Genomic DNA, 144,179 nt, shown 5'->3' on the forward strand with positions numbered 1-144,179 from the left:
TCAAGCCCACCACTACTACCACTGGAAGCACCCTTGCACAAGTCTTACTTAAAATTAGGTTCAGTGCAGCTTAACGCACTGAACGAATTTCAAATTATTTTTTTATGCAATAGCTTGCAACTTTCATTGTAAAGGCTTTCACACTCCTCCATGTTGGGCGAAACTGTTTGTGACCATTTGACAGCATACATTGATTTGTGTGGTGATGTGTTTATTTATATTTTGTCTGTACTGGCACATGTTGGGAGTGTATAGCTGTGCCCCCAGTTCTAGGTTGTATGTGTGCCTTTGTAAAAGTTATAAATTTTTAATTCAGAACCATATGTTTTATTCATTCCTGCTACATTGAATTCCATTCGTACAATTCGTCACGCAGCACCTGCCAGGTGCAATAAATGAAATATAATGGTGCGCAACACAAAAATGGCGCAAATGAAAATAGTAGTTCCATAAACAATTTTTAATGTGCTGAGCCGTGTAATGTCTTCAGGACTACTTTTTTCACTCACCACTTCCCAGGGTGGCTCTGTCTAGGCATTCATGAGGGGCCTCTTTTTTCCCGCTGAGCACCATTACCATAATTTGAATTTTCCTCATAAGGAAAGGCGCCTCGATTTATCAGGCTAAAGGTTTTGAAGTGCCTGCTGTTCACTGCACCAGTGGTTTCATTTTAGTGCAGTGTGGCGTTAGTTGCAGGAAAATGAAACGGCCTACTAAAAGTTGTGTAAATGCGCACTTACACTCATTTATTGCGCGTCGTGAAATGTGGCAGTGAATGTCAGGTTAATATACAGGAATGGGAATGTAGGTGTTTTCCAACACAACTGGTGAAGGGAAAGGTTGAAGTGGGGATGGCCTTGCAGGTATACATGCATCTTCCACGGCCAGGTGGGAAGGAAGAGAAAGCAGGAATAGGAAAAGGTAATGAGAAGGGGGAAGAATTTCAAGGCAAGGTGCTATGCACTATTAAACGCCTGAGGAGATCAAAACCAGTTATTTAGAAGGAGGGCAATCAGTACTGCATGCTTAAATCAGTGCCTGCACAATACAATGAAATCCCTTCACTGCGTAACATAGTTGTAGTGCCGAGAAGCTGCCAATATTGATGACGGCATCACAGAGTGTAATGAAGGCCCTTGATTTGTTTTTATGCACATATATCACTCATGCAAAGTGAAGTAAACTGTCCATTTGCATAAAAGTGTAAGCACGACACAGGTATGCCGCGCGTATGGCTGGAGCAATTTTAAGCGTTACATTCGTTGCCCAGGTTTCAAACTACGGACCTAGATTTCGTTCAGCTTATATTACACCGCCTCGAAGGACTACGCTTGGCGATGTGGCAACAAGCAATGAACCATTTAAGGCGCATTTATAGTCCGACGTGTTCAGTCTCGCTACGCCGGTTTCGCTGCGCTGGCCGAAGCGCCACCCCCTATGCGACCAGACGCCGCGCGCCGAGCATGCGCAGAACGACCGCCGCCTCGCGCGCCGACCGTCTACACGCCGGCAGTTTGAATTCCGTTCGCGCCTTTTTCTGCGTCGCCTCATCCGTTTCGTTCCATCCACGGCATTGCGGCTACTAATGAAACATGGCTAGGGTGTTATCCGCGCGACAGAAACTTGCTCTCGTGTTGCTAGTGCACCGCTAGCGGCGAAAGCGCAGGCGCTCGATGTATGTGCGAAAGATCGCTCTCTCCACGGGAACAACTTACCCGTGGAGAGACCGGTGCTTCGCCTTGTGTTGCCAAGCGTTCTCATTGCCCTGGTGGTCTCTGAAATCCAGCCTTTTGGTGTCGTATACACAAGGGTGCTGTTTTATGGCTTCGATAAACCGTTCCACAACGATGTCCGGCACAATTTCAATATTTGGGCAGCTCGCGCCACTCACGCCGCTCGCAATGGCATCCGCCATTTTTCTCCGCGCGATGCATTGTGTGTCGACGCGGTCGGCGGCGCCGGCGCGCAATTGGAGCAGGAGCCAAAGCTGCGCCGGGCCCGTCGGGGCACGCTGGCAGCCGCCGGTTACGCTGGCCGCGGCAGTGCGTTGAACTATAGACGGAGCCTTTTCACCAAAGCAGCGCGCGCGCGCTTGCGTTACGTCGTACTATATTCGCGCCTTCACTACGAAAACAAAGTTTTGAAGACGCACGGACATTAAACCATCAGTTGCGTGCTTTCTTAGTTGTAACAGTGCTTAGCGCACAAGTAGATATGGATGACCACTTTCGTCCATGCCGACTAAATATTTTGTAATTGTAATTGGTTTTGTAAGCCCACGTAACGTGTACGTAATTGCACTAGTCCGCTTTGCTATTCGGATGCTAGACAGCGAGACCAAAATAAGAAGAAATTCATTGGAATTATTTACTAGACGTATTCATATTCTACATGGCAGTTTATATTCACTTATGTCTTGTGCTTATACAGAACGTACAGCCGAATGTGTCTGTACTGCTTTGATGATTGCGCACCTTAGGCCGATCTTTGGTAATGTATACATGGTATTGTCGAGCATTTTTCGCTCTCTCAACACCGCCATTTAGCCTCAGAGCACTTCCTTTTGAATAATTTGGAAGGGCGCATTTTGCGAGCAAGGGAAAAAGAGAAGCTTCGAAACATGGCGTCTCACCTGCACCGTTGCCGTATCAAACTCTGCGCGTTTCGCTTGCCACGCTAGCTTATCAAAACCACTGCGACACGAATCATCTGCGTCAGCACTTTTTCAAACGGCACCCGTCGTCTGCACTGGTCCAAACATAGCGCTATCGTTTTCAAACGCCGCGCCATTTATACCATAAGCGCTGTTGTGCTAGTGTCATCATCAGCAGCCAAATTTGCTTGCCAACCACTGTGTTGCAAACTTACAAACGTAAAAACCATTGTGAAATCTTGACAACTTGGCGTGTGTACGTTATTCAGTGTTAGCAAAGCTAAAATGCGAGCATTTAAAAGTGCTGGCATGCATTTCGACATGTTTTTTTTTGTTTTGCTTTCAAATATGCTTGCTATGGCAGTACTGGCGTTGACCGCTAGGGGACCATAAAGCGTTAGACAAGATGGCCGCCTCCATGCTGCTTGTGTTACATTTCAAAACATCGCGAATAGTTCCCAAGACGTAAGCTTACGAAGGGTAGGTGAACGTTTCAGGTATGTCAAGTCATTCAGTGCGTACGATTGTTGGAAATATGGCGCAGAAGTTTCGTAGCTGGCCTTACATGGCAGGCAAGTGCGTGAGCAACGAGTGCTAGAGTGGAGTAAAGCTTTGCTTTTACTTGAACATTAAGTACCAGCAGGCTGTTTTTTTGAATGGTGGAGGATGAGCTCTACACGAAATACAAACCTTTGACGGCACTGATGCTCATTAATTTTAAACGTCAGGTCCGGTGAGTTGCACCGAGTATTGTATGTTTTATTTCTGTGTGAATTAAACTGCAGTGAGCCTTTCGTCTTGCCTCTCGCGTCTGCATGCTACTTTGCACTGAAAGTTGTGTCAGTTAAAGAACTGTGCAGCGAGTCTTTCGCCTTGCCTGTCACGCGTCCCGGTTACTTTGCTGTGGAAGTTGTGTGGGTGTGAATTCCTGGCGCTCAGTTGGGCTTCAATCTGTAATAGTGCCACAGCGAAAATGTAGGATCGTTCACCAGTACGCAACGTGAACGATCACGCCAGGATATCGCGGAGAGTTCGGAATATTGGTAGACCTGCTAGTTTTTCGCTTTCAAACGAAGGCATTTTTTGTTTTATTTATTTTCAATATTGCACAGAGCATGGTCTTCGACGGCCAAGTCAAAGGCAGCTGGCCTGAGCCTAACAAGGCCCCACTACCGATGTAATTCTCGGCAGAAAATAAAAGAGAAAAGCGCTACGAACCAAAGTACATAGCTAGATATTACCTTGTGCCTATGATGTCTGTGTCCACTTACCACAGCACCTTTCGGTTGCAGACATTCCTCTGGCATCATGGGCTCAGTTAACATGGTTTTGCAAAGGCAATAATGGGCTGTTTTGTGCTACTGTTTGTGAGGCGCCAATATTTAAGTGTGCCAAGAACTTCTACTGTCATATCGACTGCACAATGAAGTTTTCACTCTTTCACGCATTACTATGCATGGCTATACGTGGGGATCACATGTTTTGTCATTTGAAAAATGCACAGCAATTACGTGTGTGCTAATACGACCATGGGTGTTTCCGCCACCTTCTAACGCTTAATCTGGGACTGTTTTGTTAGTTATACTGCAAAGGAATTGGGGCTGATGCTGCTTATACCGCCTCATCATTTAATTCCTCATGCATTTAAGTTCTACGCTGCAGCTGTGCTATAAATTGCTGTGCACCTAGCCAAAGCAATCATTGCCCTTCCGTCGCGAATTCTCAACAGGAGATTCATTTAGTCAAAACACTCACACGCTTCTAATAGGAGTATTATGTGCGGAGGGCGTATACAGAAAGCGAAGGAGAGAAAAAAGCCGCATACATGAAGGACATCACTTTTTTACAGAGAAGCTCTTGAGCGCATGTTCCTGCATTCAACGTCTTAACTGATTGCTCATTCCTCCACTCTTGGCGTGGCAGGTGGTAGCAGAGTGAAACGCCACCTGCCAGGGAGAGAGTGGAGGAATGGGCAACTGGAAGGTGGCTAGCAGTGTAACACGTCACCTGCCAGTGGTGGCAAGTGGCATTTGAAGAGCTGCACTCAAATTTCACATTACCCACTGTCATATTTCAAACTTCTGAAGCTTCACCATAAATGGGTTACACAAAAGGCAAGCATGTAGGAAAGAAGTTACAGAACTGCACGTGGTGCAGAAAATCATATGTAATACAATATAAGGCTTTGGAGAATAGTACACAACACATTATATTTCTGCTGTTTAAATGAACATTTAAAACATGACTAACAAAGTACAAGACAGCACAAAATAAACCAGGAAAAGCATAACAGCTCTTGGTGATTTAAGACTGCAGGGTCATTAATGGAAGCGGTGTGATCAGAAATATCATTCCAGCAGCTTATGGTTTGCAGGAGGGCTGTCAAATTAGCAGCAGTGGTGCGACCGAATAAGTGCCTAAAGCTGCTGTCTTTATAAAGACAACGGGATGCACAATGTGGTTCTGCTAGGGGAAGGTTAGTAGGATGCCTGATTTGGACAAAGCAAAGCAATCTTCGTACGTAACTCTAGTGTTGTAATTAACTTTAGTGAGTGATAGCGGTAACTTAACATTAGTAACGCTTGATTACTGGTCATATTTTATGGTTAGAAAATGTGCTGTGCAGGTGTGAATTCACTTGAACAATTGTATTAAATAGGCTTGGTGTGGTGACCACATGGGGAACGTGAATTCAAGTTGGGCAAGAACAAGTCTGATATGCAAGTTTTCAAGTGGTTAACAGGGCATCTCAAAGATTACGTTTTAGATAGCTGAGACTACGGCGATTTTAATTATGCCATGCTTGAAGGTATTTATATGGAGGCACGTATGCACAAGGGTTAAAATTTAATTTTTTTTTGCTTGCCACGTTGGCCAGGTTTGGAACTGCCGACTATATTCTGGACTTACAAAGACGAACCTTTCCTGAACGCGCATCTGTTTCTTCAGGCAAACTGCAGCCCACATTTTGGTTTGACCAAGAGTCTCAAACTCGTTTTGCCATGCAAGCCAGACTGTAGTTGTACCACTCGGGTATGTGATTTTGTGCAGGGAACTAGGATCAAGGGAAGGGGGTGTTGCATTTTTGTAACAAAGCGTTTCTTCCTCTGTAATGGCAGATGTCCCTGGTGTTGAAGCTGTGCGGTGCAAGCTCCATCTGCAAGAATGTCTCTTACATGTGGATACCATCTACACACTTTAGAATTTTGGAGGAACCTATCTTGGCTCTGTATTATATGCTCAAGCACATGTCTGGAAGTAAAATTATCATGGCTGGTGACCTGAACCTTGCTGGTATAAACTGGAACACACTGAATACCGCAAATATAAGAATATAAGATTTTATGTTCACCTTTAGCCTCAAATAGCATAATGAGTTAATTGTCATATATACAGGTGATTCTCTAATTTACAGTCATAGATCGCCAGGAGTCCTCGTACCCTTTCTGGCGCGGTGGTGCAGCGGTTAAGCGATGCGCCACTGCCCTGTGATGGCAGGTGCTCCCAGCAGTGGGCCTTCTGCGGCCCCGGTTGCTCTTCCCGAGCGACCAATCATTCATTTAACTGGCCCATGCCATGGTAGGCACTTGGCTCTTTTCCAGTGGGCAGGCTGTGAGGACGGTGCAAGGTTACATGACCTAAGTGGCCCATCTGCCTCCTAGGTTGCTCTGTGCGGACCACCTGCCAGAGCCATGCCAGTGTTTTTTTTTTTGCTCACAACGCTGACACCAGATGTTCTGGATAACGGGGCCATTAACGCTATCACGTTAATATAAAGACAGATAGCAGTAGACTGTCATGTTCATTTGAGTGCATTGTTTGCACAAAAGGCACAGAAAAATGGAAGGGTCACAACTATAGCTGGAGGTAACATTTCAGACTGGCTTCAAATTTATCATGATCAATGGCACATGCAATGGTACCAGGCAGTTGATTCCATTTACGAATGGGGTGGAAAAAAGGTGAATGAAAAAAGCAAATTGAGGAAAGGTATGTGCATCTTTCAGTTGGTGATCAATGCAGGTAAAAACACGACAGGTTGGTGTGATATGGCACAAAGTGAAGTAAGAGTGACTATGGTATTATTTGTGAAAAAGGAGGGAATGGAAAATATTTGCTGTCCTTTGAGCAGAGGTAAGTTCAGATATTTGTTTCATTTTTTTGATACTCAGTAATTCTTAGATATAAATTGGGCACGCTCATTCTCCAAACTCCGATTTTGTTAGTATATGTGCATCTGTTAGAAATCAAGGAGGTATATTCCATTTCGAGCACACTAATTAATTCTATGTTAAAAGCATTGTGTCTGGGTTTCATAAACCAAGGTTGCATTGAAGGAATTCAGATGCTTTCGATGCCTTGTTGAAGAGGTCATGGTACCATTCTTCAGACTCAAATTGTTTATTGCATGTAGTTTGTTAAGTATATCTGAACAAGTAGGCGAGATATAGGCTGATTTGGTGCGACAAGTAATTTGTATTTAAGTTATCCTGAACCGTGTGAAAGTCAGGCAACACTGGTGCACCCTCGATCTGTGACGCCATAAACCAATGGTCACGTGCTTGCCTGGAACTGAACTGCGCATAGTGAGGATAGGGCAGTGGGTTGTTTATTGTTCATGCTAGGGGTGAAGAAAGGGTGTTGGCAAGAGAATGAGGAGCCCACACCCCACAATAGGGGGACAAAAGACAAAGGCAACAAAGGCCTGTGTCCTGTTTCATGTCTGATCTTGGAGACTTCACCGCAGTGTGCCACGGCGGGACTTGAATAGGTGCATGTTGTGCTCCACACTGACTGTGCGCGGCAGTTTTGGAGATGATGACAGTGCTAACGATTTATGACGTCACTCAGGCTGCATCTATATGGCCGTCACTCCCATCGGGAGGGGATTAGAACCGATAACTTCTAATTGCAATTTCTAGCTTTCCAGCTGAAATGTGCACATAGGGCCGTACGCCTTTTTTATGTATAGTTAATAATGCCGTGGCCAGTGGCAGTAACATAAAATCATGATTTGTGGGGAGAACATGTCATGTCCCCTTTAATAATCGCGTCTATGTGATTGTTCCAAGAAAGGTCGGATGTTATGTGAAGCCCGAAATACTTGATGGTGGGTACTGATTCTATGGCAACATTGTTCAGAGTGTAATGGCATGGTACGATGCTATATTGTGAAATTGAAGGGTGTAAAAATCGGAGGCAAGCATAGCTTTTCAGAACCTGTATGAAGCCTCGAGATATCGAACATGAAAATAGCTTCAGAGAACTCAAGTTGGGTTTTCTCACGTTGCATATCGAAAATGGGCGGTTTTAGAACATAGGTGATGTAAGCAACGCCCTTTTATGAACATGTAATGTGGGAAAGGCAATTTTTACGAGCTGCCAAATGCATATTTTCTGTGGTCCATATCTCGAATTACGATTCTGTTTCAGAAGTTTTTTAAACTGGGTTTACCTCTTATGTTGAAGGCCTTCAATTTGTCAGTATAATCTTGTGCCCTGAACAAAAAAAAATTTAGAGGTTCCATTTATATTGGTTAATTACTCATTATTTCGTTGTGTTCTGTTATGTACATGATGTCTGCCTTGCTGTATAATCAACCTGCATAGACGTACCTTTCGCTGCTTTTCAAATAAAAATCTGTATTGAATAATTTGAAACAACAAGTTTGTGTGTATGCATATATAAGCGCATGTGTGTAGAAAGATTCTACAAAAATGCCTGGTGCAGTCATTTCATCCTTTTGCATGATGAGGTCCTCCTGCTTCTTCTGTCACCATTTAGACCTCAAAATCAAAATAAGGTGGCTGCTAGCTCACTGCGACAACATGGCAGAGTTTCTCTTCTGTGTGTTGCAACAAAAAGAGAGTTCAAATAAAGGTCAAAGAATAACTGCAGAACTGCTTGCTGGTCAGCAGAATGACAGCATAATGGTATGACTGCAATAAAAACACCTGGGCATATGTGCTCTTTTCACACCTGTAAAGCAGACTTGCAGTGTGCAGAAGCATTTTTTTGAAGTGATCATGTGGTTGTGAGGCACGATATCCCACCCAGTGGTAACGGGAGCAACTTTATGAAAACAGGCAAGAACAGAAAACTTGATGCTGTTGGTCCTGCGGGACGACATGTTTGCTGTCTACATGAATTATGCTGCTATCTTCTCCGTCCTATTGTGGACATCCAAACCCGGATCTGTACAAATAAATAATACAACAAAAATATGTGATCATGCCCTCCTTTATTTGATACTGCCAAAACAGGTCCCTGACAGGGAGGTCCTGGCAAGGCAGTCATGTTCAAGCACTCTGCAATGAAAAACAACAGACTATAATGTAATCAGCACAAATAACTGTGCACAATAACATCACAATTGGGTTAAAATGAAACAGTATAAGCAGAAATGTATAATATATACACAGAAAGGGAAAAAACATAAAGCAGTAATATCATATAGCGGCTACAAAACACCACGCAAGAAGTATACAAAAAACAGCAACAAAATTACCATATCCAAAAGGAGGAAAGAATAGAAATTTAAAACACGATAAAACAGCCGGAAGAAATTTTGGAATCCTCTGAAACAAGAAGGAAACCATCATGAAAAGGAAAAACAAGGCTGTAAAAGTTTTAATCGGTACCAAGATAATTAAAAGTCACGAACTGGTTTGACTGAGGCATTGGTTCGTGCTAGAGCCGTACCTCACTGGCCTGCAAGGTAGCCTTGAATATGCAACTGGAAGAAAAATGTGCTTAAAAAAAGGACCAAATCTGAGAAAAAAACTTGGAGATGAAGAAAAAAAGTGCTACCAGGCATTCCACATCTGGTTATCAAGCAGTTACCGCAAGCTACAGAATTATCCAGAACTGTTCTGTACTTAGATGAAGCAAAAGGACCGGAGCATAGATATTTAGGGCATTGGCAAAAGTAGTGAGAAATTCCATCTACTTGACTTCCACTGGGGCAAGCAGGTTTAGGAAAGCCCAGTTTTAGTATTAGGTGTGACGGTCCCTTCAACTGCCCCAGACATGAGAAATGTCTGCGCTTTACAGCATACAGCATTGTAATAAGGGAGTATTTACTCTCTTACAAATCTACTCCACCTTGAGGGATTCTCCTAAACATTTGACCAGCATATAGCATTACACACGTTCACACCATGCAAGTGGCAACAGTACTAGCAGCACCTCTTGCTCGCATGACAACCTGGCCAGTTTGTGGAACTGGGCTGCAGACTACGACCATGGAAGTGGCACAGCAGTGGGGGCATCGCTCACTCACGTTTCACCTGGGCCAGTTTGTGCCACTTGCCTAGACTATGAATACATTCAGACCTTGTTGATATGTTGCCAGTTCATACGCTCAAAATCGCGAACAGCAGAAATCTCGCCTCCTAGAATTACAAACACCTTGTGACACATTTTCCCAGCTTCTAAATTTACAGTTGTGACGAATTCTGGTCGTATAATATGTTTAATGACTAACTGAGGTGTGCAAACATTTAAACGGGCCAAACATAGCGGGACGCAACATGGGAAAACTAGGATGCAGCAGCAGTCACCCACTGCGGTGGCTTCTGTGCAGTGCACAAGTGCAGAGCACCAGAAAAGCGACAAAGGTGCTGAAACATATGAGCAGACCATTTTTGTGGTAAGGCAACAAGAGGAGGCCGAGTTACGCCTCCACAAAAGGCGGCAGTGTGGTGCACGATGTTGGCACATGCTACAAAACCCCCTGGCGGTCTAAACTAATCCGGAGCCGTCCAATACGGCGTCCCTCGCAGCCGAAGTGTCAATTCACGACGTTAAACTGCTTGATTAAATTACTACGCCTACTTGCTTATAAATGTATTGTTCTGCCTACCTTAGATTATGCTGCTATCATTTGGGACTCGTTCACGGCAAACTAACAACTAAATTAGAGAAGGTTCAAGAGAGCGCGGCACAATACATACATAACAATTACCAACGTACATCAGTAACACATCTTTTAATCCAAGCTGGCCTCCCAACAGTAACTGAGCGAAATCGTTGCGCACAGACTTAAATTTATGTATCAATTAATCAGGAAACACTACAGAACGGAGCTTACCGATTTGCTTGTTTTTTCGTCCGTATATGCGACGCGACAATGACACCAGCTAACTTTAACTCCTTTTCGGGTTCGAAATAACTGCTTTAAATACTCATTCCTTCCACGAACTATTTCCGATTGGAGTAACCTCACTAACAGTGAAGTGCTGCAGCCGTCGCTGACGCTGTGCAGCATATTCACCTAGTTTTCAGTGCATTTGCTATTTCGCTGTTCTGTTGTATATGTTTAAGGGGGGAGCCTGGTCTTGAAAACAAAATTTTATTAATGTAGTAATAATTATGAAATCTTCAGGGAACATGAATTTTTGGCTCACTGATTGTAAATATGTAATTTAATTTCATGTAAAACAATTTCTTGGCACTTATATAATTCTTATGCAATTATTCTGCGAAGAGCTTGGAAGAAAATTTGCTGTAGGAGAATCGCTGAAAATGTATGCCTTTGGGTCGTCTTGATACTAAGGAATGCAATAAGGGTAAAATAATCATTCTGAATATTATAGAACTTCAGTTATAGGGTATTGAAGCTGCTACCAGAACGAGAATACACACTTTTCTTCACATTTGATGACTGATGTTATAAACTACCGCATATCATCACAAAACATTCAAATGCACAGCAAGTTTCCGAGACGCGTTATTTCAACTTGTGTGGCTTCCTACTACGCATACTGCAACCGGCCGCCGCGGTGGCTGAGTGGTTACGGCGCTCAGCTGCTGGCCCGAAAGACACGGGTTCGATCCTGGCCGCGGCGGTCGAATTTCGATGGCTCATTCCCGGTTAAAAGCAGAAAAGCAATGACAAAAATAAAGTGGAACGAGAAACGGCCTGTACCTGCATAGCACCACCAGGCTTAAACCAATTAAAGAAAAAATGAACAGGGCCCATGCGGCGAAATTTTTAATTTAGTAGGAAAAGCCACTGGGAAAAATAAAATTGTGCATGGTAACTGAAACGGTGTCCGAAGGGCTCAACGTACACACAGGAATGAAAAAGTCCTCACAGCCCCCCCCCCCCCCCCCCCCCCACACCCTCTGCAGCGTCCCGTCAACCTTTACTACGGTGAGTAGCTTTGGGACGTTCAACCGCCATAGACCATAAATGGGCTTAATTCTTGATAAGAAGCGAAAAAAAAGGAGCCCTGTGATGTGCCACAAACACCAGCCAAGCGCACACGTGCTCGTGAGTGGTACGACAGTGTACCGGCGCTGCTGTACCTGGATTTGATGAAGCTAGCTCCTTTCCCAAGCCATGCACCCTAGAAGGCCGAGGACCAGGCCGGGGATGGCTTGTACCCATTAAAGAATAACCGGTGGGTACCCGGCGGCAGTGGGAGTCGAACCCACCACCTCACGAAGCACAGGCGAGTGCTCTACCACAAAGCCACAATTGACGTATCCACCACAAATCCACAGAATTTGTACTTTGTATCTACTATCAAAAAAAAAAGAAGGAATCGACAGGGACACAGAGAACAGAACAGCAATATTTAGTTGCGTCTTAGCGTAGTTCCTTTTCAACTGCAAACAAAAACCAGGTCTACTTCATTTTCATTTTACACGCACATTTTGATGCTGACACGACAGATGGCGCTCCTAGTGGCGCATATAATGTGGACAACTAGTGGCAAAATAATGTGGATAAAGGGCTTCACCCTACAGTGGAAAGCAGCGGGGCTGATTTATCCAAGGCATTGGGGTTTAAGGACAGTGAAGGGAAAATATATTTTAAGCGAGTAGAAATAACCAAGCAAAAGTTATCTGATTGGCGGATAAAATCAAGAGAAGAGTAAAATTTCATAAGTCATGGCTAGGTGGCTTGAGCCACCGCCCGATTTAAGGGGTTCAGCCGTATCCATCCATCCATCCTATAGGGTGCCTTGATGTGCGCGGCTCGGGCATCGAGGCTGAGCAAATCCAGAATATACAAAGCGAAAGATGTTGGCGTTCACTGTGTTCATGAACTTGAGATGGCTTTGGGGAAAGGAAGGGCGCATAACTGGCTCCCTGGATATGCGGACGCCTCATTCGTGCATTGATACATGTGGTGGTGGTGAGAGAGAGATGTGGCCTGAATGCATTAGCGCTGACAGCGTTGCGGCTGACATGCAGTACTGCAGCAATAGCTAGGCCGCAGCGTTCATTTCGTGACCAATCTCTCGCGATCAACCATTAACTGCATGGTTGCAGTTAATGGTTGCAGGTGGGATTAACTGCAGCCGGTTGTGCGCTTTTCAAGGAAAGGCCTTTGCAAAGTTGTCAACGCCAATGAGCTCTGTGAATGCCGTCGGCTCACTTGTTTTGGAGCACGGACTGTTGGGCGAGTTGGTGCATTGCAAACACGTACAAGCGCACAAAAAAAAAAACGCACGAAGAAAGAAACAGAAACCACGAGCGCTTTGGTGTCTGGTATAAGCGCTCGTGGTATCACTCTCTTTCTTCGTGTGTTTGTGTTTTTTGTGCGCTTGTGCGTGTTTGCACTTTTTTGGTTTTTGAGGAAAGGAAATGGCACAGTAACCATCTCACATACCTCGGTGGACACCCGAACCGCGCCATAAAGGAAAAAAATAAAGGAGGGAGGTAAAGAAGAGAGAACTGAAAATTGAAAGTTGGATTTTGAGGAAAGGCGCGGCGCTGCGCAGTGGCGGAACACCTGTGGCTCAGTGCTTCTAAGGGCTAGGGAGTGGCTAGTGATTACGGAGTGAGAGAGAGCGAGAAATATCCTGGGCGAGGTGCGCGTTGTGACTTCATGTGCCTCCTCGGAGCACAGCCACGGCGAAATTGCAAGTTCGCGGCCAGTAAAGCTTTCGCTTTAAAATTTTGAGGACGCTTAATTTTGAGGGCGCTGGCTTGCAACAACATTTATTCGGCGTACAGGAAATCTCCGTTTGTTCGTGGCGAAACAAAAACAAACAGTCTAGGAAAAGTTGTTTAACGCATGTGGCCGTAACTTCCGTCCTCTTCTGGTAAAAGAGAAACTGAGCATGTGCACTGACATAGTCTTCGCCCCCTGCTGCTGTCATATCAGCTTCCATATGTTACTGTATCAGTTGCACTTCGTATTTTTTAGAGCAAAACAGTTGCGAAGTGAGGCATGCACCCACAGGTACTACAAAGCAATCATCCTTCATCATAGTCAGTTTCCACCTTGTTGGCGTACTCTCTCAACTACTTGCAAGCATACTAACTGCTTGCTGCATGAGAAATGATTGCATGCAGTATACCACACGTTGTGTGCTCACTTCACGAACTCTGAGTAACAACTTATGATAATGCATGGCGACACGACTGACTACTTTCACTATCCAGTTGCGCTCATTGCAAAGCCATGAAAAGAACATTGATTATGTTTTGTTTAGATTTCTCTGGAGAAGTCTTGCCCTGACGAAGGGGACGATAGTTTTCAGCAACTATGTATGCGGTTGATATGTGCCAGTTGCACAACTTATATTCACATTTGCATTGAAGAAAAATTGCTGCAGCCATCACGTTTTGTGAACGCAGTTTACTCACAGCTTTTAAAAAAAGGCAGAGTACATTGTTGCTGTCATTCATTACCTTCACACTCTGCCACACAATCTCCAAAGGTTGGCCAATGTTAAGGTTGGTTTTTCAGCACCTAAAATGCTGGGTAACATACGTAAAATCATGATATCTGTTAACTCAGTGAGTGTTCAGAGGAGTGCAGGGCCTTGTCTCTCACTCACGGCAAGTAGTACGTTCGATACAGTGGCTGGTGTCATAAAACTCTCAGTAGGCCTGCCAGCAAGGTTAAAACGGGCCATGAAGGATGCATGGCTGCGCATTGCAGTATCAGTGGGTGCATATGTCGGTTCGCAGATTCATTCTCAAAAACATGAAGGTAAATAGGAGCAGAAAACTAAAGAAAATCAGAAGATTGCAGCAGGAGGTGGTGACTGTATCAGTATATGCTCGCTATCATGACGCAGAGCTCGCGTAGCTAATGGGTACATGCAGGCATTAAAATATTTATCCTAGCATGTCTGCTTGGTGACCTGCCATGAATATATATATATATATATATATATATATATATATATATATATATATATATATATATATATATATATATATATATATATATATATATATATATATATATATATATATATATATATATATATATATATATATATATTCGGACATTTTATCTTCACTTCACTTTGTTTTCCTCAAAGACCACCTCTGGAGGTATTGCATGAAGGGTGGGGTTAGAGATATTTGAGGAAAAAAATAGAAGTACAAGCATTGCCTTTGAAAATGCATTGTAAAGGCTTCGAGAAGTGAAAATGGCCATGTGGTGGCGGCGACTTCATGGGGAAGGGCATTGCAGTCCACAATAGCTCGGGGGAAAAGATCCTGAAAACGTTGTTGTGCGAGCAACAGGGCAAGTTGTCTGAAACGGATGCACAGCGTGGTGAGATATGTGGGGGCGATGCACAATGTAAACAAAGGCTGGCAGTGCAGCGTCAAAGTAAGAGGCTTTCAAGGCTGTCCTTCAGAGATGAAACGCTGATGGAATAAGAGTATGCATGATGCATGACATTGACGGCATGGCTTTGAATTGATTCGAGCGCATTTGTTAGGTGTAACTGAGGTGGGTTCGAGATGGGACTGGCGTACTCAGGTTTTGATCTGATGCGTGTTTTATATGCCAGAAGTTTCACGTGTTCGAATTAATTGTGTTTTAAGCAAGTGCTATGTTTGTGTGGTCTGCTTTGTTTCTGCCTATTCATGTGTTGTTTACTTCGAAAATGTACCAGAAAGGTGAAATTTTACTGCAGCTCTATACTGCTGTGATGCTTTAAATGTTTCCCCGCGCTGGTTGCTCAGTGCCAAGGGCGCTCACCGACCCCGGTGACAAAATGGCACCCATGTGCTGCTCTGTGATATTGCAAATGGTCTAGGTTAATTCGGAACCCTCCACTGCAGCAGCCCTCATAGCTGAAGTCAGTTTGGGACATTAACCCTAGATATCAAACCATGTTTCACGTATTGCCTTAATTTGCCCTATTTCTGAACAAATTCTATTTTATTTTCAGCATCGCTTCCGGGATGTAGCTAAAGCACCAAAGAAGCACCTTTTTGCTGGTGATGGATACCATCTGTCGGCTGGTGAAGGAGTGGAGGAGCCGGCCGAGATCCTTGTCAGGAGCCTGGAAAAGTTGTATGGACCAGGTATCCTTGCTCTTTCTCAAGGGTGCCAACCAGGCACATCATTTACGCATGCCATCACTGCGGTACAAAGGGCCATGTGAATGGGGACTGCTACGAGTACCGCAGGCCGTAGGACCTCCACTACTACCTGCAGTGCTCGTATCAGTGGGTACTGTAGTGACAGTGAGACCTGTTTCTGCTATGCTTCTGAGCTACATCTGCTCCTTGGAATCTGTTGACATCATCTGGGATTTTTTTACATGCACGGACAACACACAGCATGCTGGCGTTTTTGCATTTAATCTTCGCAGAACTTGCCACCGCTGCGGTTGAAATTAATCTGGAGCTCTCCACTCTTGTGTCGCTTATAGTCCGTATGAAGATTTCCGACATTCAACCCCGCATGACAAGGATTTCAAGTCCACTAACGTTGTGCTGGCTTTCTTGACAGCCTGTATTGGCAAGCTGGAAATCTTGGATGGGAAAACAATCGGGAAAGTGTGGAATTCTACTTCCCAGCAAGCTATGTCCTTGCGAATGGCAAGCTGTTTTATATTCTTGTGGTGCAGCTACGTCTTCACTGCTTCGGAATAACGGCACCTCACAACCATGTAGTGCTGCATGTTGCCACTAGTCGAATACTTTTCATGGAGCCAAAGCACTTGCAGAACTTTGCAGTGCCCCTTCACCAATGTCGTCACCTGCGGTACCTGGTTCCATATTTTCCACAAATACAAGCGACCATGTATCATACGGCTTGCCACTGTTCACAAACTGTCACAAGCAAACTGTTCAGCTCTGAATCGAAGACATTTAATGAATGCTGCAATATGCGGTTCGCATTGCCGACAGTAAACTTCGAAGAACAGCCAACAACCAGTATCAGACGAGGTAGCAGGCAGCTGGCTTGGGACCCATGGAGCTGTGCAATCATGAATGCATTCATCAACGACCAACACAATGGCAATACCAGCTTATTACAAGGTACAACCCAATTGTCTGCTGGTCTACAATTAGGCTTACACCAAGCTGCAAATTACTGACAGATGTCCAACAAACCTATTGGACACTACGAGCATAGCCACACCGTGGTGATCATGTCTTCACCTTTCTTGCAGTCTGCACAGACTGTGACCTGGCTCCACATTATGTACAGACTCGGCCAACCCAGGCCTTGTGCTCGAGTGAACCGTTGCAGTTACAGCCTTGTGAGTGCCCTTTCCAGCTCCCTTGTTCAGGCTGATCAAGCGTGAAGCTGTTTGTTCAACTGAGCGAAATAACAAACTGCTGCCTCTGCTGCAGCTCTCTAGCCCGCCACATCATTATTGCAAATGGGGTCTGCCTCCTGCTACAAAATAAGCCTGGTACTGCGCCCTTTTGCAATGCTGTGGTGCACACGTCTTTCATCCAGGCCTGTCATTGACACTGTTTGAATGAAGTGCCATGGAGAGTGTTGCCTAGTATCTAGATGCCTAATGAAAAAGCATCAATGCCTCTGCCAGTCAGGTGCAACAGCACCACTTCCTCTTTGGCTCCCGGCACTGCATAGCAGCCTTTCAGAAGATCTTCAGGGCTTGCAGCTGTGTTGTGCAATTTTCTCTTTCAACGTTTCAAGCTACAGAACACTCAGTACTGGACCTGCCTCCAAGAACATGTCTATTCTTATCTTGGTACCCCGGTTGTCTTGAGATTTATAGGAATCTATGTCTGCAAAACCAGCACCACCTTTCATTTGGTGAGCCCAGCATACAAGAATTTCTCAAGGTTAAAATTAATCAAGTTCACAAGCATTGTCCCCGTTTCCATTCCGCTGTGGTGCCTTGCATGTCACTGCCTGGGTAGAGAAGGAGGCTGGTATTGCACTTCTGTTTTTCAGAAAGGGAAGGAGGGGTCACTTCAGTCATTGTAACATGTTGCGATGTGATGTGTACTGAGTGAACTTAGTGAATGACTGCACGTTTCCAACTGTTGTGTGTGTATTGCAACTGTAGAAACTGTTTAAAAAGCACAAGTGCAGTGGTGTGCAGGTGTTAACTTTTATACAAAAATTTTAGCTCTGCACATTTCTTGACCCAGTTCCTCCTCTCATGTCTTTTTTGTGGTGCCGAGGTAGAACGTTTAAATAGCAGGGTACAAGTAATGCTTATGGAATGTCAACATGGGTAGCATTGGTTGAACGGTCCTACCTGTTCTGTGTACGTGGCAATGTGTGTTCATCGAGAAATATGGCACTAAGTGTTTACAACAGCCGCCGCGGTGGCTGAGTGGTTATGGCACTCGGCGGCCGGCCCGAAAGACGCGGGTTCGATCCCGGCCGCGGCGGTCGAATTTCGATGGAGGCGAAATTTTAGAGGCCCGTGTACTGTGCGATGTCAGTGCACGTTAAAGAACCCCAGGTGGTCGAAATTTCCGGCACCCTTCACTACGGCGTTTCTCATAGCCTGAGTTGCTTTGGGACGTTAAACCCCTATAAACCAAACCAAACGAAGTGTTTACATGTTGAGTGTGTTTCTGCCAGCACAGTTTCTGCGCTTCTCTGGCTTCTTGGACCGTGGTATCGCAAATTTGTGCAGACGAAGGATTTTCTCACATTCAACCATACTTTATCTATTGGTCAGCCCTGCAAAATTCCCACTGGTTCTTCTCATGCGTTTTTGAGTGCAATCTGCATTGGAGTGTTATGTAGCCATTTGCTGTTCATTAGAGTTTACACTGACCACGTAGCTCAAAGAGGTGTTCCTAAAAGCCTTGCACCCTGTCGCACAAAAGTGTACTTATGGTGTGGAATGGTAAGCGCTCTGTATGTGTGCAAGCCTATAAAGCAGAGAGAAGGCTTCGAAGAGGAAACTCAAGACGCACTTTACACATGACTGAACAACAAACAAAACAGCGCACTACACATACACCAATATAAGGCTACAGAAAACACCGCAGTCCTATCACACTATTGGTCCTCACACGTAAACCACAAAGTCGCACTTATAGTCTTGCTACCAAAGGCGGGTGACTCGTGCGCTATCTCGGACGCGGAGTAGGGACAAAAACCCAGGCGGTACCTTGTTTCAAGAGACGCCGCTCTTCCACGAGAGGAGTGTTGAGGAGGATCAGGTGAAAAGAGACGGTACTGCCACGTCGCCTTAGCTGGATGTCGGTGTTGGGGCATCCTCGTACTGGTGACGAGGTCTGGGAGCTAGCAACTACCGCTGGCAGAGTCGTCGATCCGGAGGCGTTGACACAGGGCCCACGTTCCAAAGACAGGGTCAGCGTCATGATCCACAGGACCGGGGTATCAACCGGTGGGGACCACGCCTGGTCAGTAGGCCTCGCGATTAAACACCTCCTGCAGCAGCTGACGGCCGTGCACCAACGTCCGCACCTAGAATATTCCTCCTCCTGTCCACTTCTTCTTCTTCTTCTCCTAAAGTAATATGGCACATACCCACGTGGGGGGGATTGGCCAAGGTATAGGGTAGAATGCCAAGGAAGCATTTGCGCGGGGAAGGAAACGTCAGAAGACTGAATCAAGATAAAAAAAAATTGGGAAAAATAAAATGAATTCAAGAGGTATGAGTCATCCGGAATAGAATCAATCTAGCCTTTTTTGGACGTGCGAAAGAATTTTGTGTATAGCTAACAAGATAATCGATTAGTTGCACTTATGTAATCATGAAGGTAGCCGCATACACTGCTTAACGGGAATCCCTTGGCACTCGCACCGAACGATAGAAGAACTGTAAGAGACAGAGGCAGTCCTAGTCTCGAAAGAGGAACCTCCAGATATTGCTTTCTCTGAACCGCGAACCGCCGGCAAGAGAGGAGAAAATGATCGATTGATTCAACTTGCCCACATGATACACAAAGGTTTGTCGCAGCGAACCCGCACCTGCATAAGTACAAGTTTAAGTGAGGGATTCTACATCGCAGGAGCGTCATGGACACTTCACAAAGCCTTGACTTACACCACCGGATATTCCACTGGTACTTTAGGTGTTGAAAGTCCACGGTATTCAGCAACGGATCACTCAAAGTGGCTGAAATATGTTGGAACCGCTGGAAACGTGAAGCTGCTAACAGAATGAGGTGAGGGACGGGATATATTACAGGTGCGCTGAGAGCTGACCTTGCCAATAAATCAGCCACCTCGTTAAAATAGACGCCTGAATGCCCAGGTACCCAGACCAAACGGATCTCGCGCACTGTGCTCGGAACAAAAAACCTAAGTGAACGAGTCAAGAAAGATTTTTCCGAATTTTGGAGAGAGACAATAACTGAAAGGCAGTCTGTGAGAATAAGAACCCGTGCGACATGTCTGGGAATTTTGAGAAGAGCCAAACCAATGGCCAAAAACTCTGCGAAGAATATAGGAGTATAATCAGGGATACGAACGGAGTAGCTCCAATCTAGATCCTGCGAATATATGCCAATCGCCGCCTTCTCACAGCTGCCGGAGGCATCAGTGGAGAGAACAGTATGATGTGGAAAATTCTGGAGGTGTTCAGAAAGAAGACCATTTAGGGTATGTGCGGGCATATGCTTCGCATGGGACGGGAAAATAAAGTCGTAATAGAAGACGGGATCAGCCTGCGTGTCAGCAACTCGTTGCAAGGAGATCAGATCAACCTGAAGCGGAGCTAACAGATTCTGCGTGAACCTAACTTGCGGAAGCTGATAACGTGGCCAGTGATTAGTCAAAAAAAGGTGTGGTTGGGATACAAAAATTGGAATTCTAACGCCTGGGGCCGGGTCAAAAGACTTGAGGAAAGTACGCACTGTTAGAAGTTGGAAGCGGGAATAGAGGTTGGGGATACGCGCTTCCAGATAAAGGACAGCGTTGGAAGCTGATTTTGGGAGCCCGAGGCATAGCCGTAGGGCACGTCTTTCCAGTAAGGCTAATGGCTGCAGCTTGTAGTTCGCGCTACCAGAGAACAAGGGGCAACCAAATTCCAGAATCGGTCTCATATAAGCCTTATAGCGCAACAGTAGCGTGTCACGACGCATGCCAAACTTTTTATTGCCAACTCGGGTCAAACGGCCCAGTGCACGTTCCCCTTTAATAACATTATTCTTAATATGGTGTCGCCAATCCAAATTTTGGTCATAAGTAACACCTAGGTATTTAACCGACTCCACCTGCGGAATTGGAGTGGAGCGGTAGGCTAGCGAGATGTACATAGGAGCGTCGGGTGGAAATACCAGCACGCCGCATTTGCTGACATTAAGTGATAAATTGATTTGGTCCAACCAGACTTCAAGAGCATTCAGATATGCCTGCAAATACCCGTAGAGCACATGAATATCATTTGCTGATGCGAAAAAAGCTATATCATCTGCGTATACATAAACTGTAACGTTAGGATGAATGGGGATGTCCCGAACTAATATGTTGAAAAGCAGCGGAGAAAGAACAGAGCCTTGCGGCACACCTCTTGATTGACCATAGGTATTAGAACAAAAAGATCCGTCTGTACAGAAGAAAAATCTATCTTTTAGAAATTCACAAATCCAGGCGTAGAGGTAATGCGGTGGTTGTAGTTGAGCAAGCTTGTTAATGAGGAATGTGTGCTATACGCTGTCATAGGCCTTCGCAACGTCAAGCGTCACCAAGGCCGAAACTTCTCTCTGGCGCATTGAGAGTCGTATTCGGCTCTCGAGATCCACATGCGCGGACCATATGGAACAACCGCGACGAAAGCCAATCTGTGCGGGGCTGAGGCCGTTAATATGATGAACATGCTTTGTGAGGCGACTGTGTACTACTCTTTCTATTAGCTTTACTAAATTTGAGGTTAAAGCAATCGGCCGAATATTGTCTAATTGAAATCCATTGTCTGCATTTTTTAAAAGTAAAATTATTTTCGCAATTTTCCAACTGTGAGGAATCCAAGAGGTTTCCAATGACGCATTTACAATATCAAGAAGGTGAGTTGGAAAGTCGTGCGCTAAAATCTTTAACATGCCCACAGTAATCCCGTCAGATCCCGGAGCAGCAGAGTTCATCGAGGAAACAATTTGCAGGAGCTCCGACACGTCGACCTCAGGATAGTCCGAGCTGGGGGTGAGAGTGTGCAAAGGTTCTGCTTTCTGTACCTGGAAACGTAAGGCCAGCCCCTGCGCGATGCGTTCAAGGTTTTGCTTAGCCTCCTGCGGAGACATTACCATTGACCTTATGCGATTGGAGGCCGGAGAGCTGTTATTCTGCGCCATGAATCTATAGAGAGCCTTCTTATTCTGGGGTTTTGAGAGATACGTGTTTAAATTTTGATTATAATCCTCCTTTGCCTTTTTAACAGTTCTTTTGAAACATGCAGAGAAGAACTTATAATTTATCCAATTAGCTGGGCTCTGATTATAGGAAAGGCTTTTCCAGGCTGCTTTTCTACGACGATAAGCTTTCTCACACTCCTCCGTCCACCAAGGAGACGGCTGTCTGGCAGGAGCAGTAGTGCACACCGAGAATACAGAACTCTCAGCAGCATCGTGCAGAAAGGTAATTGTCCGCTGAGCTCTTTGTACTCGACCTGAGCTAACTATGGAGGGGAGTGAGGCAGATATCAATTTTTTGTACATAATGTGGTTTAGAACTTTCATGGTTGCACCACCTTTTCTGATAGGCGAGGATATAATAGAAAAGGTTATTGGAAAGTGGTCACTAGATGTACCTGATTCTTCAGTTGACCATGCAGATACGCCAACCCCACGAGATGCTAATGTTAAATCTATGATCGAACGGGATCCTCCACGCATAAAGGTTACTGCTCCGGAATTACAGCAGCGCACTGCATTCATTGACATCCAGGACCACAGAAGCTGGCCGCAGGAGTCAGAGCGACTATCCCAGGCACTGTGGTGCGAATTAAAATCTCCTGCGATGACTGTGCTGTTTGCGCCGCTCAGTAAGGTGTCCAAACAGTCTGTCCTGTGAACACCGATTGGGAAGTAGACGTTAGCAATAGTGACTTTGGCGCACTGTGGAAGGGAGATTTCAACCGCCAACAACTCACAGTCAGGGCGCATAACTGTCTGCGAGATTGATGCCCGGTGACATATTTTCGTAGAGATCATAGTTATTAACCCACCACCCCTGCCATTAACGCGATCTACCCTGAAAACACGAAATTTTTTAAATGTGAATGATTTAAGTGGAGAGAGCCACGTTTCTTGTAAAATCACAATATCTGGATTATGTTTATGAAGAAGTAATTCAAGATCCGGTAAAGAAGAAAGTACGGAGCGACAATTCCACTGCATAACTTTTAGACCCGCCATGATTATCGACTGGTTAAAGAGGCATCAACAGCCTCCTTCAGCACATCAGTCTGGGGAATTAATTTGGGGGGTCCTTTCTTTGCTTTGACTTGCGGAACAGCTGACTTCGAGGGTGAGGAAGAAGCTCGACGCTTCTGGGAAGTGGTGAGCATTTCAACGTCCATGCTACAAGGATCTACGTGAGCGACACTGTCAGGAGCGCTGTTGGCAGGCGGTACTTGGGGCACGGTAGGAGGCGACATGGAATGACTCTTACTAGCAGCACTCGGGAGTGATGCCGGCGTAGCCGCCGAAACATGTGATTCAGTAGGCAGAGATTGGCCAGCAACAAGTTGAGATAGAGCCTCGGTGAAACTGCCCAGCATTCGCTCGACCACCACAGAAAGAGCCTGTTCTACTGAGGACACTATTGAAGTAGTCAAACTTGACGGTATATCAGCAACAGAGCTTCGCGCACGGCTGGCATATGTATTATCCCTCCGATCCAGAAGTGCATAAGCATCTGCTCTCGAACATCGTTTCGCTTGAATGATATCGAGCAGGCTTTGTTCGTCGGCTCGTTTCGAGCAGTTGACATCATCAGCTGAGTGGTTGCCCTTGCATAGGCAACACTGGGGCTGATCAGAGGCGCAGCTGTCATCTGAATGCCCTTCTCCACAAACCCGGCAGCGGGTCGCCGACTTACACGCTTTACCACTGTGACCGAAACGCCAACAGTTGTTGCACTGAAGAGGACGGGGCTGCAGAGGGTCCACACGATACACTATCGGCCAAACCTTGAGTTCAGAAGGACAGGAGGAACCAGCAAACGTAGTGATAACTGACTCTGTCGCAACACGCACACCATTGAATTCTCTACTGCACCGGTAGACAGAAAGAACCCCCACACCTGCATCCTGAAACTCCTCCAGTATATCCTGCGGGGAAGATGCTGGGTCCACGCCACGAACAATACCTTTGGAACATGCGAGCTGTTCCGGGATGAAGGCTTTAACCGCTAAGGACTGAAATATTTTGCACTGGAGCAGGTCTGTGACACAATCAATGTCAGCGGACCTGCAAACAATGCCTCTCCGGCCGAACGGTCGCACCTCAGAGATCTGGAGGTAGTGGGTAGTGAGAGATCTTAGCTCCTGCTGAAGGACCTTGGGGCTTTTCATCTTGATCGTTCCCTCACCGATCGGCACGAGAGCCACAGGGATGATGTCAATTCCATTTTTACGAAAATTTTCTAGCGGCAAGCTTTGGGTGGGCAAGCTGGCAAACCAGGTTGCCGTCCCTCCACCCGGGGAGGTCAGCGACATACCTAAGCCAAACGCACCCTCAAATGCACATTAACCTGGCCTACAGACCTAACCTGAGGCCTGGCCAAAATGTAGCACCAATCGTGAATTTTGAAAAATCAGTGAATAAAAACAAGAGAACAATATTGACAGTTAAATAACAGACAGCATTTTATACCTCCTTTTATACGTCCACTTCATTTTCTTCTACTTCCGCCTTGTTTTCAGTGTTGTCGTAGTCTACTCCATTTCTTGCAAAAATACCACTGCACTCTCTTTTCTTCCCTCTTATCTTTCTTTCAGGTGCCATGTGCCAATTAACGTGCCTGTCCTTAGGTCCAGTTTTTTACTCATCCCTCTTTTCTTTCGCTCATGACACACCCTTACATCTGTGGATTTCAAAACCATTAGCAATTCAAACAGTCCAGTAAGGTTTTTTGCTGTTGACTTTTGTTGTGCTCCCTTTTATCCTTTTTTAAGCTAACTTGTGAGAAATGTGACTAGTTAGCATGAAGCACAACCGATGAGAGCATGGCGTAGTCTCCTTGTCATTCTCATAATTTAATATATTTGCATATTAGTAGAGGCTCATTTCAGCTCAGAGATGAATTCCCTTTTAAGTGCCTGACGTTTCCAGTGCCCTTGCAGTCATGCTCCAATTATCGTTGTAATGATGCTATGGCAATGACTGTGCTTGTCTTCCCCTGCCCACATTGTGACATGTTCTCAATGTAGTCATTTCCAAATCACATGGTGCCTGTCGATGCGAGCGCAGAACGGTCCTGGGCGCTGCCCATGCTTACTGCTGATGCTGTTTGCAAGACTCCTGGGGCCGTATTACTGAACTGTCAAATATCAAAGTTTTCAAAAACTTGCGAAAAATGGATGGTTAGCCTCCCTCCTATTGGTCGGTCGTGGCCGGCGGCCATATTGCTTTTTTGCGTCATGGGTGGCTTCAGATTACGTCACGGATGTGGTAGAAGTGATGGCGTTGCACACCTAATTATGCAGGCGCAAATTGACATTTTTTTGTGATCAGCTCGAGGCAGTCGATTTTACTGTTGCGTTTGTGACAGAAAATAGCGGCGGTGTACGCGGCGATATGACTGAGGCGGCTCCGCCGGCGCGAGCAGCGGCGAAGGAGGGCGCACGAAGGCGCGTTTGATTCGCCGGACGAGCTGTTTCGGCGCCTTTTTTTTTGACTGGAGAAGCAGACTGTGGAGTGGCTATGCGACGAAGTCGCCGATGGACTGGGAGGTGCGCATGCGAGCGTGCTGTCGGTGCGGCGGCAGGTGCTATGGGCACTGCGGTTATTTGCCATGGGCGGCTTTCAGGCTGCCGTTGGTAACGAGGCGCACGTCAGCATCACAAAACTGATGGTAAGCAAATGCGTGCGGAAGGTGCTAGAGGCAATCTGCTAACTTAGCGCGCATAAAGGGTGGTTCCCCGCGGTCACGTCTGTGCAACAGCTACATATAAACAAAACACGCTTATGCTGGTAAAGCACTTTATTTTTCCTAGAAAATCACACTTCGTGGTCGTCTTCTATTTCCCAAGGGAAAAGAAACCGACAACCACACATCACATACAGCAACACTTCGCCCTTTGGCGTTTTGTCATCGATCGTGAGCGCCGAACAAGACAGAAGAATATGTTATCTTCGTCGATTTCTTACCAAGCGCTCCCTGCTATAGTTTGCTCGGCAGGCACGTAGCCTTAATTGCCTTCGTTTAATTTTTTCTGCGCACTAATTAGGTCAACCGCACTGTAGCTTGATTTCAGACGACACGTAAAAAAACAAAACAGAGTGGAATCGGCTGCTTTCGTGCCATGGAAGAAGGATTCCATGTTTCGTGCAACTCTTCAAGCCCACCACTACTACCACTGGAAGCACCCTTGCACAAGTCTTACTTAAAATTAGGTTCAGTGCAGCTTAACGCACTGAACGAATTTCAAATTATTTTTTTATGCAATAGCTTGCAACTTTCATTGTAAACGCTTTCACACTCCTCCATGTTGGGCGAAACTGTTTGTGACCGTTTGACAGCATACATTGATTTGTGTGGTGATGTGTTTATTTATATTTTGTCTGTACTGGCACATGTTGGGAGTGTATAGCTGTGCCCCCAGTTCTAGGTTGTATGTGTGCCTTTGTAAAAGTTATAAATTTTTAATTCAGAACCATATGTTTTACTCATTCCTGCTACATTGAATTCCATTCGTACAATTCGTCACGCAGCACCTGCCAGGTGCAATAAATGAAATATAATGGTGCGCAACACAAAAATGGCGCAAATGAAAATAGTAGTTCCATAAACAATTTTTAATGTGCTGAGCCGTGTAATGTCTTCAGGACTACTTTTTCACTCACCACTTCCCAGGGTGGCTCTGTCTAGGCATTCATGAGGTGCCTCTTTTTTCCCGCTGAGCACCATTACCATAATTTGAATTTTCCTCATAAGGAAAGGCGCCTCGATTTATCAGGCTAAAGGTTTTGAAGTGCCTGCTGTTCACTGCACCAGTGGTTTCATTTTAGTGCAGTGTGGCGTTAGTTGCAGGAAAATGAAACGGCCTACTAAATGTTGTGTAAATGCGCACTTACACTCATTTATTGCGCGTCGTGAAATGTGGCAGTGAATGTCAGGTTAATATACAGGAATGGGAATGTAGGTGTTTTCCAACACAACTGGTGAAGGGAAAGGTTGAAGTGGGGATGGCCTTGCAGGTATACATGCATCTTCCACGGCCAGGTGGGAAGGAAGAGAAAGCAGGAATAGGAAAAGGTAATGAGAAGGGGGAAGAATTTCAAGGCAAGGTGCTATGCACTATTAAACGCCTAGGGAGATCAAAACCAGTTATTTAGAAGGAGGGCAATCAGTACTGCATGCTTAAATCAGTGCCTGCACAATACAATGAAATCCCTTCACTGCGTAACATAGCTGTAGTGCCAAGAAGCTGCCAATATTGATGACGGCATCACAGAGTACAATGAAGGCCCTTGATTTGTTTTTATGCACATATATCACTCATGCAAAGTGAAGTAAACTGTCCATTTGCATAAAAGTGTAAGCACGACACAGGTATGCCGCGCGTACGGCTGGAGCAATTTTAAGCGTTACATTCGTTGCCCAGGTTTCAAACTACGGACCTAGATTTCGTTCAGCTTATATTACACCGCCTCGAAGGACTACGCTTGGCGATGTGGCAACAAGCAATGAACCATTTAAGGCGCATTTATAGTCCGACGTGTTCAGTCTCGCTACGCCGGTTTCGCTGCGCTGGCCGAAGCGCCACCCCCTATGCGACCAGACGCCGCGCGCCGAGCATGCGCAGAACGACCGCCGCCTCGCGCGCCGACCGTCGACACGCCGGCAGTTTGAATTCCGTTGGCGCCTTTTTCTGCGTCGCCTCATCCGTTTCGTTCCATCCACGGCATTGCGGCTACTAATGAAACATGGCTAGGGTGTTATCCGCGCGACAGAAACTTGCTCTCGTGTTGCTAGTGCACCGCTTGCGGCGAAAGCGCAGGCGCTCGATGTATGTGCGAAAGATCGCTCTCTCCACGGGAACAACTTACCCGTGGAGAGACCGGTGCTTCGCCTTCTGTTGCCAAGCGTTCTCATTGCCCTGGTGGTTAATAAGAACAGAAAGTTGGGCTAGTTGGTGTGGATTCATACTTGACAGCGCAAACAAACGAGGACAAAAGCGAACGAGGAGACACAACACAAGCGCAGACTATCAACTGAACTTTTATTCACTGAAAGGAAGCTTTATAGGCGCGATAAAACACAAAAACAACAAAAGGAACCGCCACAATCGATGTACAAAGAAATCAATGACATTTCATACCTGCGTGATAAGGAACACCACAGCAACAGGAAAACCAAATTCAATCACATCAGGCCAACTCCCCGTACTGTCTACTTGCCCCCAAGAATCTGCGCAGAAAAGGAACTTCCTGATCCTGCAGGCTGACCGACGGTGATGCGGCACAATCTTCTCTCTCTTTCTTAATCAAGTAAGCTTCTATCAGCTCCCGGCATACCCTATCTTTGTGCCTGAACAAGATACTTGTCCTGTCAAGGTGAGGAAAGCAATCTTTGCAATCCCTGCAGTGCAAAGCGAGGTTGGAGGACACAGCACCTTTTAGAGATCTGCGGTGTTCCGCTAAACGCTCATTGATACATCGACCAGTCTGGCCGATGTAATTCTTACCACATGAAAGTGGAACGCGATACACAACACATGTGTCGCAATCTGTGAGCCTCTTTCTGTGGGCTATCGTGCAATCATTCACTGCGCGGTTACCATCATGCTCAATCTTTTTGCGCACAGCACTGCACACACCACCGAGTTTGTTCTTCGCGGTGAAAACAACTTTCGCCCCGTACCTCGCCCCCACTTTTCTTAGGCGATGTGAAATGCCGTGCACGTAGGGGATTCCTACCAATTGTTTTTCCACAACGTTCTCTTTCGCGATGACCGGGGGCCTGCCTGACCTGGCTAAGATCCTTTCAGTGACCCTACCCAGAGCATGATCAGGAAAACCTGCTTCCTTTAACCTGCGCGTTTGTCCCAGGAAGCTTGTTCCAACCTTGTGGGAGCAGGATTTTGAGAGAGAAGCTTTTAGGCAAGAAGTAGCAATGCCGGCCTTTACCAATTTTGAATGACCAGAACTGTGATTGAGGAGGGGCTTTTCCGTTCGTGGGTGATACTTCCAGCACACACCACTCGCGTGGCAATCAATCCTCAGGTCTAGGAACTGGATGGAGCCTGACTGTGGCAATTCAAATGTGAACTTCAGACCGTCGCCCCTTTCCTTGAATATCTTGACGACGTCCGGGATAACCCTGGGGGAGATATCCTTTAAGAAAATCAAAAAATCATCCACGTATCGGAAGACTCTCCCTGCAAAATCGGCAAGATCCTCCGCTAGTTTTACGTCCATCCTGCTTAGGAAAATGTCGCTCAAGACCGGTGCGACACGGGATCCAATGCAGACGCCGGACCTCTGGACGTACACTTTTTCGCCCCACCCAACGAAGGTTGAGTCAAGGTAAAACGATAGGAGCTCTAGGAAGCTTTCCACTGCAACACCACAATCCGCCACAAACACAGCCTCGTCATTATCCACGGTAATGCAGTCCTTCACATACTTCATAAGCTGATCATGGGGTAAAGAGTAAAATAAATCTTCGACGTATATGCTGAAGGCGAAATGCCTCTCTCCCTCTACCTGTGACAGAAACTTCACAACACCTGCAGAGTTCTCCACCAAAAATGGGTCGGCCAACGTGAGAGAACCAAGATGACGCTGAAGATACCCAGAAACAGCATGCTGCCAAGTGTCCCGCTCCGAAACAATTGCCCTGAAGGGCACGTCCGGCTTATGTGTCTTGGCTGTGAAAAACAGGTCTAGAACGGTGCCTTTGCTATTACTGACCATAGCACCCAGTCGATCGAGGTTCATTCCTTCCAGGAGGACCTTGGCCCGTTTCTTGATGGCAGCAGGCCTCAGAGCCACTTCTTTGAAGTTCTTTTCAATTGCCTCCCCTGCCTTCCTCCTGAAAACTTCTTCCGGCGCTAGGATAAAGAACCCCTCCTTGTCAGAAAGGACGGGCCTTAAGCCCTCAGCCGCCAAATAGGTTACCAGCTCTTTCATTATTCCTGCAGTTCTCGGTTTTCTTTTTTGGTCCATTACGATTGCGGAGCACTCGTTGACGCACCTAGATTTATCAGCGTCGGGAGCAACCCGGGGGACCGCGCGCGAGAGCGCCAGCAGCTCGAGTGGCGTCATGGCAGGTTCCTCGTTTGTTTGCGCTGTCAAGTATGAGCCCTGGTGGTCTCTGAAATCCAGCCTTTTGGTGTCGTATACACAAGGGTGCTGTTTTATGGCTTCGATAAACCGTTCCACAACGATGTCCGGCACAATTTCAATATTTGGGCAGCTCGCGCCACTCACGCCGCTCGCACTGGCATCCGCCATTTTTCTCCGCGCGATGCATTGTCTGTCGACGCGGTCGGCGGCGCGCAATTGGAGCAGGAGCCAAAGCTGCGCCGGGCCCGTCGGGGCACGCTGGCAGCCGCCGGTTACGCTGGCCGCGGCAGTGCGTCGAACTATAGACGGAGCCTTTTCACCAAAGCAGCGCGCGCGCGCGCTTGCGTTACGTCGGACTATATTCGCGCCTTCACTACGAAAACAAAGTTCTGAAGACGCACGGACATTAAACCATCAGTTGCGTGCTTTCTTAGTTGTAACAGTGCTTAGCGCACAAGTAGATATGGATGACCACTTTCGTCCATGCCGACTAAATATTTTGTAATTCTAATTGGTTTTGTAAGCCCACGTAACGTGTACGTAATTGCACTAGTCCGCTTTGCTATTCGGATGCTAGACAGCGAAACCAAAATAAGAAGAAATTCATTGGAATTATTTACTAGACGTATTCATATTCTACATGGCAGTTTATATTCACTTATGTCTTGTGCTTACGCAGAACGTACAGCCGAATGTGTCTGTACTGCTTTGATGATTGCGCACCTTAGGCCGATCTTTGGTAATGTATACATGGTATTGTCGAGCATTTTTCGCTCTCTCAACACCGCCATTTAGCCTCAGAGCACTTCCTTTTGAATAATTTGGAAGGGCGCATTTTGCGAGCAAGGGAAAAAGAGAAGCTTCGAAACATGGCGTCTCACCTGCACCGTTGCTGTATCAAACTCTGCGCGTTTCGCTTGCCACGCTAGCTTATCAAAACCACTGCGACACGAATCATCTGCGTCAGCACGTTTTCAAACGACACCCGTCGTCTGCACTGGCCCAAACATAGCGCTATCGTTTTCAAACGCCGCGCCATTTATGGACCTCCTTCACCCCGCGACGTCACGAAGATGCGGTGGCGCTGACGTTAGCAGCGACTTTCGCATGGTAGGCAAAACAGGTTCCGCTTGCCCATGCCTACCGCAGCTGCCGCAGCTACCGGCGGCTGCTTCAAGCCTGTACACTGCAGAAGCAGCATGTATTGACCAGCTGCGTCACTGCGGGATCCGCGTAGTAGCATAAAAATATTAAATTAGCCTCGATAGGTTTCTCGCGCATAAATGCCGCATTCGGAAACTGGCTAACAGGCATTGGGCCACGGTAGTAAAGCGCGAAGTCTGGGAGTCGATCGGCACTGCCACTCAATGCACTTAATAGCATGCAAGTTACTGCGTTCAATCACCTGAACTTCAGGATAGTAGGCTGGTAATTGCTCAATGAAAAAAAAAACATATGCAGCTGCACACGTACTTATCACCTTGAGCCGGAGTGCACGGGGCGCCGACAAGAATGCGTTTTTTTGTTAATAGCACACTATGTTTTAATTGCGCGTTTTACGACATTTAATATTTACTTGAAACTGTTTCTTGATATGACGACGTAATTATTTCATTCGAGTAGAAAGAAGTCTGGTAAGTTTGTCAATCTTGCGCGGTCGCGTTGGCGTGCTTAGAATAGCGTACCTTAAGTGTGCTAAACGCCATATGCTTTTTCATTGCATCATGCATGTGTCATGTTTCATGAGGTAGTACATGATCGCGAAGCTTGTTTGGAAAGAAGCAGCCGCAGGCGTGCTACTAACAGACACGTGGCGAGATTGAGAGGGGACGCGGCAATGAAAAGTGTTTTCGTTACTCATGCATGCGATATGTAACTAAACTTGGTGCAAATATGAAATTCCTACGCTAGTTTCAGTAATTCCTTTTATTTATAGCTATGCCTGGTGCGGTTCTGGGTAATTATAATTAACACCGTCGTCAAGTCTCCCCAAGGTCGCAAATAATTGAGAAGATAGTGCGCAGTTTTTTTATGCCAGTATGTACATAAAGCCCTGTTCTGTACGATGACGCGATTAGTTCTTTTTCTATATGATCAGTACTTATGCATGCATAGTTACAGGAAAACGTTTCTTACAAAAAATAACACAGTACTGCACGTGTAGGGAAAAAAATCGAGAGATTTATTACGCTCCTCAACGTCTCAGGAATAGTTTGCGACAAATGGAATCATTTGATTTTCATGCGAATTACGAAGGTGAGTGATCCAGTCGCAGAAAATGTGAGAGGTCAGAAAACGAACCCTAAAGTTTATTCCCTCGTTTATTGCATCTTCGCTTTCGATTTGGTCAAAGAAATGCGGCACTGAAATCAAAGAAATTACCTCACAATTTTTGTTACGACCACACTTCTAAAAAGCGTAATTTATAAATTTGTACTCAATATTTTGCTATAATTTTTCGTCACGAAACTAGACTTCAGGGCTAGGAAAGAAAATAATTCTAGAAATCAAAAATTTTCACCAAATCGACCAGATTAACAAGAGGACAAGTCGGCCTGGCTGGTCCGTGGTCATGCGGCTAAAAACAGCGCTAAGCGAGACAGGAGATCAGGGACACGACGCTGTCCCCACTTTTCGCATAGCGCAACACGTACGTATGTCAGCAGACGATGAGCGCATGTCTGCTCCGACGAAACAACGCCAGCACTTCCCCTCACTACTGTCCCGAAGTAAAATCATTCCGGCTAGTGCAGAGTGTCAAAACTTGTGTTATTCAATGCCTAGCGCATAAATAAACGGCAGGAACGCTTTCTACATGTTTACTACTAACCATATATACAATACACAGTGGCAAACTATTTCTCTGAATACGCCGCACGTGGCCAACGCGAGCTCGTGTACTTCGACAAATTACTAAGTTGGAAGCATCGACCATTGCTATGATTCGCAGAAACTGGAAACGCGCCTACAAGTCTTGAAAACCCGCGCTCAACACCTATCCACGACGCCACTCCCGACCTTTTGCCTACCACGAGCTCGCTAGGGACTGCAGCGCCACCTCGTTTGTTTACAAACATGTGGATACCATAAGCGCTGTTGTGCTAGTGTCATCATCAGCAGCCAAATTTGCTTGCCAACCACTGTGTTGCAAACTTACAAACGTAAAAACCATTGTGAAATCTTGACAACTTGGGGTGTGTACGTTATTCAGTGTTAGCAAAGCTAAAATGCGAGCATTTAAAAGTGCTGGCATGCATTTTGACATGTTTTTTTTTGTTTTGCTTTCAAATATGCTTGCTATGGCAGTACTGGCGTTGACCGCTAGGGGATCATAAAGCGTTAGACAAGATGGCCGCCTCCATGCTGCTTGTGTTACATTTCAAAACATCGCGAATAGTTCCCAAGACATAAGCTTAAGAAGGGTAGGTGAACGTTTCAGGTATATCAAGTGATTCAGTGCGTACGATTGTTGGAAATATGGAGCAGAAGTTTCGTAGCTGGCCTTACATGGCAGGCAAGTGCGTGAGCAACGAGTGCTAGAATGGAGTAAAGCTTTGCTTTTACTTGAACATTAAGTACCAGCAGGCTGTTTTTTTGAATGGTGGAGGATGAGCTCTACACGAAATACAAACCTTTGACGGCACTGATGCTCATTAATTTTAAACGTCAGGTGCGGTGAGTTGCACCGAGCATTGTATGTTTTATTTCTGTGTGAATTAAACTGCAGTGAGCCTTTCGTCTTGCCTCTCGCGTCTGCATGCTACTTTGCACTGAAAGTTGTGTCAGTTAAAGAACTGTGCAGCGAGTCTTTCGCCTTGCCTGTCACGCGTCCCGGTTACTTTGCTGTGGAAGTTGTGTGGGTGTGAATTCCTGGCGCTCAGTTGGGCTTCAATCTATAATAGTGCCACAGCGAAAATGTAGGATCGTTCACCAGTACGCAACGTGAACGATTACGCCAGGATATCGCGGAGAGTTAGGAATATTGGTAGACCTGCTAGTTTTTCGCTTTCAAACGAAGGCATTTTTTGTTTTATTTATTTTCAATATTGCACAGAGCATGGTCTTCGACGGCCAAGTCAAAGGCAGCTGGCCTGAGCCTAACAAGGCCCCACTACCGATGTAATTCTCGGCAGAAAATAAAAGAGAAAAGCGCTACGAACCAAAGTACATAGCTAGATATTACCTTGTGCCTATGATGTCAGTGTCCACTTACCACAGCACCTTTCTGTTGCAGACATTCCTCTGGCATCATGGGCTCAGTTAACATGGTTTTGCAAAGGCAAAAATGGGCTGTTTTGTGCTACTGTTTGTGAGGTGCCAATATTTAAGTGTGCCAAGAACTTCTACTGTCATATCGACTGCACAATGAAGTTTTCACTCTTTCACGCATTGCTATGCATGGCTATACGTGGGGATCACATGTTTTGTCATTTGAAAAATGCACAGCAATTACGTGTGTGCTAATACGACCATGGGTGTTTCCGCCACCTTCTAACGCTTAATCTGGGACTGTTTTGTTAGTTAGACTGCAAAGGAATTGGGGCTGATGCTGCTTATACCGCCTCATCATTTAATTCCTCATGCATTTATGTTCTACGCTGCAGCTGTGCTATAAATTGCTGTGCACCTAGCCAAAGCAATCATTGCCCTTCCGTCGCGAATTCTCAACAGGAGATTCATTTAGTCAAAACACTCACACGCTTCTAATAGGAGTATTATGTGCGGAGGGCGTATACAGAAAGCGAAGGAGATAAACAGGCCGCATACATATAGGACATCACTTTTTTACAGAGAAGCTCTTGAGCGCATGTTCCTGCATTCAACGTCTTAACTGATTGCTCATTCCTCCACTCTTGGCGTGGCAGGTGGTAGCAGAGTGAAACGCCACCTGCCAGGGAGAGAGTGGAGGAATGGGCAACTGGAAGGTGGCTAGCAGTGTAACACGTCACCTGCCAGTGGTGGCAAGTGGCATTTGAAGAGCTGCACTCAAATTTCACATTACCCACTGTCATATTTCAAACTTCTGAAGCTTCACCATAAATGGGTTACACAAAAGGCAAGCATGTAGGAAAGAAGTTACAGAACTGCACGTGGTGCAGAAAATCATATGTAATACAATATAAGGCTTTGGAGAATAGTACACAACACATTATATTTCTGCTGTTTAAATGAACATTTAAAACATGACTAACAAAGTACAAGACAGCACAAAATAAACCAGGAAAAGCATAACAGCTCTTGGTGATTTAAGACTGCAGGGTCATTAATGGAAGCGGTGTGATCAGAAATATCATTCCAGCAGCTTATGGTTTTCAGGAGGGCTGTCAAATTAGCTGCAGTGGTGCGACCGAATAAGTGCCTAAAGCTGCTGTCTTTATAAAGACAACGGGATGCACAATGTGGTTCAGCTAGGGGGAGGTTAGTAGGATGCCTGATTTGGACAAAGCAAAGCAATCTTCGTACGTAACTCTAGTGTTTGTAATTAACTTTAGTGAGTGATAGCGGTAACTTAACATTAGTAACGCTTGATTACTGGTCATATTTTATGGTTAGAAAATGTGCTGTGCAGGTGTGAATTCACTTGAACAATTGTATTAAATAGGCTTGGTGTGGTGACCACATGGGGAACGTGAATTCAAGTTGGGCAAGAACAAGTCTGATATGCAAGTTTTCAAGTGGTTAACAGGGCATCTCAAAGATTACGTTTTAGATAGCTGAGAGTACGGCGATTTTAATTGTGCCATGCTTGAAGGTATTTATATGGAGGCACGTATGCACAAGGGTTAAAATTTAATTTTTTTTTGCTTGCCACGTTGGCCAGGTTTGGAACTGCCGACTATATTCTGGTCTTACAAAGACGAACCTTTCCTGAACACGCATCTGTTTCTTCAGGCAAACTGCAGCCCACATTTTGGTCTGACCAAGAGTCTCAAACTCGTTTTGCCATGCAAGCCAGACTGTAGTTGTACCACTCGGGTATGTGATTTTGTGCAGGGAAGTAGGATCAAGGGAAGGGGGTGTTGCATTTTTGTAACAAAGCGTATCTTCCTCTGTAATGGCAGATGTCCCTGGTGTTGAAGCTGTGCGGTGCAAGCTGCATCTGCAAGAATGTCTCTTAAATGTGGATACCATCTACACACTTTAGAATTTTGGAGGAACCTATCTTGGCTCTGTATTATATGCTCAAGCACATGTCTGGAAGTAAAATTATCATGGCTGGTGACCTGAACCTTGCTGGTATAAACTGGAACACACTGAATACCGCAAATATAAGAATATAAGATTTTATGTTCACCTTTAGCCTCAAATAGCATAATGAGTTAATTGTCATATATACAGGTGATTCTCTAATTTACAGTCATAGATCGCCAGGAGTCCTCGTACCCTTTCTGGCGCGGTGGTGCAGCGGTTAAGCAATGCGCCACTGCCCTGTGATGGCAGGTGCTCCCAGCAGTGGGCCTTCTGCGGCCCCGGTTGCTCTTCCCGAGCGACCAATCATTCATTTAACTGGCCCATGCCATGGTAGGCACGTGGCTCTTTTCCAGTGGGCAGGCTGTGAGGACGGTGCAAGGTTACACGACCTATGTGGCCCATCTGCCTCCTAGGTTGCTCTGTGCGGATCACCTGCCAGAGCCATGCCAGTGTTTTTTTTTTTTTGCTCACAACGCTGACACCAGATGTTCTGGATAACGGGACCATTAACGCTATCACGTTAATATAAAGACAGATAGCAGTAGACTGTCATGTTCATTTGAGTGCATTGTTTGCACAAAAGGCACAGAAAAATGGAAGGGTCACGACTATAGCTGGAGGTAACATTTCAGACTGGCTTCAAATTTATCATGATCAATGGCACATGCAATGGTACCAGGCAGTTGATTCCAGTAACGAATGGGGTGGAAAAAAGGTGAATGAAAAAAGCAAATTGAGGAAAGATATGTGCATCTTTCAGTTGGTGATCAATGCAGGTAAAAACACGACAGGTTGGTGTGATATGGCACAAAGTGAAGTAAGAGTGACTATGGTATTATTTGTGAAAAAGGAGGGAATGGAAAATATTTGCTGTCCTTTGAGCAGAGGTAAGTTCAGATATTTGTTTCATTTCTTTGATACTCAGTAATTCTTAGATATAAATTGGGCAGGCTCGTTCTCCAAACTCCGATTTTGTTAGTATATGTGCATCTGTTAGAAATCAAGGAGGTATATTTCATTTCGAGCACACTAATTAATTCTATGTTAAAAGCATTGTGTCTGGGTTTCATAAACCAAGGTTGCATTGAAGGAATTCAGATGCTTTCGATGCCTTGTTGAAGAGGTCATGGTACCATTCTTCAGACTCAAATTGTTTATTGCATGTAGTTTGTTAAGTATATCTGAACAAGTAGGCGAGATATAGGCTGATTTGGTGCGACAAGTAATTTGTATTTAAGTTATCCTGAACCGTGTGAAAGTCAGGCAACACTGGTGCACCCTCGATCTGTGACGCCATAAACCAATGGTCACGTGCTTGCCTGGAACTGAACTGCGCATAGTGAGGATAGGGCAGTGGGTTGTTTATTGTTCATGCTAGGGGTGAAGAAGGGGTGTTGGCAAGAGAATGAGGAGCCCACACCCCACAATAGGGGGACAGAAGACAAAGGCAACAAAGGCCTGTGTCCTGTTTCATGTCTGATCTTGGAGACTTCACCGCAGTGTGCCACGGCGGGACTTGAATAGGTGCATGTTGTGCTCCACACTGACTGTGCGCGGCAGTTTTGGAGATGATGACAGTGCTAACGATTTATGACGTCACTCAGGCTGCATCTATATGGCCGTCACTGCCATCGGGAGGGGATTAGAACCGATAACTTCTAATTGCAATTTCTAGCTTTCCAGCTGAAATGTGCACATAGGGCCGTACGCCTTTTTTATGTATAGTTAATAATGCCGTGGCCAGTGGCAGTAACATAAAATCATGATTTGTGGGGAGAACATGTCATGTCCCCTTTAATAATCGCGTCTATGTGATTGTTCCAAGAAAGGTCGGATGTTATGTGAACCCCGAAATACTTGATGGTGGGTACTGATTCTATGGCAACATTGTTCAGAGTGTAATGGCATGGTACGATGCTATATTGTGAAATTGAAGGGTGTAAAAATCGGAGGCAAGCATAGCTTTTCAGAACCTGTATGAAGCCTCGAGATATCGAACATGAAAATAGCTTCAGAGAACTCAAGTTGGGTTTTCTCACGTTGCATATCGAAAATGGGCGGTTTTAGAACATAGGTGATGTAAGCAACGCCCTTTTATGAACATGTAATGTGGGAAAGGCAATTTTTACGAGCTGCCAAATGCATATTTTCTGTGGTCCATATCTCGAATTACGATTCTGTTTCAGAAGTTTTTTAAACTGGGTTTACCTCTTATGTTGAAGGCCTTCAATTTGTCAGTATAATCTTGTGCCCTGAACAAAAAAAAATTGAGGTTCCATTTATATTGGTTAATTACTCATTATTTCGTTGTGTTCTGTTATGTACATGATGTCTGCCTTGCTGTATAATCAACCTGCATAGACGTACCTTTCGCTGCTTTTCAAATAAAAATCTGTATTGAATAATTTGAAACAACAAGTTTGTGTGTATGCATATATAAGCGCATGTGTGTAGAAAGATTTTACAAAAATGCCTGGTGCAGTCATTTCATCCTTTTGCATGATGAGGTCCTCCTGCTTCTTCTGTCACCATTTAGACCTCAAAATCAAAATAAGGTGGCTGCTAGCTCACTGCGACAACATGGCAGAGTTTCTCTTCTGTGTGTTGCAACAAAAAGAGAGTTCAAATAAAGATCAAAGAATAACTGCAGAACTGCTTGCTGGTCAGCAGAATGACAGCATAATAGTATGACTGCAATAAAAACACCTGGGCATATGTGCTCTTTTCACACCTGTAAAGCAGACTTGCAGTGTGCAGAAGCATTTTTTTGAAGTGATCATGTGGTTGTGAGGCACGATATCCCACCCAGTGGTAACGGGAGCAACTTTATGAAAACAGGCAAGAACAGAAAACTTGATGCTGTTGGTCCTGCGGGACGACATGTTTGCTGTCTACATGAATTATGCTGCTATCTTCTCCGTCCTATTGTGGACATCCAAACCTGGATCTGTACAAATAAATAATACAACAAAAATATGTGATCATGCCCTCCTTTATTTGATACTGCCAAAACAGGTCCCTGACAGGGAGGTCCTGGCAAGGCAGTCATGTTCAAGCACTCTGCAATGAAAAACAACAGACTATAATGTAATCAGCACAAATAACTGTGCACAATAACATCACAATTGGGTTAAAATGAAACAGTATAAGCAGAAATGTATAATATATACACAGAAAGGGAAAAAAACATAAAGCAGTAATATCATATAGCGGCTACAAAACACCACGCAAGAAGTATACAAAAAGCAGCAACAAAATTACCATATCCAAAAGGAGGAAAGAATAGAAATTTAAAACGCGATAAAACAGCCGGAAGAAATTTTGGAATCCTCTGAAACAAGAAGGAAACCATCATGCAAAGGAAAAACAAGGCTGTAAAAGTTTTAATCGGTACCAAGATAATTAAAAGTCACGAACTGGTTTGACTGAGGCATTGGTTCGTGCTAGAGCCGTACCTCACTGGCCTGCAAGGTAGCCTTGAATATGCAACTGGAAGAAAAATGTGCTTAAAAAAAGGACCAAATCTGAGAAAAAAACTTGGAGATGAAGAAAAAAAGTGCTACCAGGCATTCCACATCTGGTTATCAAGCAGTTACCGCAAGCTACAGAATTATCCAAAACTGTTCTGTACTTAGATGAAGCAAAAGGACCGGAGCATAGATATTTAGGGCATTGGCAAAAGTAGTGGGAAATTCCATCTACTTGACTTCCACTGGGGCAAGCAGATTTAGGAAAGCCCAGTTTTAGTATTAGGTGTGACGGTCCCTTCAACTGCCCCAGACATGAGAAATGTCTGCGCTTTACAGCATACAGCATTGTAATAAGGGAGTATTTACTCTCTTACAAATCTACTCCACCATGAGGGATTCTCCTAAACATTTGACCAGCATATAGCATTACACACGTTCACACCATGCAAGTGGCAACAGTACTAGCAGCACCTCTTGCTCGCATGACAACCTGGCCAGTTTGTGGAACTGGGCTGCAGACTACGACCATGGAAGTGGCACAGCAGTGGGGGCATCGCTCACTCACGTTTCACCTGGGCCAGTTTGTGCCACTTGCCTAGACTATGAATACATTCAGACCTTGTTGATATGTTGCCAGTTCATACGCTCAAAATCGCGAACAGCAGAAATCTCGCCTCCTAGAATTACAAACAACACCTTGTGACACATTTTCCCAGCTTCTAAATTTACAGTTGTGACGAATTCTGGTCGTATAATATGTTTAATGACTAACTGAGGTGTGCAAACATTTAAACGGGCCAAACATAGCGGGACGCAACATGGGAAAACTAGGATGCAGCAGCAGTCACCCACTGCGGTGGCTTCTGTGCAGTGCGCAAGTGCAGAGCACCAGAAAAGCGACAAAGGTGCTGAAACATATGAGCAGACCATTTTTGTGGTAAGGCAACAAGAGGAGGCCGAGTTACGCCTCCACAAAAGGCGGCAGTGTGGTGCGCGATGTTGGCACATGTTACAAAACCCCCTGGCGGTCTAAACTGATCCGGAGCCCTCCAATGCGGCGTCCCTCGCAGCCGAAGTGTCAATTCACGACGTTAAAGTGCTTGATTAAATTACTACGCCTACTTGCTTATAAATGTATTGTTCTGCCTACCTTAGATTATGCTGCTATCATTTGGGACTCGTTCACGCAAACTAACAAATAAATTAGAGAAGGTTCAAGAGAGCGCGGCACAATACATACATAACAATTACCAACGTACATCAGTAACACATCTTTTAATCCAAGTTGGCCTCCCAACAATAACTGAGCGAAATCGTTGCGCACGACTTAAATTTATGTATCAATTAATCAGGAGACACTACAGAACGGAGCTTACCGATTTGCTTGTTTTTTCGTCCGTATATGCGACGCGACAATGACACCAGCTAACTTTAACTCCTTTTCGGGTTCGAAATAACTGCTTTAAATACTCATTCCTTCCACGAACTATTTCCGATTGGAGTAACCTCACTAACAGTGAAGTGCTGCAGCCGTCGCTGACGCTGTGCAGCATATCCCCTAGTTTTCAGTGCATTTGCTATTTCGCTGTTCTGTTGTATATGTTTAAGGGGGGAGCCTGGTCTTGAAAACAAAATTTTATTAATGTAGTAATAATTATGAAATCTTCAGGGAACATGAATTTTTGCGCACTGATTGTAAATATGTAATTTAATTTCATGTAAAACAATTTCTTGGGCACTTATATAATTCTTATGCAATTATTCTGCGAAGAGCTTGGAAGAAAATTTGCTGTAGGAGAATCGCTGAAATGTATGCCTTTGGGTCGTCTTGATACTAAGGAATGCAATAAGGGTAAAATCATTCTGAATATTATAGAACTTCAGTTATAGGGTATTGAAGCTGCTACCAGAAACGAGAATACACACTTTTCTTCACATTTGATGACTGATGTTATAAACTACCGCATATCATCACAAAACATTCAAATGCACAGCAAGTTTCCGAGACGCGTTATTTCAACTTGTGTGGCTTCCCTACTACGCATACTGCAACCGGCCGCCGCGGTGGCTGAGTGGTTACGGCGCTCAGCTGCTGGCCCGAAAGACGCGGGTTCGATCGTGGCCGCGGCGGTCGAATTTCGATGGCTCATTCCCGGTTAAAAGCAGAAAAGCAATGACAAAAATAAAGTGGAACGAGAAACGGCCTGTACCTGCATAGCACCACCAGGCTTAAACCAATTAAAGAAAAAATGAACAGGGCCCATTCGGCGAAATTTTTAATTTAGTAGGAAAAGCCACTGGGAAAAATAAAATTGGGCATGGTAACAAACGGTGTCCGGAGGGCTCAACGTACACCCCCCCCCCCCCCACACCCTCTGCAGCGTCCCGTCAACCCTTACTACGGTGAGTAGCTTTGGGACGTTCAACCGCCATAGACCATAAATGGGCTTAATTCTTAATAAGAAGCGAAAAAAAAGGAGCCCTTTGATGTGCCACAAACACCAGCCAAGCGCACACGTGCTCGTGAGTGGTACGACAGTGTACCGGCGCTGCTGTACCTGGATTTGATGAAGCTAGCTCCTTTCCCAAGCCATGCACCCTAGAAGGCCGAGGACCAGGCCGGGGATGGCTTGTACCCATTAAAGAATAACCGGTGGGTACCCGCCGGCAGTGGGAGTCGAACCCACCACCTCACGAAGCACAGGCGAGTGCTCTACCACAAAGCCACAATTGACGTATCCACCACAAAACCACAGAATTTGTACTTTGTATCTACTATCAAAAAAAAAAAGAAGGAATCGACAGGGACACAGAGAACAGAACAGCAATATTTAGTTGCGTCTTAGCGTAGTTCCTTTTCAACTGCAAACAAAAACCAGGTCTACTTCATTTTCATTTTACACGCACATTTTGATGCTGACACGACAGATGGCGCTCCTAGTGGCGCATATAATGTGGACAACTAGTGGCAAAATAATGTGGATAAAGGGCTTCACCCTACAGTGGAAAGCAGCGGGGCTGATTTATCCAAGGCATTGGGGTTTAAGGACAGTGAAGGGAAAATATATTTTAAGCGGGTAGAAATAACCAAGCAACAGTTATCTGATTGGCGGATAAAATCAAGAGAAGAGTAAAATTTCATAAGTCATGGCTAGGTGGCTTGAGCCACCGCCCGATTTAAGGGGTTCAGCCGTATCCATCCATCCATCCTATAGGGTGCCTTGATGTGCGCGGCTCGGGCATCGAGGCTGAGCAAATCCAGAATATACAAAGCGAAAGATGTTGGCGTTCACTGTGTTCATGAACTTGAGATGGCTTTGGGGAAAGGAAGGGCGCATAACTGGCTCCCTGGATATGCGGACGCCTCATTCGTGCATTGATACATGTGGTGGTGGTGAGAGAGAGATGTGGCCTGAATGCATTAGCGCTGACAGCGTTGCGGCTGACATGCAGTACTGCAGCAATAGCTAGGCCGCAGCGTTCATTTCGTGATCAATCTCTCGCGATCAACCATTAACTGCATGGTGGCAGTTAATGGTTGCAGGTGGGATTAACTGCAGCCGGTTGTGCGCTTTTCAAGGAAAGGCCTTTGCAAAGTTGTCAACGCCAATGAGCTCTGTGAATGCCGTCGGCTCACTTGTTTTGGAGCACGGACTGTTGGGCGAGTTGGTGCATTGCAAACACGTACAAGCGCACAAAAAAAAACGCACGAAGAAAGAAACAGAAACCACGAGCGCTTTGGTATCTGGTAAGCGCTCGTGGTTTCAGTGTCTTTCTTCGTGTGTTTGTGTTTTTTGTGCGCTTGCGCGTGTTTGCACTTTTGTGGTTTTTGAGGAAAGGAAATGGCACAGTAACCATCTCACATACCTCGGTGGACACCCGAACCGCGCCATAAAGGAAAAAAATAAAGGAGGGAGGTAAAGAAGAGAGAACTGAAAATTGAAAGTTGGATTTTGAGGAAAGGCGCGGCGCTGCGCAGTGGCGGAACACCTGTGGCTCAGTGCTTCTAAGGGCTAGGGAGTGGCTAGTGATTAGGGAGTGAGAGAGAGCGAGAAATATCCTTGGCGAGGTGCGCGTTGTGACTTCATGTGCCTCCTCGGAGCACCGCCACGGCGAAATTGCAAGTTCGCGGCCAGTAAAGCTTTCGCTTTAAAATTTTGAGGACGCTTAAGGGCGGTTCACATGCAAGCGAATTGGCGAACAGAGCAAACAGCGGCGCGGCGCTGCGAAGCGGTTCGCGAGCTTTCGTTTCACATGCATCGCCGCTCCGCGTTTCCCACTGCTGCGAAAACCAATGTTGCTGGCAAAAGACATGCGCCTTCGACCGGTTTTGCTCGCCTGCAAACACAAAAAAAAAGCGTAATATAAAAGCGTTATTTTGTCATTTCTTTTCACAGTTTATTTAAATAAATATAATTATTGCGTTTTAAGCCTTAAACAGCACTTTATACAATTTCTTTCCTAAATAAGTTTGTACGTGCGGCGTACAAACTCGCGTGGCAACGCCGGGCCGTCATTGGTTGAGATGCGGTGCTGCCGCGTCGCCGCCGCGAAAATTTCCAACTTGCCCGAACCTCGCCGCTCCAGCCACTGGGGCTTCCTCCGCCGCTTCGCGAGCGGTTCGCTTGCATTTGAAACGGGCTTTAAGCTTTGCCTTTAAGAACAGGACGCGACTGCGTGTAGCAGCATTGACAAGGAATCCACGGAACGCCATCGTTCTTCAGTGCGAGCCCTTGCCCGGTCAATTTAAGGAAACATATCTTGGTGGACACCCGAACCGCACTGTAAGGCAAGGAAAATGAAAACATTTTTTTAAGGAAAGGAAAAGATGCCTCTCTCACATATCTCGGTGGACACCTGAACCGGGCCGTAAGGGAGGGAGATTGAAATGAATAATAATGATTGTTTTTGGGGGGAAAGGAAATGACGAAAATTTGGTTTTAAGCAAAGGAAATGATGCCTGTCTCAGAATTCTCGCTGGACTCCCGTACCACCCGACCGCGGCAGCTGCGTTTTTATGGAGGAAAAACGCTAAGGCGCCCGTGTGCTGTGCGATGTCAGTGCACGTTAAAGATCCCCAGGTGGTCGAAATTATTACGGAGCCCTCCACTACGGCACCTCCTTCTTCCCTTCTTCTTTCACTCCCTCCCTTGTCCCTTCCCTTACGGCGCAGTTCAGGTGTCCAACGATATATGAGACAGATACTGCGCCATTTCCTTTCCCCAAGAACCAATTATTATTACAATTCCCGTACCGCGCCGTTAGAGAAGGAAAATCCCTTCCCTTACGGTGCGGTTCAGGTGTCCAGCGAGATGCGCCATTTTGCGCTCACGGCCAAAGACGCCGACAACACCGGCTTTTCTGCGAAACGAGCTCCTTAACGCTGTCGAGCTAAAATAATAGCATAGCACAGAAAAACGTTATTGAGCTCAGATCAAGTGTCAGGAGCTAGGGCGGGTCGTTACGGGGAAAGGAATAAAGCAGTGTTATTTTTACGCCGACGCGACCGGTGGCGTTGAGCGCACCGTTAGCGCTTCCGTCTACTCCACCAGATGGCTCTCACGTTCGAGGGCTGAACCGAAGGATGCGGTGTGAAATTCCGGCAGCGGCGACTGCATTGAGGTAAAGGCGATACTAAAAAAATGGCAGCCAATTTCCATGGTTATTGAAATGCGAGCGCGCGACTGCTTGAGGGATCGCGAGCCCCCCAGCGTCCCCTCAAGGTTCACTACGGCGTCCCTCATAGCCTGAGTCGCTTTCGGACGTTAAACCGCCATAAACGTTTGACAAGAAAAGCAAAAAAAGGAGCCCCTTGATGTGCCACCCAAAAAACACATCATCCAAGCACGCGATGGGGTGGGATTGGTTGTGAGCGAACACTAATCCTCGAGCTCCACGACAGAAGAACAGCGGACGGGGATTTAGTATGCCCATGCAAGGCTCACTCGGGATTTGAAGGCGGGGGATCCTTTCTCAAGAACAGCGGACGCGCATTTAGTGTGCCCATGCAAGGCTCACACAGTGTCGGGATTTAAGGCGTGGGCTCCTTTCCCAGGCCATGCACCCTAGTAAGCCGAGCACCAGGCCGGGGAATGCCTTGTACCAATTAAAGCATGGCCTCTGGGTAACCGGCGGCAGTGGGAGTCGAGCCCACCACCTCCCGAGGCCGAGGGGGGGGGGGGGGGCTCTACCAAGAGGCCACGGCTGCGATGGGATCTAGAGTCACAGGGTTCGTATTTGTATCTGCCGTTAACAACAAAGCATAAACGAAGAAATCGGCAGGGCACGCAGAACAGAACAGCGCTACGTAGTTGCGTCTCAGCGTAGTTCCTTTTTAACTGCAAACTAAAGAACCCAGCTCGACGTCAGTTTGATTTTGCACCCACATTTCGATGCTGGCACGAAATGTGGCGTATCCACTAGTGGATATCCACTAGTGGCGTATCCTAGTGTTCCTGTATATGCTCCCGCAGGGAGCAGAGGAACGCGAAGGTCCGCCATCATGTTCCAATATCTGCGGGAAAGCCCACGCTACTGCGTACAGGGTCTGCTACATAGGCTCGCTGTGTAGAGCCCTTGGGCTTGTTTTTTTATTTGCGTACAAATTGCACTCGATCGCAATTTTTTAAACTTAACGCCAAAAACTAATCTGTGATTTGCCGAGGGTGTGCATACAGCATTAAAAAACAATCGCCAAAGACTAACAGCAAATTGTAGTCATGACAAATTGACGAAAAATAATAGAAAAGGCCTGCGAGTTTTTTTTCTTCTTGAAAAAATAATTTCAGATGCACAGGCAGTTTTGTTCCGGATTGTACAGCGTCTGTCCCGTCGTGTCTTCCTCTGTGCTCTTCACAACTAGCACCGCCGCGTGTTCTGTGCGAGTTATGCACGGAAAATATGAAAACGCATCTCCCTAGAACATTAAAATGATTCTGCAGCTTGTTACAGGCAAGTAGACTAAAACAACACCAATGCGTTGAACAGGTGAGTCTGACCTAACGAAAAAAATTAAAACTCAATTGCTTGCCTAAAACATTTTACACAATGTACCACGTTGCTAAATGCAGTGAAATGACGAATCTTTATTTATTTATTTATTTATTTATTTATTTATTTATTTATTTATTTATTTATTTATTTATTTATTGATACTGCAGGCCAATAAACTGGCCCTAGCAGGAGGGGCAATACAGTAAAAAGTGTGACAATGCAAAACAACAATAAACACTAACGAAAAATAATGCTGGGTGTAGCAGTGTTACTCAATGAATACGCTCTGGCACCAGCACAATAACGAACAAAACATGAAGAGTGGCACATGTGAAATAACAAACAGGCGGGCAATTTTTACTCAGAACAACAGAACTGTTTCTGGGGAAAAAAAAAAAGGCATCACAAAGTGAAGGAGTTAGGAAAACATAACAGATTGTGAACACTGGTTTTGTTTCAGTTAGTTTATGGAAGAAAGATGTTTTTCCAGCTCTTCTGCAAAGTTTTGTGACTGCAATACATCGACAGGTATAGAATTCCATTCATGTATAGTACGCGGAAAGAAACTATTCATATGGGATTTTGTTTTAGAAAATATTGGCGTAAGTGAAAGGTTATGTCTGTGTCTTGTCTGGCGTGAACTTAGAGGTTTTACGCAATGAGGCAGCTGAAGTGCGCTTTTTCCATTTATAATGTTATGTAAAAATTGGAGACGACTTATCTTCCGCCTGTTTTCCAGCGTACTGATTTTATTTGCAAGCATTATTAAAGACGGAGAATCCTCTCTTTTATATTTACTAAAGATGAATCTGATAGCCTTCCTTTGAACACGCTCTAAATTCATTATATTCTTTTTAGTATGAGGATCCCATACAACTGCTGCATACTCCAGTTTGGAACGGACAAATGTGTTGTATGCTAACATTTTGGTATTTGCAGGTGCATTTCTAAGTTTCCTTTTCAAGAACCACAATTTGCGCAATGCTGCTGAACATGTAATGGAAATATGGTTTGACCGAGAGAGTTTACTGTTGAATGTGAGACCCAAATACTTGTATTTTTCAACCTCAGATATTATTGAAAGTGCTCTCTCTTGTTGATATTATTAGCTTACTTAATATTTATTAAGCATTATCTTTTCACCTGTGTTATTAAGTTCAATTTCGTCGCGCTTAACGCGGCCCATTCTCAAAAGCTACATTAATCGCCGACGCACTTCAGCCGCCGAACTTCCAAATGTCAGTTCGTAAAACGCTTTGCCGTTTCCAGTGCGTTTGTGACAGTTTGTCGCACTGCACGCAGTCATAGCTGACGACGGCGTGGCTCACTGCCACAGCAGAACCCCAAACCTGACGCCACAGGTGAGCACTGGAAATGGCGTCGAGCTGACGAGGGGTCGCTCGGCACTGCGCCTGTGAAGTCAGCTTCCCCGCTGAAAGTTCCACACCTGACGTCACGAAAATCATGTGACCGCCTCTTGGCGAATGGCGTTCGGAGCGGCGAGGGAAAACAGACACGCAACTCTGCTCCCTGCGGGAGCATATACAATTCAATTCAATTTCAATTTATTCAACATCTTGAGGATTTTGGGTGCGTCGACCAAAAGCCAGAGAGAAGGCTTGACAGGGGTCGACGCAGCCTACAATGACTTGACAGCAGCATCAGAATACATTAATAACAGGATCACTACGTGAATATGGAAATAAAATAAAATAAAACGGCAAGTAAGCACGCCGGAAAGAAAATACAAAATAATAAGTACAAATCACACTTGCACGAAGCGCTGACGGGTACCTAAGTGTACATTAATTTAGATGCCTTATTTAATGAGCACGGAAGAGTGTATGAAAGCATATGACGACTATAATTCGTTCAAGTTTTCGGCACGAACCATGTAAAACCAGTACGAGGGGCATACTTCAGTTCGTTACATTTTAAGCTTGACAGGTGCACCATAAATATATTATTTTTTCTAATACTTGTTTTATACCGCCTCAGTAGTATAGATTCAAAGATTTGGGGAAGGGGGTGATGCGAAGTGATGCAAAAATCGGTTCCGTATGTTCAAAACGTGAAGCATTAACAATATTTCGGACAATTTTCTTTTGAAATAAATGCAACAGTTTGATATTCATAAATGATGTTGTTCCCCAGACCAAAATACAATAGTTAGCAACAGAGGAAAACGGTGCGTTGTACAGCATCAGCTTAATATGCTTTGGAAAGAGGTACCGCAGTCGGGACTCAATACCAGCAACCTTGGACTGCTTGTCTCTAATTTTTTCAACGCGTTCATCCCATGATAAATTTTCATTAAAAAGCACTCCTAGGCTTTTGACCGTAGGAACTATTTGAATGCATGAGGAATCAATTTTTAGATGAATTTGTGAGACAGCAGGATCCTTATAACGAGGCCTAAAAAGTACATCTTTGCTTTTTCCGGTGTTTATGATCAGTGAATTTGACTCAGACCATTCGTGAAGTTTCTGCAAACAATCTGCAGCTTGCTCTTCAAGATCTCGCACATGTGCTGCTCGGAAAAATGGAGTGGTGTCGTCTGCATAATGACAAAAGTTGGAGGATTACTTATACAGACTATGTCGTTTACATAAAGAAAGAAAAGCAGCGGTCCCAATATACTGCCTTGCGGCACCCCAGAAGACAGATGTATAAAATTTTATGTCTCGTTGTCTGCTGCTACTTGTTAGACATGACAACCAAAGTATGACGTAATAATTTGATGAAATTTTCCGCGATAACCATAGTGTTCGAGCTTCGCCAACATTGTGTTGTGGTTGATATGATCGAAAGCTTTCGAAAAGTCAATAAAAATGCGGAGAGTGAAAAGTTTTTGTTCAAAGGACTCTAGAATTAGTTGTTTTTGGGTTGGAAGCGCAATTTCTGTAAAAAAGTTTTTCCTAAAGCCATGCTGACTAGGCGTTAATATGTTACATTTCTCGCAGAAACTGGACATTCGCTTGTATAATATTTTTTTCAAAACACATCGAGAAAATGGGGAGGATAGGAATTGGGCGATAATTGGATAGGTCATTTTTGTCACCACCCTTATGAACAACGGTTACTTTGGCAATCTGCAATCGTTGGGGAAACACCGCATGTTCGAGGCAGCAATTCAAAATGTGCTCTAAAACTGGGCTGATTACATCGGCTACACCGACCACGCTCTATAAAGACGCTGCACCCGCGACGCCGCATGAAGAACCGACACTCGCTGCATCGACGCCGCACACAATGAGAACGCCGACCACGATGCAGGCTGCCTTGAAAACGACGCCGCCACCCAGAAGAGCTTCGACCACACGCCCCACCCGCGACTCGCATACGCGACGAAGCCGTGACCCGACGCCGAGAGCGACATGCAATGCAAGAGCTAGGACCTCCGTCTTAGAAGTGACTATCGACGGCCGGAAAGTTACCGCTCTAGTCGACACAGGAGCCGATTACTCGGTGATGAATGGAACATTCGCTGCGCAGCTGAGAAAGGTCACAACGGCTTGAGACGGCCCACAAATTCGCACCGCAGGGGGCCACCTCATTACGTCATCAGGACGATGCACAGCGCGAGTGACTCAAAGGACATACCTATCCTGCGACCTCTGTTGTGCTACCGCAATGCTCCCGCGAAGTGATCTTGGGTATGGATTTCCTTAATGAGCATCAGGCGATCATCGACCTGATATCCAAGCTGATCACGCTTTCGACGGACGAAGCCATCGCTTCGATGAAAACTCGGGAAAATCACGTTGCACTGAGTGTCCTGGAGGAAGAAGTGAGCGTCCCACCCCGTTCAAGCGTTATCGGGACTGTAGGCGCCACGAAAGCCATTAACGCTGAAGCCATCATCGAGGGGAACATGCAGGTGCTTCTAGATCGAGGAATCAGCATCGCAAGAGGCATCGCACATTTCCGCAATGACCAGGCCGAAGTACTGCTGACTAACTTCCGCGAATAATACCGGCACATTAAATGAGGAACGACGATTGCTTTCTTAGACGAAATATCCGACGTACGAGGCTCCTTCGCCCTCTCTGACCCCCTCCGCAGAAGATTCGCCTGACCAAGAGAACTCGCCCACTTTTGACATCAACCCAGTCCTGCCCCGGAACAGAGAAGACCAGATCCGCAATCTGCTTCGAAGCTAGAGTGAGTGTTTTTCGACATCGCCGAAGGTCCGACAAACGCCAATTGCCGAGCATCGCATTATAACGGACCAACACGTCCGACCTCTCCGTCAAAGCCCCTACCGTGTGTCACCGCGACCAAGTCGAATAAATGCTTCGCGACGACGTCATCCAGCCTTCAAACAGCCCATGTGCGGCACCGGTTGTTCTAGTGAGAAAGAAAGACGGCGCACTTTGATTCTGCGTGGATTACCGCCGCTTGAACAACATAACAAAGAAGGACGTCTATCCCCTCCCCCGCATCGACGACATACTGGACCGCCTCTGCAACGCTAAATATTTCTCATCGATGGACCTCAGGAGCGGCCACTGGCAAATTGAGGTCGACGAAAGAGATCGCGAGAAGACAGCATTCATCACTCCGGATGGGCTGTTTGAGTTCATTTGGTCTCTGTTCCGCACCAGCGACGTTTCAGCGAGTAATGGATACAGTGCTGGCAGGCCTGAAGTGGCAAATTTGTCTGGTATATTTAGACGACGTCGTTGTCTTCGCTTCGAACTTTGAAGAGCACCTCAAAAGACTTCGAACAGTACTAGACGCCATCAAGTCGTCTGGCCTAACCTTGAAAGCAGAGAAGTGCCACTTTGCCTACGAAGAGCTGCTGTTTCCAGGCCACTTTTTTTTTTATTCGAGAAGTGTGCCATGAGGCATTAGTTGAAAAAGGAAGGGGGGGGGGGGGGGGGAATGCACGGGATTGAAAGTTAAAAGAAGGAGTGAAGAACCGTTGCGCTGAGGTAGTCGCACAGGTTGCCAATGAAATGGTTGTCCATAGTCCACTTCACGTAGTCACTTTCACGGTTCCACCGCAGGCCCACCTCCCTGAGGAGCCGTTTTCTGATAGCAGCCGTCGCTGGGCACGTCCACAAGTGCCGCACATCACAAATGTCCGGTGCAGCGCTACAGTGAGGGCACCTGTCAGGTGCTGGCAGATCTTTGGCACGCCACCGATGACGGACAGATAGTGTCAGAGCCGCCCTTGCCCGAATCCGGCGCACGGATACCTCCTCCTGCCGAGTAAAACTACGGGGGAGAGGGTGCGAACACGGAGGAGTTAGAGCGCGTGTTCGCTGGTGCAGAACTTCGGAATCGGAAACATGGGACAGGAACGGATCTGGGGGAAGAGGCGAAGGTGGCGGATCGTCTAATGTATGAAGATGAGTCATAGCATCCGCTTGAATGTTATGTGGATCCTGGGAATGGCCGCGAATCCAGTGTATGCGCACAGGACATGGATACTTTGCGCAGAGCACATGAATTTATTGTGAAATCTGGAACGTTCGTCGAACAGACTTAAGCTGTTTAAGGGCGGCGCGGGAGTCGGTGTAAATATGAAATGTATTGAATGTTGGAACGAGCGGAAGGGAAGCAATGGCATTATAAATTGCTTGAAGTTCCAATGCCAGGGGAGTGCACGTATCCGCAGTATACGTCGCGCGAGAGTTGAGATGTGGATGAGATGGACTATACACAGCAGTAACTCCCCTCTCTGCAGGATGTGATGCATCCGTGTATAATATGCACCCTTCAGGCGGATACGCTGCTGATACCGACGGGGAAACAGTGGGGCGATTGTCAGTGAGCTGGCAATAGGACCACGGTGGAAGTGTCTTTAAACGATGAAGTTTGAGAGACTGTTTTCGAGCTCTATTTGCCACCCGTTGGTCTATGATTTCACTGAGTGTATTAAGTTGGGCGAACTCCTGTAGCACAGGTATGGGTGTTAAACGAGGCAGATATGTTATGACGCGCATAGCCTCACGATTGATAGCTTCAAGGGAGTCCCACTGTCTGCGGGTGAGACGTTGAAGTTGTGCCTGATATACTATCCGTGGCTGAAGGATATAGAGCGCACAAGCTGGCGGGCCGTATGAGCACGTGCGCCACCAGAGCGCGTAGCTATACGACGAATCAGATTTAGAGTAGCGTGAGCCAATTTACGGGTGGCTCTCAGCCACGGGGTGCCAGTCCCAGATGTATGGAGGAGAAGACCAAGAATACGAACAGTTTCTACCTGAGGAATCAGAGAATTATGTACCGTAAAGTTTAAAGGGGGAGCTTTCCGTAAGCCGGCTTTATTTCCAATTCGAATGAAACATGATTTAGTAGGAGAGAGTGTTAGACCCAGAGGTGGGAGGCGAGATGTTAATACATCCAGCGCGTGTTGATGGACCGACTGATGAATAGACGCATCTGGATGACAGCACCACAAGGTTATATCATCGGCATACGCAAGCACGCGGATAGAAGGGATGGTCTCTAGGGCTCGAACAACAGGAATTAAAGCCACATTAAATAATGTGGGCGCGAGAACGGAGCCCTGAGGCACTCCTCTATTGGAAGTGAAGTTACCAAAGGGCTTTCCGTGGACACGCACGCTGAAGGTTCGATTTGCTAAGAAGGCGTGAATAGAGAGGAGGAACCGGTGAGGGAGACCAAGAGTTTGAAGGGAGGAAAGAATGACAGAGTGAAGGATGTTATCATATGCCTTTGTTATGTCTGTAGCGATTACGGTTCGTACAAGGTGACTCTGCGGAGAGTGGTAAAGCACGTCAGCAGCCAAAGTAGCAAGGCCGTCCTCCGTTCCAATTTGTGGGCGGAAACCAATTTGGGAATCTGGGCAACAATCATGGGATTCCAGCCACCACGACAAGCGTGCGACTAGAATGGTTTCGTAAAGCTTGCAGATGGTAGGCGTAAGGGAAATTGGACGAAGGGCCGAGAGAGATAGTGGAGGCTGACCTGACTTTGGTATTGGAACCACAATAGAATGCTTCCAGTCTCCCGGCATGACGCCAGAAAGCCACACTTCGTTAGAGGTATCAAGTAGGGTTTGCAAAGCCCTCCCTTCCAAGTTACGGAATAAGGAGTTAGGTATGCCGTCGTGCTCGGGAGTAGTAGTAGTTTTTAAACGTTCAATGGAGGCCAGCAGCTCTGCCATGGTGAGGTCAGAAATAATCCCATCGGAGGGCTCTATAACCGATAAGTCAGGTGGAGACGTAGCGGTGCAGTCATGGTTTGGAAAAAATTGACGGGCCGCTTGTTGTGCAATTGTGTCCTCATCCACATTTAGCGCAAGGCGAATGCTCTCTGTGTAATCTGCAACCTGAGAAGGGCGCTCCATGGCGTGAAACACTCTCCAAAGATGTCGACTGCCCTGCGTAGAGGACAGGCGGGCACACCATGCAGCCCAGCGTTGCCTGCCTAGCCGCTTTGCATAGCGCCGCGCCCGTGCGGTAGCGCGGTGAAGAGTAGGAAGAGCCGATGGGTCATCGGGGTGACGAGTAGCGTAAAGATCCGCCTGGCGACGAAGAGCCCACAGATTCAAGAGATGTATGTCCGGGTTTGGGTCGTCTTCATTTACAGTAGTGGTAATAGTGTGAGTGGCGAGAACAGCGGAGAGAGTAGACAGTGCTGAAGAGGGGTTGAATGTAGATAAATGATTGTCGGCGCGTACAGAGTCCCATGACGTTGTTCGTACAGTGCGGCGTATTTTCCGTATACGAGTAGGCGTGAGGGAGATAAAAATAGGGCTGTGATCGCTACCCCAAGTATCAGAATCAACAGCCCAACGAGGGTTACTGGGGCCTAACCACCAAGTAAATCAGGTGAATACGGGCCACCTCGTGGGCGGGTAGAAGTATTCGGGTGGTTTAAAAGTTTAAATGAATGATCCGAAAAGCTCCCTTGGATGTGTGCACCCCCTGAGGAATCCGATGGGTAACCCCACAAAGTGTGCGCGCTGTTGAAGTCACCACCAACTAGAACAGGGATACCCGAATTGGTAGAACGTAGAAAACGAACCCATCCCAGATTGGGAGATGCGGGGCCAGGACGACTATAAAATGAATAGGACAAGGGGTGTGCGTGCAAGCTTTACCAGAAGGGCGACAACCTCTTGACGTGTGTTGCACCACCGTGAAAGGTCGAGCGGTGTGTGCGGAACTGAACTGTGAATATAAATTGCAGATTTACCTGAGCTGAGGGAGGAGGCGGTGCAACGGCGATCAGGGATAGAGGGTGAATGGTATGCGCAGAAACCTGAAAGGCGTGGGAGTGCATTATGCTCTTGCAGTAGGAACGCCCATGCCCTCAGCTTTCCGTCGCGAAGGCGGATGTTCACTTCAGAGGCCTTATTAGCGAATCCTCGACAGTTCCACTGCACCACCACCGATGATGATGCGCTATACACGACGAGGCTGAAGAGCTTCCACTGAGGGATGTCACCTGCTTCATCCGCGCTAATATCCACTGTCGGGGTAGTCACGGTTAACAGGTGGTCGGCACCTGATTGTAGCCCAGTGCTTACCCTATTTGATTCCTCTGATGATTGCTCCCGAGTTATTAGAATTCTTCGAGAGGATTGAGAACGACGCTGTTCCCGGCGCTGGGTGAGTTCGTCTAGTCGGCGGCGAGCCTCCGCGATTGCATTGTCTAAAGCTGTGTCTTCATCTGTGGTATCCACATGTGTTGGATGCACTGGACGGTTGGGCGTACCATTTGATCCGGGAAGGTGAGCCGCTTGTGCATATGTACGCTGGTGAGAAGACGTATGGTGAGCAGCGGGCTCAGATAAAGGAAGTTCAGGGAAGTCGTTGTCGTCACATGCGAGGGCTGCAAAGCGATTACTTGTAGGAACATCCATTTTTGCAGGCGACTTGTGAAATTTCTTCGCTTGCTTCTTCTTTGGACAAGCGGAGGAGCGAATGTCATGGTCCGGCGATTTGCACAGGGCACAAGGAACTGTTGGTTCATTCATGTCGGCCACAGCTGCTGGATTAGGGCATATGGGGTATTAGGGTATTTTGCATATGTCCTTCTTTGTGGCAGTGATAGCAAAAAATACGACGAGGTCGGAAGGGCTGTGGTTTGACGATCCCACCGTAGTAGGTAAGGTACTTCGGGAGAGTCAACGGGCCCTGCAGGATGAGCAGATATGAGCCCCGGCGACCCATAGGCCGTGTTTGCAGTACAACATGAGTTGAGCAGCGAATATATTCGCGCACCTCCTCGGGAGGGCCCCTGCTGTCGATATGATAAACCATGCAGTGGAGTGTGTCAGGACCAGATTCAAAATATATTTGCACCGGGACATGCTTGCTGTCATCCAGGGGGATCCGCGTAACTGCGCAAAGTTTCTGGGCGTCCATCAAGGATGACAAGTTTACCGTGATGGTGTTCGATGGGCGATGGGACGACAAACCCGCAGTAGTTCGAAGAGCCAAGAGCGTGGTCAATTGTGACTTGAACATTCCGGGCAGGGATGGCATGCAGTCATATCAAAGCGCAATGTAGGCTTGATGGTAACGCGGAAAGAGTTCGCAGCAGGCGGAAGAGAGCCCTGACTCACGGGGGGCATCTGTGGAGGAGGCTCAGACACTGATGACGGCCCTTGGTGGGAATACTGAACTGGCGCGACGGGCACATTTTCTTGAGGGAGTGCCACGGGCACGGAGGCGGTGGAGCAGTAGGCCACATCGTTCTAGGCCACATCGTTAGCAAGGAGGGAGTACGCCCAGACCCGCAGAAAACAACTGCTATTGAACAGTTTCCATCGCCGGCTGATAAGAAAGCAGTGCGCAGATTTCTCGGACTGTGCGCACATTATCGACGATTTGTGAAAAACTTTTCGCGCATCGCCGAGCCCCTAACCCAACTGACGAAGGCAGACGTGCCGTTTAAATGGGAAGTGCCGCAAGCAGAAGCCTTCAAGAAACTTCAGCCTCGTTTACAGTCCCCACCGATCCTCGCGCATTTTGATGAAAACGCCGATACTGAAGTTCATACCGACGGAAACAGCGTGGGCCTATGCGCCGTCCTCGTTCAAAAAAGCGACGGGCTGGAGAAAGTCACCGCATACGCTAGCCGTTCCCTTTCCAAGACCGAGGCTAACTATTCGACAACTGAGGAGTGCCTTGCCATCATCTGGGCTACGTCGAAATTCCGCCCCTACCTGTACGGACGACCGTTCAAGGTGGTCAGCGATCACCACGCGCTGTGCTGGCTTGCCAATTTGAAGGACCCCTCGGGCCGACTCGCTCGATGGAGTCTGCGTCTCCAGGAGTTTGACGTCGCCGTCGTTTACAAGTCCGGACGCAAGCACTCTGACGCCGATTGCCTCTCACGAGCCCCTGTAGATACACCGCCACTGGACGACGATGAGGACGCCTTCCTGGGACCCAACAGCCCCAGCTCTTTTGCTCAGCAGCAACGCTCGGACCCCGACCTAAGACGCCTCATCGAGTACCTGGAAGGCAAAGTTTCTTCATCCCCCCCGCCCACCCCGCTTCATTCAAGCGAGGACTGTCTTCCTTCTGTGTGCAAGGACTTTGCAGCGAGCAAAACAGCCTACCTCCTTGTTGTACCTGCTTGTCTCCGCGAAGAAGTTCTACACACTTCACACGACGAGCCGACAGGTGGACATATCGGGTTTCCTCGCACCCTCCGCGGCATTCAAGACAAGTATTACTGGCCCCGACTGTCTCCCGATGTCGCACATTATGTGAAAACCTGCCGAGATTGTCAGCGACAAAAGACCCCTCCCGCACGACCAGCAGGATTTCTGAACCCCATTGAACCTCTCTCAGGGCCCTTTCAGCAGATCGGCATGGACTTGCTTGGCCCTTTTAAACGTCAACGTCTGGAAATAAGTGGATCATTATAGCGACCGACTACCTGACCCGCTACGCTGAGGCGAAAGTCCTACCGAACGGAACAGCAGCAGAAGTCGCCAAATTTTTCGTGGAGTGCATTCTTCTTCGACACGGCGCCCCCGATGTGCTCATCACGGACAGAGGAACAGCTTTCACGGCGGAGCTAACGCAAGCCATCCTGCGTTACAGCCAAGCCAGCCACCGGAGGACAACTGCATACCATCCGCAGACCAACGGACTGACCGAGCGCCTGAACAAAACCATCGCCGATATGCTCGCCATATATGTCGATGCCGAACACAAAACTTGGGATATCATTCTGCCTTACGTCGTCTTCGCCTACAACACCTCAGTGCAGGAGACCACCCAGATGACAACTTCTAGGCTCGTCCATGGCAGGGAGGCCACGACCACGCTAGACGCCATGCTGCCCAACGTTACAGAAGAGAACATCGACGTGGCCGCCTACCTTCAACGCGCCGAAGAAGCACGTAGGCTTGCCCGATTACGGATCAAAGATCAGCAGCGGTCCGACACCAGACGCTACAACCTACGAAGACGCAACGCGGAATACAAGCCAGGAGACCAATTCTGGGCTTGGACGCCCATTCGCCGCCGTGGATTCAGTGAAAGCTTTTCCGCCGCTATTTCGGCCCGTATAAGGTTGTTCGTCGGCTAGGTGAACTGGATTATGAAGTATCCCTGACGCAATGACTGCATCTCAGCGACGCCGCGTAAGACCAGAAGTTGTCCATGTCGTCTGTCTGAAGCCGTATTATGCGCGCTAAAGGACGCTGCATGTCCATAGTACTCTATTTTCGCAAGATCCGCTTTATCTCTTACTAGTCGCATTATTTGCTTTAATGCATCGGGTCTTTGCTTCTTCGAGAGGGGAGTAATGCTACGAATATTTGCAGTTTTTGTTCGTTCTTCAAAACTGCCGCCACACCACTTTATCGCTTTGTTTGCGACGCAAGACGCGACTAGATTTATCTCGATTGATCGCAGCCGGGCAGAGCTGATTCTACGTTGTTCCAGATTGTTCTAGTAACTTTTCACTCTTTATCTCGAAAGTTCGCTATCAGCTTTAAATTGAGCACGGCCGACAGCGGCGGGCATTCTGTTCGACGACCGCCGAGCACGCTTGTCGCTTCGCCGCAGCCGAGTGATTCAGACCATTGTGGGCGCAAGTCAGCCCAATAAACAGTTTTCTGTTAGAAGACCTTCTGTTCGTCTTCATCGCTCCTTCGACTGCCGTCACCACTACGTGACAATATGAAAGCACTGTCGGCCACAAATGTTTACCGGGATGTGGGTGTGCGAGAAAAAAAAATCCAAGCAGCTACGCGCGCCAATCGCCCAAATGTCTGCAGGTGTGCGGGAACGAGCTTGCTCCGTCAGTTCGCTACATTACCAGGCAGCTGGATCGCGAGGCTGCGCAACATTGTTATTTTTAAGAGCGTGAGCTCTTACTCTTCACGTTTCGAGATTTCGTAGGGTCTGCTACAACCCTTGATCACAGCGCCATCTGTGGCAGCAACTACTCATCGCGTTTCGAGATTTCGTGAGGTCTCCTACCACCCTGAGATCAAAGCGCCATCTTTGGCTGCAACTAGAAAACAGCGCACATCGCATTGAGACTTGTAGCGACATCTACAACATTGTAGAAACAACCACCTGCCGCGTGCCAATATGACTTCACGGTCCAATATGGTGGATAGAGGTCGAACTATGGGAGTATGACGTCAGGGGCCGAAATGGCGGCATAGTTTCGGCATATAGTTTCTTACTATTAACTACAGGGAAAGCTGGCGGCACTGCACCTGAACCTCCATGGGCGCGCAAAGCATCATGGGGCGATGAGGTACTTGGTGCGGGACCGTAGTTTTTTTTTTCAGGAACACGGAGGGGCGTTACGGAGATGTCCCATTCCGTATCCACAGCGCACTCCGCGCGCAGACTTCGGCGTAAAAGTAGTGCGCGAAAGCCATAGTAGTGAAAACGCAACAGCACACGATGCCAATAAAAGGTTTTTCTTTTCCAAAATGCTGTGGAAAAACCTTTTAAAATGTTGACGCGACATTTTTTTTTCAAAAATATATCTATTTTTAAAAGTGCGCCTGTTAAGCACGAAATATTGGCTTTTGTGGTCTGCAATGCTTGGCCAATAGGAGAGCAAGCCATCGCTTATTTTGAGCAAAATTTGCATTTACATGCTTTTCTGCTCGTTTGTTGCGATTTATAGACAGGATATTGAATGATAGGACAATCTTGATTATCGAACAATGTGTGTTTTTTTCATTATTTTTGGCCAAAAGTTGTAGTTCTGCAGTCGGTAGCTCTCCGCCTTATGATGCTTAGAGCGCCCCTGGTGGTACAGGTGGTATCGAGGAAGCTCCTTGCAAACTCGCATAGGCGGGGCGCCAGCTTTCCCTCTAGTTAATAGTAAGAAACTCTACTTGTTTCGGTTTCTCTAATCCAAGATGGCGGCCATTAAAATTGGTTGTGCCCTCTTATTGTGAACTTTTTCTTATGTGAACTTTTTCTTCTTGCGTGGCCATGTTTTTCTGTCGAGAGTGAGAAACTCTTGGCCAACGAGAGGAAAATGGACGTTCCGTTTGACGACGCCTCTCGCATCGTGTACCTTGAGGGCTCCCGAACTAAGCGGCGGTCGAAAGAATTCTTGGAAGTTTTTAGAGGACACTGGCCTTATGGAAAAGTGATAGAGGCACAATCATTCAAATCTGTGATTCAGACGGAGCAACTGCTGACAGGCCACTGTAAGGCTAATCCCACTCGTAAATTAACACCCCCGCCTCCTGCATAACATCGAGCTTAGATTTTGTTAAGTTTTCTTGCATTTTCGGCTGCATCCATAAGAATAAAAACAGAAGCCGGGTTTCGCGTTTCTTTGTTTTGTTATGGTTCGCGATGAATCCGAGCGATTAAAAAAGAAAATAAAAAAGGGGGCGACTGCTCTCGTGGTAACATCAATGATCAGCGCTGGCTGTTAGCGTTCGATGGTTTTGCATTTGCTTTTGCGTTGCGCTGTAGCTTGTTTTGTGAATGCGTAATGTGCTACTAAGGCGGTTCTGCAACCACCCTCGGCTCGCTGCCGTTCCATCGCCCTTGTCTCTCGCTTACGCGCCGCGCCAGAAGGATTAGCTTCCACACGCCGTTGTGGCGCTTCATCCATAGCACTGTTGTGAAGAAGGAAGCGCAAAAAAAAAAAAAACGGACGAGGTACGGAGTAGGGGACACAAAAACACGTTCATGAGCGCTCGTGAACGTGTTTTTTGTGTCCCCTGCTCCGGCCCTCGTCCGTTTTTTTTTTTGCGCTTCCTTCTTCACAACATGGATCACCAACTAGACCGGCAGCTTGCTCTCCATAGCATTGGTGTTAGCGCGACGCACCTATGACGTCGACAGCCCGGGACTGTCTGCTACGCCAGCACGCAGGTATTTTTTTTCTGTTTAACGGCGCCCTGTGCGTGTGGCGGTGCTCTATATTTGAGCTACTGCGCATGCGTCGCTCGACGCTCCGGCGCCTACCCTGTAGCATAAGTATTCCTTTCCCCCTCCTCCTCCTTTACCTCCTCTCCTGATTTTCTTTCTTTTAGTACGAAAACATTATTAGCCTCCTACCCGTCCAAATCGGTCTGTTTGCGTGAAGCCTCTGAGAGAGTCGCGAATGGAAACGAAAAGCACATAACTGCCCCCCCCCCCCCCCCCGGGTTACTGGGCAACTCATTCGCGCTTTGAGCTACATGGCGGGGGTGACAGCCCCAAAATGGATTGGTATAATGGATGAACTTGCAAACTTGAAACATATTTAATGAACGCTCTACCCAATGGGGGAGGACGCATTTTAATTTTTCACCTAGAGTAATCTTGTTTTTTGCCAAGCCGGCAGTAAAGAAAAAAAAAGTGGTGGTGGTGACAGAGAAATGTGCGCTGCATGCGCCGGCGTCAACAACGTTACAGACTCAGTAGATTTTGAGGAAAGAAAAGGCCCATAACTGGCTCCCTGGGTCAGTGGACCCCTCGCTTTCAGGTGTACGTGGCGGTGGTGTCCACCTGCAAAAACCCATGCTTTGCACAATATTTCGGGCTCAGAAATGCTAAACCTCCAGCACGGAGCAAGACTATATAGGAGGTCAAACTCCCGTCAGCGCGAGCGAGCGCAGGCGACCAGATAAAAGTCACAATTGTATGCGCCGACGGGGTCGCACGGAGTGGCGGCGGCATGCGGCGCCTCGCAGAAGCCGCAGCGAAAAAAAAAAAATGCAGCGCCCGGGCAGGCGGCTCCGGCGGCGCGCGCTCAAAGCAGACGACAAGCAGACGACACGGGTGTTTGCTTCAGCGGGCACGCCGTGACGTTGTGTTTCAGTAGTTTCTTTCCAGGCCGCCAGCATGTTAGTGGCGCCGCGGGCTTGTGACCTTTTCTGGTCGCCGCAGACAGCGGAGTTTCCACTCCTATATAGTCTTCCTCCGTGACCGCCAGCCATTTTTTTTTTACTTTAGGTCGAGCCCATGCTGCCTCGACTGAAATACGTTTCATGTTGTTGTTCTTCCACCAACACCTGTTCCTCCGTCCAGTGCACGAGGACACGTGAAGGTGACGATGCGTTCAGCGTTCGATGTGAATTCGGGCGAACCTATCTATAACAGGCAGCGCTGTGTCAAAAGATAGGCATCGTTACGCGCCGGTTTGAGTACACGAAGCGGATAGATAGACTGAATGGAGATTGGCATGTCGTGCAGATCACTACCAGCGGTCTCGTTCGCAGCCATATCGACAACAGCACAAGGGAGCCTGTATGCCGTAGGAGCCCGGCGACGACGCAGTAAATCGTTGTTTGTTGGGCACCCGGACCGCTCGCAAAAATTCCGCTCGTCCATCATACAGGCAACAAGCGCCGTACGCTGGGCCGCGCGCTGCTGCCGTGGACCACTTGCCACAGTCCGTGACCGGCGAACGGTCCTTGCGAAGGCCAGCTCTCTTTCTCTCCCTCTTTTTGGGCTGCCTTGAACTTTTCGGTTCTCTTTCTTCTTCCCCTCCCTCCTTTATCCCTTCCTTTACGGCGCGGTTCGGGTGTCCACCGAGATATCTGAGACGGTTACTCTGCCATTTCCTTTCCTCAAAAACCAAACAAAACAAATAAGCCGACGGCGTTCACAGAGTTCATTGGGGTGGACAGCATTGCAAAGGCCGTTCATTTTCACGAAAGGAAAGGTGCACAACCGGCTCCGTGAGTCAGTGCAGACCTCAATAGAGAGTTTTAGTTTCACGTACGTAGAGGCTTCACGTACGTAGAGCTCTTACGGGTGACCAGTGCGCATGCGCAGAACGCAAAGGGTATGACCGAGTCTCACGTACGTACGTGAGATTCGGATTTTTACGTTGCGGTCTTAGCGTTGCTTGCGTGCGTAGCGTTGACAAACATGGCGGCACCCTGCCCGCCGTTTCACGGCGATAACAGCTTCGTCGCTAATCCCTCGAGGCGATATGGTGTTCTAAACTGCTGTATTCGCCTTCGATTTGCCCATTCTTACCCTCGCACAAGGTTTCAAGCGACAAATAGCTTTTGTTTTTCAGACAGAAGGGCGATTTTTCAGCTGCTAAGCCTGACGAAGTAGCGTTGGTCGTCGTCATAGTAACGGTCTCGCTATGAATGGCTTCGCTTAATGACTTGTCTTGGATGATTTTCGCTACAACCAGTGTCTGTTTTTCTTAGTAGATGGCGCTAGGCGTAATGCGCGGCGTGTTTCGCGTACGTGTAACTATAAGGGTTTCAAACCACCTGCGTGCAGGCTACGTAGACTTCTCACGTTTGCGTGCGTGAAGCCTCTACGTACGTGAAACTAAAACACTCTAATCTCGCTTTCATGTACGTGGCGTTGGTGTCCAACTGCAAAAGCCTCCTTTGATTGCGTTCCGCACACTGAATAGGCAGCGCGCCCTCCCTTCAACCCTGGGAGGTAGCATGCAGTTAATGGTTGATCGCGAGAGATTGATCACCAAATGAACGCGGCGGCCTAGCTATTGCTTCAGAGCCGCATCTCAGCCACAACGCTGTCAGCGCTAATGCATTCAGGCCACATCTCTCTCTATCTCTAACCACCGCCACATGTATCAAAGCACGAATGAGGCGTCCGCATGTCCAGGAAGCCAGTTATGCGCCCTCCCTTTGCTCAAGGCCACCGTCGTCTAGAGCATTGTCAATGCCAACGCCAATGAACACAGTGAACGCCAACATTTTTCGCTTTGTATATCCTGGATTAGCTGAGCTAATCCAGATAATTTTTTCAGGAACGGAACGGTGTTTGTGCCCCGCCGCGGTGGCTCAGTGGTTAGGGCGCTCGACTACTGATCCGAAGTTCCCGGGTTCGAACCCGACCGCGGCTGCTTCGTTTTTATGGAGGAAAAACGCTAAGGCGCCCGTGTGCTGTGCGATGTCAGTGCACGTTAAAGATCCCCAGGTGGTCGAAATTATTCCGGAGCCCTCCACTACGGCACCTCTCTCTTCCTTTCTTCTTTCACTCCCTCCTTTACCCTTTCTTTACGGCGCGGTTCAGGTATCCAACGATATATGAGACAGATACTACGCCATTTCCTTTCCCCCCAAAACCAATTATTATTATTTCCCCCCAAAACCAATTATTATTATTATTTCAGTAGGTGCGATGTCAGTGCACGTTAAAGATCTCCAGGTGGTCGAAATTTTTCCGGAGCACTCCACTACGGCACATCCTTCTTCCTTTCTTCTTTCACTCCCTCCTTTACCCTTTTCCTTACGGCGCGGTTCAGGTGTCTAACGATATACGAGACAGATTCTGCGCCATTTCCTTTCCCCCAAAAAACCAATCATTATTTCAGTAGCTGCAGCCTAGCGCGTGGCACGCGTTCCTGACCGCTCACCGCCCTCGCCTCGCAGCTTTGGCTGTGCTTCGGTGCGGACAGCGCACGCATTTTCCAACGTTGTATGCAGATCTCCCAAAAGCTAGTTTTAAAATCCCATGCTCCCAGGTGGATAGCCGTGACACTATGCGTAACTAGCAAAATTATTGGGAAGATATAGCGAACAGTACGAACTAGCCTTTACCATACCTGGTGCATCGATGCACGTCGCGGGCCATAGCATGTTAGTGTAACAGCCAGTGATACAACTGAATTTCTTATAACATTCTGCGGATGCCATCGTAGCATAACCCGTTTCTGAATTTGGTGGCAATGTGACGTAACTCCAATAATGAAGGAATAAAAAAAGAACCGTCTAGCACACTCTCAGGCTGCGGACAGCCGCACGAAATGCTTTGGATGAAATGGCGAGGACCGCCGCTCACTGCATATCCTGATGGAAGCTAATGGCCGGCCGCATTTGTTTACACTGAAAGCGTTTACTGATTTACGGCACCTATTCTTCCTTTCTTCTTTCACTCCCTCCTTTATCCCTTCCCTTACGGCGCGGTTCAGGTGTCCAAAGGTATATGAGACAGATACTGCACCATTTCCTTTCCCCAAAAAACAATTATTATTATTGTGGACACTTTGTTGTCCACTCTATGGTATAGCCCAGTTCCCGTTTTATTTACGTTTTCACGTATTTCGATCAAGCGCCTGACTCTTATCAGTTGCTTTCATTCTGCTCTATGAGTGGTGGCGCAAAAAAGTTGGTAAGATTCAGGCTGAAGCCCCGTTCTCCGCAGAGCAGTAGGAAGCGAGCCGGAGAGTAAATGGACGCCGGCTGCTTGGCTATCGTAAGGAAAAAGTTGCCGGCGAAAATATTCGCTCCGCTGTTGAGTGCGTCGATGTGGGCAGGGCTTGGCGAGGCGTTACGCGTTTTATCAGCCCCGTGTCGTTCACTAATGAATCACGGGTGCAATGCTGCTGCGCGACACTTCCGCGGTGGAGGCGGCGATCTGAAGGGGACAGTATATACCGTGCTGGGTACCTCGGCCGCTTTCGCGACAATAACGACGTCGACTCTCCCCAGGCTTCCGGCAGTGCACGCGTGGCCATCGTCGAATTCAAAGAGAAAACTTTTCTTACATCCTCCGCCGAAAACCGGCGCCTGGATGTGCGCCCTCTACCGGTCGTGCACTGTAACTTTGTGTGCGCCGCTCGGCAAAAGCTCCGTCGTCGAGCTGGGAGCAATGGAACAGCAGCAGCAATACAGCAACGACCAATGTTCTTCTGTTTCTTGGTGCAGATGCTATCTTGGAGCGGACTTAGTAATGACTCGAGCGACCGGCAGCACGTTCCCTACCTGACATCAACTGAGCGCCCCGTATCGCCTCTTCGGCTGCCTGTACAGTTCAAGCCCGACTCGCTACGAATGAGCGAATGTTGCCCGACGCCACCGGAAGAAGCCATCGCCTTCAAGTGGTCTGCACCTTTGGCCGCGCAAGCCCCATCGTCACAGTCATCAAGTGTATCGCGCCAAGTTTTAATATAACCTCCTTGATCGCGCCCATTTAAGCACTGGCAATCACCGAGCGCCTTCAGTGGGCATGGAACAGCAGCAGCAATGCAGCAACGACCAATGTTCTTCTGTTTCTTGGTGCAGGTCAGTTCATGTCCTTCTTTGCACTGTAAACGCACAAGTAATGTCAACCTGCTGCTTGTGCCATGCCCAAGCGTATTCATGTGCATTGTCTGCGAATGTGTATATGTGCTGAAATTATTGCTCCTAGGTGGCGACATTGAACAGAACCCAGGGCCCCCTAAAAAAGATTCTAGCCAGTCCAATGATGACGCAGTCACTCTGTTAAAATCTTTAAACGAAAAAATTGACAAGAACCATAGCGAAATACTCTCCCAGCTCAATGAAGTTCGGCAAACACAAACAAAGCTTGAGCGTCAGATGGCCAGAATGAACGATAGGCTTGTTGCCGTCGAAGAAAAAGTAGCTGCCTCGCAAGCCTCCAGCGCCTTTGACATTACCCAGGAAGTGTCTGAGGCTGTACAGAATGAAGCAGAGGCGTTTCATAAACGACTCGACGACCTCGAAGGCAGGTCACGATGCCATAATCTATTTTTTCACGGCCTCCCTGACACGCAAAACGAAACATGGGATGAATCTGAAAAGCTCGTGCGTGAAAAGCTTCTTTCTGAAATGGACCTTGAGCTACCCAGCGAGGCCATAGCACGCGCGCATCGGCTGGGTAAATTTTCGAATGACAAATGCCGTCCTGTCATAGTCAAGTTTACGAATTTTAAGATCCGAGAAGCCGTGTTTACTGACCGAAGCAAAATGAAAAATGCTGGGATAAAGGTTACGGAAGATTTCTGCTTATCAACTCGCAACGCACGTAAACTTTTTGACTTTGGACAAGCAAGTGTAGAGAAGTGCGCTATTCGTCAGAACAAATTGTTCATAAAGAATAAGTGTTACATCTACATTTCGGCATCAGATAGCATCTGTGAATATCATCAATAACCAAGCATCCCCACGCAGCCCTGATAGTAGTGCCTTGCCTGCCGATCTTTCTACCGCGTAGCTACCTGCTCGTGGTCATGAGCTTCCAAATGACATATGTGTTTTGTTCTCTAATATTCGTAGTGTTGTTAACAAGCGTGATGATCTGTGTACTATCATCGACACGTGCGATGCAGACATTCTGGTCCTCACCGAAACCTGGCTGAATTCAAAGATTTCTAATGAAATACTAAACTGCGAAAAGGATTTCATTACTTATCGATGTGACCGTGGAGACAGAATAGGAGGCGGTGTTCTGATAGCGGTCGCTGATCATCTGCATTCTTCACACGTGTCACTTGTTTCTTCACTAGAAATTGTATGCGCCTCTATACGCATTAATCATCGAGACGTAATCTTCTGCGCATGCTATCGCCCTCCAAATGCTCCATCGTCTTTCTGTAGTGAACTTCATGATGTGCTCAATCGCATTTTAGTTAGGTTTCCTTCTTCGCCAATCTTTTTACTTGGCGATTTCAACATGCCAAAAATAATTTGGTCTGGCGCGTTCCCTTCCACTCTGGATTCGTCACCTGACTCGATTGGCTTCATAAATCTGTGCACTGACTTCAATTTTTCTCAGCTCATTACCCAGCCAACCCGTATCACCACTACTAGCGCTAACATTCTTGATCTTGTTCTAACTACGCTTCCTTAGCTAGTTCATTCATTGGCATTTCTACCAGGCCTCAGTGACCACTCCTTCATCCAGTTTGACCTTAAAGATACTAGCACACGTGTGCGACCGAATTCCAAATATATCAGAGTTTATACAATGGCAAATTTTCCGTCGATTAACGCTGAACTCGAAATCTTCTTAGGAGAGTGCATGCCAAACTTTTATAACCGTACTGTGGAAATGAACTGGCGCCTTTTTAAAGAAAAAGTTCATTTTCTCGTCCAAAAACACATACCTTTACGCGTCATATCAGGCAAGCAACGTTCCCCGTGGTTCACTGCCGCATTAAAACGCCTTTTAAATAAAAAACGAGTTTATCGTAGAGCGAAAACCACCGGTTGCCCTGATCACTGGGATGTGTATCGTGCCATAACATCTGAGTATCGAAAAGCCTTAAGAAGCGCCAAGCAGGCTTTCTTCCAGAGTACGCTTCCGTTTTTGTTGATTGATAATGCCAAAAAATTTTGGAACATCATTTCTGGTCCCAAGCATAAAGCAATAGCTCTGAACGATAGAAGCGGCGCAGCCATTCCTTCATCAGAATGCCCTCAAGTGCTAAACGACGCCTTCTCAAATATTTTTTTACAGCAATCATCTGTTTCTCTGCCCTCTTTTCAGCCTGTGCAGAATCCATTAATGGACCCGATTGTGTTTGACAGTCTTGGTATAGAAACTCTAATTAATAATCTCAAAATTTCTTCGTCTTCGGGAATCGACGACATAAATTCTAAATTTTTAAAGAATACAAGTGTTTATTCTTCCATTTACTTGTGTGCACTGTTTTCGCAATCTTTGAATTCAGGAAAGCTACCCGGGGACTGTAAGGTGGTACCAATATTCAAGTCTGGTGATGCTCATTGTGCTCTTAATTACAGACCCATATCATTAACGAGTGTCCCGTGTAAACTGTTTGAACATGTCATTTATTCTAATCTGGTTAAATCGGATCATCTGCATTTTGCCTTCTGACGAAATAAATGTTTTGCAATCCAATCCTAGGCTGGATATATATTCATTTTATGAATATAGCAATCTGTTATGTGGTGGTGGTCAGGTGCAAAAGTGCATATGGCATGTGAATGTAGTGCACATTATGGCAGCTAGATACATTAAAGGCAATCTATGGCGCTTCCATTATTTAAAATGTATGCGACTTAAGCATTCAATGAATTAAGAAAAATTTAGGATGACAACCACAAATGAAAAAGAAATGATCTAAGCTTCATATCTTCTTCATTTTTGGTGTAAAATCTGTCTTTTGCTATAATTATCACATAGTTTTGTGATAATTGCCTTGGTAACCATTTGTAACCACTGCTGAAAACTTAACAAATTTTCCTGTTCTCGAGTTGCTAAAGCAGTCATTCAGTCTTTTTTACTTTATTCTTCAGCTGCCTTTCAGCATGTCAGGGAAAACATCGAGGACCTCAATGGACGTGTGGGTGTTCGGGACACTGACCTCATTTTTCTCAAAGGTCTCATGGAATCGCCTGTCATGAGCTGCTTAGTGCAGGTATGGCACTTTCATAAATTTTTGTCACATCTTGTCGTTTATCATCATAAGGGCATTCAACATTTTATTACTACTTTCGAGTTTTTGTTTAACTTGGAATAGTGATCAGCGAAATTCGAGGAAGTTGAAAAAAGCTAGGTTCTGCAACTTCATAGGCTGGCATTTTGCATGTTAATAGCAACGTCCCTTGCAGCTGGGCATCTATGCATGTTGTACAAGGCATTGGAGTCACTGCCCTCTCTCTGTCAGAAAGGTAAAAGAGTGTAATTGGCATGGCATTTATTATCATGGTCATATTGTCTACATCATCGCTGTGGTTGTTATTAGTGAGCAATTTAGGTACATTGTGCTAATTCATTTATTTTTACTGATCTTTGCTAAGTCCAGTTAGTTGCATAGAATGGAGGCATTCTGAATGCATTTCAGCATTGTAATAAGGTTTTTGATGAGGCACAAATTACATTGTTTTCATCCTGTGCTTGCTAGCTCAACGTGCTGTCATCATTGTACTCAAGCAGGAAAGTTGCTTGGACCAGTTTTTGAAGATCTATAATATCAAGTGTTTGCAGCACAAAAGTATGAAGGCAAAAGACGTGTGTGTTCCTCTTGCTTTTTTCTTTCATTTTATGCTGTGAAGACTTTATATTGCGCACTTGAGTATTTTTTTATGTAGTGCTGTGCTAATCATGTGTTACTGTTCTGGAGTTGTGCAGAAGAATAAGACATCAGTGAACAGCAGGTAGAAAAATATTTTGCATTCATTTTCTTTTCTGCTATTTTTTACCCTTTTGCTGATATGTTGCCTTCTGTGTTTGAGATGAGGTTGAAGTTACTTGTTGAAATCATTTACATGATGTTACATTCATAGATATGGAGAGTCTTTCACCAGACAGTAGTCATGAGAAAATTAATTTTAGAGTGGGGCCAGTGCCTCAGAAATAGCATCAATGTAATTTCTGAGGCACTGTTAAGAGTTTCTGATTCGGAAAAGGTCTAGAAATGTCAGAAACACATTGGCGTACTGGTATTCGCAGTTTGGCGTAAGAGCCAGTACCATGGTATATTTATTTTTGCATAGTTTTTCAGTGTAATGAGAACTGGTCGACTTTTAATATTAAAAAGTTTATGGAGGAGGTCGATGTCAACAAAATGTGCACTGATCAATGTGATACCTTGTATGCTGACTGAGGATATGTATAGCATTTGAAGTGCTAATGGTATTCAGGTGAGTGGTTAGCCAAAATGAGTTGAGGAGGTAACCCCAGCGTGTTATTTAAAATGAAAGTTCCAGCTGTAACCTTACATGAAGAAGTTCCTGGTGTATCACGGTACAAAAACAAAGCACAATTACTTGGCATCGTTTTGATCTTTAGCATCAATATTTGGTTATTAGGTGTTACGGTGACATCCATTATGAGCCGTAAATAAAGTTGGTCGGTTCTGTTGCTGTGAAATACATGTAAAGTTGATAAATTCAGTTAAATTTTCTTTCTTTGTCTACCAGGTCCAAGATCATCTTGAAGAGAAAACTACCACTTTCAAGCCTGTCTCCACAAACAATGTAGAACTTTTGAGGGATGTCTGCCAGGCTTGCCGTAGAGTCAGTGGTCGTGACGCCCAAGAGCTCGCCAACATTCTTAGTGGTCCTCACTTCTCAGTATGGCTCTTTCTTGAAATTATTCTTTAGTGTCTGGCCTTATTGACAACAGTGAAAAATATATATTGCATGTCTTACCCCTGGTGTAGTTTCACACTCTTTTGTCAAGCCTAGTGGGCTGTGTGTTTGAGGTTGGTGTTGCCTCTGTGGCCTGGCATTGCATTTGGATAGCTGTTGTGAAACTGCACATGGGCGTTTCTTAACTTTTGTTGCAATAGTGTAAATAGACCAACTGAATTGATTCATGGCAGTTGTTCATGGCCAAGGTAAGCAAGAAGTGAATCTTTGTTTCTTTTGATAAGCAGGTTTTCTAATGAAGCTTAAAAAGATTTTTGAAAGGGTCTTGTTTTTTTTTTCTTCTATAAAAATTAAGTGTAAAACTGGCTTTAAAGGCTGGTGCTAGCACAAAGTCACAGACTACAACGGCAGTCAATAGACTTTTCACCTGCACCCGCAAGCTTAACCAGAAACGTGAGCCACCAGTAATGTGGCCGAGCGCAGTGTTCTAAATGAGGCCAGTGTTGGGGAAAAACTTGCGAAAGTTCCGCCATTTCTTCCACGCTTGTATGCTACATGTAGTGTTGTGCCTGCTTTTGAGTGTGAGCTCTGCCACTTTTGCAGCGATGCTGAATATGTGTGAGAAGTCTTCCTTGCGGAAATTTTTTATATTCGCTTTTTTTTTATTTGAAAAATGGAGAACCTTAGAGAATATTGGAACAATGCAGTCTCCATGACTGCTTAGCCCTTCATATTTGATAAACTGCACTTTGTTACCTTTGGAGTGCACAGGAACTAATTTGGGGCTCTTACTTGTCTGTCCAATATGAAAAATGTTTGGTATGTTCAGTTATTGCTAGGGGCTATAATTGAATCTGCTGTATCACCATGAATAGTTATAACCTGTTGGTTGGGCACCCTTGTATTTATTATGAATTTTAATTCATTAGACGGTCACTTCGGGTGCATCTTGGGGTGTTTGGCATTGTTTTTTGAGTATGCCCATGAGTGATAAAAATGTATTGCCTCCTCAGCTTCAAACTTCAGTAGTGACCCAGTTGGTGTTATCTGTTGACGTTCTTTGTTTATTACTCATTTTTGTCATTCAGTAATGCCCTAAGTGAAAGAGATGTAATTAATATAACAGATTTGTCACTTCAGGGATAAAATTTTGTTCAAAGCAGAGAAGGGGGTTTTTACCTTTGCTTATAGGTTCACATAATAAATCTACCTGCAAGGTTTCTTTTGTTTCACATCTTTTAAATAACAGAGTGTTGACAATTCTCTGCAATAAGTGTTGCATTAGCCGTAGAATTTGTAAAAAAAGCTACTGGAAAATCGTGCCATATGTGTCTTCAAGGTTTATTGAGATCAAAATTGTAAAACACTTTACCTTGCTTATAAATTTACCATTCTTAATATATGCACCAAGAAAAACAGTGAAAGCTAGAGGGATAAAAATTACTACCAAATGAGCATTTGGAGTTAGACTGCAGTGAGTTCTTGTATTTTGTTTTTGATGGTTCTCCTTTTGTTCATGGTAGGCCTTGCTCAACGCCCATGATGCTGTAGCTACAAAGAGCTATGAACCTGCTAAACCACTAGCACTTGAGAAGGAGGCACCAGCAATGGCACCTGAGACCCTGAATGACACTATCAGGATGGTGGGAATCAGAAAGAATGATGATGAACCCTTGGTGAGTGGCTGTTTCATTTCCAGCTTGCTGCTTTTGTTATTCTGCACACATGTGGTATAAAGGTGCTTTTGCTTAATGTTTTCAGGGGATAACGGTACGAGCTGAGGATGACAATTTGATGATAGCTCGCATCCTTGCTGGTGGAATCATTGATAGGCAAGGTGAGTTTGAGTGCAAGCTTTCTTTTTCACTAGATGCTAGGATTTGAAGTAGATTTCTTGACTGACTGATTGTGATGCTTATGGCAGTATCAGACTTCCCGACCTTCCTTGTGCAATATGGTTTCATGTGATTTGAGGATTCTTTTCTACTTGTTACTAGCTCTAATCTTTTCCTTTTGTGGAAGAATAATGAATACCAGAATGGTAGTATTTGCTGTCTGTTAGTCCCTAAAGAACTAAAAGTAATATCATAGCTACTTTTCTGATTTGGATATGTGTTTTATGCCTTTTAGTGGTATTCATGATAATGTATTTTGCCTTTTTAAGTTCTTGTGTGACTTTTTTTTTTTCAAGCGGTAACTTATGTTGAAATAATAAATAAATTGGTTTTTGAGGAAAGGAAAGGTATAGGAATGGTCTCATGTCTTACTGGACATCTGAACCCTGCTGTGAGGAAAGAGATGAACAAGCTTACCAAAAAAATTTGCCGTCACTGCATTTTCTGTTTTCAATTTCAATATAGGTTGAGGTGTGAAGGTCAAAGCATGCTTAACTGTAAAGTGTGGTAAAGGCATGCTAAGTATAAACCTCATGTCATGACATACACTGAATGTTCAACAGAGGAAGGCATGTCTGTACTAGTTATTTCATTTAGAACATTCAGTTTGTGTTTCCTCATGGTTACTTTTAAAAGGAACTTTCAGAACATGCACATTTTGTTGTGTTAAAGGGAATGCAACTTAGTATTGTGGACACCTTGCTTATATTTCAGGGTTGTTACATGTTGGTGATACAATCTTGGAGGTCAATGGAGTGCCAGTTCACACGCCTGAGCAGCTGCAGCTGCAACTGAAAAAGGCCCAAGGCAGTGTTGCATTCAAAATCCTCCCCTCATATCACGACAACCTGCCAACATTTCAGGTATGTGTCTGTGACATCAACTGACATATTACAAATGTGAGGCTTTTTTTTTTGTGTGTGTGCTTGAATGGTACTTTATTTTGCAGTGTTTTGTGAAAGCACTGTACACATATGAGCCATCTAAAGATACCCTTCTACCATGTAAAGAAATTGGGTTGCCATTCAAGCAGGGTGACATCCTGCAAGTGCTCAATCAGGAGGATCCAAACTGGTGGCAGGTAGGTACAAAATTATAGTCTGAAGTATTCATGCACCTCTCTTTCAGCACATCTACTGGTCACAAGTGAGCCAGCAATCAATTTTTTTGCTTGGTTTAATCTTCCTTTTTTTTTATTGCATAATCAATGATGAATCAGGCAAAATAAAAAACGCTGCTTCCTGGCAAACACTTTTTTTACCCTTTGCTATACATGCAGGGCTGTAATCTGCCCACAAGAGTGCTGAAACTGCTGCTGCTTTGATTGCCTCCAGAGTTTTTTGAGCATTTATGCTTCACAATGCAACGACTCTGCTAGACACCAGCATGCCAGTGATGCATGTCTCGTCAGATGTCAGGCATCAGGTGGTGATACGTACGAGCTCATTTAAATCTGCAGTTTCTTTTATTCTTGCTAGATTGTTGTAGTTTGCTAAAATTCCACATAATATTTCAGAAAAGCAGCAGCACTACAGAAGTGAGTGCTTTATAGGGAACGTGCTGAAGTGAGCATTTTGGTTTATTCACAACACTCACAACTCATATGTGCACAACAGTTTTTTTTTGGCCACAATGACTCTAGAATAGGTGACATGTCTGAACTACTGAGGCTAAGCTTTCACTTTTTTTTTTGTCTCTGCAGTGCATCATGAATCAGTTCATTAGCTGGGCTCTAAAGTCTTAATAAACAAAGTGCACATGTCAAAGATCAGGCAGACTGGCATGAGGTTTCGTGGTGCCAGCTTAAGCGGATCTTAATTGCATTTGAATTGATAAGTGTCATCAGGTTGAATCTACTAATTTATTAAAGTATCTCTGTTAAAACAATTATGCTATCAGCTTGTTGGCTTAGATTTGAATTGTATTTTCATTATTTTTGTAGTTGTTTTTATTGTGACTAATTTTAATATATTTGTTTGATTACAAAGCCTGAAGGTTTTCATGTGTCATTCTTTGCTTACACAGGCAAGAAGAGTATCTGCTTCAGGTCCGGCAGGCCTTATCCCATCTCAGGAACTTGAGGAACGAAGACGAGCTTTTGTGCGGCCAGAGTATGACTATGCAACAAAGACAAGTATGCATTAATTGCTGCTTTTCATGAGACAGATATGTCACAGGTGTTGAGGACTGCAATGAAAGTATTTTTGCATTTTAATTTCACATGTGCATAGTACCTGTTTTAAGTAGTATTGTCAACTTGTTGCTCGCACGAGCCTGTTCGCAGTCAAGATTTTGCATTTAGATTTAAATTCATTTTGCTGGACTGCATACTGTTGTCATGCAGTACTTTATTTTGACATGAGCAGGCTTTAACCATTATAGGCAGGTACTAGTGTGTTTTGCATAACTGCAATGTTTCCCAGTTTCCCTCCTGTAATGTAAGGATTTTTGTGATTTTAAATAGGTGTAGAATTAACACTCAAGTTCCCCAAACTAGAGGGGAATCCATTATTGTTGTGTAGCTAAAGCTGCATGACAATGAAAGCTTCATTGCTAGGTTTCAGCCAGCTGCCAGTGTTTTACAATGGTGTGTCACCACTGCACTTCAGTGGTTTGGAGCTCTGCCGTTTCTGGTTGACAGCTATTGGATCTCAAGTGTGCAGACCACCTTACAACTAGTTCGAGCTTGGCTGACAGGTGCTCTGAGCAAGCATGATGGCAAAGTTTGTTTCACGCTTTTTCTTTATAAAAGGAGTGTGCAGTGTTAAACTTGCCTCAACTGTGGCCACATTGGTTTGGTTTTTATATCATTTTATGTTTGCATTTACCTTTCTGTTGGGTCAAGCATCGCAAACAAATGGTGAAATGAAAATATTTGTCTAAATGTGCTTGAAGCAATACATGGCGAAACTTTGTAGTATTTTATTGTTTTGGAAAGCTAAGGATACTGCATTGCACAGTTTATTTGTGGTACAAATGTTTTGTTCACTACAATCTAAGCACCTGAAGGTTGTAAATTCAATGGGGATGTATGCACAGATTTGAAGGATGTTTTGAAATGTTAAATTTAATTGCTATAACATGGGCAGTGCTTTAGTCAGAGGCAAAACTCGGCATTGCGCGTCCCTCATAGCCTGAGTCGCTTTGGGACGTTAAATCCCCATAAACCAAACCAAAGCTCGGCATTGCAGTATTATGTAGTTAAAAACATGTGCTTGCAGCATGAGCAGTCATTGACGCCATTCCTCTTTAGATTGATTCATGTTGTTGCTTGAGCTGCTGCTCTCAGTGACCGCTGTTTCATCACAGTGGTTTGTGATTCATTGTCCTAAATGCCATCGTGGAAGGGGTGCTCATACTTGAGCACTAGCAACTTTATGGTTGCTATGGAAAACGTTGAGAAAATTTGGACAGACTCTATAGTGAGAGTTAGAGAACAAAAGTTTTTTCTTGGGGGGGGGGGTACCAGATGCCATATGATGTTTGTACTGAATTTAAACAGCAGTGTTTATGTGTGGTACTGAGGGCCCGTCCATTTATGCAATGAACAAGACTTGTGTCGGCATCTGCATATATCATTGGTGAGGTTTTGGGCAGTTTTATAATATTTGTTTTGTATTTTTGCTTTTTTGTTCTCACTTGTGACTTGTGTGGGGATGAGGTAGAGAAATGTAGTAAACATAAAAAGTTAAAAAAGATACTAATAAATTCAAGATACATTTGCAGGGAATATTTTGACAGTGATGAGTTATACCATTTGTAAAAACATGAATGTTGTATGAAATAGGTTGCAGTTAACTTTCCTTGCTCCTAGTTATGCTTTTCTTTTGCAAGTTTCCTACTTTCATTTCAGCATGAAATTGCTAATTTCCTGTAGACAGAACTTATTCTGGTAGATAATTTCTGGTGGAGTACATTCTCATCATATACTTACAGCTGTTAATATTGAAATTATAGAATTCTAGTGCATCGTACCACTATTAAATGTTTGCATTATTTACTTTGGTTTCAGTGTGTTGGCTTGCTGTGTATGATGTTTGTGTGGGATATGAGGAAAAGGAGGTGCTGCTCCTTGGCGATCTAAATATGAAATTTGGAACATCCTAAGGAGCTGCTGCAGATATTTTTGTCATTTTTTTATTTTTACAGTGTACAAATGTTATGAACATCAAAGCAGTGAAAAACTAAAAATGTATGAGTTTTGTGCAGCAAACAGCTCAATTTTGATGTTGGTCATTACAAATCAAACTTTTGGGGCATGATACTGTAAGCGTATGCCTTGCGGTTTCTTGTTAATGTACACTGTGTCTTTGAAAGCACTCTACCACAGGCTTTGATTAGTTTTGTTTTCAGTGCATTTTATACACACTCATGTCACCAGTAGACTTGCAGTATTATTTAAGCTTATTATCTTGTCTCTATGTGATAGTGCAACATATTTTGGGCCATTTCCTACAGAAGTGTTGGTTTATAACATGTTAGTTGTGTGACCAGTAGTAGTCTGTGAAGTAAAGCTTGCTTAATTTTATCGTTGTTCTAATGCAAAAATAGTTTCTGTAGCCAGGTAGTAAATGTGTGCTTGACATAATATTATCTGTATCCATCTCTTTCCAGAAATGTGTGGTACAAAGGTTACTAAAAAGAAGAGAAAAACAATGTATGAGAGCAAGGCATCAGCAGGTATGCTTGCATTTCTGCTTGTGTTTGTTTTTAATTTATACTCACAGGCACGAGAGTTGAGTTAGATGTGCACAGCAGAACCTTAATATGATTCAGTCACACCGCCCCTCGAAAAGGCCACCAAAATGGCGACTTAGAGTCAAGATTTTTGTTTTTTGGCAATGCAGGTATTTTTTTGTGGTTGAAAGCAACACCTTTTGGCTTACAGGATGTAAATGGCCCTATGTGTATAAATGCATGGGAGAATAATTTGGGTGTGTTCTTTTTGCTTTTTTTTTGCCGGTACAAATATAACGATAATCGGTTATAACGATCAGATTTTCTAGTTTTGTCAGTATTGTTTACTCACGTACTCATCATAACAGTCGGCTCAGCTGGCTGATGTGCTGGAACCATTATAGTGAAAGTGCCACATTCCTATTGCTCATATATATATGCTTTGAGATACTGCGCAACAAGAATGCACTGTGAATTTCTGGAGCACTTGCAAGTGCCTGTGAACACATAGCTGTTGTCTGGTGGTACACTCATTGTAGCCTGACTATTACCATCTGCCATTTCCATCTGCAAGCAATGCTAACATATCTCATTCACTGCGCTGTTGTCTGACTATGCTCACTCTTAAGCCAAGAAACTGTGAGTTATGGATTCAGTCAGAATTCGCTGTCATCGTCGACTCGGAGAAGCTCATTACTGACCCCACTGAGTAGTTTCTAAGCATCCCAACAAGCTCAGAAAGCATGCATCTAGAATATGCCTGTATGTGCCTGTATGTGTATGTAAAGTATTTGCTTGCCTGACCATGCAGCAGTTGTCAGCCGCTTCCTTGTTCTGACTTTTACCTGTGATCGTAAATGCATAGACAGTGAAACATATCTGGCATTGATTTTTTTGTTTTCCTCCATGGCTGTTGGTGCAGAACTGCTTTGCATAGTAAGGGAAAAAACAGTCGTGGCCAAAGCAAACAGAAAAAAAATTCTCACCTTATGTATATTGTCATATCGAGGTTAGTTTTCTGCATAAAAAAAAATTGTGAATTGAAAGTTAAAAATTGGTTTCTTGGGGAAAGGAAATGGCGCAGTATCTGTCTCACACATCACATCGGAGGACACCTGAATGGGCCCCATAAGGGAAGAGATAAAGGAGGGACTGAGAAAAGAAAGGAAGAAAGAGGTGCTGTAGTGGAGGGCTCCAGAATAATGTGCCGTAGTGGAGGGCTCCAGAATAATTTCGACCACCTGGGGATCTTTGCACACGGGTTCCCCTCCATCGAAATGCAGCCTCTGCTGTCGAGTTCGAACCCCGGATACTCTGGATCAACAGCTGAGCGCCCTAACTACTGAGCCACCATGTGGGGTCTGTATAAAAGCGGCTGATTTAGGTTTATGCACAGTGTGCACATGTGGGGTAAACCAAGTGGTCTCCCTTTTCTCTATCTGCTACTCTCTTCACACCAAGTTGCAGAAAAAATTAAGGTGCAGTTGTGATGTCCTGGCGTTGTTAGTTGTTTTGAAGGCTCACGGAATGTCTGTACTCGTTTCATGCATTTCCTCTACACTAATGCCCAGGAGGGCTCTGTAGGAACCTGTATAAATAAATAAATAGTTTTTTTTAGTGAGCATGTCATTTGTACTGAAAAAGAGCTTCGCTAATACAAGCACAGCACGTAGCAGTCGTGCAGGATGGCAGAATCAGAGGAAAATGTGTTATATTTGAAAAATGAGAACACGAGTTGTATTGATTATCAACTGAAGGGTCATTTACCATTTACAGATTTTTATTTTAAATTAAAACTGTAAGAGATATGTCAGTGCAGTCTATGCAGGCAAATTGTACAACTAGGTGAACATTATGTACCTGATGTGGATTGATAATTACAAGACTAATTTACTAAAATTAGTTAATAAACTTTTATTTTTTATAATCAGGGGCAAGGTTATATTGCGAAATTGAAGGCTGTCAACATCAGAGGTGAGCCCTGTTTTCAAATTTTCTTAATCGGCAGTGTGGTCCGAAACTTGAACATCAAAAATACACATTTGAAAGCTTGTTGAGTTGGCTTTCCCAAATTGCATAGTTACAAAATGGCGTCACTTCGTGTGGTATCGTCGCTGAAATCAAGTTAACTTCTACAGTATCAAATACACAAACGCATCAAATGCGATCGAAGTAAACATGCATTGATGGAAGGACAACTCAACGATATTGCATGTGCATATTTTTGACATTCGACATTTCGAACCACATTGCCAATTAAGAAAATTTAAAAACAAGACTCACCTTAGATGCTGGTGGTCTCCAGCTTTGTAGTATAACCTTGCCTCCTGAAATCAAATAAAAACAACTAATTATAGTTAATTAGTCATCTAATTATTGATCTATATCAAGTATACCAGGTGTCCCAGCTAATTTGAGTCAAGGGTTAAGAAATAAATTATTAGAGACAGGCGAGTGAGACCATCTGCATATTGGTGACAGCCATCTTGAACACCACAGGCAATTTTTGTTTTGCTTATAATTAATAGTTGGTTTAATTATTTAATTTAAGAAATATTGACTTTAGACAACAAATTGCATTTGAAGAGTTGTAGAGCACGTTCAGAAACCCTCATTTTATCATTTACGCTAAGAAAACCCTCAATGGTGTCTTTTTTTTCCCAGCTCCGAAGAAAGCCCGCGAAATACAAAAATAAACCACGTGACTAACACATTCGCACGCCATGATCGTGCTGCTCTCAAGCGTCATTTGAGCAATTGAAATCACGTGCAGCTTTGACTCGGCGGCCCTGCAGCAGCGGCAGGCCGATATGTTAGCGGCGGCAACTCGCACCGTCATGTGTGCCAACTGGCTAACGCAGACGAGAAACCACCGCGAACATATCGGCCTGTCGCTGCTGAGGGGCCGCCGGGTCAGAGTTGCAGGTGATTTCGTTTGCTCAAACCACACTTGAGAGCAGCATGATCGTGAACGCACGAATGCGTTAGTGATGTGGTTTATTTTTGTACTTCGTGGGCTTTCTTTGGAGCTGGGAAAAAATGACATGCGTGTGGGGGTTTCCTTATCGTAAGTGATGGAATGAGGGTTTCTGAACGTGCTCTACAACTCTTCAAATGCAGTTCGTTATCTAAAGTCAGTATTTTTAAATTAGATAATTAAACTTAGTTAAACTATTAATTAATTGTGGGAAAATTTGCCTGTGGTGCGCAAGATGGCTGTTACCAATATGCAACTGGTTTCGCTCGCCTGGCTCTATTAATTTATTTTTTAACCCTTGGCTGAAGTTAGCTGGGACACCCGATATAATGTCCTCCTTGCTGTATAATCCACTTGCACAAACAGCACAGACGTATCAGTACCCGTGGTCGAAACCAGCTGCAGTGGCTGTGTTTTGATGGAGGCGAAACCAAAAGGCACCTGTCTGCTGTGCGATGTTTAAAGATCCCCAGGTGGTCGAAATTATTCGGGAGCCCTCCACTACAGCACTTCTTTCTCTCTTCCTTCTTTCACTCCCACCTTCCTTCCTTCCCTTACAGAGCGGTTCAGGTGTCCACAGAGATGTGAGACAATTGCTACGCCATTTTTCTTTCCTCAGAAATCAATTTTTCAAAATATCACCCTCTATATATTCACAAGGGGCAGGGGTGGAAAGCGAAAGCATGTTAGAACATGTGCAGACTGGAAGAAAGCAAAGTTCCAGCAGCGTACAAGGCATGAAGGTCAACAACGTTGATGGTGGTGTAGGCAAGGTACTTTTAGTGCGCAAGCACTAAGTACTAAGCACTCACCGATTTCGCTGATCTTTGTTTGAAACCTTCTTGACCTGAAATAAAATGAACTAAAATAAAACAGTTTATGGCCACGAGTGGCTTTCGAATCTGCAGCAATGCAAACAGATCAGCAACTCTGGCCACTGCATTAGAGCACTACGCCATAGCCGCAGCTGAACATCCCGCACGTTTAAACTGCTAGTCTCTCACGCCATGCTTTGGATGTCATCTTCTTCATCAACTTCCATCCGTGCCCAATGGATCCAGAACACACTGCTATCGCATTGCCCTCTTTAGGTGCATTAAGCGGCCCCATAATTTTTTAGCCACTCACTGACTTCGCCAAATCTTTGTCTGAAGCCTGCTTGACGTTGAAAAATATGCCTCGAACCAAAACTGACACTGAAGTGAAAACCAAGCGCTAGTGCACCTAATTTGCATTTGGCCCAACCGTGCTAAATCATCTATTATTTTTTTCATCTGCCAGCCACCACCAAAGATTGCTTTCTGTTCTTTGGCTGTGGGGTAAGCCTCAAGGATCAATTGCGCGCATTGGTTTTGGTGATTGTGTAAGAATCTCAGCTTCATGAAACATGGGATGGCATGAGTAGCTGCAGTAAAACTTTGCGAAGTGTGCATATTTTTGTCATCTTTAGTGGCGCTGAATGCTAATAATTCGACCTTAACATACAGTCGCGAGTAAAAAAGATCAGCACAATGACATCACCAGAGCGGTGAAAATCAGTGTGTGGATGGCGCGGCACTGTGCTTTGCTGACACACCTGGCACTTTTGTTATCGGCATGTTCGTAACTGCAGTGCCGAGTGTTGCTATCCACTGCTTTGGGGGCACGTCACTAGTTGTAATATTTCGTGACTATACCTTCCTGGCTGACCCTCTGCAAGATGAGAGCCACATTTTGAGAACTGGTGAAAAATTTTCCTGTGATATTACTTGTATTGCATCTTTTGCTGGCATCATCTTTGCACAGTCAGCTTGCATAGCAATTGTAGGACATGTGCTTGCTAGCTTCCGAGACTTTTAAAAGACATCAATACCATATCAGGTTCCTACTTTCATCACTCTGAAAAATATGGTGCGTGTTGGGATGAAATCACCAGGGATACTGATTTTTAACTCCTGAGAGCAATTGTGAGAGGGCTGAAATGTACTGCATGTGGGACCTATTTGTGTGGCAAGTATTAGACCCCTTTTGCATGATCCTTTGGGTAATTCAAATTCTGGTGAACAAAATTCTCTGGCTGCAGCGAGTTTCAATTAATGCAAGCTGCCAGCAGATCTACATATTTCTGGGTTTACAATGCTGTGTGGTCAGTATTGTGCACAGCATACTACACTGCAGACAGCATCCCTTCAATTGCAACTTGTCAATGCTTCTTAACGTACCACTTCACCTTTACAAGGTGCTGTGTTTGCTGCAATGACATGTTGCATCATGGCATTAGGCTGTCTTCGAAGTCTCAAGTCTCACAGGTATTAGAGGAATATGTTAAAAAATTACTTAGTTCACACTTAAGATATTGATTTCTACTTCTAACTACAGCTATAGTCTCTAACTCTTGTGTGATGTCCTTGTGTTTATTTCTTTCTGCTCTTTTGCCCATTTAGAGTTTGAAAAAGCTGAGCTGCTGTTGTATGAAGAGGTTGCCCGGATGCCGCCTTTTGAGCGGAAGACAGTAGTTCTCGTTGGAGCACGGGGTGTTGGCAGACGTTCACTGAAGAACAAGCTTATTAGCTACGATCCAACACGCTTTGGGACACCACTTCCTCGTAAGTTGCTTTCTGTTTATGTGCTCTGCTATGTCAGGGCACAGGAACACTTGAGGACAGCTGCATCAAAATTTTGTTTTCAGTGAAATTCTTTTCTGTGGCTATTTCTGGCTATAAAGGTGCATTTATTACTGAGAAAATTAGATTGAAAATATTCCCGCCACTCAATTTAAACTCACGACGCCCTACACGGAAAAGGACTCCCTGATCACGATATTGAATTACACGATAGAGTAGCCTATACCTCATCTCACAAGCTGTTTGCATCACTGTGAAAGGTAGAGCGCTCTCATCCAGTCAGGGCCAAGGAAGACAACAAATAGTTCCTCGAATATTTGAGTAGTGTTGGGACTATTTCTCAAACAGTTATTTCAGTAATTGAAAAGACAGTTCAGAATGGTGTTTTGAAAGTGCAGCAAGTATTTCATTCCCTGCATAAATTAGCAGAGAAAGTCCACACGAACACAGCATTGCGGAGGCCTGCTGCGAAGTGGTCTGCCACCATTCGTGAACGTGGAACTCAGTGTCCCTTTAAAGAAAGAACCCTAAGTGGTCTAAATTAATCAAGAGTGCTCCACTACAGTGTCCCTCACAGCCCATGTGTCACTTCGGGATGTTAAACACCACAGTTTATAATTTACAATTTGTTTACGAGTACAGCCACTTTTATGTTGTGCGGTTGGAGATGTTGAGACAAATGGATTCAAAGATTTTTACAGGTAAGAAGGCTGCATGTTATCCATGTTCCACTAGTGCCTGGCAGAATGTTGGATGTGAAACTGCATGAACTTTTTTTTTGTGTGTGTACAGTATGCAGCTGTAAAGGAGCTTAAAGGGACACCGAGGAGAAATTGAAGTTGGCTTGTATCGATAGAATAGCAGCTCCTGATCACAAAAACGCCACTCTTACTGAAAACAAAGCTCTTGTAATGTAGAAAATAGCAAGAACCAAAATACAGGTGTCGCCGCCACAGGCCAATCTCGCAAGTACAAGCGTGATGACTTCCTAGGACAAGAGGCGCCACCTTGGAGGAATTTTCCGTACTTCATGGAAGCCACGAATCTCTGAGACTGGCAAAGGAAGGTTGCGCACCGCACCGCTAGCTGTCAGAAATCACGGAGTCTGCGTTTACGTCACGTATCACGTCACTCCGTTCTGTGACGTCATAAGAGTTCTCCGTGTCCTCATAAGAGTTCTCGAGTTTGAATCAGAGCGGCGGGAAAAACTTTCTCAACTTCGAATCCAAATTTCTTTGAAATAAATGCATCTTTCGCGCCCGACAAGCGGCAACAAAGCCATGAAATGTCGAAGTATCAGATTTTGCTAACAAAAAAAAAATGATAGAGTTCTCCTCAGTGTCCCTTTAACAGGCTGTAGAAGCTGTGGCTAGAACGTGTCTTTCATCAAGTAGTTGTAATGCATTCAGGCTTATGTTCATAGGAAACATACCACCCTTACATGGGCAATAGCATTATTTTTCAGTAAGTTGTTATTGTTGTTATGTTACAGTGTGTCGTATTAAATCATTGTGTCTTTATTTAAATAAAATGAAAGGAGCTTGTTTAGCTCATTGTAAATTGGGAGGGGGAGCAAGAGTCTAAGGGTAAAAAGAATTGTTATTCCACGTAATGCCTCTGATGGGTTGGTATGTGGAACTATAGACTAGCTGAATAAATTACAAGGATACATATGAAGCAAGCAGAACTAAATAAGGATATGAGAAGGCACACGTAAGATAGGATGCAATGAACCAACTAGCCAAACCAAAATTTTGACCTAAATTAAAAAGAAGTAACGAAGGTATCTACACACATTATATGTTTATCTTCATAACAGCAGGCAGTTTTTAAGGCTCTTTATGGCCATGAGAAACATGTTCAATTCAGTTTTGAAGTGAAACAGTAGTAACAATAGCTAGTAATTTTGTTAAGAGCTTTTATTAAGCATTTTTGTTTTTTACATGGTCACTAGCAGTGTCTGAAATGGTTGTGCTAATGTTAACTACCCTCCACTGTCAAGTATAATTCAGTATCGAGCGTGATTGTGATGATACATGATTTTTCTGTTTCACATACAAGGTACTCTATGTAAACTTGGCTACCCACTCACTTTCATGGCAGTTTGACTTTTTTTACCAGGTTTTAACAAAACTGTTATATTATGTGGCGATGCAGATACATCTCGCCCAATCCGGGAGACAGAAACGGATGGCAAAGTGTACTACTTTGTGTCACGTGAGGTAATGGAGGCAGACATAGCTGACAACAAGTACCTTGAGGGGGGTGAGCATAGTGGTCATCTGTATGGCACCAAACTGGACACCCTGCGCGCAGTCATTCGCTCCGGAAAGATGTGCGTGGTGGACTGCAGCCCCCAGGTATGCCCCTTATGCTGCACTTGAGAATAACTTAAGGTCGTGTATTTACTGTTGTGCTGTCATACATAGTTTCTATGTCTCCAAGGCCTTTGACACTTTTGCTGGACTACCTTCTGAATTGGAGAATAATATGCCGATTATGACTAAGCTGAAGTAATCTGGCTATTCGTGAAGCATTAGAACAATTTTTTAGCCCGCAGCTTACAGGTATCCAAGGAAGGGGCATGTGGAAAGTACCTTTAGTTCAAATATATGGCTTGTATTTCTTCGACCTGCTTTGCAGATGTTTTAATGATTTCTTTGTTCTCTGCAGTATGTAAAGATTACTGTGAGACTTCTTGTGGTACCTTCTGATAGACGAAGATGTTTTGCTACTGCTGAGGCCACTATATTCATTCCAAATGGGCTCATGATGCTCTTGTAATTTGCAGAAATTGAATATTGGCCACTTACCTTGTATCACACTTGCACATAGCTAGCAACAATGGCTTTGAAGTGCATTTAATGAAACTGTGGTATGTGCACTACAGTGATTTTACCTTTTGAATTGATTGCTCACTATGGCCCCTCATTTGTCAGGGCCTTCATGTGTATACAGCAGCCTATACTTGTGTAGCGACATTAACTAAATCAATGCGTACAGCACTTCACTGCGTATTGTGGAGTGCATTGTGGATGCAAATGCTGGCGAGCATTTCCATAAATCGCGTGAAGGTACACATGAACAGAATACAGTGAAAGCTCGTTAATTCACAACTCGTTAATTCGAAATTTTGGATAATTCGAAATAGTCATCGTGCTCCGGTCCGCAGTGCATAGAAGTCTATGCACGTAACAGCTTGTTAATTCACTCAAAAATTGATGCGGCCACCCATAATTCGAACTGCGCGCCGCCAAGCGCCGCTGTTGAAAACCATCGTTGGAATCTTTCACGGCAGAACGATAGATGGCACGACCATCGGGGCGCCGCTAGGGTGCTAGAACAAGTACTAACCAGTCTTTCCTGCCGCGACTGCTTCAAGGAACGACGTTTTAGTGTTTTAGCCCTCGTTTTGCACGCCTCGTTTTGTTCGCGTGGGAAATACTGCGCCAAGACGGTGAAGGAGAAAGTGGCAATCTTACGCGAGGTGGACGAACGGAAGGCCAGCAAAGTGGAAATCGCGAAGAAGCACGGGATTCCACCAAGCACGTTGTCGACCTACGTCCGAAATAGGAAGGCCATCGAGGATGCCTACGAAGCCGAAGATTTCGCCAGCAACAGAAAAAGGCTCCGATTACCAAGTATCCGGAAATTGAGACCGCTGTGATCACGTGGGTGAAGGAAATGAGAAGCGCAGACATTCCACTGAGCGGCCCAATTATCATGGCGAAGGCGGTCGATTTCGCCCTGCGCATGAATGTGGAAGATTTTGTCGCTTCCGAAGGATGGTTTCACCGCTTTCGAGACAGACATAATCTTGTCTTCCGGGTGTTGTCCGGAGAAGCCAAAGAAGTGAACGCAGAAGCTTGTGCCACGTGGCGAAGCGGTGCTCTGCAGCAGTACTTAGAAAGCTACTCGGCGCAAGATATATTCAATGCTGATGAGACGGCTTTGTTCTATAAGCTCCAGCCCGACAGAACAGTAACATTTAAAGGGGATTCCCTGCGTCGCATTCGCGTGCTAGAAGACCGAGTGACTACGGTAGCCCTCAGAGAGAAGAAGCAGAAGATGATAACAGATTGTTTTGCTAAATAAATGTTTTTCGTGCCCTCCGGGCATCAAACGCGTCCATTTTTGCTCACTTTCATTAGTTCGAATTTTGGTTAGATCGAACTGGCCTGGCGGCCCCGTGGAATTCGAATTAACGAGCTTTTACTGTACAGTCAAGCCCACTTATAATAGCATCCACAGATATATAAAGAACGCTTGCTTATTACGAAGGAGTACAGTGCTACCGTCAAAATATGCATTAGGGCTATGGCAATTCGTCTCAGATACAACGAACAACTGTGGTGACACCACTGAGCTACAGCAAACGAGGAGACACCATAAACTTGCCCCGAAGTTGAAAAACTGGCTCTTCCAGCGAGTGGGGAACACCGGAGTGCACCTCTAAGCTCCCATGACACGCTACAAAAAGAACATGTCGATCCAAAAAAGGCCCAAAAAAAAATGACTGAAGAGGCAGCATTGAAACTCATGCACAGGTCGATCATTGCTTGCACGTGCACCAACGGGGCAAAACATCTTAAGTGGAAGCAAAAGGGTGATGGGTGCAAGACGGTGGCAGTGTCAAAACTGAAGCTACTGTGCATTGTCGTGGATCAGCTAACTGCAGTGATCTGAGAAATATTAATGCCTTGCTGGCCATGCAGGTGACGTGGTATGCATCGCCTGCCAAGTCAGCTCCACCTTTTGTTCTGCTACTACATGCACACAGTGCCAGACAACAGACAGTGCAGCTGATTCTGTAGGCATGTGCTCTGTGTTCTACTTCTGCAGGTGCAAGGGCCCAGAAACGATAGCTGACACTGTAGAAAACTCTTTTGATCAGATGCACGTAGACTTGTGGCAATGCGTCATTGATGCAAAGCTGGTTGGATGTTGCCTCCGATGACAATGTTCACTTGAACGACATTGCAGAGCCATACTATGAGGAAGCCCTTGTGCACAAAGTGTGAGAGCACTCTCCTACCGCTAGAAATCTAATAAAGGTGGTCGACCTGCAACCAGCTGCCTAGCACACTTCAGCCACGATCAGTTGTACCTAGGGCCTTTGGTCTAGAGGTTTTATTTTTTCCGTAATTTGGGGGGTAAACATCAGGCAATATTTTTCGAGCTCAAATATTGGGGAAAATCGGGTTATTCAGGAAGAATTTTCGTAGTTCGGGGTTTTTGGCGTCTTTTTTCCGTCGTAGGAAAGTTTAATACAACGGTTTGTTTTTCTGCTAGGCATAAAATGCCCTATATTTTGCTTATTATTTCATAAATAAGGAATTCACAGGTTCCACTAAAAAATTGTTCACGAATTAAAATTTCTTCTTAATCTATTACAAATATTTCATTGCGTACGTTAGCAATATCCTACGAAGCACTGCCACATCTGAGCAAGACCAGTCTGCCTTTATGCGTACAGTGTGAGAACAGTATCACAACGATAATTTTAAACACACAAGGTCTAGGGATTAGGGTGCCGATATCTTTGGCAAAGCTTCATACAGTGACTCCGATAAGTTGCCTTTTCGGCAGCCATGCTTTTGGCCTCTCACTTCTAAATCGCCCTTTTTGGAACTTATCCTATAATTCATCCACCTCATAAAAATGAGCGTTAAAAGAAGTTCATAAGATTCCTAGTTGACCGTAGGCACCCCTCAGGAGTAAACACTAGATATCCACACATTTTATTTCGGTCTCTTGAGCTCTGTGAACTGGAAAACCAACATCATCTTGAAGGCTCATTTTTGGGGAGAAATTTGGTTTACCCCAATTTTTAAGAAATAATTTCGGGATGCAAGAATTGGGTAAAACCCAAAGACTAAGGGCCCTAGTTAGGGTCTGTTATCTTGAAATAGATGCACTTGATATAGTTTTAAAGTAATAAATGCTATTTTTGATGAACTTAGTATCTTTAGCTGTAATATGCAGAGTCCTCTTACTGCGAACACCGGATACAATGAACATAGTCCATATTTCTGTCGGGTTCGTTAAAGTGGGATCGACTCTAGTAGGTGAAAAACATTGAACAAGGTGATGAGCAAAATCAAGTACATTGTTGTACGAATTGGATCTTTTGGAAAGAAGGTATAAAGGTGACTGAATGGGGCGGTGCCTCCAGTCTGAACTAGGCTTTGGAATGAAATAGTTGCAATCTAAATCAGTCCAGGAGCTGGGTCCTGTACAAATCAGTCGGGAAATTTTGAACTGGTGGTCGCTTCGAAATGAGATGTGTGGTGGTGGCAAGAATCATTTTTGACATCGCCACACCACACATGCCTGCACAAGATGGGTACTTTGTGAATTAGGCACAGATAGATCTTTCAACAAAGGAAAAAAATCAAGCAAGTTGAGGTTTGTCCTGCAGGGAAAGGTGAATCCAAGTCGGAACTGTTTTTCTTACTCCCCATTCATGCCATGCTGGGTGCACACCTGCACCCGTTGCATGGAGGCTGCACATCACGATTCCTGATTAGCGTAGCACGGTGCTAAAGCGTGATTATCAAAGCAGCAGAGCTAGACATCTCAGTAATGTATAAGCAGTGGTTTTCATAAGTTGGTTTACGTACGTTATATACACTATTGCAGAGAAGGACTTCAGCCGGTGCGCGATAATGCTGTGACGCTAAAAGAAACAAGTGACCAAGGCAAACAACAATGCAGCAGTACCTTGGAATGGGTTGCCTTACTACTCTATTTACTCGCATAATTTGTGCACCCCCAACTTTTTATCTGGATTTTTGAAAAAAAAAAAAAACTTTTACTCCCTAATTTTGTGCTGTCTGCTGTGCCAGGCCACCAGCATGTACATAAGTGCGCGTGGAACTCTGAAATACAGTGCTCCTCTTAGATTAGGTGCAAGTGCAGGACATAAGAATTTCATGAATTAAAAAAATAAGAAATGGTGCCATCAACAGACATGTGCAAGTATGTCATTTTATGGTTGTCCATGAACTAGACTAAGGAGTAGCTGCAGTGTGCCCCCCAGGAGCTGGTAAAAACTGCCATACAAGTAGGCCAAGTGCATTTCTGTTCAGCAGGAATATGTTGGGAAGGTTGATGCTGCAACCATGCTCTAAGTGAGGAGTGTCAGCAGCAGGAATAGAGTGCTAGTCATTTAGTAGTGCGCCTTATGTGTGCTATGACCCATCTTTTGTCATTTAAAAAAGAAGTAGCTCAGCTGCACCACGAATCATTAGGAACTCATAGTTGGCAATGTCTTCTTGCAGTATCTGAAAATCCTGAACACACCAGAGTTCATGCCTTACTTGGTCTTCATTGCTGCACCTCAGCTGGAGCACTTCCGACAGATGCATGAATATGGGCGTCATCATGGATATGGAAGCAGCCGCAATCTCACGGTAGGATGTGTATCGCATAATGGTAGTGCTAATGTGGGAAACTATTTAAAACTGAAGAGTAAATTGCATACACCCTAACACCTACTCGAGAGGTTTTCCTGTCCTGTTAAATGAGCCACATTTAGGGCTGCTGGTTTGCCTGGCCTGTTAAATGAGCCACATACAGGGCTGCTTGTCTACACCAGCAGCCCTGAATGTGGCTTATTTAACAGGCCAGGCAAACCTCTCGAGTAGGTGTTAGAGTGTATGCAATTTACTCCCAAGTAGACCAGCAGCCCTGAATCCAAGTTTGGTTACGAATTCATTCAAGTTCATATATGTTTAAAGTTAAATATATGTGCTTATATATACAAAGGGTGTGTACATTTAGATGAATTTCTCTTACTGTAAGCTACAGTGCTGCTGTTATCTTGGGCCAACGCCTTTTTGTTTTTGCAAGCAGCAAAGTTTGGCCCAAGTGATGCAGAAGACCATGGATTAGTTATCTTTTAATTTACGCACTTTATTCCTTGGTATGATTTCTTTCTTTGCTGCAATATTAAAAAGCTTTCTTGTTATTTATTCTCCATGGTTAAACTTCTCATTTAATTACTGTCATGTAGTTAATATTAGTCAGCTGGGACCAAGCAGTGCAGCTCAAGAGTGATTAAATTTAACCATATAGTAAGGCAGTTTTTATGCTTCATTTTTCTTGCTCCTTCACAGTTTAATTCTTTGCTCTTGACTATTGCTGCTCTTTGCTTGGAGTGAAACTTGGATTATTTTTTTTTCTTCATAAATTTAGTTTGATAGAGCCATGAGTCGACATGGTTCACGACGGGCAAGGACTCTTGAAAGCTTGGCATCTCTTCAGGAGGTAATGTACTGTTTTATATATATAATTTCCCTTAGTATAGTAGATTTATGCTGCAACATTGCCATAATCTATACCACTTAGAATTGTGGTTATCAATGAAGTTTGCTGTTATGAGGCAACAGTTAGGCTGTGAGAGCCGTTGTAGTGCAGAGTTAGAGCTAACTTTGAAGGGTATAGAACCAAAATACAGTATGGAAAATTAGGGATTGGCTCTTGCTTTGACTGTTTTTGCTACAATTTATCAATGACGTTTGTGATGTCGAGCACAATGCAAATCTATTTTTATATACCAGGTGTTTCTGCAAAGCCTGCCACTAATTTTTTAAAATAGTCTGAAAGACAGCTTTTGCATCATAGTAATGCCAGTGGTGGCAGATGTCAAGGGGGCTGGTCAATCATGTGAATTGTAAGCTGGTTAACTAAATTCTAATAGATAAATTTTTAACTATGTATTACACTTAGGTACCTGGTTGCAATGAGAGATTTGTAGTTGGCCGTAGTAATGGTCATATCAGTTTTTAGAATTCAAAAAATGTGATTCAAAAGCAGCACGGCTGTGGAGCGTACACAGGGAGGCCTACCAGTACATATCATCAGTGACATTGTGGAAAAAACAACGCGGAAAGACAATGGACGTAGAAAGAACAGACACCACAAGCGCTGACTCTGAACTGATTGTATACTCACAGAACAACAAAGGAGAAGATATGGATGAGGTGCATTTAGATACCATATTTACTTGCATAATCTGCGTACTCTGTTTTCCTAGAATTAAGGCTTCAAAATGGGGGTGTGCAAATTATGCGGAGATTTCGCGAACACGTCCTAAAAACTTTAAAAAGGTTATAACGCAGAATTTATATGGCATACTGCCACGTTTAAGTCGACTCTGCAACTCGCGCCCCACGCTAGTCAAAAAAAAGTTGACTCGAAACATAACTCGACGCATAACCCCCCGCGCTCGCCCCGTTCCACGTTATGTAGTTCCTTGCAGGATGGCATGACGGCACGTGTGCAGCTCAAAGCAAGAAACCCAGAACGATACAGTTGCAAAGTCAGCAGTCCGAGGCAAACGGAGACAAAAGGCGATAAAACGGCGCCCTCATATGCGGCCCAGCTGAGTAGTGGCAAACAGAATAGCCAATGGTTTGGTAGTTATGGATTATGATGCAACTCACGCTTCGTAGGTTACCAGAAGTTTACACTCGCAGCCTATCGTACAGGAAATTGACCACTGGTGTGAACGAGCCAGGTAAACGGTGCACAGCTTACTTTTTCTTACTAGAAGCAATTTACAAACAGATTACCGACTGTTTTTGACGCCACGCACTCGCTTTTCGCAACTGCGCGTGTGACACAGCCGCACCTATGTTCCCAAGCCTGCTGGTGTGCTTGCGTAGCAGGGAGTGAAAATATATGGGTAAAAGTATTTGTTTTTTTTTGTTCAAAAATCCGGGTAATAAGTTGGGGGTGTGCAAATTATGCGAGTAAGTACGGTACAACTCCATTTCATGCAGGACAACTGATGGGTCGCTAACACATGTGTGCTTGTTCTTTACAGATATGGTAGGCCTCTAACACCTTCCTTGTTAGTTGATTATGATGCCGAAAAAAAATTGTGGTTTGGTAAAAAAAAGGCTCACACCCACGACATTCACTTCAATGCTTCACTACTTTGAAGAAGGCAGTTTCTTCAGAGATAGGTTATGCTCCTGCAGTCATACATTTAAGCAGCGGCCAATTTGTCCAATGTACGTACTACCACAGGAGAGCGGAATTTTATAGACCACCGCTTTTTCACAAGTGGCGTGCTGGTTTACAAGGTTTACTGCACATCCCCTAGCCCTGCCATGCCCTTCACTACCAGAGTGTGTTCCGACCATAGCGCAGATTCTGCCACGTTTTTTGGGGGCCAAAAATAGCACATTGATACTGTACTTATTACCGTCATTTTTTTATTTGAGTGAAATGTTAAACACATGGATGAACCGTTACTTTTTTCTTTTTCTTTCCCACTTCAGCAATCGTGGGTGATAACCTCTTGGTATCTTTAACTTTCATAAGCACCTTATTGAGGCGAGGGACAAGACATCCTCAGGAAACCCAGCCAGCCTTAATCTGCCAACTTGTTCACAGAAATTGTCATTCATTGAGTTAGTACCTGACTTGTGCAAAGATGATCCCAGGCAAGCCGCAGCAGTGCCACATTTCACAATTTTATAATTTCCTGACTGAAAATTTAAAAGCAGCTTCACTGACCTTGGGGAATACTTCCAGCACACATGATCCTGCTGAAAACGGAGTTTAATGTCTAGGAATAGCAAATGGTCATCAGTGGGCCTGTCGAAGGTGAACGCACGTCCAAATCCACTTTCTTTAAATATTTTGACTACATGCACAACGTGCTTGATAAAATTAGGTCTGTCTACGAATGCCAGATAGTCTTCAATGTACCTGAAAATCTTTTTTGAAAGGCTGCTCAAGTCTCAGCAATGCACTTATCAACCCTAGAAAGGAAATTATCGCTAAGTATCGGAGCTAGTTTTGAACAAATGCATACGCCAGTTTTTTTAAGAAACAGACAGCCGTCCAATTCAACAAAGGTAGAAATGAGATAAAAAGTTAACAACTCTAAAAAAGAAGCAACTGAAATATCACAGGCATTAACATTAGCGTTCTTCATCGTTATTTGTGATGCAGTCGCTAACCTTTCAACACAGTATCTTGCTGGAGGTGACTAGAAAAGGTCCTTTACATCTATACTGAACGCACAGATTGCACCATGGTTCTGGTGTCTAAGGTAATCCACAACAGCCAAAGAATTTCATGTCTGAAATCGGTCTTCCAAAGCAACATCAGTTGCGAATCAGCTCTTTTGGTGTCTGTTCTTTATATGTCCATCGTCTTTTTGCGCTGTTTTTTCCAAGATGCTGTACCAACTAGCTCAGATGTCAGTATTACTTCATCAGTGGCATGCGTGTCATGGGACTTTCGCTGTCCTGCCACGGCCACCGCTCGAGAGCACCAGCCAGGGCAGTACATAAAAGGTCATGTAACACATGCTTCACCGAATGACGTGTACTGCTTGAGATCCCTGTGTGCACTCCACAGCCATACCGCTGCTGAATCGCAGGCTGTAAGACAAAATTCATTGCGGAAGAGTGCCGGGTGTAATCGTATTTTTATATTGTAAAAACTGATATAGCCATTACTAATAGCCACCTACAGATCTCTAATTACAACCATGTGCCAAGTGTAATAGTTAAAAAATTAATCATGTGAATTTTGTATTCAGCTTACTAGTTGACATGATTACCCTGTTTCCTGACATCTGCCACAACTAATACTCGTATGCTTCAAATGCTATCTTTATAATGCAAGAAGCCAGTTAATAAAAATCACTGGTGGGCTTTGCTGAAACACCGGGCATTTAATGCTCAGAGAACTAGTTAACAGCTCTGTGGCTTCTATTGTGTCAGATTCCTTCTATTCCGGGTAATCAAAGGTGTTCTTTTCTATGCGGTATAGTCAGATTCATTTGGACTTCACAGTACTGACCAAACTCACTGTAACCAACCCCGGACTAGGGGCATTGGCAATAAAGGTGTTTCACCACCACCTTTGTAATTATTCAATGCTCAGGTGATACTAAATATTATGAGCAGTTCTGTCATGTCTTTCTTGTGCCTTCCTCAGAAGTTAACATGCTACATACAATCTTTTGAAAATGCCATTTGCTACATATTTTGTACTGTCTGTAATGTTGGGAAATTTGGTTGTCCTACCAATATAAGAGTAACGGAGCTTACACAACTTTCCATCTGTAGCTGTTTTGCTCAAAAAGGAGCTTTAGCTCAGGCTCAACTTTAGTTTTCATATTCAGGCGCATGGAGAACGTAGAAATGCTCACATCAGAAAGTCGCTGCACTATTTGTACATAATTGGTTTTATGCTGAAAGAAGAGATTAGAATCAAATTATTTGAAGTGGGATTTCCTAAGTTCTCATGTTTCTAAAAATTGCCAAAAACGCACTGAATTGAAATTTTCAAAAATATATTTTTTTGGCCTAGTCTGTGATCTTGTCATGAGAAAAAAAAAAACATGTCACATTGCTGTAAATTGCACCTGTTAGAATGTTTAGAGGAAACGAGATTGGCATCTTCAATTACATTGTGGTAAACTACGACGTTGGGTGTTATTTGCAAACATGGAGGAAGAAAACCTCAAGAGAGGCCCACGCTATCTGAGCTGCATGTCAAAAGGTGTGCTGGAAGTCATGCACTTTCACAAGGACTACTGGGAGTCATTGGCCATCGGCACAGCAGTAGTAACATTGGGCCCAGCTGCATTGTCTGCTGTGCATGCGCGAGCATGCTGAGATGGCAGCCAAGAAGGGGGGGGGGGGAGCCTTCACGTGCGGCTTCAAAAACTTAGGCATAACCGCCTCTCCTGAGTCCTTTCCGTCCTTCATGTTTGAAAATTATTTTTTATAGGTGACTGCACAGCGTGGAATAAATTTTAACATGCCAGTTTTGATTATGCTTATGTGCTCTAACAGGTGTAGTTTACAGCATTGTGAGGTCTGTTTTTAAGTTGCAACGCTATAGAGCCGTAAATGTGAAATTTTAAAAAGTTTTCTTCAAGTTTTGTAACCTTTGGCAACGTATTAGTAAAAATTTAGGCTTAGATTGAAATTATGCTTCCGTTAGTGGCTAGGTACTGAAATAGATATTACAAGTAGTCTTTCTCATTCAATGCGCCGTATTTCATTCAAATTGATTCAGCAGCTGCCTGTGGGAGCAGTTTGGTGGCCCTGATGTCTATGCATAAGAGAACTACCGTATTTACTTGCATAATTTGTGCACTTTTTTTTTGTCTTTGAATAAGGCTTCAAACAGGGAGTGTGCACATTATGCAAACATTTTGTGAACACGTCCTAAAAAACTAGAAAGGTCATAGCACATAATATATACTGTATTTTGCCGCCTATACGTCCACACTATAACTCCCCCCTCACTGGCCAAAAAAAAAGTTGAATTCAAATATAAGACACAGAGCTGCTCCTGCTCCACCTACCTTATGTAGTTCCCTGCGGGACGGCATGACAGTGCGTGTGCAGCTCAGTGCAATAAATTCACAACAATACTATCAAAGCCAGCAGTCAAAGGCAAGTGGAGATAACAGGCGATAAAACAGCGCCCTCTCATGCAGCCCGGCTGAGTAGTGGCAAACTGAAAAGCAAACGGTTCGGTAGTTTCGGATTCTGGCGCATGCGCACCTGTTCATCCGGGAAAGTGACCGCCAGCGTTGCCGAGCCGGGTAAACGGTGTGCAGTTTGTCCCCTCGCCACTTGTACCTTTCGCAGCTGCACATGGCAAAGCGGCCACACCATTCTTCCCAAGCCTGCCTTGTGCGCACCTGCGTCATCTCGTGCATGCTGGGGGTCTGTCACAGCGGAAAACATGGGGAGCGTAAAATGTGCGGGTAAAAGTTTTAGCGCGAAAGCGCTACTTCACTAGCAAAGCTGAAAAACCCGAGATGTGTGTGAAGCATCAACCTTTGACGGAGCACCAGTGGTGGAGGTCTTGCTTGCGCAGCTGCACTGTCAACGCATGGAACCATCACCCCCTCCCCACGCGCGGCTGCCAATAATGGCTGACGATAAGACCTTGCATGTGGTTGCCTTTGAGGCGATGTTGTCTCAAGTGCTTTCGCATGTCCTACTCGGCTTTAACTGCGTTAAAACCCTACCATTTTTTTTTTATAAATCCAGGCAATAAATTAGGGCGTGCAAAATGCTTGCGGGCGCAAATTATGCAAGATAATACGGTACTGTTGGGCTCAAATTCAGGCTTGTTACTAAATGCCTGCTCAAGACCAGTCACTATGATCGCTGGTCAGGTTTATGAAGTTTTCATGGCTGTTACGCTATAGCTAATTCAGTGCCCTGAAATTGTGCATCGCTGATTGTAATTGCTTTGGATAGTCTGTAGGAAGGTCATTTCAGTTTATAATTTCAAGCATAGCACTTGACCATAGTGCTGCTATTACTCTATTAATCTTTCGAGTATATTCTGCTTGCAGCTTATAGATTATGATGTGTTTATTTCACAGTACTAAGCAGAGGAAATTTTTTGGGGCTTCAAGTAGTGCTTCCCTGTCATGGTTGTGTATATTGCAGAAGAGAAGAAATCAAGAATTTTTTCATAGCGAGCAATATGGTTATTATGCCTCTTCACGTAGTGTGCAAGGTTTACAGATTAAATGCAGCGGTGCTACGCAGAGATGTGTGTTTTTTTGGTCACCATACCGTTATCTCGAAAACAAGTTTTGTTTGCCTTTGGTCCCACTGATAATTTAGAGGATCGCGTATGTCCTGCAGCTTCTAGTGCACTCCAGCCAGGTTGTGTCCAGCTAGGTTGAATACAGCCAGGTTGTGCGATCTGATTCAGAGAATTTCCGATCTAATTCAGTGCAAAAAGTGTGTATTTGAGCCTATAAAAAGAAGCTTTTGCTGGTACTTTGAAGTGCAATAAAATTAATCTTACTGAATTAGCAAGCTCTTTTTCTGTGCAAGTTCTGTTTATATTTTTTTTATGCCTTCTGCTTTTTGTTTTGAAAGTTGACTGTTTATGGTTGCATGTTACAATTTTTTCTATTTGCAGAGAAAGGGAAAAGTATGTATTCACTGTAGTGTAGAAAGTAGTAGTAGTTTCAGTTTTTTTATTGCATTTATTTCTGTTTTCATTCTTATGTTTTGATGCATGCATTTTTTTTCTCGACAGCAAAAGGGCCGAGTATGTATCATAGCTGTAGACATGCGTAGATATCCTAGTGGGTGCTTTATGTTGGAAAAATTTCCTTTTATTTATAACGTCATTCATGTATTGCAGTGTAGCTGACAGTGCAGTTATTTGGTCTGATTCTTGTGTTGTATTTCTTAACTTCTGTGGAGCCATACCATTCGTGTGGCTGGACATTTGTGCACGTTGTAATGCTTAAAAACATTTGTCTGCCGAAATTAGTTCACTGTGGAGACATTTGCTTCCTTACAGCCGAAGCTATTGAACCAGAACATGAAAAATCCTTGAGAATTCTTGAAAGAACGTTCTTGTTACAATTGACTTATTAGGGAGAGGGAGAATTGGGAGATGTTGATCTGTGAGGATTGACTCCAGGCGACAAATTATTTTAATTATGAATTTAAATAACTTAATAATACTCCAAGTTGCTAGGCTAAGAATTGATAACAATCCTTGTCGTTTAGTTTAACGTTGCTGTTTAATAAAGACTGCTTTTAATGTCACTGCAAAGTGTAAAAAAGAATAGTTTTCTAAATTTTTGCAGTCACATGTGCGTCTTTAATAGAAGCTGCTATTGCCAGAGGGCAGGATAATCACTGAGCTGCGATTATAAGCCATGAATACCATTGTAGCCAGAGTTAAGCCTGCCTTTTTGTACAGGATGAAGATCTCAAGAGGACCATTGAGGAAAGTGCCCAGCTTCAGAGAGCTTATGAACGCTATTTCGACACAATCCTTGTAAACAACAACTTTGAAAAGACTTTTGAACAGCTCAAGGATGTGATTGATTCACTATCAACAGAACCTCAGTGGGTGCCCATTTCATGGGCGTACTGAAGTATTTTTTGCAAGCGTGCTGGCAAGCGACGCCCTCTGAAAACATTATGGCTGAAGCCAAGGGTGTCTTTTAGTTGGCCTGTGCCAACAAATTTTGTCAAAAGCAAAGACAAGGTCTGGAAGTAGTAGGTTTTAAGAACATTCTTTTAGATAACAGGCTGATCCTAATCAGGTACATGCTTAAATACTGCAATTTTCCTGCAGTTTGTGTTCAGAAAAAAAATTGAGATTGTGTGTTGCTTTTACTGCTTAGTTGTGGTTGTGTACTTTGCAGATGCCATAACTCAATACGAATGAGTCTCATTTTGTAACTACGCGCCCCCCCCCCCCTTTTTTTCCTCCTTTTTTTTTTCATGCTACTTGTGTTGGCACCCAAAGAGTGCCTTCCACAGCCATTCTAATTCCGTCCTCTTACTTGATATCTTGCCTTTGAAAGGCTGTACTGGCTGTGACAAGTATGAAAGGAGGTTTTAAGTACTGCATTCAGGCATTTAAGTTGATGACCTTTTGTTGGCCAAATGAAGAATCTCAAAGATAGCTGTCTGAGCAGCATTGTTTTACATCAGATGCTGTTTCGTGTGTTGTGCATTCCATTTTGAAGCTGTTTGTTGATTTTGCCTTTTGATTACACACAGATGTGTGCACTCCTCACATGAAGGGTAGTGTGTAGACTTGTGTTATGTGTGGAGTGAACACAGGTTTCTTGCCACTGTGTATAACCGGTGATGCCACCTGCAATACATAAACATACATATCACTCATAGTACATCATATCAGTTGCATCCGGTTCCATGCAGAGCACGATGATGTTTGACTGTTGCACTTTTATCTGTATAATGTCCCAGTGAGATGACCTAGATACAGCGCGTTGAACCATTGTCTATGTTGTGTTTGCTAGTGAAAGCACATCTGATTTCTTTGCCTGTGCTCTTCTTGCTCTGTTGTTAAAATAAGCAATGGTTTTAAATCTGTGAACATCATTAGTGCTTACTAATGACTGTTCAAATGGCATGTTATTTTTTAAAATATGTGGGACTTTGTTAGAAGAGGTAATAAATGATCTGATATTATCCTTCATTTTTATGCAAGATATAGGACTTGTGGTGATAACGAGCGAAGATTATAAGAGTAACTCAACTAGATTTGATGTGAAGCAACAAGTTTGGAATACGCATGCCTTTGTCATGGCACACATGTCACAGTAATTGTCTTTTCACTGATGCTGGGGCCACAATTACTGAAGCCAGTGCATAAGGTATGGATTTTTGACTGAGGCAGGCCCAGTGCAGCACTGTACAACTTGTATGGTCTAATTTACGTAAATATGGATGGATTTTAAAGGGCAACTCAAAACGTTTCTTGAACGTCTTGAGTTGGTAGGCGCATCACATTCCTTAAGGTCCCCTCTCTCCGTCACAACAAACCATGTTTAAAAACATGAAGTGGAACAGTTTTAAAACAGCTAAAATGACAAATTGAAACCCAAACTCAATCCATGGCCAGGGATGATGCTCCACGTGAAGCAGTGATGATGCCATAAACATTACTAGAAAAACACTTGTACGCATGTTGTATGGCTGAAATAGTGGCTGGTGACTTTGAATCCTTTCATAAAATGCCTGAGACGACCTAATATGAGCTTTGCGAAACTTTGTTAGTGAAGCAGGGAGCGGGTATTGACATGTGGCACATGTTTGTGACGTTGAAAATTCAGTGTTGCTCATAGAAATCGTCTGAACTGAGGCCACGGAAATGCAAACTTTAAAATCAATTTGTGCCAGAATGAAATGTCACATGGCTACCAAACTTGGTGGGACATCAAAAAATTAGGACAAGAAAAAAATTTGCAGTATAAGGTTCATTAAATAATGGTAGTCTCAAAAAACCTCGCACACGCATGCACACACGCACACACACATATCACCACGCACCTTTTGTGAAGAGACAAGAGGGCTCTTGTCGCATTAGATCAAATTTTGGTGAGTTACTCTTATGATGTATATGTTTCAGTGCCACAAGTCCACTAGAGTACATTTGACAGAAAAATGAAATTGGGGAGATCATTTGCAGTAGTATTGTACTATAGCCCAGAGGCTTGACCTGCATATTCTTCTGGTAACATTATGCTGCAGACACAGGTTTAAAGGTACAGACACACTGGCGGCAAAACGTGGGCGGCACGCCAATGGCGGCAAGCCGCTTTCCACAAAACCTGCCGCGGCAGCGGATTGATCTGCCGCGCAAAGGATAGGTCGAGGAGCCATTTTCGGCGGCTTGCCGCGTGCCACAGACCGGGGAGACCAATGATGAACGCCCGAATTAGTCACGTGGGGAGCGTCAGTGCCGCCACCTCTTAGCTTCTATCAAAGTTGCCTTCCACAGGCTGCTGCGAAGCCACGCGTGTTCCTCCACTAGCAGGGACCTCGACCGGTCTGGCAAGAAAGGAGGTTTGTGCGGCCGCGCTTTCCTGCGCACTCCTCGCCACCTGTGCCGCCAGCGGCTTGCCGCACGTTTTTCCGCCAATGTGTTCGTACCTTAAGACAGCAGATGTGATGGTTTTGGGAAACAGTTGAACCTGTAGCTAGCTTATGTTACTTGTTGACTCAAGCTTCATTTGCAGAAGTGAAATGATGCTTTTAAGCATGTGGGTAAATAATGTACATGCTTGCTTTATATATGAATGCACGAATAATGAATTGGGTTTGCTCGGTCGCTTGTATGAATGGTGTGCTGCTGAGCTAAGAAGTCCTTTCTGTGCAACTTTGAGCAGTGAGTTAAAGCTCGGCTGAGCGAAATGCGTGGCTTTGGCGCAGGATTATGTTACAGAGGAGAAATTGGTAGAAAGATTATATGCTTAATATCATGGAGTACCTGTGGTTTGGCTTGTCTTAACAATGTGAGTGGTTTTGCTTTTCTGGCAAGAATGATTCAGATGAGACAATGAACGTGATTGGGAGGTCTCGCTTCATTATAATCTGTACTTGTGTGGTTTTACGAGAGGTACCTTGCAGAATTTTGCATGGGATGTTGCCTGTGAGCAAAGATCAAATACATTCCAGGTTTTGGTGACATGCAACTGTCAGTCTATTTTTATATTCATAGATAAATGCATTTTAACTCTGTAGTGATAACATGTGTAACAGCAACACTTTTGTGTCATTTGACAAGTGCTCAGGTATTCAAATGATTCATGATAGAGGTGCTAGTAATAACCAAGAGTGATATGCTTTGGCATATTCATATTTTTATGAGTAATAAGTTTACTTTATGCAGAGGTCTGTGAATTTTGACACATATTTTGGATATTCATATACTGCTGATTTGTATGCAGCCTTGAGCAGTCAAGTTTATAAAACCAGAAGCATCTGCCTTGCTTTAGGAAATGCTGCTCATTTGTGTAATTTGTACTTTGTACTTCATGACATCACAGATATGTTTGACTTTACTTGTCTTGTAATAGCATAGTGCATTTTGCATCATCAACTTCTACCAATTGTGTGCCATGCAGAATTTTGATGTAAATTGTGATTACAGGCAGTGCACAGCTCTTGGGAATTTCACCACGATCTTCAAGGTGCTTTCATTTCAAGAAGGAAACGTGCTTTTCCATGCAGTAGGAAATGTGTGCTTTCATTTCTGTCATTAGCATTGAGGGAAAAATATATAATCAATGTGATGCTTATTTAGTGTTTAGGCTTGCAAGTTTGTCATACTAATAGTCTTTACATGTTTTTACTTTGTAGTGGATTGGAAACGGTTGCTTGTTCATGTCAGGCGACATGCTCTGCATATGAAAGGTTCACATCTGTTCAAAAATTGGATTCAGTAATAATTGGTAATGTGTTGAATAAATATTGTGCTTCCGGATTTGTTCAACCAAAAAACTTCAATTTTAGGCAACACTACTGAAGGGAACATTGCAATGCAAGTTATTTTTGCTCTTATGACATTATTGTACGCTGACATATTTTAAGGTATGCACTGTAAAAGTGCAGGTGTAGCTACACTGCATGATTTAAATTTAAGTGCCAGTTATGAACAGATGGGGTGGGGTGGGTGGGAAGTCAGGATTTTTTGATGCCTCGGATGATAAATAGCATTCACACTTCCCTTAATGGTTGCAGCACACAGTTTTGTCCCCTTTAGCTCTTAGTGCTGTGGCTCTTAATGCTGGCTGTCTGTGTTAAATTTGAGGAGCTTCACAGCCATTTTTTTTTTTTCTGTGAATAGGGGGCAAAGAAAAATAGCCAAATGACTGTTTGATGTCCAGTATGGCTATTGTGAATCATTTATTGCTTTTCATTCAACCTGAGCCTAAATCCCGGTCTGCTGTGGAAGTGTGCACAGCTACACACAATGATAACTGTTTATTAAAAGCGAACTTCCATGCTTAAACTGTCTATACTAATGAAGACTACGTGCTGTGATGCGCGAATTGTGTGCATTGTTGATCATAGTGTGATTGTAGTGAGATTTTGCTTCTGGTTACAAAGCTGTATTTCTGCCTTTTTACTAAGTGGTGAAACCTGTTCCCAAGAGTCGTGCACTTTTCAGTGGCCTGTGTAATTTTTGTCATTTAGAAATATGGAAGCAACACTTGTGTGTCTTGGACCTCAATTTGGAGCCATTGCATTAGAAACAGATCTCACACTGTTTGAAGACACTGTTGCATTACAGATGAAACAGACTGGCATCATGTTTTCATGGCACTATACAGCCATTTTCTTTTACACCTGTGCTTGAATTTTCATTTGTTAGTTTGTGTGTGCTTCTGTATCTGGCATCTTTACAACTGAGATTTTTATAGACCTGTTACCTGGTTGCCATTCTGGCATCATCCGTCCAGAGGTGTGCCTTTGACAGCTGCAGAATAAAGTTGGTGTTCTGTTCATTACAGGGCACTTTCTAATTTTGTGCATTCCACTGTCTCTGTATCTTGCATGGTGGGCACTGAGTACTACTTGCTGCATGCCACAGTGGCTCTGCAGTATTCAGTTATCACATGTATATATGCCATATTTGCATTGCAAAATGTGTAGTGGTTTTAAGGCATTTTATTTTCAGGACTGGTGCAGATTGGGGGATACCTTTTTGTGCTTTTTGTCTGGTAACACACTTGCAAAAAGCCACACATGTTCTCAGAATTGAATTTCAGTTCAGTGCACTTGATAAGTCATACAGGTCTGGAAGCTTATCATTAGGCACTGTTCTCTTATTTTACACGTCATTTTCTCTGACCACATGTGCCATAAAGCTGACCCTACTTTGAGAGCTTCCCTGGCCATTCATCCTGGGATTTTTCTTTTTTTTTTCTAGAATAAGCTGTCAACACTGAAAAAATTTACTTGTGTCAGGCCATTGTACACTTTTGCATGTTTAGTTATATTTAGTCGTGCTGTGAATGGTGCACTAAGCCATGCCATCACACAGAATGTGCGTTTATTGTGAGACTTATATAGTTTCAGGTTTCATGCACCTCTAAGCATGTGCTGTGTCGCCACACTAAAGATAATCGACTGGCTGCATTAGGCTGAATGCTGCTTCAAGGTGAGAAAGAGTGGTGTTGGTAAATTGTATTCGGTGATTAGCCCTGTTATAGATTCTTCTGGGTCAGTGAAAAAGGGTAGCACAGTAGAATAAAGATGGGATTCACACCAGCACTACCACTAAGTAAGCGTTCACAATTCCACCCCACAGTCTTTGTTTTGTCATGCTACCCTTCACGGTTCTAAAGCACCAACTCATTTTTCAGTTGGACACTTTTATGTTAAACTGATCTTTGTTTTACCTTAAGGGTAAACAAAATGTCTGCACTTTGTAAGAGTTATTGGTCAAAATAATTACTTTCCTTCATTTCCAATAGTATATACGAAGTGTCCCATGAATTGGAGGCTGCCAAGGGTTTTAAAAAAAAAGTCTACAGATTGTGGAAATTAAACACAAGCAGTATTATTGGGGGTTGTTGAGGGCTAACAGCAGCATTTTTCAACTCTGCCTAATGTCGAGCGCCAAAAGAAACCAGGTATGTTGTGGCATTTGCAAGGAAATGTTCTTTGCGCTCTGGTCGAAGTGCCCAATGTGTGGGCTGTGCAACTGGCAGCACTGCCCTGGTGGCTGCCGACATGGCGCGCTCAAGTTTGCCCAGCCACACTGGCTACTCGGGGCTCCCACACCTTTCTTTCATTTTGGGGTTTCACGCATTTCCTTCAAAAACAAAATAGATCCGGAATAATCCTGTATTTGTAGAAATATAGAGTACGCGGCACTATTTTGCAGTGTCTTGTACTGGCCTGCAACTTACTAATCAGCAGTTTGCACATTTCTCCAGTGGTTTGAAAAATAATCCTTACTAATAAGTTGGTGTGAAATGAAAAAATGCTTCTGCTTGCTTTAGATCGCTGCCCGCTGTATTATCCCAGCTGTATTTCCTTAGTGTGTGCTGGCTTTATTTATTTTTATCCTGTAGTTTACGTTGCCTAACTAACTAGGTTCCGTGCATAAAACTGACTTATTTGCCGAATGGATGGTGTGGGAGCTTGGTTATGGTTGTGCAGGGAGTTGGATTACAGGCCACCTGCTGAGGTTGCAGTCCATAATTTGATTACGAGTTTACGCTGCATAAGCGCAGGCATTCAGAAAAATTACAGAGCTCAAGAAAAATAAAATCCATTATTGAAAACTGCGCACACGCGTTGTATCGACTTTGCCGAATTTCGGGCGATCAATTCAGCAGGCCGATCGGTATAATTTCTTGGATCGTTCAGGGAGCTGGGCATGTGAGAGCTTTGTCCTCCAGTACTGGGCTGCTGCCGCCTGCCTACACGCGAGTCCATTAGTATTGGAATTACTTATTCAATAGAGCGGATGACTCTTGCACGCGAGCAATCCTGCCACGGCACCTCGCACTTTAGTGAGACCTCGCTGCCTGCTACCTATCCCCCTTCATTTTCTATTCCTATTCTTTTCTCCTTCGCACTCTTTGTTGACCACACACTAAGAGATTTTGGACATGGCATGCCGGTTTTTTTTCTCCTTGTTCACTGAAATTCTTCAGTAGACTTTCTTGATTCACGACCTAGTTCTTTCACATTTCCTTTCGTGGTTTCTGCGCAGTTTCTTGAAGGTCGACTCGCATCGACTCACGCGCTGTGCGTGTCGTTTTCGCTCGATTCTCTTCGATGCCCCATCGCGCCGTAACGCCGCTCCCCGCTCTATTTCCAGGAACTCCAGTGATTCCAAAGGTTTTTTTTTTTTTTTCAAAACGTACGCTGCGGTAAAGGTAGGGATTAGCGATTGTTAAGGTGGTGGTACAGTACCGCGGACCATTGGCGCAGCACAAGTGTTCTTCCTTAAGCCTCGTGTCGCTGCAGGTTTAGGTTGTTCGGTATAAACAGGCTGCACTTACTATGCACAAGCATCTGCGGCGTTGTATTGCCAAAAGACCGTTTACAATATTCCAGCGTGACGCGTCATATACGTGCGGTACCTTGCTTTGGTAAAGTGCGTTTTCTGATGCCAGCGTGTTATACTAAATATATAGCATTCAACACAACCGGAGTGTTCAGTGCCGAGAGCAGATTTCGCGCTTGAAGTGGCAATACGTCGAAACGTTTCCGCAGGTGTGTCCGAGCGGCATCGGAAAACTGGGTATTTTCATTAATTTATTTTAATTTTTATATTTCGTTTGTTTTTAATTTATTTCAATTATTTATTTTATTTTATATTTTTTTTTACTGGGCATTTTTATTTTAGTTTGGTAATATACAAAAAATTGCTTGTTTACTAAATGAACGCTTTCTTCGCCATAGTATGTCCGACGGATGACATCAGAAAACAGTTGGGGCATGTTAAGTTGCAAAATGTGGTAGCTAACATCTTAAATATTAGGCGTCCTGCTGTTAATCAGAATTTTGGAGCTTGCTGTTAGTAATAGCCATAAGCCGCTGCGGCGCAAGGAATTTTTGGCCTCCCGACGCGTAAAACCGAAACCGGTGATTCGAAGCGCGCATTGCCAACACGGCGGCGTATGTCACTTTCTCTGCGACACAGAGCACGTGACACGCACGCGATCAGATGACCTGTGCGTGTGGGGTGCGGCAGCGGCAGACGGAAGCTTTCGTTGTTACGAAGGCGGCAGATATCCGTTTTTGAGTTTTCTTTTGAAGACGGGGCAAGGTGTCATTTCTGCCCATTCGGGGGTCATGCTTTTATACCCGAAAGGCGACATGCTTTTATACCCGAACCGTTCATTCAGCGGAGATGGTACGAAAATAGCAGGTGGCGGGTTCTGATCGCGGCCGTGCACCGCGAACGAATTTTGAGGGAAGCGAAACGCGACAACGTTCATGTGCTAATATTTCTGTGCACTTTAGGGTCATTCCACGCCAAACTATCTCCCGATTTATTCCAGAAAATTTACGGCTTTTTATCGCTCTGTCGAAAGTAATTTCCCTCTATAGTTTTGCGGAAATTTTTCCTGTCATGCGGCAGCCCTTTGAACTTTCCAGACGAATGCAAGACGAACTCGTTAAAAAAATGTACAAGAAATTTTTCTTTTGCGGTTCAAGCTCAGTACGTCTTGCTTACCAGAAGTGCTAGAGGCAAAAAATAAAAATAAAATACGCTTCTAGTTTTGTCATTCACCCATTGTACAAGTCTCCAATGACGATGTTAATTATTTTAAATTTCTTCCAAAGTGCGCGTCCAAGTCCATGGCTCCGCAATCACGCCTGCCGTTTTTACGTGCCAGGCGGCGATTTCGTCTTCATCTCTGTTGAGTCGTTTTGCACCGTCGTCGCGAGTAACGGAGGACTGGCTCACAGGAGGTCGCCAACATTAACAAAAAAGCGCGAGGTTGTGACGTTTGAAAACAAGCAAGATTCTACCTATAGGCTGCTCCCAGAAATAGTGGTAGCTCCGCCACATTGGATATAGAGGTGGCATGTTTGCGCGTTTATATAACAAACCTGGTTGCGTCTTTCTGCCTCTGTAACTTACGGCTAGAAGTTTACTTTTCTGGGCGCCACATCCCGTGGCAAGTGCACGCAGCAATTGCTGAACAGAGAGGAAAAGTTCGCGGGCTCTGTTTCGGCAATCAAACGTGCAAACGTGTGGGCCAGCGGAAAAAAAATAAAAATCAGGCGTGACTCACGGCGCGTCGGTTTATCGCATCAACTGAGTAAACATGGCGCAGTAAAGAGGAGTAAGCGTATTGGAGCCAAAACTGCGCGGGCCAAGCGCGAGTTGTGCCCCTGAAGCGGCCCTCTGATAATGGCAGCAATGTGGCTGTCATACGCTGCGTACTTTGACCATCGAAGAAGATTGGTCCGTGTGATTTGAGAGTGTCAGCATTAACCGGCCGTTTCGCTACTTTCGTGCACATCTTTAGCTGTCGACTCGTATCTTGTTTCAAAAAGTGGGCTTTAAATTTATTATTTCATGAAATGAAAGACTCGCAATAAATTTCCGGACGATCATCCAACGACCGCTTGTTCGGCGCATGATATTCTTCATATTTGCTGGGGCGACTTTATTACTTCACTACGACCGAACTAGTGGCATTGAGGAAGGTTTATTAGTTGCAACTTAGCTATAGTACAACATGCCTGAGCAGCAAACTGCCTTATTTTATATTTGGGATAAGAGCTGGACTGCGTCTGCTCTGCTATAGGCGAACAACTGCTGTTGCGTATTATGGGAGCCCGACGAAATATGTCGGCTCCGGACGATCGAGGAGGGAGAGAGCGAGCGAAAGCAGAGCGGAGCGGAGGCCAGACGCGCTGCGCCAGATGCCGAGTCACTTGATGCCAGGCGCGCATACCACTGCTCGTGTAAACAGCACGTGAGGAGCGCCGGTGCCTGCTGCGATCAGAGCGTGGGAACAGGAACGCCCGAACGACGACACGGCACACCGTGAGTGCGCGGCAGATTAGGATTTCGAGCAGTGCCATTGCCGTATTGTGCAGTCAGGTGGCGTTCAAATCAAATTTTTTTTCCTGCCTAAAACAAGGACCACCGCAATAACAATCGCTGATCGAAACTGAAATGATATTACTCTGAAATTAGGTGCAATTTGCGCCTCATTTCGCCTCAGTGGCACCTCAGCGCCACATCAGTGGCACCTCAGCATAGATTTTCGGGCTGAGTATGCGGCAAAACGCGCTTTGTTGCAAATTCAGAAATTTTTTCTGAAATTTCTTTTGGTCTATTCGAGTTGGAACATTATAAAAGAAGATTGCATCAACCTTACAGCCGAAGAAGCGGTTTATGTTGCGCACAAATGTCGCCTACTTTTTGAAAAAAAAATCTAAAAATGGTAATTTTTGTGCTAAAATAATGAACAAAACGTACCTAAAAAATTTTCTTCTGGCAGTTTATTGCTAGCTGATACTGAGGTACAATGTTTATACATCGTTCGGGAAAATTTTGAGCTGTGAAAGAAAAATAACTATTTTGTTAATTTTTTAATGTTACCTAGTTTTGCCTTTATCCGGAAAATTCAAAGGGCTGTCACATGACCGAAATTTTTTCCGCAAAAATATTCATTTTCGACAGTGCAATAAAGAGCCATAAATTTTCTGGAAGAAATCGGTGAGGGTAGAGCACGAACTCTGGCCCGTCTGGCGTGGAATGACCCTTTAAAGAAATTTAAGGGACGAAATTATACCGGTGACCAAGAGTGTTGTCTTGGCATGTAAAAACCAATCAGCCGTAATAAAGTACGCGCCTACTCTAGTTTCAACCATCGTATTGACTTCCACGCAGTTAAATGCGATGAAGCAGACCTGACGCTATAGCTGCCAGCGACTTCTTGAGTAAGAAATAAACCCTTGCTGACCCTTGCCAGCACCGCGTGCGTAACCTCGTCCTGTTGTCAAGAGCACATCACGTGATCACGCACTTGTGAATAAACTGTGCTTATGTATAGAGGGAGAAAAGGTAGCGGTGTTCTTGCTGCTGCAAACGAAAGCCAGTTGTCCGCATTTTTGAGTGTTGCAGGCAAATTTCTTCATTGCAAGACTCAATGTGCGAAAGCATATGAAGATTTTTTTTTTCCAAATGAGCCAGATCCACCTATACGAAAACCGAGAAAGGGACGAGATTTGGTTATCTGCACAAACAGTAGCGCTAACCAAGATGTTATATGGTATGGTTTACATGTTACAGAAGCTCTACACAACGATGTATTGAAATATATGCAAATAATATAGTCAATATGAGCATGTAAACTTTGGATTTGACTCTTTGCAATGTGGAACTCTGCGCTTGACACAGTTTTGTCCAGAAGACGTTTTATACGGCCGTTTACAAGCGCTGTTTATGAAAACAGTGCCTAAAATTATTATGATGCGAATACAGCAGAGAAACAGTTAAAACATTCATTGTGTGCAATCAGGGGCAGTGCTTTGCTTCAACAGAAGCAAGCAAATACGAACAGCAGGCTTCTGTCGCAAGCGCTTACGCGACAACCTTCTTTTCCAATGTCCACACTTCGGCAGCGGCAAAGTAAGCTACCTAGAATATATGGGATCTATATATTTTACTTCACTGCAGCATTCTAATTCAATGAGTAGCAGCGAACTGGTAGGCGCGTTCAGGAGGCAAAACGTCAGGACAGTGGCTATTATTGTCGTTTTCTGTCTGTATCTACTATTACGCTTGTAATAATGAGTTGAGAAAGCCACTTGAATTGAGAAAGAAGTCGCCCAACTGAGTGCTTTAACGTGCACTATTGCAGAGGCGCATCCTTGCTTCATCGGCGACAGCCCTTGCAAAAATATATTGAGTTTAAGTTGACGCTTAATTCAGTTTTCTCATTAGAACCCTTTGATAATAAATTGACTATGTTTTGAATTTTTCTATTGACTTACGATAGCAAATTGGCCACCGCGTTAAAACTGAAACAAAATGCAGAGTGGCAATTAGACTCTAACATGTGTTGCAGCGCGAACCACAAGAAGGGACGACGACAGACAGAGTGAAAAGAGCGCTGACTTCCAACTATTTATTTTCCTGATAGGCCACGCATTTATACACATTTGAACCTTCAGCAGGAAAGGGCAGGCAAAGCAATCAGCATGAAAGGCATAGGAGATTAGGACAATCACCATCGATCCAGAAACTTCAGCTCTTTCTTGGTTAGAACAACTGATGGCATGCTTACACACCTTCTTCAAGTTGTGGGAAGTCTGGTGGATATACGGAATGACTGCCACTTTTTTGCGTGCATCCGGGCCTGTCACGGCATTCTTTTCAGATTGCAGGACGTTTTTCATTTTCTGGAGCAAGCCCTCGGCCACAGAAACCACAAGGGCCTCCGGGTACCCTGCGTCAGACAGGCGTCTATTTTGCAGGGCTAGACAGAAAATGAAAAACGTCCGGCAATCTGAAAAGAATGCCGTGACAGGCCCGGATGCCCGGATGCACTCAAACTATCAGTTCTGTGCAAGAAGACTAACCCGTGCTACAGCAAAAAGGAAAAATCGTGCATGATTAGACACCAGAATCAGTTTGTCACTTGCGACGATGGTGTCGTATATCGTGTTCCGTTGTCCTGCGGACGCGAATACATTGGACTAACCGGCAGGTGCATAAATACCAGATTGAAAGAACACAACAAGAATGTAAATGATGGTGACCAGGGCCATCTTAGCACGCACTGTCGTAATTGTGGCAATGAGTCTGCACGTCGCCGCAGAAAACCTTGCGCGCCTGCGTTCCAAAAAAGCACAATCGTTGCTCGACACAATGATCAGTGTGTTAGGGAGATAATCGAGGCGGCAAGTATTGCTCGTGCAGAGGACAGGTGTGTAAGCATGCCATCAGTTGTTCTAACCAAGAAAGAGCTGAAGTTTCTGGATCGATGGTGATTGTCCTAATCTCCTATGCCTTTCATGCTGATTGCTTTGCCTGCCCTTTCCTGCTGAAGGTTCAAATGTGTATAACTGCGTGGCCTATCAGGAAAATAAATAGTTGGAAGTCAGCGCTCTTTTCACTCTGTCTGTCGTCGTCCCTTCTTGTGGTTCGCGCTGCAACACATGTTAGATATGAACCAACTAGCTCGCCAAGCAACCAATTAGACTCAACTGAGCTCATTCGTTCTTTCGAACGAAAATTTAATGTCTATCCAGTACCTTAACTCACTGACCTTGAATGGTAGCAGCCTACAGCTTGGTGCTGAAACGTTACCGGAATGCTATAAAATTATTTATTTTGGTAAAAATTCATAATATATGCCGTCCGTCATATTCCTGATCTCGCTGAAACATAATTCACGCTCTCCATGATGCGTTTTTAAGCTTTGAATAACATTTTATAACCGGGATCGCCAAAGTTTACAGCAAATACCCTCTGCCAGCATTGCGAAAGCAGCAAGTAACAGGCACTTGGAGACCGCACTACTACACAGCTTAAACATGTTACAGCCATACAATCACCTGCCCTAAACCTACATGCTCCTGCTTGTATACTCGATATGAAGAGTGTTTCAGCTAGTATAAGTTTCGAGTTGTTAATAACCGCAGATTTCAAAAAGGATTTAAACGCCATTGCCGCATTCTGTGGATGGAAATGTTTCATTTCCATTCATTTATTTTTTCCCTTAAAGACCCGAAGGCATTACATAAGGGGGGAGCAAAATCAAGGTCAAAAGAGAAAGAATAAATTGACAAAAGAGAACAATAACAAAACAAAAAAGGGTATGTAACAGTTAAATGATCTTGTCACGCGTATACAATGCAAAGTAAAATTCACGGGTTTGAAACAATATATATATATATATATATATATATATATATATATATATATATATATATATATATATATATATATATATATATATATCAAATAACATCCTGTATATCTTTTGTCCCTCGACACCGGAAGAGAGAATTCTTTTAAAGTTGAAAGGAACAGCTCAGATATTCACGCAACATTGTTTCGCAAATGAACATCCGTTGATGTCACCTGGTGGGGCTGAATGAAGATCAAGTAGAATTATTCAAAGCTTGCCTTTGCGCGGACATTTCTAAATTTATTAGGCATCTGTACTTTCGCGCCTAAATTCAATGCACAGGCTAGGTGTTAAAAAAGTGCTATGCAATTTCTAATTTTCCAAGCTTTTGGATAAGTGCCTATCGCTAGAAGTCCTCACGGGCCGATCAAACACATCAAAGAGAACACGTCAACGACATTTGCGAATCTGCACCTCCGATTCCAATCCACGTGTCAATAATGGACCCTTTGCAAAACTCTGGATGTCAGTTTCCCTGCACAGCGAGAACCCCTTCAACATGGCAACCCGGCCTCTTTTTTTCGGACAGAAATTTGGTGCAGCTCTAGCAACTTCTGGTCACAAAATATTTCCGCGGGTCTCTCGGGCACACTTCTGCAGTGTGCTGTATTCGCAGTAAAGGGGTTATGCGCTCTTTTGGCAAGTCACTGCTTGGCAGGTGCAACCCACCTGCCGCGTGTTGCACTCGCGACGGGGGGAAGAGCAACTGTGTCAAGCTGCTGCTCGCCAGGTGCGTGCACGGCATAAGTCTTTCTGTTTGTCTCCAGCCCTGCACCCAACTTCTGCCCTTGCTTGGGACAAGCCGCGCCGCCATGGTAAAGGAGGTGTTCATGTTGAGGGAGGCTAACTTTCGCAGATTTTCAAATGATCTGCGAGGCTTTTCTGGACGTGATCGCATCACTTTATATCACGCGAGATTTCTATCGTCAGACAGCGCTCGGAAGCGAGTAAATACCGTTCCATAGCTACTCCACAATGATTTATTAGGCGGTGCACTCTGCTGCTCACTGTCGGAGCAGATGTTGTCAATACTTATCGGCAGAAATAAACTGAGCGGAGCAAAAAGCAAAAAAAAAGTTAGAAGGCCAGGACGTATACCCTGGCCCTAAAATTTCAAGCACATATTTGAAAAAGAACTCTGGCTATAGAAGGGGAACATATGATCAATGAACGAAAAAAGAACGTAGTATTAGTTTGCCGATGACAAAGTCCAAGTTCATTGGTGAGGGTGAGCGTGCCGATGACAAAGTCCAAGTTCATTGGTGAGGGTGAGCGGAGTGTTACGTCTCGCCTACCTACGACGCGCGGTATAGCCGGCGCGGATGCAACGGACGCCGCGGCTTCGTTCATCGCGGCCGCAACGCCTCCCGCCAAGCGCGTCCAGGCATGTTTCAGTGCCACGTGTCGTCGTGCGTGCGTGTGTGTGTGTGTGCATGTTTTGCCCACGCTTGTCAAAGCGCGGCAGCCGGGGAGAGGAGCTCCTCAACTGGGAGGCGAGGAGGTCTGACCGGCGCCGGCCTGGCGGACGCGCCCGTCACGCCTGAACATGTTCAAGCGTCGCCGTATCGGATGACTCTTCCCAAGCCGTTCCCTCTTGCCCTCGACTCCGTGGGTATAAAGCGAGCTGCCCCGGACGCCAACGAGAGCCTTCGATTCCTTCCTTCGAGTAACGTGGTCGCCCTGACCGGCTGCTCTTTTGCGATGCCAGAATAAACAAGTTGTTCTGTTGCCAGTCGACTCATCCTTTGCCGGGACCTTCGGATGTTTCCAGCTTTGCCCCAGGCCGCCAGGCCAACGCTACCCTTGGGGCTTGCAACCCAAATGCAACAACTGGTTGCCAGCGGTGAGATCCCGACAACGGAGGCCAGCAGCGAAGATATGCGGTCAACTGTATGCTGAGCAGCACAACGACCATCCGGGAGCAGTGCAACGAGCCCTGTGTGATGACTGGTTGCCTGCAGCGGAACGACTGCGCTGAATTCTTGGCTGCAAGGTTTGGTGAGTGCGGGACTTTCTTCTTCTGAGTTTTGCCAGGCTTTTGTTAGTGTCAGAAACAGAGCTGGTAATTGTGGTTGTCGTTGCTGCCGGGTTAGTTTGCGGCAAGACAATAGTAGGCAGTAGAGAAAGCAGCATTCGGAGCAGCCATGGATTTGAAGTCGTTGCGCAAACCGAAATTGCTGGAGCTTGCAAGAGAGTTGGGTCTTGATGTCTCAGACAAACTCAGAAAACCAGAACTGCTAAGGGCGATTCTTGAGTTGGAGGCTGAGGATGACGAGCTGTCGGAATGCCTTGAGACCATTGAGGAGAGGGAACAAAAAGAGAAAGAGGAGCGCGAACGTAAAGAACAAAAAGAGAAAGACGAGCGCGAACGTAAAGAACAAAAAGAGAAAGAGGAGCGAGAACGTAAAGAACAAAAAGAGAAAGAGAAAGAAGAGCGCGACCGTCAACACGCTTTGGAAATGAAGCGTCTCGAGGTAGAGATGGAACGCGCTCGTAATGGAAGTCAGGCACACGGTGCAGGAGAACGGGTATCGTTCAAAATGACTGACCTGATGCGGCCGTTTAAGCTTGGAGAGGACATTGGTTTGTTCCTGGTTAACTTTGAGCGAACGTGCGAGAAGCAGGGGTTCTCTCGGGAAACGTGGCCACAGCGCTTGCTCACTTTGTTACCCGCCGAGGCGGCCGACGTAGTCGCTCGCTTGAAGAGAGAGGAGGCAGAGGATTTCGACCAAGTGAAATCAAGTCTGCTAAAAAAGTACAGGCTGTCAGCGGAGGCGTTCCGTCGGAAGTTTCGGGAAAATGAAAAAGGCAGAAATGAGTCATATACAGAGTTTGCCTACAGGCTTATGTCAAACATGCAGGAGTGGCTCAAAGAAGAGAAAGCGTTTGGTGACCACGAGAAAATTCTGCAGTGTTTCGGGCTGGAACAGTTTTATAGTCGGTTACCTGAGAACGTGCGGTACTGGGTCTTGGATAGGCCAGACGTTAGTACAGTGGCTAAAGCCGCCGAGCTAGCCGAGGAGTTTGTGACGCGTCGGGCTCGCGGAGCTAAGGACGGTCAAAAGGGTGAATTTGGCTCCAAGTCTGAGAGGCCGAAGTTCACACCCATGAGAGCAAGGGGGGACACACGTAGTGCGGATGCGAGTGAAAGCAGTCCGACCGAACGTAAGGAGACGGCGGCAGCCGAAGCCGAACGCAGAAAGCTGTTCGAGGCGAGGCAAGCGCGCGTGTGTTATACGTGCCAGAAGCCGGGTCACTTTTCGGCGCAGTGTCCAGAAACAAAAACAAAAGTCGTTTTTTTGTCATTATGCAGCACTGACGAGAACATGAAGCTTCTCGAGCCTTACATGCGAGACTTCCTCGTGAACGGGAAAGAGTGCCGAGTGCTTCGTGATTCCGCAGCTACAATGGATGTAGTTCACCCCTCTTACGTAGAACCCGATATGTTCACGGGCGAGTGCGCATGGATCAAGCAAGCCGTGGAAGCTCACAGCGTGTGTCTGCCCGTAGCAAAAGTGCTCATTGAAGGACCTTTCGGAGCAATTGAGACGGAGGCAGCAGTGTCATCTATGCTGCCCCCCCAGTACCCGTACCTATTTTCGAACCGGTCCGATCACCTCCTGCGCGAGAAGGGTCTTTTGTTTGGTGAGGCTAGCGTTCAGGCCTTAACCAGATCGAGAGTTCGGGAGCTCGCTGCAAAGGCGGTAGTTGCGGGGCCGACGTTGTCGAGCAATGAAAAAGGGTCGGAGGCGCAGCAAGCTGATATTCAGAGCACGTCCGAACTGAATAAAATTGAGCCTGTAGCGCTGAAGGCACCAGGTACTGGAGAGGAAATGCCCGACACGGGAAAATTAAAAGAGCTATCTACAGATTTGCTCATCGCGCCTACGTCCGATGGACTTAATAGGTTGCTAAAAGTCAGCTGGTCGGCTTTGATAGCAGAGCAAAAAAAGGATGGCAGCCTAGAAAACATGCGCTGCAATGTCAAAGAAGGTATCGCCAAGAAAAATGTTCGTTTTGTGGAAAGAGGTGGGGTCCTGTACCGGAAGTATCTAGACCGCAGAGGAGTCGAGTTCGATCAGCTGATCGTGCCTCAGTGCTACCGTCAGGATCTGTTGCGCTTGTCGCATGGCGGTTCGTGGTCCGGACACCTAGGAGTTAAGAAGACTAAGGACCGTCTCTTGCAAGAGTACTATTGGCCAGGGTGTTTTCGTGACGTAGAAACCTTTGTGAGGACATGTGACACCTGTCAGCGGGTTGGCAAACCAGGGGACAAATCGAGGGCGCCGTTGAAGTTGGTACCTATCATTACGGAGCCTTTTAGACGGCTCGTTATTGATACAGTGGGACCTCTGCCGGTAACAGCCACGGGGTACAGACACATTTTGACTGTGATCTGCCCAGCGACAAAGTTCCCTGAAGCAGTGCCGCTTAAAGATCTCAGCTCAGTTGAGATAGTCAATGCACTACTGTCCATATTTGCGCGAGTTGGTTTTCCTGCGGAAATCCAGTCAGATCAGGGCACAGTGTTTACCAGCGCTTTGACGACAGCCTTTCTCGAAAGGTGTGGGGTAAAGCTGTTACACAGCTCAGTGTACCACCCACAGTCGAATTCCGTTGAGAAGCTCCACTCCGTCATGAAGCGCGTGTTGAGAGCATTGTGTTTTGAGCAACAAAGTGATTGGGAGCTGTGTCTGCCTGGGGTGATGTTTGCATTAAGGACCGCGCCGCATGCGGCTACGGGGTTTTCGCCAGCTGAGCTGGTGTACGGTCGCTCGCTGCGGTCTCCGCTTCGCATGCTTCGAGACTCGTGGGAAGGCAGGGGCGACGACCCAGTCGTGGTCGAGTACGTGCTTAGTCTCCTCGAACGCTTAAGAAGGGCACAGGAGTTGTCAGGTGTAGCAATGGCAAAGGCCCAGCAGAGGGCCAAGGTTTATTATGATCGGACAGCCAGGGCCCGTCGTTTTGAGGTGGGCGATGAGGTGATGATATTGCGCACATCGCTAAAAAACAAACTCGACGTGCAGTGGGAGGGCCCAGCACGGATTGTTCAAAAACTGTCGGATGTTAACTACGTGGTGAGTCTGCCAGGAAAACGGAAAGCACAGCAAGTTTACCACTGTAATCTGCTCAAACCCTATAGACAACGGGAAGCAGTGGTGTGTATGATGGTAAACGTTCCCGAAGAGCTTCCGGTCGAGCTTCCGGGACTAGGCTCAGTGACGAACAGGGAAGACACTGATCAGGTCATTAGTGACTTAATCATTAAAGCACCGCTGTCAGCTGAGCAGAGAACCGAACTACACCAACTCTTACAAGAGTTTCAAGGTCAGTTCTCTGAGAGGCCTGGTAGGACTTCTGTCCTTACTCATGATATAGAACTTACCTCGCCAGAGCCAGTACGATCCAAGGCGTACCGGGTGTCACCCCGCCAGCGCGATATTATGGAGGCTGAGGTAAAGAAAATGCTACAGCTCGGTGTTATTGAGGCGGGTGAGAGTGATTATACCTCCCCTTTGATTTTAGTTGAGGTACCGGGCAAGGAACCTCGTCCTTGCGTCGACTACCGCAGGCTTAATTCTATCACTAAGGATCAAATTTATCCGATCCCTAACATCGAGGAGCGCCTTGAGAAAGTTAGTAGCGCTCAGTTTATTTCCACCCTAGATCTTGTCAGGGGTTATTGGCAGGTTCCACTTACAGAAGAAGCTAGTAGGTATGCGGCGTTCATTTCACCAATGGGAACATTCCGTCCTAAAGTTTTGAGTTTTGGTTTGAAGAACACGCCATACTGCTTTTCAAGCCTCATGGACAAAGTGTTGCGGGGACAGGAAGAATTTGCTTTACCGTATTTAGACGACGTAGCGATATTCTCCGCATCCTGGTCTGAGCATATGGCACACTTGCGGGCAGTGCTAACCCGCCTGCGCGAAGCGGGCTTGACAGTCAAGGCTCCCAAGTGCCAATTAGCACAGGCCGAGGTTGTCTACCTCGGTCACGTGATTGGACAGGGTCGTCGCCGCCCCTCTGAAATAAAGGTGGCCGCTGTGCGAGACTTCCCGCAACCGCGCACGAAGACCGATATTCGGTCGTTCTTGGGTGTCGCCGGCTACTATCAGAGGTACATCCCCAGGTACTCCGATATCGCGGCTCCCCTGACGGATGCTCTAAGAAAAACAGAGCCCCAAACAGTCGTCTGGAGCGAGACAAAGGAAAGAGCTTTTAGCGCCCTAAAGAGCGCCCTAACAAGCCAGCCTGTGCTACGATCGCCAGACTATACAAAAGGGTTCGTTGTTCAGTGCGATGCTAGTGAGCGAGGCATGGGCGTTGTACTGTGCCAAAGGGACAATGGAGAAGTGGAACACCCCGTCCTGTATGCTAGTCGTAAGCTGACCTGTCGTGAGCAGGCGTACAGCGCCACCGAGAAAGAGTGTGCGTGTCTCGTGTGGGCCGTTCAGAAATTGTCATGCTACCTAGCCGGCTCGAGGTTTATCATTGAGACGGATCACTGCCCTCTCCAATGGCTGCAGACCATATCTCCCAAAAATGGCCGCCTCCTGCGCTGGAGCCTCGCTTTGCAACAATATTCCTTTGAGGTGCGTTACAAAAAGGGGAGTCTCAACGGTAACGCCGATGGCTTAAGTCGAAGCCCCTAACGTAGGAATCCGCCTCAAAGTTGTTGGTTACTGATGTTTTCTTCCTGAGGCAGGATTTTTAACATATTGCTTTTGTTTAGTGTTTCAAAGTGATTATGTGCTTTCTAGTGCAATTTTCCAATTTGTGGACGCGTTCTGAGTGCGGCTTGACTACTGTAAGGAACTAGGCAGTAGTATAAAAGGGGAAAGAGCCTGGCAGAGCTTAGTGAGGGTTGTCTCGTGCTTGCTGACTGAGCGGTTGCGTTTCGGCGTAGTTCTAACGCTTGCTGGGAACGAGCACAAAAATGGCAACTCTCCCGAAGTGACTTTACAGTGTCCTATGTGATCCTGAACCCGAGAACGAGGCCTTCTCTGTGCGCTGCGCTCAAGCAACGTCGAGGGACGATCGGTTTCGATTACGAGCATCATCGAGCGACATCCCTCTGGACAGCGGATGCAGTCCCCTGACCATCGGGATCTCCTTCTCCCGGCGGGGCGGTCTGTTACGTCTCGCCTACCTACGACGCGCGGTATAGCCGGCGCGGATGCAACGGACGCCGCGGCTTCGTTCATCGCGGCCGCAACGCCTCCCGCCAAGCGCGTCCAGGCATGTTTCAGTGCCACGTGTCGTCGTGCGTGCGTGTGTGTGTGTGTGCATGTTTTGCCCACGCTTGTCAAAGCGCGGCAGCCGGGGAGAGGAGCTCCTCAACTGGGAGGCGAGGAGGTCTGACCGGCGCCGGCCTGGCGGACGCGCCCGTCACGCCTGAACATGTTCAAGCGTCGCCGTATCGGATGACTCTTCCCAAGCCGTTCCCTCTTGCCCTCGACTCCGTGGGTATAAAGCGAGCTGCCCCGGACGCCAACGAGAGCCTTCGATTCCTTCCTTCGAGTAACGTGGTCGCCCTGACCGGCTGCTCTTTTGCGATGCCAGAATAAACAAGTTGTTCTGTTTCCAGTCGACTCATCCTTTGCCGGGACCTTCGGATGTTTCCAGCTTTGCCCCAGGCCGCCAGGCCAACGCTACCCTTGGGGCTTGCAACCCAAATGCAACAGGAGGCAAGGATATGACATAAGACTACAATGTTTTTCGAAAATAACACAACATGCGGCCACTCCTCACGTTCGTCTTCCCGTCACTCTGCGTTGGCTAGTCTCTGCGAGGAAGACGGGGCACCGGCTGCAACTCAACGTCATGATGCAGCCGTTGCGCCATGCCTCCAACGTCCCGCTGGCCATGAATGAAGGCGACCGTGGCGCGCGTCTTCTTGTTGTTCTTGTTGTTGTTAGCCTATCAGAGGATGGCACATAACCACACTGGCGGATCGGCCAAGAATCGGGTGACTATTCACGTGTATTCAGGTAATTAAAATGAAAAGCACGCTGGAAAGCAACACTGGAGGATTCTTCCTCATGAACAGAAAAGGGATTAAAGTTTTGATTTCAAAATTAGTAATAATAATAATAATAATAATAATAATAATAATAATAATAATAATAATAATAATAATAATAATAATAATAATAATAATAATAATAATAATAATAATAATAAAGACAGGGACTGGATAGAGTTATTGAGTCAAAATTTACTAATTGAGAGGAAAGAAAATTTTGTAACCCTTAGCATGGCAGTCGGTAAGATTCTAGCAGGAAATTTATAACAGCGGTACAAACAGATCTGTGGATGAACCCAAATAAGGTGGCGCCAAATGATAGCAAGAGCGGGCTGCTTAAACTAAGACCAAGGGGCCGCAAGGGCTCCTCCGGCAACCTTCTTCTCAATCAGGTGTATCGGCGACAATAGAGCAAAAAATGCTCAATGGATTCAAGCTCATGGCAAAATGCACAAAGTGGAGAGAGCGCCAAACCCAACCTGTGCAAATATAAATTTAGAGGAGGTATACGGCACCGCAGCCTGTCAGAGATACTTCAAGCTGCCGAGATCGACAAACTTGCCTGTTCCAAGAATATCTGAGGTGCTGTTAATCCGCCGATGTTATAAGTTTTGTGTCTTGCGTGCTTAAAAACACACGTCGCCGAAACCTAGATGCTGTCATAAAGGCTGTGGCCGGGATGATAGGCAACACGGGGCCGCTTAGGGAAGCCTTCGCGAGAGTATCAGCGATCTCATGAACTGTCATACTGCTGTGACCGGGAACCCATACTAAATGAACAAGACTCAAATGCGGAGGAAGCAGGGACAAGAATGTGTTGAAAATGGAACCGTCAACATGCGCTGCGAAGGACGAACACAGAGATAAAGAATCGGTAATTACTGCCACTGCGGTAACAGAGGGGTCTAGCTTGCGTAGAGCAAGTACTACTGCCAGAAACTCTGCTTGAAAAATAAGGTTGAAATCTGGAAGCCGCCGTGAAAAAGACCAGTCTAAATGCGAACAGAATATTCCCACACTTGCCTTTTCATTGCACTGCGTCGGTTGCTATTGCAATTTTTGTAGGTAGGGTCCTTAGATGATCGTTCAGTAGACCATTTGGAATACAGGGTGGCAAAAGTTTTGCATTTTGGGGGTAAATATCGTCGAAAACAATGTGGACAGCGGGCACTCTGTATAGCGCAGGAACGATGTCATAAATCATCACATCTAAAGGCTCAAGTGATCTTTGCACAAACACTACCTGTGGGGTATGAAAACGAGACCAGAGGATACTAAAAAAGGAGGTCGGCTGGCAACAGAAAATGCTTTGTGAACGGTGGAAATGAGATTCGTGGAATCTTAGGTAAGTCTGCACAGTTAAAAATTGAAGTCGAGATAAGAGAGAGGGAATGCGGGCTTCAAGGTACAGCACATTGGTAGCCACAAATTTTGGGAGGCCGAGGCACATCCTAAGTGCTTCCCTCTCCAAAAGGACGAGAGGACGAAGTTGTATGTAGCCGAGCCTGAAAACAACACAGATCTAAAATCCAAGATTGACATACATTTTGTAGATCTTTAATAGCGCATCTCTTCGCATGCCGTACCGGTGACTACACAATCTACGCAACATGCCCACGGCCCGAGGCCCCTTCACCGCGACATGGTCAATGTTGGGTCGCCCGGTGAGTTTCTCGTCATAAATGACCCTTAGGTATTTTAGGGATTGAACCTGCAGTATTGGTTGTAAGTGGCAAGTGAGAGAGACCACTACAGGATTCTGTAGAGGGAAAACAAGGATGGCACACTTGCTAGCATTAAAATTCAGGTGTCAGCTGCTCAGCCAGCGCTCAAGTGTACTCAGATATGACTGCAACAGACCATGCAGGGAATGTATATCCGGCGCAGCCGCAAAAAACGCAATGCCGTCCGCATAGAAGTAAGTGCGTACATGTTGATGGAGAGGAATTGAGCTCAACAGAATATTAAAGAGCACAGGAGAAAGAACAGCTCCTTGCGGTACACCTCTCGTTTGTTTCTACCTCTCTGGATGGACACCATTATGGACGCAAAAGAATTCCCTATTATAAAGAAATGCAGATATCCAAGCAACTATATAATCTGGAAACTGGAGAGACTGTAGCCTATGCATTAGGATGGAGTGTTCTACACTGTCGTAAGCTTTGGCGACGTCTAACGCAACCAAAGCCGTGACCTGGCGTTGACGACGAGCAAGGAGCATTCTGCTCTCAAGATCAGCATGTGCATTCCATATCGAACACCGTGGCCGGAATACGAGTTGACACGGGCTGAGTACATTTTTGCTGTCCACGAAGGCAGACACCCCAATTAGTAACACCCTTTCTATTAATTTTGCCACGTTTTCTGTTAAAGAAATTGGCCTAATATTATCCAATTCATAGCCTCCCCCCTGATTTTTATGTAAAGGGATCACCTTGGCCAGCTTCCACTCAGGAGGCATCCAAGCGTGTTTGATAGAGTAGTTTATGAGGTGCAATAAGGAGTCAGGGGACTCATCTTAGAATCTTTAGCATCTTTGTAGTGACACCATCAGGGCCAGGAGCAGCCGCTAGTAATCTCTGCACAACTTGGGAAAGCTGCGATAGATTAACTTGTGAGGCATTATTATTTGGCACCACTGACGCAAACAATATTGGTCGCAAAGGCAGTAGAGACGAAAGCCGCGTTTGCAGGCCCGTGGAAATTAATTCAACCGCCTGGATAGCTTCTTTAGGTGACATAACTAACGACTGTAAATAACTAGAGGACGTGAGCAGTTTTCTAGACCGTAGAAAGCCGAATAGTGCACGTCGGTTGCCTGACTTCGAAAGATAATCGAAATGTTCTGAGTCATATTTTTCCTTCGCACGAGAAACTGTGCGTTTAAAGGTGGCTGCAAAAAATTTATAATCACTAGTTATTTGGGCATTGGTTATGAAGAAACTTTTCCATGCTGCCTTCCTCCGCCTGTAATCTCTTGTACAGTCCGCATTCCACCAGTTAGAAGAATTCCCTTTTGTTGGCCGCACCAGAAACTCCGTCTTTTTACGGCAATCTTCTAGCCAGACATATGCTTGTTGACTGGTGGGCCTCGGCGATGCTAGACACTGACGCAAGGGCAGAGCGCAACGCCGTCCGAAATCTGTCATTATTTATATGTGGCCGCAACTTAGAAGACGCAGGAGTTACACGACATACGATATCAAAATGAATAGGTATATGATCACTTGAGGTGCCGCAATCAACAGTCGACCAATCCGTCACACCAAATCCAGGACTAGTGAACGTGAGATCTAAAACGAATTGAGTCCGTGCGCGAAGATAAGTGGCCGATCTTGAATTTAAGCACATCAGGTTGTGATCAGAACCCCAGTCCCAAAGGCGCTTGCCGCATGAATTAGTCCTGAAACCCCAAGACACATGGTGAGAATTGAAGTCCCCAGCCACGAGAACTGGGTTTTTACAGTTTACGAGTAAAAAATCCAGAGGTCTAACATCCTGGACTCCATTGGGGAAATAACAATTTGCTATGGAAAACGGAGAGCACCCAGGAAGTACCAAGTCTAGTGCCAAAATCTCACAGTCAGGAGACATTTGTTGAAAAGATACCTTAGCCCTGTGGCAAAATTTTGAAGAGACTTAAGTTAGTAAACCAGCTCCTCTTGACCGGCGATCTATGCGAAATGAACGGTAATTTTTAAAATGAAAATGGTTGTCGGTTGAAAGCCAGGTTCCTTGCAAAATTATGACATCCGGATTAAGCTGGGTAGAAATGCAGAGTAAATCTGTGGAATCTGAAATAGAGCGACAGTTCTACTGTAGAACTCGCAACGACGCTATGGTTGCGAAAGCCTAGCAGCAGCAACTGCCTGTCCCAAAATGGTATCCTTGGGCTTGGTGTCGAGCTGTTGCTTCTTTGGTTTGGGCTGGGCACGTGGAGACGACGAATGAGATATGGGGGAACCGTTGCGCTTGAGAACCTGCCAATCAGGCTCCATCATCTCGGAATCATAGATGATGCCATCATCACTCGAAGTACCCGAGGTAAGTGCCGCGGAAGGGGCTGTAGTACGTTCATGGGGCTGAGGTGCTTCAGGAATTGTAGACCGGGTAAGAGTAGAGGGAATTGCTGTAGAGAGAGGGGGCAAACCGGCCTGCACGGCATGTGTAAGCTGAGTCGCTAGAACGTTTGTAAAGCACTCCGATACACTTGCGACAATCCTTTCTACCATTTTAGACATGGAAGCCTCCACAGCAGCCGCAATTGCCTGGGACAGCGTCGAGTCTAACATGGCTCCTTGACGAGCGGTCACACCTGCATAACCGTGGGCACGTTCTTTCAACTGTGTAATCGGGTCACGGCGCGAACACCGTTTTCTGTCAATTATCTCTATAATTTGGATTTCCTGCGCTCGGGAGGGACAATTTGAGTAGTTTGCCGAGAGGGCCCCACCGCAAAGGCAACACTTCTCGTTCTGCTCAGTGCAGGTGCTCGTTGCATGACCATCCCCACAGTTGCAACACCGCAAGTTGGATTTGCAACCACCGGCGCTATGGCCATAGCGCCAGCAGTTGTTGCACTGCAGAGGCCTAGATGACAAAGGGTCTACCCGAAAAATTAGAGGCCATGCCTTGATTTCAGAGGGGCAGAAAGTTCCGACAAAGGTGGCAATCACAGATTCGGTAGGCACCCGCATGTTGTTTTCATCCCGGCTACAGCGGTGCACAGCAACAACACCTGCAACAGACAAGCTCAGAGGTCTCTGCTGGAGACAGGGAAGAGTCCATAGCCGAGGTCTGGCGATCTACACAGAATCCCGCCGCGTCCAAACTGGCGCACCTCTGAGATTGACTCATAATGAGAAGTGGCTGACTGGACAGCAGCCCGAACAGCTGCAGGGTTGGTCATCTTGATTGCACCGCCATCCTGAGGCACCGGCGCAACAGGGATACTGCCGACGCCGCTGCGCAAAAAAAGCTTCCAAAGGCAGGAGATCAGGGGATAGAGAAGCCGACCAGGGGGAGCTCCCCTGGCCGGGAGACTGGGTAGACATTGCCCGGGCTTACCGCCTTTCCACGTGCTTAAAGCGCACAAAACGAGAAGCCACCCGAAACTTAGCTGATCGTTCCCAGCAGAGCAGAGCAGGTCAGAATCGAACACGTCCAGAACAGAACCACCGCCGTGGCGCGTCTTCTCTCGGTGGTGCACAAGTTCTTCCTTGTATTCTATAGCACCACGGAGGCCAGGTGGCAAGAGCGCAGCGGTTGTGTTGGCAGCAGAGTCGGAAGGTAGCACGAAAGAGTCGAGTAGCAGCCTTGGGCAGCGGCAGTTCTTTCGCGTGTCTTTCAACATCGCGCTGGCCATATGGCTCAAGCCCTGAATATTTATCATCAGTAGGCTGCACCGTGAGGCAGATGACTCGGACAATATTGCTAAGCAGGTGTTGAAGCTGGTCCGTGAGTTCGTGTGCGCCTTCGATGACACAGCTGGAAGGTGTTGCAAGTGAATCACGCGCGTCAAGACCAAGGGTTTTCGTGAGACGAAAGACACCGGCACAGCCCTCGACGATAGCCAGGCGTCGCAAACACATACGGGGCCTTAGAAAAGGGTCCGTCGTAAGATGCAAAACATGAGTGACAGCACAGTGAAGAATCAGGAGGGGTATGAGGCGGTCACCTTTACCATAACGGTGGTGGTCTGTGCAGCACGAGTACCAAAATTTCCCGGTCGTAGGCAACGATGGCTTCGTACCCGACCTGCGCTGTAGATTTCACTAGCTCCTCTCTGTCACCAGCGTGTTATTTGGTGTCAAGTATAGAGTTTTTGTACTTGGAGATACCATCGATGACGGCGCTCAGCTGCGATGCCTTAATATTTCACCACGTGTACATCTTATGCGTTTTTCATGCTTCTTTTTTTCCTTCTTATACAAGCGAGATGTATATATTCGACGAACGTGCATTAAAAATCTGGTTGTTATTCAGCGTCGTGTCCCGCCTCTCTCTTTGTCTCGTGCTGCGCTGCTCCCGTCACAAGATCATGCACCAACCAGCCCAAATTTTTACCTTGTTAAAGCACATTTCATGGAAACAAGTAAGTCTGAATGGCCTAGCCAGCAAGCATTCACGCGAGGGGACAGATGTATTACACCACCTGTAACGTAAGCATGTGCCTGAAATTTGGTACATATGTGCGCTTGGATGTCTGAAGTCTGCATGCAAAAGAATAAATAGTTTTATTGAGCCAGCACGGAGATAGCGAGCATTAACCTTTTGGGGCTGTCCCCGGGACGCACAACTCTTTGGACACGGCTAGTTGTGGGGACGTTTTTTGGATGTCTTCGGGAAAAATGAGCACCTCCTGGGGAGATTCCAAATGTCCTCATGGGATATTTCTGGGAGATTTTGAGGAGGTTTTGTGTTGGGATGGGCATCAACCCACTATCGCTATCGCGTCACACCGTTAAGGCGGAGCTCAAGTGGTTTGGTTGGTTTATGGGGTTTAACGTCTTTCATCCAGGCCTGTCATTGACACTGTTTGAATGAAGTGCCATGGAGAGTGTTGCCTAGTATCTAGATGCCTAATGAAAAAGCATCAATGCCTCTGCCAGTCAGGTGCAACAGCACCACTTCCTCTTTGGCTCCCGGCACTGCATAGCAGCCTTTCAGAAGATCTTCAGGGCTTGCAGCTGTGTTGTGCAATTTTCTCTTTCAACGTTTCAAGCTACAGAACACTCAGTACTGGACCTGCCTCCAAGAACATGTCTATTCTTATCTTGGTACCCCGGTTGTCTTGAGATTTATAGGAATCTATGTCTGCAAAACCAGCACCACCTTTCATTTGGTGAGCCCAGCATACAAGAATTTCTCAAGGTTAAAATTAATCAAGTTCACAAGCATTGTCCCTGTTTCCATTCCGCTGCGGTGCCTTGCATGTCACTGCCTGGGTAGAGAAGGAGGCTGGTATTGCACTTCTGTTTTTCAGAAAGGGAAGGAGGGGTCACTTCAATCATTGTAACATGTTGCGATGTGATGTGTACTGAGTGAACTTAGTGAATGACTGCACGTTTCCAACTGTTGTGTGTGTATTGCAACTGTAGAAACTGTTTAAAAAGCACAAGTGCAGTGGTGTGCAGGTGTTAACTTTTATACAAAAATTTTAGCTCTGCACATTTCTTGACCCAGTTCCTCCTCTCATGTCTTTTTTGTGGTGCCGAGGTAGAACGTTTAAATAGCAGGGTACAAGTAATGCTTATGGAATGTCAACATGGGTAGCATTGGTAGAACGGTCCTACCTGTTCTGTGTACGTGGCAATGTCTGTTCATCGAGAAATATGACACTAAGTGTTTACAACAGCCGCCGCGGTGGCTGAGTGGTTATGGCACTCGGCTGCCGGCCCGAAAGACGCGGGTTCGATCCCGGCCGCGGCGGTCGAATTTCGATGGAGCCGAAATTCTAGAGGCCCGTGTACTGTGCGATGTCAGTGCACGTTAAAGAACCCCAGGTGGTCGAAATTTCCGGAACCCTTCACTACGGCGTTTCTCATAGCCTGAGTTGCTTTGGGACGTTAAACCCCTATAAACCAAACCAAACGAAGTGTTTACATGTTGAGTGTGTTTCTGCCAGCACAGTTTCTGCGCTTCTCTGGCTTCTTGGAGAGTGGTATCGCAAATTTGTGCAGACGAAGGATTTTCTCACATTCAACCATACTTTATCTATTGGTCAGCCCTGCAAAATTCCCACTGGTTCTTCTCATGCGTTTTTGAGTGCAATCTGCATTGGAGTGTTATCTAGCCATTTGCTGTTCATTAGAGTTTACACTGACCACGTAGCTCAAAGAGGTGTTCCTAAAAGCCTTGCACCCTGTCACACAAAAGTGTACTTATGGTGTGGAATGGTAAGCGCTCTGTATGTGTGCAAGCCTATAAAGCAGAGAGAAGGCTTCGAAGAGGAAAACTCAAGACGCACTTTACACATGACTGAACAACAAACAAAACAGCGCACTACACATACACCAATATAAGGCTACAGAAAACACCGCAGTCCTATCACACTATTGGTCCTCACACGTAAACCACAAAGTCGCACTTATAGTCTTGCTACCAAAGGCGGGTGACTCGTGCGCTATCTCGGACGCGGAGTAGGGACCAAAACCCAGGCGGTACCTTGTTTCAAGAGACGCCGCTCTCCCACGAGAGGAGTGTTGAGGAGGATCAGGTGAAAAGAGACGGTACTGCCACGTCGCCTTAGCTGGATGTCGGTGTTGGGGCATCCTCGTACTGGTGACGAGGTCTGGGAGCTAGCAACTACCGCTGGCAGAGTCGTCGATCCGGAGGCGTTGACACAGGGCCCACGTTCCAAAGACAGGGTCAGCGTCATGATCCACAGGACCGGGGTATCAACCGGTGGGGACCACGCCTGGTCAGTAGGCCTCGCGATTAAACACCTCCTGCAGCAGCTGACGGCCGTGCACCAACGTCCGCACCTAGAATATTCCTCCTCCTGACCACGTCTTCTTCTTCTTCTTCTTCTCCTCAAGTAACGTCGCCATACCTTCTTCTTCTTCTTCTTCTTTACCCCAGGTATATGGCACATACCCACGCGGGGGGATTGGCCAAGGTGTAGTTGAATAAACAAAGTTTACGTGGAAGATGATGACAAAAATGTAGCACCAATCGTGAATTTTGAAAAATCAATGAATAAAAACAAGAGAACAATATTGACAGTTAAATAACAGACAGCATTTTATACCTCCTTTTATACGCCCACTTCATTTTCTTCTACTTCCGCCTTGTTTTCAGTGCTGTCGTAGTCTTCTCCATTTCTTGCAAAAATACCACTGCACTCTCTTTTCTTCCCTCTTATCTTTCTTTCAGGTGCCATGTGCCAATTAACGTGCCTGTCCTTAGGTCCAGTTTTTTACTCATCCCTCTTTTCTTTCGCTCATGACACACCCTTACATCTGTGGATTTCAAAACCATTAGCAATTCAAACAGTCCAGTAAGGTTTTTTGCTGTTGACTTTTGTTGTGCTCCCTTTTATCCTTTTTTAAGCTAACTTGTGAGAAATGTGACTAGTTAGCATGAAGCACAACCGATGAGAGCATGGCGTAGTCTCCTTGTCATTCTCATAATTTAATATATTTGCATATTAGTAGAGGCTCATTTCAGCTCAGAGATGAATTCCCTTTTAAGTGCCTGACGTTTCCAGTGCCATTGCAGTCATGCTCCAATTATCGTTGTAATGATGCTATGGCAATGACTGTGCTTGTCTTCCCCTGCCCACATTGTGACATGTTCTCAATGTAGTCATTTCCAAATCACATGGTGCCTGTCGATGCGAGCGCAGAACGGTCCTGGGCGCTGCCCATGCTTACTGCTGATGCTGTTTGCAAGACTCCTGGGGCCGTATTACTGAACTGTCAAATATCAAAGTTTTCAAAAACTTGCGAAAAATGGATGGTTAGCCTCCCTCCTATTGGTCGGTCGTGGCCGGCGGCCATATTACTTTTTTGCGTCATGGGTGGCTTCAGATTACGTCACGGATGTGGTAGAAGTGATGGCGTTGCACACCTAATTATGCAGGCACAAATTGACATTTTTTTGTGATCACCTCGAGGCAGTCGATTTTACTGTTGCGTTTGTGACAGAAAATAGCGGCGGTGTACGCGGCGATATGACTGAGGCGGCTCCGCCGGCGCGAGCAGCGGCGAAGGAGGGCGCACGAAGGCGCGTTTGATTCGCCGGACGAGCTGTTTCGGCGCCTTTTTTTGACTGGAGAAGCAGACTGTGGAGTGGCTATGCGACGAAGTCGCCGATGGACTGGGAGGTGTGCATGCGAGCGTGCTGTCGGTGCGGCGGCAGGTGCTATGGGCACTGCGGTTATTTGCCATGGGCGGCTTTCAGGCTGCCGTTGATAACGAGGCGCACGTCAGCATCACAAAACTGATGGTAAGCAAATGCGTGCGGAAGGTGCTAGAGGCAATCTGCTAACTTAGCGCGCATAAAGGGTGGTTCCCCGCGGTCACGTCTGTGCAACAGCTACATATAAACAAAACACGCTTATGCTGGTAAAGCACTTTATTTTTCCTAGAAAATCACACTTCGTGGTCGTCTTCTATTTCCCAAGGGAAAAGAAACAGACAACCACACATCACATACAGCAACACTTCGCCCTTTGGCGTTTTGTCATCGATCGTGAGCGCCGAACAAGACAGAAGAATAAGTTGTCTTCGTCGATTTCTTACCAAGCGCTCCCTGCTAGTTTGCTCGGCAGGCACGTAGCCTTAATTGCCTTCGTTTAATTTTTTCTGCGCACTAATTAGGTCAACCGCACTGTAGCTTGATTTCAGACGACACGTAAAAAACAAAACAGCGTGGAATCGGCTGCTTTCGTGCCATGGAAGAAGGACTCCATGTTTCGTGCAACTCTTCAAGCCCACCACTACTACCACTGGAAGCACCCTTGCACAAGTCTTACTTAAAATTAGGTTCAGTGCAGCTTAACGCACTGAACGAATTTCAAATTATTTTTTTATGCAATAGCTTGCAACTTTCATTGTAAAGGCTTTCACACTTCTCCATGTTGGGCGAAACTGTTTGTGACCGTTTGACAGCATACATTGATTTGTGTGGTGATGTGTTTATTTATATTTTGTCTGTACTGGCACATGTTGGGAGTGTATAGCTGTGCCCCCAGTTCTAGGTTGTATGTGTGCCTTTGTAAAAGTTATAAATTTTTAATTCAGAACCATATGTTTTATTCATTCCTGCTACATTGAATTCCATTCGAACAATTCGTCTCGCAGCACCTGCCAGGTGCAATAAATGAAATATAATGGTGCGCAACACAAAAATGGCGCAAATGAAAATAGTAGTTCCATAAACAATTTTTAATGTGCTGAGCCGTGTAATGTCTTCAGGACTACTTTTTTCACTCACCACTTCCCAGGGTGGCTCTGTCTAGGCATTCATGAGGTGCCTCTTTTTTCCCGCTGAGCACCATTACCATAATTTAAATTTTCCTCATAAGGAAAGGCGCCTCGATTTATCAGGCTAAAGGTTTTGAAGTGCCTGCTGTTCACTGCACCAGTGGTTTCATTTTAGTGCAGTGTGGCGTTAGTTGCAGGAAAATGAAACGGCCTACTAAAAGTTGTGTAAATGCGCACTTACACTCATTTATTACGCGTCGTGAAATGTGGCAGTGAATGTCAGGTTAATATACAGGAATGGGAATGTAGGTGTTTTCAAACACAACTGGTGAAGGGAAAGGTTGAAGTGGGGATGGCCTTGCAGGTATACATGCATCTTCCACGGCCAGGTGGGAAGGAAGAGAAAGCAGGAATCGGAAAGGTAATGAGAAGGGGGAAGAATTTCAAGGCAAGGTGCTATGCACTATTAAGCGCCTGAGGAGATCAAAACCAGTTATTTAGAAGGAGGGCAATTAGTACTGCATGCTTAAATCAGTGCCTGCACAATACAATGAAATCCCTTCACTGCGTAACATGGTTGTAGTGCCGAGAAGCTGCCAATATTGATGACGGCATCACAGAGTATAATGAAGGCCCTTGATTTGTTTTTATGCACACATATCACTCATGCAAAGTGAAGTAAACTGTCCATTTGCATAAAAGTGTAAGCACGACACAGGTATGCCGCGCGTATGGCTGGAGCAATTTTAAGCGTTACATTCGTTGCCCAGGTTTCAAACTACGGACCTAGATTTCGTTCAGCTTATATTACACCGCCTCGAAGGACTACGCTTGGCGATGTGGCAACAAGCAATGAACCATTTAAGGCGCATTTATAGTCCGACGTGTTCAGTCTCGCTACGCCGGTTTCGCTGCGCTGGCCGAAGCGCCACCCCCTATGCGACCAGACGCCGCGCGCCGAGCATGCGCAGAACGACCGCCGCCTCGCGCGCCGACCGTCGACACGCCGGCAGTTTGAATTCCGTTCGCGCCTTTTTCTGCGTCGCCTCATCCGTTTCGTTCCATCCACGGCATTGCGGCTACTAATGAAACATGGCTAGGGTGTTATCCGCGCGACAGAAACTTGCTCTCGTGTTGCTAGTGCACCGCTTGCGGCGAAAGCGCAGGCGCTCGATGCATGTGCGAAAGATCGCTCTCTCCACGGGAACAACCCACCCGTGGAGAGACGGTGATTCGCCTTCTGTTGCCAAGTGTTCTCTTTGCCCTGGTGGTCTCTGAAATCCAGCCTTTTGGTGTCGTATACACAAGGGTGCTGTTTTATGGCTTCGATAAACCGTTCCACAACGATGTCCGGCACAATTTCAATATTTGGGCAGCTCGCGCCACTCACGCCGGCATCCGCCATTTTTCTCCGCGCGATGCATTGTGTGTCGACGCGGTCGGCGGCTCCGGCGCGCAATTGGAGCAGGAGCCAAAGCTGCGCCGGGCCCGTCGGGGCACGCTGGCAGCCGCCGGTTACGCTGGCCGCGGCAGTGCGTCGAACTATAGACGGAGCCTTTTCACCAAAGCAGCGCGCGCGCGCTTGCGTTACGTCGGACTATATTCGCGCCTTCACTACGAAAACAAAGTTCTGAAGACGCACGGACATTAAACCATCAGTTGCGTGCTTTCTTAGTTGTAACAGTGCTTAGCGCACAAGTAGATATGGATGACCACTTTCGTCCATGCCGACTAAATATTTTGTAACTCTAATTGGTTTTGTAAGCCCACGTAACGTGTACGTAATTGCACTAGTCCGCTTTGCTATTCGGATGCTAGACAGCGAAACCAAAATAAGAAGAAATTCATTGGAATTATTTACTAGACGTATTCATATTCTACATGGCAGTTTATATTCACCTATGTCTTGTGCTTACACAGAACGTACAGCCGAATGTGTCTGTACTGCTTTGATGATTGCGCACCTTAGGCCGATCTTTGGTAATGTATACATGGTATTGTCGAGCATTTTTCGCTCTCTCAACACCGCCATTTAGCCTCAGAGCACTTCCTTTTGAATAATTTGGAAGGGCGCATTTTGCGAGCAAGGGAAAAAGAGAAGCTTCGAAACATGGCGTCTCACCTGCACCATTGCCGTATCAAACTCTGCGCGTTTCGCTTGCCACGCTAGCTTATCAAAACCACTGCGACACGAATCATCTGCGTCAGCACTTTTTCAAACGGCACCTGTCGTCTGCACTGGTCCAAACATAGCGCTATCATTTTCAAACGCCGCGCCATTTATACCATAAGCGCTGTGGTTCTAGTGAGGGCAGCACCTCCTCACTGGTGAGGGAGACGAGAGAACTGGAAAGAGTCAGACTGGCACAACTAACATCAACGGCGCATTTCCGCTGAGTTTTCTCTCTCATTCTCCTTCATTTCCCCTTGTGCCTTTGTCATTCCTTAACTGACTCTGCTGACTCCTCGACTCGACTTACGCTAGTCGACTCCATCGGCCAGTGCAGGGTTGTCACGTTTTTTCTGTGCGTGTCTGTTTCAACGTGCGGACTGCAGCGTGCGTGACTGCTGTCATCTTATGAGCTATGGCACTTATGGACGTAAGATAGAGAAAGAATCTGGCCTTCGCAACAAAGCTTCAGGTGATCCGGCACGTCGTGAATGGCGAAAAGAAGTCCTCCGTGGCACATGCATTCGGCATTCCGCGAAGCACTCCAAGTACGCTGTTAAAAAACAAGCAGGACATCACGCTCAAAGCAGACGAGCAAAGTCGCTTGGGAGCATGTCATAGGCGCCCTGCTGCTTTTGACAAAGTTGAGAAGGCACTGTATATGTGGTTTCTCGAAGTCCGAGCGAAAAACTTCCCTATGGATGGCCCCATGTTAATGGAGGGAGGAAGCCAAATGGTTTGCCACGGTTCTTGGTGAAGAGAACTTTTGTGGTGGTACTGGGTGGCTGCAACGGTTTAAAAACCGCCGTGGCATTGTGGGAAAAGCCATTTCACTTGAAAATGGAGCTGTCAGCAGTCAGGAGATGCAGCAGTGGCTTTCAGAGGAGTGGGCGTAGGTCGCTGCAAAGTTCGCTGCCTGCTGAAGTCTTCAGTGCAGACGAGACTGGTCTCTTTTGGCAAAGGCTGCCGAATATGACGCTCGACCTCCGTGGGAGCTCATGTCACGGTGGGAAACTGAGCAAAGTGCGTGTGACGGTTCTGCTTGCAGCAAACATGGATGGCTCGTGCAAGCTGCATCCGTTTGTTATCGGAAAGAGTATGTCACCGCGCTGCTTCAAGAATTGCAAGCAGCTTACTGTCTACCACGGCTGTAATAGAAAGGCCTGGATGATACGCCAACTTTTTGTTGAATGGCTGCAGGCTTGGGAGTTGAGTTGGGCAGGTCGGGCCACCGAGCATGCCTTCTGTTAGACAACTGCTTGGCCCATCAAACGACTTGCAAGCTGCAGAACATTGAATTGAAGTTTCTCCCGCCGAACACCACAGCGAGACTGCATCCCATGGACCAGGGTATCAAAGGCTTTCAAGGTAGGCTACAGAAGGTGACTTTTTCAGCGGCTCGTCATAAACCTCCGCATGGGAACTGATCCCAAGATTGACCTGCTCGGTGCCATTCAGATGATTACCGGCGCTTGGAGCGACGTAAAACAGGCCACAGTAGCCAACTGTTTCTGCAAGGCAGGCCTTGAAATGGCTGGAGGTGAATGTCCTGAAGCCTTGGATGATGAATGGTTGGAGATGAATGTCCTGAAGCTTTGGATGATGACGATAAATGCTTGTAGGACGCATTTCGCAACTTGTCCCATTTTCCCGGAATCGTCTCTTCGGAACTTACCGTTGAGAACTTCATCAACGCTGACAGCGACGTTCAGGCTGTAGCTGACCTCGCTGATGAGGACGTTGTGGCCAGAATAGCTGGCACCCAAGAAGGAGACTCCAACGACGACGAGGAGAACTGTGTTCCAGAAGATGTGCCCGCACACAGCCGCTGAACTGGCATCAGCGTTCAACCTCATTCGGCCTTGTTGCGGTGAAATGGAAGGTACCAGGCTGTCGCACCTGGACAGTCTCGAAAAGATCAAGACTGGCGTTTTCAGTTTCATCACTCACAGCAAAAAGCAGTCGAAAATTGTAATTTTTTTTCCGTGAAATAAAGTGCTTTCACGTTGCGTGCCCGGACTTTGCGGTTCATGACTCTTGTGATCGGTAAGCCACAATTTTTCATGATCTCGAGTGCGGTTTAATCCTCTATCTGTATATCGAATTTTCGCTATATCAAATTTTTTTCCGATCCCCTTAGAATTCCATATATCCGGGTTTGACATGCTGAAGGCTCTGAAGTCGAGCGGCAAAGTCGTCATTAGCGGACAACGAGCGCAGTAACAAGTCTTCGCGTCTTCACAGAATGTTAAAAAGTGCTGCCTCGCAGGAAAAAAGAACACTACAGGGGAAGCGAAACTTCGGTTCTTTGACTACAAGCCATACCCATTAGTGTGCACGTAAGCGACACAGAATCGGTGTGTGAGGTCATCGTTAGCGGGCGAACAATGCACAATGGGCGCAGTAAGAAAGGAGTTAACTGAAGAATACACAAAACAGATTTTTTTTTTACATTGAGTTCTGTAGGAAACCGAATAAATTGTCTCATATTGTTCATTTTACTTGAGAATGCATCTTAACCGAGCTATACCCATGTCACACGGGCAAGTTTATTATCATTTTCAGTGAGTGCCTCACCTTTAATATCATTTTGTGCCACAAGGTAAACTTTAGTGACATTCACTGCAGAAAACACTCGGTGTGAAGTTAGTTTGGCAGACTCTCTATACTTTCCCACATTTCAAAAATAGAACACAGCGTTATAGAAAAAAACAGCATGTTGTAACATGCAGTAATTGTTTTACCCCCTTGTCACATCTAAACTTATTTTATGCCAGCCATGATGTATATATTGCAAAAATTAGAATAAATAAACTTGCTCTCTTCTGCAATGTTTGTCAAGGCAGCGATATGGCAACAGTAGAGTTAGGGTAGCAGTAGTTTTGGTAGTGTGTCCAGCCCAGGCAGTGTATCTAGGCAATGTATCTTCAAACAACCTTTAATTTCTTTTGAAGGTCGTCCGCTCTATCTGTGTCGTGGATGAACTGCCAGTGGTGACAGAGGCGATGCAGGAGGCATTCATCTCCAGTTATTGCTCGAGGTCCCTCTCTGTGTTTGCCTGCTCGCCGGTGGCAAACTGCAGCTCCTTGTCTTGAGAATGATGCTATGCTCAAATACATCTAAATGTGGTCACCGTATTTTTCCATTCTGATTCCCTAAGTTGCGCAGAAACATTGTAGACATGTTGCCATGAAGTTTCAGCTATCACTGTCTGGATTTGCTCCTGGCTTGACTGGTCTTGCAATGCCTTTTTCTAATTGCCAAAACTGCACCAAGCTCTTTGATATTCATTGAAAAGGGTTGCATAATTTAAAATCCCAGAAAACATTATAATAAAGCGTTGACGCTCAAAAACTAATATTTTATGTGCCTTACTCGAAAAGCCATCATCACCGCCATCACTTCCTATTGACACTTTATTTCACCTTGTAGCAGTGTGCATCGAATGGTTACATGCACTCACTAAAAAAAGTGTCACTGAACTTGCCTGTCTAACAGGGGTATTAGTCATAATGATATGGCACTAAGCTATAAAAAGTGGTGACTCTGCCACCATTAGAAACATTGACTATAAAACGTTTTGACAGCCTCATCATCTCCTTATTCATGTGTTGTGACAAGATTGGTCTGAAAGCAGAAGAGCCTTTGCATCTTAAGACCCAAAAGCTCCCATCTTGCGCACATAGGTTATGGAATCTGAAGTTCGAGTTTCTTGTACACAATAATTCCTGAAAACACCCTGTGATTTTGCTTCAAAATAAAGCCTGCAATTACGGAGCCTAATTTGAAGATAGAGAGAAAGGTTTATTTACAAAGAAATGCAGAGAGGTCGGCCCGACTGATGATACCCCAGCCGACTACTCTGCAGTGGGGAAGGTGGAGAGAGAAGAAAGAGAGGCATAATGGATGACAGGGGGGACTTGGAGAAGTTCAAATGTATATGGTATGCAGCACGTCACCGATTTGTTGGAATACAGCTGGAAGTCAAGACGCACGCTGCTTAAAATGTAAAGTCAATACCCTGACTGCACGTAGCAATTTCCAAGTGTTTGGCAGAGTCCCCACTGATGTGTCAGCTGATAAGCCTAAATGTAAACAGCATTATCTCTATGAAAGTACTGTAGCCAAATGTGTTCTTGCCCACTACTGTTTGCCATTATTTGAAGTGACTGTTTAATATGTTTTTAGGGAAACACAAACAAGGAAGCAGGCCTCTTCAGCCGTCTACATCTCTTGCAAGGCATTGTAGCCTTTCACCAGGAGCATTATGTCGAGGCAAGGCAGTACCTGCAGAAAGCGGCTGCTCTGATTTCCCAGCTCAAGCTAGACGATGCAAAATTGGCACAGGTATGTCGTATTTTGAAAATGACTTATGCCATCTGAAAACCTGGGGCTGTGAATGAATTGGCCATGAACTGCCAGTTGTCTATGCCGAGCTAACTGCTAGCTTCAGATAACAGACGCTAATTCTCCTGTTGTTCTGTGGAATTGTGACTAACTTGGCAGTCATGCTGTGGTATGATGATGATGAAAATTATTAATTTTAATGACGCAAAGGTAGCTTGGCCAAGGAACACCATAGCACAAGATATTTGTCTACTCATTGCCGGGTTAAAAGCCTCAAGTTACTTTTGTCTTTGTTAGTATATTTTTCGATGGATATTTAAATTGGTACATCATAGTGTTTAGTGAAAAAAAGTGGCATGCACCACGATTTTTTTTCTTGAGGAGGCAGTTAAAGCGGAGCCTGGTGCTGTGCTTGTTTGTTGTTAGTGTATCTGTTGTGAAAACATTGATTGCAGGTGATGTCGTTGGGCTTCTCTGCATCTTCCGCACGCTTGGCACTACGGGCAGTTGGAGGAGACGTTGACTTGGCTGTACAGCACATCATTGCGCAACAAGATGAAAAGAAAGCTCTACATGAGAAAGAACTCGAGGAGAGAAAGCAAAAGCTCCGAAAACGCAGTCTGGGCAAGACCTGCAATGGGGAGTGGGTCAGCTTAGAGAATTATGACGCATTAAAGGCAATGGGCTTCCCGCCGAGCAACGCACGCCGTGCCCTGCAGCAAGCCAACAATGACATTAATGGCGCCATTCAGGTGAGCTTCCTATGCAGTACAAAACTGGTGTATTCAGTGTTCCTGGACTTTGGAATTAATATTTACTGCAGTCTGCACGAAAGGATGAGACATTGAGAAACACAGGGTCGGTGCCCACTATACAGTAAAAGCTTGTTAATTAGAACTCCACGAGGATGCCGACACAGTTCGAATTAACCGAAGTTCGAACAGACGAAAGTTGACAGAATATGCAGGACACTGATTGGGAAGCAGTCAGGTAGTGAAATTACCGTATTTAATTGTTTCGAGATATTCCATCATCACCTGCTTTCTTTACCAGAAGACAGCGGCCAACACCTACTTTTCTAAAGCCCAAACGTATCGGAAGGCCTGTACTTCGCATTAAAACTGAAAAAGCGGGCAGCATTCAGCGCGTCTGAACTTGCATAACTGAGGGCCGCGCCGAACTCACAAAGGATGCGCAACCGCTTGTGGGCATGAGGTCGGAAGGCTGGAAGAGCGAGTGGCATGCAATCGTCTGTGGCTGCCGCTTTTTTTCAACCTCCAAGACTCAAAAATTAACACTTGAGAGTCACGGAAGTTGCGCAACCGTTTAGGTTTAAAAATGAAAGTCGATATGACAGCTGCACATATGTTGCCGATTTTCCAGCCTTCTGACCCAGGGTCACAAACTGCAAAACCAATGAGCATGCTTTTTAGGCGATATCTTGTTTCAGTAACGCGCTGGTGCCGACTTCATTCATGATTTCATTCTTCTCTTGAAGCGTTTTGACATGGTAATTACGGCAAATGGATGACATGTCTAAAATCGCTACACCATGGCACACCGCGTAAGTTGGCCGCTATGGCTGCAGCCAATCGCACGGAACGTGATGCAAAGGGCACTGGAAAACCGAGACAGAGATGCACAGTAAACATTAACGAGAACTTTAATTCGTTTGTTTCGTGCAAGTCGCAGTTTCCCACACGGTGGCCGCATGGTTTCGGATTCATAGTGCTGGAGACGCGACACGTCTCATTCCTGCCCTCTCCCATCTACCTGGTATCGTACATCGCCAATAACCTCACAAGCAATTTCTGCCCCCTCCACATCTTCTCCAAAGAGGCGGCGCAGCCTCGCGGGAGCGTGGCTTGGTTTGTCGGGTGTGCAGGTTGCTCAGGCGCGTCGGCACGTAGTTCAAATTGTCGGTGGCACAACCCATTCAGGTTCGAATTACCGAGGCATGTTTTACATAGACTCCTATGGAGCATGGACGGACCAAGTCTTACAGTTCGAATTATCCAAAAAATTGAATTCATGAGGTTCAAATTAATGAACTTTCACTGAATACAGGTTTTCTTTTCGTGTCTCATCTTTATGTACTGACTCCAACAAATATGCATTTGCTGCCAGTGTTTGATTCTTCTGCTGTATATTTATGTAGAGATTAATTTTGAGAAGTGGCATTTGACCAGGGGTTGTCCAAATTTTGTGTCAAGGGGCTGAGCTGCCGAGGTGTAGTGTAGCAGGCTTTTTTACAGTGTGGGTTGTAGGCATTGAGATAGAGCAGGCTGGTAGAGTGCATTTTTTCGCAGACGTTAAATCACCCCAAGTTATTTTGAACCAGAATTAAGGTGAAGACATGTACTTATAATGATGCGATTTCATGCTTGACTGGCTGCAGTAATGGTTTGGTTTGGCTGCGCTCGTGACCCACATTCATCAGCGAAAGGTGGCCCTCACTTGGCCTGTTTTTTTCCCTCATCACTGCATTTTCTTTACTTGTACAGTTGACGATCGATTTTTCGGGCACCTAAGTTTTTTTTACCCTTGATTATTCTGACTTTTCTACGGCACCACGGCATACCTTACACAGCCAATGTATTGTGTGGCTCAAAATTTCGGGCTCTCTATGGGGTGTTCGATTTTTCGGACTTTTCAAGCGTCAGCAGGGCAAACTGCGATATATTTCAAGCTGTGTTGCTGCCATCTTGTTTGTTTACTTTTTCCTCTCGTAGTCTCGACCACTGCGCCGGATTTGCGTGCCACTTCATCGACCTTAAGTGGTCGATCGCAGGCAGACGTCGCGAAAGAATTACAGATTTGAAAACAGATGCTTTCGAAGTATGTAATTAACAACCAAAAGATTTTCGAGGTGGTAACAGTCTACAGGGACTCGGCAGAAGAATGCAAGCCAAGGCAGCTGCCCAAAGCTCAAGGAGGCCTTCCTCGTGAGGTTCTGGTCTTTAGTGACCTCCTCAAACAAAAGGCGGAATCAATGGGCATTGAAGGTCAGCTTCAGCTAGCTTCGGAATTTAAAGAAATGTTTCGGTCTCAGTTTCCAAAGAATATGTGGCAAAAGCGCAGCTATTGACCTCGGCATCAATGCAGACTACAGCAACGGGAGGCTGCAGTTGCTCTTGCAGGAGTGCTTGCCGGATGACTTGCTCAACTGTGACGAAATGTGACTTTTTTTCAAGCTCATGACAGAGAAGCCGCTTGCTTTTGCTGGTGATCTTTGCTATAGCAGAAAGCAGCAAGGAATGAGTGACTGTTTTGGTCAGCAGCAGTATGTCGGGGACTAAAAAATTGCCGGTGCTCATTATAGGAAAGTCGAAAGCCCCGAGGTGCTTCAAAGGTGCCAAGTCCCTGCGTGTCTTGTATGAGGCTAACAAGAAGACATGGATGGCGCAGCAACTTTTTGAAAGCTGTGTGCGAAAGCTAGATCGCAAATTCAATCTACAAGGCCACGAGGTTTTTCTGATCGTTGATAACTACGCTGCTCATGAGAGCATTAACAACCTGAAGTCTTGCCACTTGCCACCAACACGTGTCCTACAGATGTAGACTAAGTCGTGATCCGTGTCCTCAAGGCTAATTATAGGTCGCGGTTGCTTTCGCCTGTGTTGGTGTGCCTAGACAGTGGAAAAGTCTTCGCTCATGCTTGCCAATGTTAGGAAGTCAGTGACACCCGCAACACTTCACAACAGCTTCCACCACGCAGGACTTGTGCTGAGTGATGAGTCTGCCACCGTGCATGAGGATAGCATGACCGATCAGCTGTCGGGCAACAAGCACCTCATTGAAAACCTGTGCACTGCAGGAATCGAAATTCCTTCTGCCGTCTCGTTTTAGCGGTTTAAGGACATGAATAGGAAGTAGAGAAGACTAAGATATCATTCGCCAAGTGCTTGCCAAATCTGACAACACCAAGAGTGATGATGACGCCTCGCCTGTAGCAGTGTAGCCGACGCAGACAGTTGCGACTCTTTGATCGGCCTATGGTGACACAATGACTTTCACCGAAATTCTAGCAGACCTGTTAGCTCAAAAGCGAAGCATGGTGCAGAAGAGTATAGATCAATTTTTACGGCCTTAGGCTCTCATTTGACTGCAATTGTTTTTTTGGGGGGCACATTTGTTATTTTGGTCTGCCTGATTTTTCAGACATTTTCACAGTCCCTTGAGAGTCCGAAAAATCGGTTGTTGACTGTAGTGATAACTCTACTTTTTAAAAGACTGTGTAGCCATAAATTGAAAATTTTTTCAGCCATTTTTTATTTATTAACCATTGTTTTTTAAAATATTGAGACAATCTTTGCACAGGAGTCTGCTGGTTTCCCCACTCGGTACAGGTGTCCTCTTCTAGGGTTGCTTTGGTTACCCGGGGGGAATAGACGATATGCGAAACTGCTTGGTGGTCTGGCAACACAGCGCCCACAGCTTCCGGTTTCCATCTTGGTTCGGTCGAGCTCGTCGAGCTATTGTGTCGTTTACTATGCGTACTTTCTGATACCAATATAGCTATCATGAATCTCATGAGTGGAATTTCAAAAGCCAATGCCTCAGTTGCTGTGCTGCTTGCTCTGCTCACCTTTTAACAAATGTAGGTCCTTTTACAGAGCGCCAGCATGCTCCTAGCACGTCCTCAGCTTCGCTTGAAATTTGGCACTGATGATGGCAAGAATCAGCATAGGAAAGTCGGTTGGAAACTCGAACTCTGCGCCGTTGTCGTTTTAATATGTGCATTTAAGTACCCGTTCAAGTGTCGCACATCGCTATTTTATTTTCAAGTGGAGGCAAATTCATCCGGTGGAGTAGCGAGCAGTTGTTTTGCGCTGAGTACGCAAGTGCATTGACCAACTTCTGTGGCACTGCGAACTATCGTGCGCACTGACGCTAGCAGCTGCGTGCACTGTGATACAATCACACAAGACCCTCGGCCAGCTGCGCACTGCCATTCCCTTAACTGCAATGTGTAATGCATATCTAAGATTTTCAACGTCACCGTTTCAAAGCCATTGCTAGCGTTGATTCAACCAGGTGTACACATCATTGAAACTGCGTCATGGAGTGAATATTGCGCTGTTAGCAGTCCATATTAACAAGCGGATATCCTGAAAAAATAACAAATTCGCATTTCAGTTTTTATACATAGTGTGTATCACATCACAGACGTATTAACACACATAACATGCGTGATTGATCGCGCGACATTAAAGGAAAACAGCACTTCGGACCTTGCAACAGCTCCACGGCTGAGAGAGCTTTCTAGCCCTTCTAAAAGCAGTTGTAGTCGAGAAAACTCAAGTGAACACTTATAAAACTAAACAGTAATCAGCGTATGGTTCTTTGAGTGCACTTAGTTCGCCACGGCACAAGCGGTCGAGGTTCGTAGATGGAGTGCGCTTAGTGCTTATGGCCACTATTTGTCGGAAAATTAATGAACGCGCTTCTTCGCGACTGGACTTCATGATTTAAAAAACATTGCCTTTTTTATAACGTTGTTGAAGTATGCGTCAATATGTTCACGTCCGACCAACTGTGCGCTATCAGAGAGTTAGTAAATGCACAAAATCGACTTCTAATTTTGATCAGAGAGAACAAAAACTCTGATCCGTAACTTAGTTTGGACGCAAATCACCTGTAAAGCTTTGTGAAAAATCGGCGCAGAAAGCGAAAGGTGTGCACTGGTCAGCGTG

At 45.4% G+C, this 144,179-nt stretch overlaps 2 protein-coding genes across 2 annotated transcripts; both read left to right on the forward strand.

The window, feature by feature from the left end:
• Nucleotides 1-2,893: 2,893 nt before the first annotated feature.
• Nucleotides 2,894-120,592, forward strand: LOC144113603 (uncharacterized). Its single transcript, XM_077646772.1, has 3 exons — nt 2,894-3,137; nt 33,720-34,153; nt 114,285-120,592. Exon 3 carries the CDS (start codon nt 115,151-115,153, stop codon nt 119,660-119,662), a length of 4,512 nt encoding a protein of 1,503 aa, XP_077502898.1. The 5' UTR covers nt 2,894-3,137; nt 33,720-34,153; nt 114,285-115,150; the 3' UTR covers nt 119,663-120,592.
• Nucleotides 66,104-104,130, forward strand: LOC144113602 (protein PALS2-like). Its single transcript, XM_077646771.1, has 14 exons — nt 66,104-66,371; nt 69,354-69,475; nt 70,980-71,132; nt 72,674-72,826; nt 72,912-72,987; nt 73,760-73,908; nt 73,995-74,126; nt 75,071-75,179; nt 77,660-77,725; nt 83,123-83,284; nt 85,460-85,662; nt 90,586-90,717; nt 91,502-91,573; nt 99,038-104,130. Exons 2-14 carry the CDS (start codon nt 69,443-69,445, stop codon nt 99,212-99,214), a joined length of 1,617 nt encoding a protein of 538 aa, XP_077502897.1. The 5' UTR covers nt 66,104-66,371; nt 69,354-69,442; the 3' UTR covers nt 99,215-104,130.
• Nucleotides 120,593-144,179: the final 23,587 nt, after the last annotated feature.

This window comes from Amblyomma americanum, chromosome 1, assembly GCF_052857255.1.
Source record: "Amblyomma americanum isolate KBUSLIRL-KWMA chromosome 1, ASM5285725v1, whole genome shotgun sequence".
Lineage (NCBI taxonomy): Eukaryota > Metazoa > Arthropoda > Arachnida > Ixodida > Ixodidae > Amblyomma > Amblyomma americanum.

Excerpts from the sequence above, each read along its gene's own strand:
- LOC144113603 (XM_077646772.1), top strand. The coding sequence starts at position 115,151 with ATGGATTTGAAGTCGTTGCGCAAACCGAAATTGCTGGAGCTTGCAAGA.
- LOC144113602 (XM_077646771.1), top strand. The coding sequence starts at position 69,443 with ATGGAATCGCCTGTCATGAGCTGCTTAGTGCAG. Across the intron at positions 71,133-72,673 it reads TTAGTGGTCCTCACTTCTCA|GCCTTGCTCAACGCCCATGA; the intron begins GTATGGCTCTTT and ends TGTTCATGGTAG. Across the intron at positions 72,988-73,759 it reads TGGAATCATTGATAGGCAAG|GGTTGTTACATGTTGGTGAT; the intron begins GTGAGTTTGAGT and ends CTTATATTTCAG.